Genomic DNA, 144,179 nt, shown 5'->3' on the forward strand with positions numbered 1-144,179 from the left:
CACAAAACATGGCCCTGACTAACACATACACAAAACATGGCCCTGACTAACACACATACACACACACAAAACATGGCCCTGACTAACACATACACACAAAACATGGCCCCAACTAACACACACAAAACATGGCCCTGACTAACACACACACAAAACATGGCCCTGACTAACACATACACAAAACATGGCCCTGACTAACACACACACACAAAACATGGCCATGACTAACACACACACAAAACATGGCCCCGACTAACACACACAAAACATGGCCCTGACTAACACACACACAAAACATGGCTCTGACTAACACATACACAAAATATGGGCCTGACTAACACACACACACAAAACATGGCCCTGACTAACACGCACACACACAAAACATGGCCCTGACTAACACACAGACACAAGACATGGCCCTGACTAACACACACACAAAACATGACCCCGTTTAACACAAACACACACACAACATGGTCCCGACTAACACACACAAAACATGGCCCTGACTAACACACAAAACATGGTCCTGACTAACACACACACAAAACATGGCCCTGACTAACACACACACACACAAAACATGGCCCCGACTAACACACACACAAAACATGGCCAGACTAACACACACACACAAAACATGGCCCTGACTAACACACACACACACAAAACATGGCCCGGACTAACACACACACACAAAACATGGCCCAGACTAACACACACACACACACAAAACATGGCCCAGACTAACACACACACACAAAACATGGCCCTGACTAACACACACACACAAAACATGGCCCCGAATAACACACACACACAAAACATGGCCCAGACTAACAAACACACACAAAACATGGCCCAGACTAACACACACACACAAAACATGGCCCCGTTTAACACACGCACACACACAAAACATGGCGCTGACTAACACACACACAAAACATGGCCCTGACTAAAACACACACACACAAAACATGGCCCTGACTAACACACACACAAAACATTGCCCTGACTAACACACACACAAAACATTGCCCCGACTAACACACACAAAACATGGCCCTAACTAACGCACACACACAAAATATGGCCCAGACTAACACACACACACACACAAAACATGGCCCCGACTAACACACACACACAAAACATGGCCCTGTATAACACACACACAGACAAAACATGGCCCCGACTAACACACACACACAAAACATGGCCCCGACTACACACACACAAAACATGGCCCAGACTAACACACACACACAAAACATGGCCCCGACTAACACACACACAAAACATGTCCCAGACTAACACACACACACTCAAAACATGGCCCCGACTAACACACACACAAAACATGGCCCTGACTAACACACACACACAAATATGGCCCCGACTAACACACACACAAAACATGGCCCTTACTAACACACACACAAAATATAGCCCAGACTAACACACACACACAAAACATGGCCCTGACTACACACACACACAAAACATGGCCCTGACTAACACACACACAAAACATGGCCCCGACTAACACATACACACACACAAAACATGGCCCCGACTAACACACACACACAACATGGCCCTGACTAACACACACACAAAACATGGCCCCAACTAACACACACACAAAACATGGCCCTAACTAACACACACAAAACATGGCCCCGACTAACATACATACACAAAAGATGGCCCCGACTAACACAGACACAAAACATGGCCCCGACTAACACATACACACACACAAAACATGGCCCCGACTAACACACACACACACACAAAACATGGCCCTGACTAACACACACACAAAACATGGCCCCGACTAACACACACACACAAAACATGGCCCCGACTAACACACACATACACAAAACATGACCCCGACTAGCACACACACACAAAACATGGCCCTGACTAACACACACACAAAACATGGCCCCGACTAGCACACACACACAAAACATGGCCCCGACTAACACACACACACAAAACATGGCCCCGACTAACATACACACACAAAACATGGCCCTGACTAACACACACACAAAACATGGCCCCGACTAACATATACACACAAAACATGGCCCCGACTAACACACACACACAAAAAAAGGCCCCGACTAACACACACACACACGAAACATGACCCTGACTAACACACACACAAAACATGGCCCCGACTAACACACACACACACACAAAACATGGCCCCATCTAACAGGCACACACAAAACATGGCCCTGACTAACACACACACACACAAAACATGGCCCCGACTAACACCCACACACAAAACATGCCCCCGACTAACACCCCAACACAAAACTTGGCCCCGACTAACACACACACACACACAAAACATGACCCCGACTAGCACACACAAAACATGGCCCTGACTAACACACTCACACAAAACATGGCCCCAACTAACACACACACACACACACACAAAACATGGCCCGGACTAACACACACACACAAAACATGGCCCAGACTAACACACACACACACACACAAAACATGGCCCAGACTAACACACACACACAAAACATGGCCCTGACTAACACACACACACAAAACATGGCCCCGAATAACACACACACAAAACATGGCCCAGACTAACACACACACACAAAACATGGCCCAGACTAACACACACACACAAAACATGGCCCCGTTTAACACACGCACACACACAAAACATGGCGCTGACTAACACACACACAAAACATGGCCCTGACTAAAACACACACACACAAACATGGCCCTGTCTAACACACACACAAAACATTGCCCTGACTAACACACACACAAAACATTACCCCGACTAACACACACAAAACATGGCCGTAACTAACGCACACACACAAAATATGGCCCAGACTAACACACACACACAAAACATGGCCCCGACTAACACACACACACAAAACATGGCCCTGTCTAACACACACACACACAAAACATGGCCTCGACTAACACACACACACAAAACATGGCCCCGACTAACACACACACAAAACATGGCCCAGACTAACACACACACACAAAACATGGCCCCGACTAACACACACACACACAAAACATGTCCCAGACTAACACACACACACTCAAAACATGGCCCCGACTAACACACACACAAAACATGGCCCTGACTAACACACACACACACAAAATATGGCCCCGACTAACACACACACAAAACATGGCCCTTACTAACACACACACAAAATATAGCCCAGACTAACACACACACACAAAACATGGCCCTGACTACACACACACAAAACATGGCCCTGACTAACACACACACAAAACATGGCCCCGACTAACACATACACACACACACAAAACATGGCCGGCCCCGACTAACACACACACAAAACATGGCCCTGACTAACACACACACAAAACATGGCCCCAACTAACACACACACAAAACATGGCCCTAACTAACACACACAAAACATGGCCCCGACTAACATACACACACAAAAGATGGCCCCGACTAACACAGACACAAAACATGGCCCCGACTAACACATACACACACACAAAACATGGCCCCGACTAACACACACACACACACACAAAACATGGCCCTGACTAACACACACACAAAACATGGCCCCGACTAACACACACACACAAAACATGGCCCCAACTAACACACACATACACAAAACATGACCCCGACTAGCACACACACACAAAACATGGCCCTGACTAACACACACACAAAACATGGCCCCGACTAACACACACACACAAAACATGGCCCCGACTAACACACAAAACATGACCCCGACTAGCACACACACACAAAACATGGCCCCGACTAACACACACACACAAAACATGGCCCCGACTAACACACACACACAAAACATGGCCCTGACTAACACACACACAAAACATGGCCCCGACTAACATATACACACAAAACATGGCCCCGACTAACACACACACACAAAACATGGCCCCGACTAACACACACACACGAAACATGACCCTGACTAACACACACACAAAACATGGCCCCGACTAACACACACACACACAAAACATGGCCCCATCTAACAGACACACACACAAAACATGGCCCTGACTAACACACACACACACAAAACATGGCCCCGACTAACACCCACACACAAAACATGCCCCCGACTAACACCCCAACACAAAACTTGGCCCCGACTAACACACACACACACAAAACATGACCCCGACTAGCACACACAAAACATGGCCCTGACTAACACACTCACACAAAACATGGCCCCAACTAACACACACACACACACAAAACATGGCCCCGACTAGCAGACACACACAAAACATGGCCCTGACTAACACACACACAAAACATGGCCCCGACTAACACACACAAAACATGGCCCCGACTAACACACACACACAAAACATGGCCCCGACTAACGCACACAACCTCGAGGGCACATTTCCCCCCCCCAGCGATTCCAGGGTCTCCACACCCCTTGACAAATCGGTGTCCGGGTGAATGTCCCCTTTGGCAAATCTTAAAATAATAATAAATTGCAGCCTGTTGTGAATTCGCTGCTAGATAAAGGCCTCCCTGCACACCGTGTTAGTCATGGAGGGTTGTATGGCTATAGTTCACCGGGCTGAACGGTCGGTATAGGATTGGTGCAGGTATCACTCGCCACTGATATTAGTCATGAATCGAATTCGGTTCCCTGGGTTCAGAGGGGAGTGCACTCAATCATCATCAACCATTATCCAACATCATCATCGCAGTTTTGACACAATGACCCTCGTGCTCACCAAAACATTAAATGCAATAACGGTTTCATTTCATATTTTACAAACTGACCACCTCCTTGGCAAGTAACGCAAAGGAGGAAAGTAGTGCTGCCCGGGGTTGGCTATCGAGAGGAATGTTTGTGCCTTTGGTCCTCTTGCCACGAAAATAATGAGAAAACACAGAGAGAAAAAAACCCAACACAGACAAGCCTCCACAATCTTTTTTTTTTTCCTGAGCGGGAAATGTAAAATAATTTAAATAAAAGCCACTGTAAGGGTAAGGAAGTCTCTAACCGATTCTCACGGCCACACGTGACCCGTGGCAGCGCTCAGGAAGCGGGCGGGAGGCTCGCGGAGTGGAGGGGGCGAGCCGGCGGCCATCTTAATCACGGTGGGCCCCTGAGAACAGGAAAGGGCTCAACAATCCATCACTTTGTCGCCTCCCTGACTGTTAAACCCTCTGCTCGCCCAAAGAGGATGCAAAACAATAATATTAAGCTGATAAGATTTTAATAGGAGGTTATAAATGCTCGTTTAGGGGGGTGGGGGGGGGGTAGAAAAGGCCACTTTGTGTTTTAGTTCCTCTATGGAACATCCTGAAAGAAGTGTTTAAACCGGTGGCTTGTGCAAACACGGACAGTCGAAAATAAGTCATCTTCATCATCATCGTTATCACCGATCAATCAACTACATCTCGGTTTTTATATTAAAAAAAGTTGTTTCATGACCCTCGTGCTAAACGCAATTCAGTGCAACAACTGCGTTTTTTTTTACTTTATCTGTTTATATAACGATAAAGTCGGTCATACCAAAACATCTAAACTTCTTTCCAGATAAAATAGTGCGTTATTGAACTGTGTCTGCAAATGAGTGTCGGTTCACTCGAGCCAACTTGAAAAGACGTTGAACCAATCTTCCTGCATTGCTCGATATATATTGTTTAAAATTAACGGATTTCCCCCGCTCATTATTTTCATTGTCGCTGGAAGGAATGATGGCCAATGGCCAGAGGTCAAGACTAACGACGGAGTGCCCACAAAGATAGGGAACACACCCAGGGGATCGTCCACCATGGCAGTCGTGAGAAATTAAAGCTCAACCTGATCACAGTTGTCTAGACACTGTATCACTGCTGCAGTCGGTCACATTTGCTCAAATGTATTTAGTTTTTTGAACTTCGTGTGCACTGTAGGTAGCCAACCATGTTAGTTGGAGGTGCAGGGGAAGGACAACAAACAACACACAGAAAGCAGTTCTGAAGACATTAGTTTGAAATTTAAAAGTACATAGCTGCAGTGGCTTCCTCACATATTTTGATGGCGAGCTGAGACGAGGATCACAGTGCACTTCTTAAAGACATGCTGACGCATGTTTCCTATTGCACATAAGCTTTGTGCTCGTAATACAGGGGGTGCTTCAAAAAATGTTTAACACTTACATGGGACTATCGTGTTTAATGGAAAAAGAACGGATAATACACTATACCATGATAACAAATGTAATGTTAATAGCTTCAACAAGTTAAAGAGTCTCCAATTGTTCGCCATCATCGTCAACACATGCCTGGAATCTTCTCCAGGTGGTCTCCCAAGCCCGGAGGCTGCAACACATTTCTTGCATTATTGTTGCAAATTCTCTGAAGTGTTCACATTTTTTTGAAGCACGCTGTATATTGCTACGTGTTGTTTGAAACCCGTGGCCTTCCAGCCTGCACTATTCTATTTTAGACGGATTGTTGTTTAGTAAGACGATGGGAGATGGGGACAGCTTAGAGTGGCCTCCATCTAGCAGTGGATACATCATAGCTGATGTTGTTGATCAAATCTCTTCCATTGGGCATCGCAGCAAGACGCAAGTGAAGGTTGATGGGCCCTCCGGAAGGTGCAGCATGTGTGGTAGCGTGGCATGTGTGTGTGTGTTGCAGAACATTAGAAGTTGGGTCCTGTTGGCTGACCTCCCAAAAACCCATTAGGACAAGGATATTTGTGCAAATCATTTACCTGCCATGGCTAACGGTGGGTGGATGGCACATACATTATCTGCGGTTGAATTAAATGGGCATTGACCTCGGTCAGGAAATTAAAATTCTGAGTCGTGAATTCATTATTCACATTTACGTGCACAATTAGGGCCCTTGTACACATTAACCGTTTAGGCACCAGGTGACAGTCATTAGCATGCAAATAAAGTTATCGTATGCACGGCACTGTGTGAGTTACACCGAATATTTAACAATGTACAGATGTGATTTAAGAAAACTCAATAATAGTCGAACATGAGCAAGTAAAGGTTTTTTTTGTCGTTCTTGAAAAAACCCTTAAATGTGTGTTGGGGATGGTGGAGGAGCATCGAAGCAGTGCTTTATTTTACATTAAACTCGCGAGGAAGATTTTTGCTTGAAAAATTATTTAACTTTGTTACTTGATACAGTGTAATCCTCATTCAAACTGTTAAGGAAAAAGCAAGTGGACTTGGGCGGCACACGCGACTCGAAGGGACGATGGGCGATGGTCAAAGATCGTCCTGGGCACCGAGGAGACGGAGCGAGGGAATGAGCTTGTGCGTTGGAACTTAGGTGGATCGTTGCGTCACGTAAATGTGAGAGATGGCAACGACTTGGGGGAGGCCTTCATCCAGCAGTGGATTAATCGTGGCTGATAATGACAAAGTATAATGCATTTGAACAGCACGGTTCTATGTTCCGTTAAGCTTTACAACGAGTGAGTTCATTACGTTGTAGCGTCGTTAACGAGTGTCGGTGGGTGTCACCGTCCTCCGCAGTAAATCAACGGCGACCCCTCCTTACCACTTGTGGTCGCCCTCAGAGCCATCGCCCTCGTGTCGTGATTTGGCGTTGGGGTCTTCTGGCGTCTGGCCATGGCAAACTGCTCGCGTCGCTTTCAAAACTGTTCGCACCTTCCACACGTCAGCCCTTCGCGAAGCGTCCCCGTTTTCTCAGGGCCCCCCGCGATGACGGTGCCAAGTTATCTCTGGGCATAGATTCAGTGTCTCGTCAATCTCTCTCTTTGCTCCGAGGAAGGACCATTGTCCGAAACGTCGTCCTACTCGCCAACGGCAACCTTGTCTGTGGATTCCATGAAGTCATTAAAGTGCTGCCTAAATAAACAATGTGTTCGGTGTTAATTTGGTGAGAATTTTTGAAAATAGTACTTAATTAACGCAGCCACAGGTCAATATTGACGAGAGTAAAACACAAATGCTGACTAAATTAACCCTGCTGCCAATGCAGGTGCTTAATTCATGTTGTGTTGCTCAAGTCGTCACAACCCAGCCGGGTTGCACAGATGAGGGCTATTTAAGAAGTTTAGGGGAAAGGAATGAGGTTTTCGTGACGTCCGTGGGCTATGGTGGAGCACTGCGCAGTATTCAATTAGCGAGGCATATCACGTACCAGTCACACACGGCTCAATTGATACAAGGAGTAATGCGAGCATGAAGAACAATTTCAAAATATATATTGGTTTTGAAGTCTGTTTCAAGTCTGTCAAGCTGTCAATCGTGCTCGGTCAACATTACGTTGGTACAAGGTTTATTATGGTATCTAGTTGCCTGCAATGTTTAAACTGCATCTTCTTTCAACATAAACACATTTCACATTGTCAGTGCAGTTAAATTGTTAACGATCATCTGTAAACATCACAGCAGTGTGAGTTACTGACTACATAATATCAAGTGGTGTGGTGAAAGAGAGGGTGGTCCATTTCTTGATATCTCTGTAAAATGTATTAAAACAAATGTTATTTATCATCGTTTGTGATTGAGGGCATCCTATACATGCCAATACCGTCTCTTAAGCCCTTCACGTTTGTCTTTACGTTTAGATTCATCGATCCTGTGTAATAGAATTTGCGATGCAAGTTGGGAATAAATTCCCTCCACGATGGCGCTCACCTAAGCTGCTCCTGAAACAGGTGGCATCATCATCATCATCGTCGTCGTTGTCGTCGTCGTCGTTGTTTGAGGGGAGCGGTGGTGGAGTGCGCTGCGCCTCGAACTCAGCCACCCGAGTTCGATTCCCGCTCACGGCCAACACCAGTGACGATTATCTGAACCGGTCTTGGGCCTCCCCTAGATCGACTCAGCCTCAAACGAGTACCTGGTGCGATGTGTAAACTTCGCCACTGAGGAGACAAAGGCGACCGGGCGTGGTGAGGGCCACCCACCCCCTCGTGTACCATGCCGGCCTTCATATGCTCCCTCTAACAGCACTCCCCCCCTACAGTTTGTTAAGGCTATACGGGGGAGCTTTGTTTTTGTATATGTGCGACAGATTGGTGATTCTCTATTAAAACGTCCACATTCTGCCTCTGTTCGTCTGAGATCTGGAGCCATCGTTTCCGCGATATCCAATCGCCTGTGGAGGCGACGTTGTCAGGAAGGGGCGTGAGGAATCGGCGCGGATCAACTCGGATAGACGCGCGTGCAGCACGTCGAGGAGCACGCGTTACTGCGACATTTAAATCAAATAACGCCACGATGTTTTTAATTAGCAAAGCGTTGAATTGCAAAGAAACTCGCAGATTCTCGAACAAAGCTGGATTATAATGAAAGAACGCGGCAAAGCCGTTCCTCATTTTTCGGGTGGTTTTTTTTCGAATCAAAACTTGCTGACTTCAAAGTGCAAAAAAATTGAACAGAAGATCGCCATTCTCCTAGCCAATCAGAGCCAGGGCACGCGCGACACATCTGCTTCTCGTAAGCCGCCGCCGCCGCCGTAATTTGCCGCTGATGAATGGAATTCGCGTCCGTTGCTGACTTTCGGCGTGCTGTGGTGAAAATGGCGTGCGGGTTATTACGGTAAATCAGCCGGTTCAAAGATTCCGTGATAATTGATGAAACGTGGTTGATTCACTTGCGCACAGGACAGGTGGTCGATTTGTCTCTCTCGCTCTCTTATTTTAACCGATCCTTGGGCACAGTTTGCTTCAGGAGTGATTAACCCAGCTGGGTGGTTTTGGCTCATAATGAACATCGTCGTACCTGCAGCGAATTTCGTACACATCCACAGGGCTTACTTTCAGCTGTCTCTGGGTCGGTGATTCGCAAACTGCTTCTTCACCTGGTACAGCACATCCAAGATCGCGCTTTAGCTAAGACTGTGGCTCCAAGTCACGTGCCACTCGACTCCAGTCTACCAGTGACCTGGGATATATTCAGTGGGAAATTAAGCACTCTACGTTGTTACTTAAAATATCCCTGACAGAACAATGGATAACATACTTAAACATATTATTACTTATGCATTGAAAAAATATATGATTTAAGACAGAAATGTTAAGCTCTTAACACATCTTATGATAATATACATATTACTATTATTGAAACATTGTAATCTATCACGTGCCGTTGAATGTAAATGCGTGGGTGTTCAACAAAAGCGCATTTCATGGTGAATGGAATATGCAATGTGCGATGCAGAGCAATGCAAAGTTTTAACTTTCAAGAATGTACAAAAGTGAACGATATAATTTTTTCGAAATTAAATTACGGAGTTAAACAGATAAATAAATATGCTGTTAACTTTTGTTATGTGTCCGTTATACATCAGACGCCATGGACACAGTGGCTGGAATACAAAAAAACACAACCACTAATGGCACTGAACAAGCACTGCTCACTATACTCTTTGGTTCTTTCGGTAAAGTCACGTAGGTAGAAAAATAAAATAATATATCACGACATTTCGATCGCAACACAAGCGCCTGAGGATGACCGCTTGTGTTGCGATCGAAACGTCGTGATATATTATTTATTTTATTTTATTTTTCTACCTACGTGACTTTACCGAAAGGACCAAAGAGTATGGATTCTTGCAGTCACGAAAGCTTCAAATCAAGACTGCTCACTATATTGACAACCGATGCCCTCTATCTAACCATGGCGGGTATTTAAACGCCTTGCATATCACACAATGTCGCCGTTCCTACTGTTGGTGCACTTGCAACGCTGGCTGTGAATAACGAGTTTCAATCATTTCTCTTTTCACTCTCAAGGCCCCCCACTTGAGCACAATATGTGCACATATCCCTTTCGTGCGTGCAAGTATTTACATTTTGCACCTGTTTTTACATTGCTGTTGACATAATTGTCTGCATTACAAAATGTGACGGCCTGCAAGCTGCACGCGGTGTGCAGGTGTTTTTGTTTTTTAGCAGAAGTATTGGGAGTTTATTTATTTTTTAATATTTATTTTTTCTACATTTCAATATTATTGTTAATTATTTAATCATTGCGATGTTTCTGAGCATGATGTATATGTACACTTTTTTTTTAAAATAAACATCTCGCAAACAATTAATGTTTTCATAATTGTACATTATCTCGCGGCAGTGGAGGCGCTGTGATACGAGTCTGGCCACCTAAGTGTGATTCCTGGCCATGGCTAACATCAGTAGCGAGTCATATGTGAACTGGTCCTGGGGCTTCCCATTAACCAGTGTGGTGAAGTATGGTCAATCAATCCCCATGATAAAAATACTTCGGCTGGATGCCTTCATTAAACAATGATTCAAAAAAGGGCTGTAAAGTAATAAATTATATTTGACTTAAAAAAAAGGATGCAATATTAAATTAAAGTATAATTAATGATTGGCTTGCATTCGCTGAATTTTCAGTCGGTGGAAATGCACACGAAGTGACAACCAAAGAATGAAGCACATAGAAGCGGACATCCACCGGGGAGATGGTGTGGTGAAATCAGCTGGCACGTGGTAGCGAGATGTTTACTACCTGGCCTGGTATGCAGGAGGTCGTCGGTTCGATCCTGAGCCCGCATGCTCTCCCCGTGGTCGCGTGCATTTTTCTCTGGGTCCTCCGTTTTTTCCCTCCACATTTAGAAACGTGCCTTAAGAGTATTTGTCTGCTATAAATGACCACCTGATGATAAGCTACTTTTTTAAATATCCTTAGTGGCCAGGTCGCTTCTGAAAAAGCGCTATATAGCTCAGTGAGCCTTACCTGGTAAAATAAAATTAAGTTTAGTTTAGTTTTTTTTTTTATCTCGTGTGCATGGGTGGCTTGTTCCATCGCGAGGTCGCGAGAGATGGAGGCAGCTTGGGCAGGGGGTGGGGGGTAAGAAGTGGATTGACCATAGCTGCTGCTGTTGCTGATGATGATGAGAATCGCATACGCTCCATGAGAATGATAACCCAATCACGCACAATTTCCCACAGTGTATGTTGTTTTTTTTCTACCATGGCAGTTCAGATGGTATTCTCATTCACTGTAAGTCGTCTTTTTTTGTAAGTCGCTATAGCTTTAGGTTGATCAACATGAACGATTGACACTTTGAGAGCGTTGCAAGCAGCGTTGAAGCGAGCCCCATATAGGGAAGAGATTGGAGGGGGTGCAGGGACGGAGGGGGCGGGTCTGCGAACGCTGCATCACGCTCTTACGTGATGAATCCCATTGCCACGGACAATTAATATTGCCTTAATCACTCGGCTGTCTGCCTGGCAGGAACCATGAACCGCCAGCCCTGCTTATTGTTGGCGATGTTGACAGCGGCTTGCAGGACTCTCGGACAGGATGATGTATGAGATGAGTGGGAGTTGAGTCTTACCCTGGAGCCAGGCTGGCTCACACTCGTAACCTTATCCTATCTCTCCACACTTAGCGGCCAGTGCGTACTGTGTGTGTACGTGCGTGAGTGCCTCGCTTGCGTGGGGGGTGTGAGCGCTGAATGATGCACCGTGACCTCGTGGATTTACATTTTGTTGTATCCTGACGGTGTGCGAATGAAAGAGCGTAAGCGTTGTCGTTATTTTGTTGGATGTGTATGAGTCGAGGATGATTGTAACTAGTCAATGAAAGTGATAATACGCAGCCCTTTGTTAATCCTCTGATGAATGAAGGCCTGCCTATGCTCTATCGGTCATTGAGGTTGTTGGACCATACTTCACCACACTAGTCGCTTGGGTTGATTGGACGAGGGAGTTCTATAAACGTTTTATTTTTATTTGACCAGGTAAGCCCCTACATAATTAGACCTCCTTTGCCAGTACCAAAATATAATAATAGGGTTTTCCCCTTTTTTTCTGGCAACAAAACTTAAACCTTTTTACAAGGATTCATGTCTGTATTAACCACAATACCTGCAGTCAAAATGCAAACAAAAACATACTATGATAATATATGCATTGTCCTTGAAACTGATTGGTCCACACCAAGGGACGGCTTTCTTTTGAGCCTCGACCCAATTGGTGCTCGACCAGATGACGCCAAAAGGCGTACAGCTCAAAGACAATGCACTATCAAAGTAATGAGGGCTCGGGGTGAGCATCTACATCATCTGATCGAGCGCCAATTGGGTCGAGGCTGCAGGTATTGTGGTTAATGCAGACATGAACCCTTGTAAAAAAAGGTTTCAGTTTTGTTGCCAGAAAAAAGGGGAAAACCCTATTATTACAGGTAAGCCCCATTTCGTATAACACTCTCCACCCATGTTAACCATGGGAGCAATCGGCACTAATCAATGTGCCACTGCTACACCCATTATTGTTATTATTACGTGTTTGTTATATGCATGTAAATAATGAAAATGACATTGTATAAGGATGAAGTATTAACAAAAGCAACCCTCCTCAGTAAGTATCTGTTGATTGGCTTTGGCTTTCTCATCAACATTCCTTGCTTCTCCCAGGACAGATCGTAAGACTCCCTTTTACGGGTGGACAGACTTCAGGTGATTGATTTGCTTATTGATTTATTGATTGAGAGACTTTATTTCACCCGCTGAGAAGCCATTAAGTAATCTGGGTCAACAAATGATAGCCAATAAAGTGCACTGCTCTACAGACTTTGCATTAAAGACAAACTAAAAGGGAAGAGCTAGTTCACAACAAGCAACACGGACGAAGGCGAGTGAAATGCGCACGCAAGGTGGTCTGTTCGGTGACCCATCCCGTGGGACACCTGAGCTTGAAGGTGTCGAGTTGTCTCGCGAGCAACAGGGGCCTTCGTCTCAGCTGGCTCTGCCTGGCGTCAGCGACCCAGAATATATTTATGCACCCGGCACACCACATCGAGTACATTTTTCGTTACGATGACTGTGACTACAGAACATCATGTACCAACTCCAGACTAACCCTCTCTCTCTTCCCCATCGAGCAGTCTTTACAAAGGCTGAACTGCCGGCAGCAGTAGTCCTCAGCTCTTGGTGATCTTCATCATCATCATTATATCCCAAGTGTAGTTGATGTTTCATTGCCATTCCTCTCTGTTGTAGTGCCTCCTCTTCCATTCCACATCAGTTCATCGTTTTCTCAGTCTTCATTTGCCTCTAATCTTGATTTGAAACTTTCGCGACTGCAGGAATCCATACTTCTATCGGTAAAGTCACGTAGGTAGAAAAATTAAATAAAAAAGAATATATCACGACGTTTCGATCGCAACACAAGCGGTCGTCCTCAGGCAGAAAAAAAATAATCCAGCAGTGGAACTGCTGGACCAGTAAGATCACAGCGAGAGAGCCGTTACAACAAGAGGTGATATACCCTACAGTGGGCGGAAAAAGAGCATTTGATCCCCTGCTGATTGTGTACGTTTGCCCACTGACAAAGAAATGATCAGTCAATAATTTAATGGTAGGTTTATTTTAACAGAGAGACAGAATAACAACAAAAAAATCCAGAAAAACGCATGTCCAAAATGTTATAAATTGATTTGCATTTTAATGAGGGAAATAAGTATTTGGCCCCTCTGCAAAACATGACTTAGTACTTGGTGGCAAAACCCTTGTTGTCAATCACAGAGGACAGACGTTTCTTGTAGTTGGCCACCAGGTTTGCACACATCTCAGGAGGGATTTTGTCCCACTCCTCTTTGCAGATTTTCTCCAAGTCATTAAGGTTTCGAGGCTTACGTTTGGCAACTCGAACCTTCAGCTCCCTCCACAGATTTTCTATGGGATTAAGGTCTGGAGACTGGCTAGGCCACTCCAGGACCTTAATGTGCTTCTTCTTGAGCCACTCCTTTGTTGCCTTGGCCGTGTGTTTTGGGTCATTGTCATGCTGGAATACCCATCCACGACCCATTTTCAATGCCCTGGCTGAGGGAAGGAGGTTCTCACCAAAGATTTGACGGTACATGGCCCCGTCCATCGTCCCCTTGATGCGGTGAAGTTGCCCTGTCCCCTTAGCAGAAAAACACCCCCAAAGCATAATGTTTCCACCTCCATGTTTGACGGCGGGGATGGTGTTCTTGGGGTCATAGGCAGCATTCCTCCTCCTCCAAACACGGCGAGATGAGTTGATGCCAAAGAGCTCCATTTTGGTCTCATCTGACCACAACACTTTCACCCAGTAGTCCTCTGAATCATTCAGATGTTAATTGGCAAACTTTAGACGGGCATGTATATGTGCTTTCTTGAGCAGGGGGACCTTGCGGGCGCTGCAGGATTTCAGTCCTTCACGGCGTAGTGTGTTACCAATTGTTTTCTTGGTGACTATGATCCCAGCTGCCTTGAGATCATTGACAAGATCCTCCCGTGTAGTTCTGGACTGATTCCTCACCGAGATGAGATGTTGCATGGAGCCCCAGACCGAGGGAGATTGACAGTTCTTTTGTGTTTCTTATATTTGCGAATAATCGCACCAACTGTTGTCACCTTCTCACCAAGCTGCTTGGCAATGGTCTTGTAGCCCATTCCAGCCTTGTGTAGGTCCACAATCTTGTCCCTGACATACTTGGAGAGCTCTTTGGTCTTGGCCATGGTGGAGAGTTTGGAATCTGATTGATTGCTTCTGTGGACAGGTGTCCTTTATACAGGTAACAAGCTGAGATTAGGAGCACTCCCTTTAAGAGTGTGCTCCTTATCTCAACTCGTCACCTGTATAAAAGACACCTGGGAGCCAGAAATCTTTCTGATTGAGAGGGGGTCAAATACTTATTTCCCTCATTAAAATGGAAACCAATTTATAACATTTTTGACATGCGTTTTTCTGGATTTTTGTTGTTGTTATTCTGTCTCTCACTGTTTTAATAAACCTACGATTAAAATTATAGACTGATCATTTCTTTATCAGTGGGCAAACGTACACAATCAGCAGGGGATCAAATACTTTTCTCCTTCATTATAAATGCGACTTTACCGAAAGGACCAAAGAGTATTAATCTGCCTCTGTTATCTTCCACTAAAATCGCCATTGCTTTGGCTGGATTCCTGTTTGGTGCCATTCCTTTGACGTGACCGCACCGTAGCAGTCTGCGTTCCTCAATTACCCGATCATTGTCTACGAGCGACCCGGAAAGCATTCAGTCGGAAGACTAAGCCCTGTGTGAGCACACAGCTCTGGGTTGCGGTGGTCAGCTGAGCTCACGCGACAACTCTGCGAGCGAGTCTCAGGCGTCACGTGTGACGCACGCGCAGCGAGGCTCCCGGCCAAAAGTCGATTCTACGTCGAGGAGGCGTGGACTCGCGGCTCCCGTGCCACCCTCCTGAGTTTTCACTCCGCACAACGAAGATTAAGCGGAGAGCAGCAGCAGCAGCAGCAGCAGGGGGAGGAAGGTGTCGGGGGTGTGGAGCTCCAACATAAACAAGAAAACAAACCGTGGCACTTGCACATGTAGAAACATTTGGTCACACGAGCACACACGCACATTTTCCACTTGTAGACGGAATGATGGAGGACAAAGCCGGCTACGAAAGCAAAACTATTCTCGTGTCATTTACCGGCTATGCGCAGGTGTGGCCCGAGTGGAAAAAAAACGCGAGCGGTGATTAAACCAAAAATTCAAGAAAACGTAAAAAAAATCCAAAATACATGCCCATTATGGAATACCGCTCTTTATTTTGTATGAGCAAAGATTCCATCCGCCTCAATTGGCAGGCCGTGATATAATTGATGAGCATCCCGTTGTAGAGCTGGCCATCGCCGTGACTGCATTCCAGCACGATATTAAATACCGCAGAGTACGAGAGGAGGTAACAGATCGACTCCTGGTGAGACTCCTCCAGCACGCAGTTTGCGAGGAGCGTTCTGACCCCTTGGGACCCGCAGTCCACTGCTTAATGCTTCATTTTTCACTGAACATTTTCTGGGTCAGTGGTAAAACTGGTGGAGTCGATGGAAACGTTACTAATGGCCACGGCCGTACTGAGAGATATTTACTGGATGTGTTTTGCCGGGTACGGGTGTATGTTGTAGGTCGCTTGTAGGAGGCTGGCGTAAGTGGCACGTAAATTAGAACCTACATCTATATTCACATCCACACATACATATTCCCCCGCACCTCCGATTAGCACGGTTGGCTACGTACGGTGCGAAAGAAGTTCAACATACATATTCCCCGCACCTCAGATTAGCACGGTTGGCTACGTACGGTGCGAAAGACGTTCGACAGAGTACATCCGTAGTCAGGGGGTAAACTGGACGTGGCGTGTCGCGTGCGGAAACATTTTCTCATTGGTACGGGGAAAATAAAGCCCCATTCAGAAACGTCTTTGTTGGGGTATAGTTGGTTTACTCGCACAGTGATCTTGCGCGTGCGTTTCCTCTTTGTATTCGCGCCTCGACCTCGACCAACGATCCGCAATCTCGATGCGCTTCGTAGGCTGGCCCCGACTTTCTGAGCGCACGAGCGTCCCGTGGCTCGCTCTCCGCCATGGCGCTCACGATCACGGCGCGAGTCATCGAACAAATGTGCGCATAAATAATTACTGCTGCTGTTGTTGTTGTTTACTTACCACAGCGAGGACCAATCGGTGTCTGTCTCGGCCACTGTGGAGAGAGGGCCGTGATGGTGGCCGCCTGGGTGGGTGCTGGGAGGCAATCGGAAAGTGCTGACAAGCCATCATGCCGGCTGATGCAAACCAGATGCGCCGCTAATTCATGGCCGTGCCAGCATCTCCAGGATGGCTTGTGCGGGGTGCAGGTCAAAGTTTAAAAAGGGACAAACCAATCTGGCCATGGGAAGGATGCAACGCAGGCTGATAAGGGCCTCTTAAGCGTTGGCTGTGTATCACTCTGACACTTGGTTACGTAAATGTAGTCTGAATGCAGTTTATTGAATAGTACACGCACATTTATCGCAAATCATATTATCTGTTCTATCGAGTGAATGCTCTAAGAAGCATGGGAGAGGTCTACGCACGGAATTATACCGAGAGTCAGGAAGAGGAACGCATGGATTAGAACACACTGCCAGGTTAAAAACGTAATCTTCCCTGTTAAGAAAGGAAAGTGGGCTTAGCAGGACACGGTCGCTGGAAGGGGTGATTGCTGGTGGGCGATACGAGCAACTAAACATCAGCCAAAGGAGGGAACACGCCCCAGAGAACGTCTGCCGTGGAGATGGATCGATGATATTGGCATGTGATCTGTGGGCTATTGCATTGCAGGACTGTGAGAGATGGTGGCAGTCAGGGCAACCTTAATATAACAGTGGATTGATCATGGCTGTTGGTGTTGCTGCTGCTGATCATATTACAAAGGGAATAATGTTGAAAACACACGTTAACTGAAGGCATTTAATTACACCACATCTACGCCTCTATATAAGGAACGAAACAGGTGGACTTCTCCACAAATCTGGCTGTCGCCTGATGAAGCTTGTTGTAATTACTGGCGAAACGTCGTACTCAGATTGTAAATGTTGTGGCTGGGCTCTCCAACACACCGGTGTGCTGTACCAGGGACGAATTAGCATGTTCTATTTACGTGACAACCCTTACTAGTTGGCTGTGTCGGGTGGTGGTGGGTTTTAACGACACATTTATATATTTACGCAATATAACCCAAAAAAAACGTATGGATTGTCATCATCCTCGGCAAGACAGCGCAGCTGGCATAACGTCCTCTTAGTAGATTACGCCTTTTCGCACGCTGTGGTTTTCGTATTCAAAAGCTGTGCATCCAAACAGCATCGCGATTGTGCCTTCTCAAGGTGCCGTCATCAAAGCCCGTGCCTTTTCCCAAAATAACAGCAGCTATGAACCACTCCTAAGATGTAGCAAGGACTCAATTGGTCTGCCACGTGTCCCCAAATCCTCTGCATGAACGCAAATTCGCGACTACATCGCTAATCTTCTCGTTCTTTTGAGTCAGTGTTGGGGTCAATGATTGACAATTAGTTTGTTTTGGGTTAGATTGTGTAGGTATAGAGGCCATTGTTTTTAACTATCACCCTCCACTACCCGAAATAGCCAATCAAATCAAGTTGTCACATGGACACATTTTCCGATAGATTTAGTTTTTTTTGGGAAAACTGGAATGTTGAAAAGCAGATAAAAACTTTTACAAGTTGTAAATTTTTGCCTCAAACAAACGAATGAATCGGAATGTTGGTGGTGAAATCCTTCGTATAAAATCGGGGTCAATAATGGAGTTGAAATTGGAGTCAATCAAATCGGCGTCAATAAGCGGTCTGCTTTCCAAACGCACTCTACTAACCAGCTCTCATTGCCATCATTTTGATCCCGGCCTGCATTCAATAACTGCCTTAGGTGATACATACTCGCATGCGATGTCCAGTTATATTCCTCCAACAAATATCTTAGATCATATAGTCCAACAAATATCTTAGATCATAGAGTCCAACAAATATCTTAGATCATATAGTCCAACAAATATCTTTGAACAAAGACGGTGTCTGCATCGCACACTTTTGGATGCCCTTCTGCAGCTGTCTGGAACGCTCTTCCTTCTAATATTATAAAGCCACCGGAGCTGTGCACTTTTAACTCTAGATCGAAAACTCATTTCTTTAGAACTGATTTTTCTGTTAAGTTTTTTGCCCCTCCTCCATAACTCCGAATAGCACGGTTGGCTACGTACGGTGCGAAAGAAGTTCAACATACATACATACATAGTACATTATTTTGCACGTGACGTTTATTTTGGCCCATATTTAATCTTGACCTCAACATTGTCAGAATGTATCTCGAAAACTGTAGCGAATTATGAACATTTAATAAACCCAAATAAGAATAGGTTGTACCCTTCCTGACAATAAAACAGGTGTTAATATGTTCAAACACCAAATAGATACATTTTGCAAGGCATCAAGTGCTCAGATGACCCGTGCATCGTGACAGCCAGAGGAAGGAACGCAACTATGCGGACGTTCACGGAGGAGATGGAATCACGATATCAAATCCAGTTGCAGGAGTTCGATGGATTGCCGTGCCACGTGATCATGAAAGAGACTGTCTCGCAGTGGAGAGATCATGGCTTATGACTATGATGCATGTTCTGATGTTGCTGTTTAAAATACAGGCCGTAAATTTTGTTGGTACCCATAAACAGGACACCAATTAGGTTTTATTGTGCAAACCTGTTGTGATGTTTGAAAATAATATTATTGCATATTGCTGAGTTGTTCATAAACATGTTTGTAATAAAAAAAACCCAGGATATTTGCAGGCAAAATTAAAAGAAAATGTATAACGGTAATAAAATTACTGAATTGTAAAAATTAGGTAAAATTTTTTCAAACTTAACATTCAAAATTGTATATGAGCTTCTCGACATAGTTTAGCATTCGAAAAGTCTCCAGTTTTTATACAAGCCTCTCTTGTAAAATCACTCATGCTTCTCAATTGCCCACACAATGAAGGATTGCGTTGTAAATGCGGCGCGTGTGATTTGAAGAAAATGTGGCCAATTTTCACCCATACCAATCATAGCTCTCCCACTTTTTTGTGTTGATTTTATGAGAGTTATAAAACCAAAGTCTAATTAAGCGCACATGTACATTATTAGAACAAAGGAATTCCCGCCCCTCTCACCTCCCTCCATCCCCTCGATCGCTTAAAAAACAAAACAGAGCTGGCCATTTTTTTTGGAAGATTTTTACGCACCTGCAGTCCCCATATAAATAAACACGCAGAGCCGGAGCCATTTCACCTCGCTCAAAGAGCAAGGCATTGGCTTCTCTCTGCCCACGTCCTGCCCACTTCCTGCTCAATGAGGAAACTTCACACAAAAGCCGACTGTACTCTCACAATATTTCTTTGTTTGCCGTCAACTTTGATACATTTGCAAAATACTGCTCAGCAGAGACCATTTCACGACGTGAATGAATCATTTCTTTTTTTTTTATTCGGCTGGGTGTGCCGGAGGCGTGCGTAGCGTGCGGTTGGGTAACGGGCAAACCTGGGCTCGGCTCTCGGGTTTCCTGGTGGGCTCAGCGTGAGTCTGGGCCTCCTTGAAATGAAAGTAGAAAATATGAAGTGGCCTTTTTTATGTTTTGAGACTGCGTGTCCGTGTTAAAAAGAAAAGTCCAACGCGGTATAATTTAATCCGCTGAGGATGCTTCACGCGCCTGATGCATTTGCGGATGAATTGAGCACTCATCAAGGCACAAGGCATGCAGCCTCTTGCGCCGTCCCAAAAACAAACAAACAATAAAGAGTTGTCGTATTTAAAAGTCACAGATTTGGTTCCCAAATGATGTTGAGAAAGTTTAAACGGCGGAAATGTGTGCACCGTATGCAAGACATAAATACAAAGTGTGGCACCGCGCTGCTCGAATCTTTCACACCTTCAGGTTTTACTGTCCTGCCAGTTGGCCTGAGCTGTTGATACAGAGTTTATGCATGCGTGGCATGTAATAAACTAAATAAATAACGATCACAGCCACTCTCTTTTAACCGATGGATGACGGATCAAAGGCCTCCCCTCGGCCATGTCAGTTATGGGTTCATCATACTGTTTTATTAATTCCAACCCAATAATAATTTACAGCACTGTGTTAATTCGCTGCTGAATTAAGGCCTTCCCTCACTGTGTTAGTCGCGGGGTGGGAGGAAGGCGAGTGGAGAGGGGTTCACGCAAGTAGGTGAAAGGACCATTGCCACTGATGTTAGCCGTGGCTGGAATTGAACTTGGGTTGGCTGGGTTCATAGTACAGTATGCTAACCATATGCCACCCGCTTTATAGATGTCAAATATATATAAATATATCTTGCCTTCGTGGCAAATATAAAAAAAAACAAGGGCAGGATCCCATATTTAGAAGTTGAAGGCCACAGTCAAGAATTTTGGTTAAGTGTAGGCTGCCCAAATAGAAATTAATGTGAAATACCAGCCACCATTCCGTTCCAACAAATCAACAAACGTTGCATTGTGCATTATGGGAATTGGGTGGTTGGCTTTTAGTTTTATTTTACAGAATACCAAAATTTCCAAACGTAAAATTATACATACTTTTGTTTTAAGTATATCATATCATGTATAAATGTAAAATGCCCTTTTCCAGATCATTTACATATATTTTTCAAAAGTAAAGATTATTTAGGCCAATAAGCGGCACAGAGGACTCTGCACTGCACCAATTTTCCCTCGCAACTCCCCCCCTACCCCGCCCCTCCCACAATACCTCCCGGTGCACGCTGCACACCGTTGGTCTGTGGGTGGCCCGCCCCCCAGGGATGCCTCCGCATGTCCGTCAAGCCTGCCGGCTTTCCGAATTTAGCTCCCGACATCTGGTTCTTATATCAGCTGCCCTTTTAATATAGCGTCAGCGGGTGGGAGCCAAGCGGGCCACCGGGCAGCCCGGCCAAAAGGGCTCCTCAACATGCCGGGTTAGTAGTAGTAGCAGGAGTACCCCTCACTAGCAGCAGCAGCAGCAGCCTTCTTATGGCAAACAAAGACTACCTTTTTGTTCGGTCCGTTCGTTTGTAATTTGTGAGCGATGGGAGTAAAACACCCTGGTGCGTTTTTTTTTGTATTCTGACGGGAGGGAGCCTTATTTTACGACTGGTCATGCCTGCAGACTACTTTGTTCTGCAAATCAAACGCTGCGATATAAAATATATAACGGAAAAATGTTTAAAAAATTAATTCGTGTCCATATATGTCAAAAAGGGCCTGAGCTCACTTTGTCCAATGTACTTTCGCTCTCATAAATCATAGCCCTAGTTGAATAATTTCTCTCTTAATTTAATTGTCGGAGAAGCAGCCGTATACACTGCAGTGACACCGTTCAGTGACAATTAACAACAACACAACCCCCGCGCATGTAATGCAGCAGATGTGTGGAGGTTACTTGTGAGCTCACGACTTGATGGGCAATTTTCTCTGGATTGGTGGCAAATGGCGACACGCGCAGCGTGAGATTTAGACCGACGGTAATCTCCGGAGCGATCTCATCTGTCGGAGGCCGAAGAAAGCGCCTATTGTTTTGCGGCTGTCTCGGGCCTGCCCGCTCACCTGCCGATGAAAGGGGATTAATTGGCGGGTCATGTTTGCGCGCAGCCCGCGGCTCGGCCACACGGCTTGCCGCGGGGGCAGATGGAGCCGTGCGCGCGCAGCCGTCGCTCAAGAATTTTGACGCGCGAGGGGGCTTAGCGCTCTCCACGCGCTTAAGAACTTCCTTGGGTCACGGGAGCAGTTCGGTGTTAAGCTGCTTAACGTGCGCGATACGTGAGGCCGTTGTTGTACACGCGATGCCGATGAATGAGCGAGCTCCTTTTTCAATGATTGTAACACGCAAAAAAAGTGAATGAAAAACGATAATGAACGAACAAAATCCCCCGAATTTTGTTACTTGAAAGACCACGTTTACTTACAAAATATTGACTGACCCGTTTTTATTTTAAATTAGCAACCAAAAAAAATTACGAGAAGAACAAACATTAAGCGCGATGGCCGACCGTTTTTTTTGCGCGTCCCCGAATTTTATATTGGCCGTGTGCGAGCCACGGGAAAACGTGGGAGGCCGGTCACATCTTTAACAACCGCTCTGCCTCTCTAACCTCCTCTGTTTTCTGGAGTAATACATCTGTTTGCACATCAAAGGCTCCTCTGGCACTCTAGCGGGGAGTCAGGCTTGGAAGGCGCCGTCTCGTACCAAATCCCCGAGGTTGGCTCCTTTGCTGTCTCTCGCATTAATCTTGCAGGAATTCCTGGCATCTCGCAGCGTGAAGGCAGAAAAATTAGGGAGGAGCAGCGTTCACCTCCTTCATCCGAAGGTCGTTGACAGCCGTGGTCGGCGAGTGTGGCAGCGTCCGTTCCTGCGTGCTCGAGATTGTAGATTGTTGTATTTGCAAAAAGCCCTTCCTGTTAACGTATCTCGCCTGCACGGCCGCCCAGAGAGGATGGGCAAACGGAGCAAATTGTCCCGGCCCTCATACAAATGAGGGCCCCACAATAGCCCTGATTTTTATTTCGTCACGAATTAATAAGGGAATCCCATTAGGCATTCTGCGCTGGGCGTCCAGGAACCTGTGGACAGCCATGCTTTCCTGTGCCATTACTCGTAGTAGTCGTCGTATATTTGAACAAACTGGACAGTAAAGCACTGGGTTTTAAACATACATATATTTAGATGTTCTCATTTTTATGCGGATCAATGGATGTCTAGGGGCCTAGGAAATGTTTCGATATCATGTTGTCATCTGTAACACTAGATATCAAGGTCCAGTAGAGAGAAAACGACCAGAGGAAGAACTAAAGTATTCTTGACCAGTCAGTTGAATGGTGTTAAAAGTGTGACCTTGACATAGAATATGGCCTACGAGTTGAGTTGATGATGAGTGGGGTAAGCTCTGTGTAACCAATGTGCTTAAAAACTATTCAAATTGTGCTCTTGGCCATTGTCATTGGATGAAGACATTTCGATTGTGAGCTCTTACAGTGAGCTGTGCACCACCCTGTGCCCGATCAGGACCTCGGAAGATAACTTTGCAGAACTTCTTATCAAACATGTACAAATCTGTCAATCCACTTCTCGACGAGGGCCACTCCACCACGTGTGGTTTTCGGGGATATTTTACATTCCCCGTGCTGGTTGGAGCGGGTTGGGGAAGGCGGAGAGCAAAGCCGTTGGATATCAATGACAGTTGATGAATTAGTTCTCAGCATTGAAATCTACCAAATGAAGTGAAAAAAAATCAATGTTTAACATGTAGGTGTTTTGTTATTGTTATGTGTGCAGTCAGTGGTGACTAGCCGGTTCAGACTTTCAATTAGGTTCACTTGAGAGATCAGTTTAATCCCTGTCGTTTGGCCAGATTTCAAACACAGGGTCGTTTACGACACTGACTCAGCACTCTGAGCCCAGAGCCACCTGGCTACCGACGGTATTCCGTGAGCATCAATAATCTTCTGGTAATGTGCACGGTGATTGATGACGGCACAACGAATACAATAAACACACAGCTGCACCAAATGAAATACACACAAATACCACCTCCCAGCAGTTCAATAAAATACACACAATAAAATATCACAAAATGCAAGCATGAACAGCATTCGAGCCATAGAGGTATGCCAATGTCCACCCACGAACAAAGACAAAGACCCCAACACAGCATTCAGTAAACTCGGAGCGAACACCCATTGCGCGCGTCACGGAATACGAGGGGGTAAGTGGCTAGCATCACGTTTGGTCGCCTTGGTCTCCCCCAGTAGCATTTCTTATACATCCCACCAGGTGCCCATTTGAGGCTGAGTTGATCTAGGGGAAGCCCATGCCTCGTTCAAATAATCAAGACTGATGTTCGCCAGCACCACGCCGGACCGCCTTTGTCTTCCCAGTGGCGATGTCTACACACTACACCAGGTACTCATTTGAGGCTGATTCGACCTAGGGGAGGCCCAAAACCGGTTCAGAGACTCGTTACCGGTGTTGGAGGCCGTGAGCGGGAATTGAACTCGTGTCGCCGGTTTCGTAGCGCAGCAAATGCTGCGCTACCGCTCCCTACAACCCGAACACAAAAACAAAGATCCCCCGTATAGTCTTAAAATATTATTGGGGCAAGTACCGTCTGCGAGCACCTTTGAAGGCCAGAAAGGCACACGAGGGGGTGGGTGGCCAGCACCACGCCCGACATGTATGTATGTTGAATTTCTTTCGCACCGTACGTAACCAATTGCGCAAATCGGATGTGCCTCTACTCACGCTATCGCACGCATAGGCACCATGCGATAACCCTCCTGTCAAATCCACTGCCGAACACAAAGACAAAGATCCCCCGCATAGCCTTAACATACTCTTGGATCAAGTGCTGGACACTCACCCCCTCGTGTGCCGTGTCGACCTTCATAGGTGCTCGCAAACACGAACAAAGACACACACGCATACCAATATCTTGCAAATATAAGTGCACTCAATTTAATTGAGTGAGTCACTCGACCTGGGCTGTAGTTCTACTCTCCCTTTGTTGGAAGACATAACTCATTCCTGGGGTGACAACTTCAGTCAACACGCCCTCTGCAACCACTTCCTGCCACTTAAGTTTCTCAGAGGACTCTCGTCCTGTTTGAATTGTCCTTCGCAAAACGATGTTTGGGTCCCTATTCCATTTCGCTTCCCGAATGCCAATCAAGAGAGGAACTGGGGGTTAGCGAGCGTTGGGCGCTGTCGTGACCGAACTGGCCTCGTGGCCAAGCCCAGTGGCCCGTTCGCTGTTGTGCTCTACTCGTACGAAAGCCAAATGATAATGCTCACGATCTGTTATTGTCAAACGCGGTATGAGCACAGCTCTCCCATGTGTCTATGGGTCATCCCGCATATTGTTCGGCACGATGTCCGCGTTTCCTCAAATCTGTTGAATGTTCCATGAGAAGTTTCCACACACACACACACATCAGGAAACTATACAGCACGATTGCAAAAAACATAAAGCCATGCAATAGTTTACGTGTGCGTCTCGACTCGAAGAACGAGATCCGCCGTCTGGCCCACACAGGTGGTTGGAGCAAATGCGGTGAGTTCGCACCCACCCACTACGGCCGGCTGGGCGCATGAGTGGGTGGTGTGGCCTGAAGCACACCCGATCGTCTTTACCCCCCCCCCTCCCCGTGTTGTTGTGTTTACATACCCAGTGTTCATTTAAGGCTTAGCTGAGCTCGGGGGAGGCCCAGGACCGGTTCAGATATCACTCACCACTGACGTGAGCCAAGACCGGGACTCAACCGCGAGTCGTCGGGTTTGCAGCGCTGTGCGCTAACCACCGCACGGCACACACCACACAGCTTTGATATTAAACAAATACAAATAATGAATAATAAACAGCTCTGTCAATCTGCTGCTGGATGAAGGGAACCGCTCGCACCATGTCGGCCATGGGGGTTATTTGACCATACTTCACCAAGCTGGCTAATGCGAGGGTCGTGTTCAGACTTCACTCGCCGCAGATTGGAGCCAGAGACGGGACTCGAACTCGGCCGGCCGGGGTCCGCAGCACAGAGCGCCAACCACCGCACCCGCTGATCCCATCGCAGCCAAGAACGCTGGGTGTGATGGTGTACCTGTTGTGTGATGGTATACTTGTTGTGTGATGGTACACCTGTTGTGTGATGGTGTACCTGTTGTGTGATGGTATACCTGTTGTGTGTGATGGTGTACCTGTTGTGTGTGATGGTGTACCTGTTGTGTGTGATGGTGTACCTGTTGTGTGATGGTGTACCTGTTGTGTGTGATGGTGTACCTGTTGTGTGTGATGGTGTACCTGCTATGTGTGATGGTATACCTGCTGTGTGTGATGGTGTACCTGTTGTGTGTGATGGTGTACCTGTTGTGTGTGATGGTGTACCTGTTGTGTGATGGTGTACCTGTTGTGTGTGATGGTGTACCTGTTGTGTGTGATGGTGTACCTGTTGTGTGTGATGGTGTACCTGCTGTGTGTGATGGTGTACCTGTTGTGTGTGATGGTGTACCTGTTGTGTGTGATGGTGTACCTGTTGTGTGTGATGGTGTACCTGTTGTGTGATGGTATACCTGTTGTGTGATGGTGTACCTGTTGTGTGATGGTGTACCTGCTGTGTGTGATGGTATACCTGTTGTGTGATGGTGTACCTGCTATGTCTGATGGTATACCTGCTATGTGTGATGGTATACCTGTTGTGTGATGGTGTACCTGTTGTGAGTGATGGTGTACCTGCTATGTGTGATGGTGTACCTGTTGTGTGTGATGGTGTACCTGTTGTGTGATGGTGTACCTGCTGTGTGATGGTGTACCTGCTATGTGTGATGGTATACCTGTTGTGTGTGATGGTGTACCTGCTGTGTGTGATGGTGTACCTGCTGTATGTGATGGTGTACCTGCTGTGTGTGATGGTGTACCTGTTGTGTGATGGTATACCTGTTGTGTGTGATGGTGTACCTGCTATGTGTGATGGTGTACCTGTTGTGTGTGATGGTGTACCTGTTGTGTGATGGTGTACCTGTTGTGTGTGATGGTGTACCTGCTATGTGTGGTGGTGTACCTGCTGTGTGATGGTGTACCTGCTGTGTGTGATGGTGTACCTGTTGAGTGATGGTGTACCTGCTGTGTGTGATGGTGTACCTGCTGTGTGTGATGGTGTACCTGTTGTGTGATGGTGTACCTGTTGTGTGTGATGGTGTACCTGTTGTGTGATGGTGTACCTGTTGTGTGATGGTGTACCTGCTGTGTGTGATGGTGTACCTGCTGTGTGTGATGGTGTACCTGTTGTGTGATGGTGTACCTGTTATGTGTGATGGTGTACCTGCTGTGTGTGATGGTGTACCTGTTGTGTGTGATGGTGTACCTGCTGTGTGTGATGGTGTACCTGCTGTGTGTGATGGTAAACCTGTTGTGTGATGGTATACCTGTTGTGTGATGGTATACCTGCTATGTGTGATGGTGTACCTGTTGTGTGTGATGGTGTACCTGCTGTGTGTGATGGTGTACCTGCTGTGTGTGATGGTGTACCTGTTGTGTGATGGTATACCTGTTGTGTGATGATATACCTGTTGTGTGTGATGGTATACCTGTTGTGTGATGGTATACCTGCTGTGTGATGGTACACCTGTTTTGTGTGATGGTATACCTGCTGTGTGTGATGGTATACCTGCTATGTGTGATGGTATACCTGCTGTGTGTGATGGTATACCTGTTGTGTGTGATGGTGTACCTGTTGTGTGTGATGGTGTACCTGCTATGTGTGATGGTATACCTGCTATGTGTGATGGTATACCTGTTGTGTGTGATGGTGTACCTGTTATGTGTGATGGTGTACCTGCTGTGTGTGATGGTGTACCTGTTGTGTGTGATGGTATACCTGTTGTGTGTGATGGTATACCTGTTGTGTGTGATGGTGTACCTGTTGTGTGTGATGGTATACCTGCTGTGTGTGATGGTGTACCTGTTGTGTGTGATGGTGTACCTGTTGTGTGTGATGGTGTACCTGCTGTGTGTGATGGTATACCTGCTGTGTGTGATAGTGTACCTGTTGTGTGTGATGGTGTACCTGCTGTGTGTGATGGTATACCTGCTGTGTGTGATGGTATACCTGTTGTGTGTGATGGTGTACCTGTTATGTGTGATGGTGTACCTGCTGTGTGTGATGGTGTACCTGCTATGTGTGATGGTATACCTGCTATGTGTGATGGTATACCTGTTATGTGTGATGGTGTACCTGCTGTGTGTGATGGTGTACCTGTTGTGTGTGATGGTGTACCTGTTGTGTGTGATGGTATACCTGTTGTGTGATGGTGTACCTGTTGTGTGTGATGGTATACCTGCTGTGTGATGGTATACCTGCTATGTGTGATGGTATACCTGTTATGTGTGATGGTGTACCTGCTGTGTGTGATGGTATACCTGCTGTGTGTGATGGTGTACCTGCTGTGTGTGATGGTATACCTGCTGTGTGTGATGGTGTACCTGTTGTGTGATGGTATACCTGTTGTGTGTGATGGTGTACCTGCTGTGTGTGATGGTATACCTGCTGTGTGTGATGGTGTACCTGCTGTGTGTGATGGTGTACCTGCTGTGTGTGATGGTATACCTGTTGTGTGATGGTATACCTGTTGTGTGATGGTGTACCTGTTGTGTGATGGTATACCTGCTGTGTGTGATGGTATACCTGTTGTGTGATGGTGTACCTGCTGTGTGTGATGGTGTACCTGTTGTGTGTGATGGTATACCTGTTGTGTGATGGTGTACCTGTTATGTGTGATGGTGTACCTGCTGTGTGTGATGGTGTACCTGCTATGTGTGATGGTATACCTGCTATGTGTGATGGTATACCTGTTGTGTGTGATGGTATACCTGCTGTGTGATGGTATACCTGCTATGTGTAATGGTATACCTGCTATGTATGATGGTATACCTGCTGTGTGTGATGGTGTACCTGTTGTGTGTGATGGTATACCTGTTGTGTGATGGTGTACCTGCTATGTGTGATGGTATACCTGCTGTGTGTGATGGTGTACCTGTTTTGTGATGGTGTACCTGCTATGTGTGATGGTGTACCTGCTGTGTGTGATGGTGTACCTGCTGTGTGTGATGGTATACCTGCTGTGTGTGATGGTATACCTGTTGTGTGATGGTATACCTGCTATGTGTGAGGGTGTACCTGTTGTGTGTGATGGTATACCTGTTGTGTGATGGTATACCTGTTGTGTGTGATGGTATACCTGTTGTGTGATGGTATACCTGCTGTGTGTGATGGTGTACCTGCTGTGTGTGATGGTGTGCCTGCTATGTGTGATGGTATACCTGTTGTGTGATGGTATACCTGTTGTGTGATGGTATACCTGCTATGTGTGATGGTATACCTGCTGTGTGTGATGGTATACCTGCTATGTGTGATGGTGTACCTGCTGTGTGTGATGGTATACCTGCTGTGTGTGATGGTATACCTGTTGTGTGATGGTATACCTGTTGTGTGATGGTATACCTGTTGTGTGATGGTATACCTGCTATGTGTGATGGTATATCTGCTGTGTGTGATGGTATACCTGCTATGTGTGATGGTGTACCTGCTGTGTGTGATGGTGTACCTGTTGTGTGTGATGGTATACCTGTTGTGTGATGGTGTACCTGTTGTGTGTGATGGTATACCTGTTGTGTGATGGTGTACCTGTTGTGTGTGATGGTGTACCTGCTGTGTATGTGTTGGAGCGCAGTTCGTCTTGTGACGTAGAGTCTAGCCTGTAAAGTTGTAATGGATCTGGAACCCATGGGCAAATGTGTTCCTGTCCTCCCTCCGGGGGGCACCTATGAATAACCCACTTGTAGGGCATAGAATTGAACATTAAGCAGCGCGTACAAGTGTGGGATGATTAAAATGAAATAGCTGCCTCGCGTCCCGACAAAGCAACACTTGACGCAGGAGCGGACTCTCGACGCATGACAATCGTCGGGACTTCGCCGATCGCTTCTGTTTGTCTTTGCAACTGTGTCTTCCCTTCTTTCCTCTCTTGCTGTTGCTAATTAAAGAAAACGCGACTTACACAGGGGTTTGTATTTTCACACGTGGCCTAGCTTCGGGTTTCTGCAGATGGTCACGTTTGGCCAGAAAACAATTGCTGGCACAATTTAGCAAAATTGCCATTAATTGGGAACAGCTACGGTACCAATGGCGCGGTGGGGGGGGGAACAATTGGGTTGGTGGACGGCCGAGGTGAGAGGGGAATGGGGTGGGTGGGGGGGGGCATGAGGTGCAGAGGAGAGGTGGGGGCCAGGCAGGGTAGGAAAATTCGTGTTTGTCACAAGTTAAGTGTGGTGACACTTTTCGGAAAAGCCACCTGCCAGTGTTGTGTGTGCGAACCTGGGGACATGAATGGGGGCTTTGTGTGGCTGTATCGCAGGTGTAACCACAAGCTTGGACGAGGCAGAATTGCTTGAGGTTATACGCTACAGTCAATGAGTACTGTATAGGATGGATTTTTTTTCACCGCACATTTAAAGTTTTAGCCAGTGGTGATATTTTTTTCTTCCATGTCCTTTCGGATTTGCCTAAATTATATTCAGTCCACGTGGCGCGGAGGCCAGGTGCGTGGTAATTAGTTTGGGTGAATCGATATTGAAAGCGATGATCTGACCGACTAACACATAACCACCTCCACGAGTGAAGGTCGCCAGGACAGGCAGCCCCGTTTTAATCCGGGAAACAGCCCAATGAGACAAGCGTGTCTCACGTGACGGTGATTTATTATCACGGGACTATTCAAGAATAAAAAAAAACGGGTTAACTATTGTTGAAGACACTTTCAATGCAACATATTTTAAATGTGCGAATGAATATACCACGACGTTTGGGTTCACTGCAACTTTTAATGTCCTCGGTTTGTCATGCTGAGCGTTTAGAGTTATGAAATAAGCTTTTCATAATAGCTACTTGAGTAATTCCATCAGCATTGGTATGCATGCACTGCCTTCCTTTGTGGCTGCCTTTCAGAATTCTTTGAATGTGAAAAGGCAAAAGAGCTAATTTTAACATCTACTTAAAGAACCCGTGCTGGCTATTTTAAATATACCCATAGTAATTTTTTAAAATGCAATAATATTATTATATGATTATAATATGATTATAATATGATTATATATGCATTTATTTCTTTCCCCCTACTCGTAATAAATCTCAAAAATATATTGCAGATTGACATCGCACATCTCATGCGTATGTTTCGTAATTGACAAATCATGGGCCTGGCTTGTCATCTTGGCCACGTGTGATCCTCTCTTACCTATGCTTTGCTAATTTTCTGTCCGCCAAGCCGCGTTCATTTCTCCCCACGTGGATTGGCACACCTTCGAGTTATTCCACTTGTTTAATCTCTGATGTGCAACTCGCTAATGTGCATCATCTGTGAACGCTTACGAAAGGGCTGCTGCAAAGCCTAATGACAACAAATGGTCAGCAAATCAAGCTTATTTCCCCGCCTACCCCGCCTTCGATGAAACGCTCGTAACTCTGTACAACTCTGCCGCACCAGATTCCCTGTCAGTTAGGTGCACAATCGGCACAATTTTCCCCGCAGCTGTTGGAAATCAAAGGCAAAAGCCCCGTCCTTTGAATCCAAGAGCACAATGCAGCGCCCTCGATTCGTCTTGACGCGCGCTTGAGAGCCGAATCCTAAACTCGTTGGCGCGCGGCGAGCGGTGTTTCCAGAGAACATTCAAATAGTTTTACTCCGCCACAAGCCGAGCTGCCCAGGGCCAATGTTGCACGAAGAGGGAGTTTCACGAGTCGCAATTTATCCCTGAGCTTGGCGCAAAATTAGCAGATGCAGCATTTTCCCTTCGTTATAGGATTGCTTTCAATCGGTGTTCTGTGTCTTGTACGCGAGCTTATACATATGCGCATCTATTTTCTTCGTGCCACATCTGTTGTTTCTTTTTCAGTGCATCGTGCGCTGCGTGCCAATTGTCACCTTACTGGTCACGTGGGGAAACCGTAACGCCGAAGGTGTCAACTTGACCGGGTCTTGCGGTCATGAAATAAATCATAGATACATTGTTTTCTGCGTTCACCAACGCCTTTCTGTAACAACCTTAGGATGACAGAAATTCATCATCATCAGCCATGATCTATTAACTGCTGGATGAAGGCCATCCCCAGCCACTGACATTTAACGGGACGAACGATGCAATAATCCATGTAGGCAGCTGCATGCCCCTTTGAGGTTAATTTCCTACACTGCCACTCTGTCATTAGTCCCGACCACCGGCCATCTACGGATCACAACGATGTATGATAATTAATCATCTTCAACTGCGAGGAAGTTCCGAAGAAGGAAGAGCCACCTTCACTCAACTGGCGATTCGAGTCTAGCGAGTTCATCTCTGAGCCCAACCAGCAATGACTGCACTTTTTTTCAACAACATGAAGTAAATTAAAATAATTTTACAAAACTTCTGCTCTCAAATTTAAATACTGTATCACTTCGATTGCCACGCGACCTCCACATTTCTCTGTAGCAGGACGTGTGAATAAGTGCAACTCCCTCAGAGTGTGGATACCAGGTCACTTGCAAGGGTCTCGGACAAATTGCCTCTGTAAGATCTCCTTTGGCAGTCCGCTCCCTCGGACTGGTTCCGCGTAGACTTTGGCCTCATGACATCACGCCGATAGCAACAATCGGAATTAATTTGCAAAAATAGATCTAGACAAGGTTCTGATGATTTGCCACGATGCACCACACCCCTGTGCATACGACGCAGATTCCTGCTGGTGTAGCAGCACCCCGTCCTGGAGGGCTGGCACACACACACACACACAGGGCAGTAGAAATGAGAGGTTTTCTTTTTCAAATGTGCCAGTCATATAATATTTAAATCATATGGTTGGAATGTCATGCGCATATGAAACGGCAAGGTTAAATGCTGCACGTTTCGTAATTATTACGTTGTCATTATTGGATTATTGGGGTTCGAACATGTGGTGACAGGCTCGAAGTAGAATTGCTCCCACGGTCACAACACAGACTTTGCACGCAGCACGGTATTCTCACGATTAAAGGATGCACTCCCCCCCGCAATCACCCCCCCCCCCCCCCCCCGTATTTGCAAGCTTGGGTGTGTTGGTATGCCACCAGACGTTATTCATTCATTGACACCAGGCACTTAGTTTCGGGTGCTTTTGACTTTCCGGAGTGGAGTACAATACGGAGGATACGGCAAGCGTTGAGTTTGAAAGCAGTGCTGATTGGTGGCACACTCGCCAAGCCTACAGATTTAAGAACTCTGCACTGATTTTTGTAAGCTAATGAAACGCTTTGCACATTTTTTGGTGTACTATATATTTTTGACTGTGTATGTTTTGCGGTTGTGCTGTACAACTCTCTCTCTCTCTCGTGTTTACGGGTTGTACCGTGTGGTTTTCAGAGTGATGTCCAACCAGTGGCAGACAGCAACTTCATATCGAGAGGTTAGCTGCTTCATTCAGGCTCTGAAAAAGCTCCCAGGCACATGGAGTGAAACGTCGGACATGACGCCAAACAACACGTGGCATAACCCCAATATACATCGGAGAACTCATCGGTTTCTGACACAAATTTTATTCTGAAATTCAGTGTGCAGAAAAAGGGTTTATTTATTAATTAAATAAGTAAAGCAGCAGTCTACCACAAATACGACTCAAACTTTATTGCAGATAGTGAAGTCTGTTGAGTTAAGCAGCTATCTTCCAAGAACCACCACAGCCCAAAACCGTTGGGAGTAAACGAAGGCAGAAAAATACTCGAAACGCAAGTTTCTAAATGTGGAGGGAAAAACTGCAAATATACAGGCGTCAGGCTCGGGATCGAACCCACGAACTAGGCGAGGTAGTTAACATCTCGCTACCATGGGGCCAGTTACAGGACATTTTAGGTTGGAGGGAATGTGCAATTGAGAGCAAAATCAAAAGTTACATGAAACCTCCAACAAAAGTTACTGCAAACAGGATAAACAATAATTCGTGATTGAATACAAATCAACAAGTTAATTAATCGTGTCACAGACGTTCATGTAAATTAACCGTATATACAGCCTCAGGCATAACAGAGCTTAGTTATTGCATCCATAGCAATTTTGGCAAGCATGGCCTTAAAAAAAGCCTCAAGAAGGTATATTTGTAATATGAAGATTAGTTATGAGGACGAGAAGAATCTGGTGAGGTTGACAAGTTTGCTGTTGGTGGTGGAGGGAGTCTCAGCATGGGGGGAGGAGGGGGAGTAGAAGTTGGGTAGGAAACCAGGCACGAGTCCACTTCCAGGCCGGATGGCAGAGCTGTGTTAATGAGAGGGCGTTCCCAATTTGGGCCGTCCTAAATATCCTGTCCCAGGCCAAAAAAACAAGTCTAGATTTAAAAAAGAAAAAGTACGAAAAAATAAGACCAAGCAAGCGCAACCGGAGGAAAAAACCCCGCACACTTCAGCCGACACATCTGTTGGCACGAAGTGCTCATGGCTGCCGCTGTGTTGGGTGGTGGTGCCACGGGATTGAGGCCTGGCTTGAGGGACCTGGGCCAAGTTTTGTAGAAAGGAAGTTTAGACTTTCTACAGTGCAATTGTTTTTTTTTAGAGTAAATGTTTTTTTATTGTTTTCTTTAGCACCATTTGTATTGACATGGCGTAGTTTTAAAAGCAAATACAAATTAGTTGCAAAAGATATCCGTTTTATACTCCGAAGTACCGTTAAGTGCTGGATTTAGAAGATGCACTTTCCTTCAGGTATTTTAAAGCAAGTTGGAGGTGCGTCTTATAATCCGGTGGCCTTGTGTGTGTGTGTGTGGGAGACGAGGTTTGGATAACTTAATTGACACCGGGCACAAGTTTGTGTGAGGCGGGGGTGCATCATACTGTCCAGAGCGTCTTATAAGCCGGCGAACGCGGTGACTGTTTCTCTCTGTCGCACGACCAAATTTGGGATGCTAATTTTTCAGTGCAGAACTAATTTTTGTTTTACCTTTCCTGTCAAAATTTCACCATCATAATAAGAACGAAAACCAAACTCTTTTACACGCATCTTCTTAATTGGCATCTGGCTATTGACTCTACAACCATCTGGGAAAAACAAACAAACAAACAATAATAATAAAACAAGTATTTTTTGGGGGAGGTTGGGGGGTAACACGTCGCTGAGTGTTGACCGCCACACGTGAGAAAACGACGACACGTGCACTTCCTGCACCAAGCGAGGGCCTCAAAACTCTTCGGAGGCCGAAATGTGAGAAGCCAACGTGACGCTCGCAAGCCTCGCTGGCGCGCGCCTCCAGCTGTGCTGTCAGCTTAAATCAGAATGGACAGGGCCTGCTCCCTCTGGTGGCTGCTCACGAGTGGGGGGGTGGTGATTGGGGTGGGGGGGGGGGAGCGATGGGGGCCCTAACCACCACCACCGCCGCCGCTGTGGACCTCCAACACCGCTGGCAGTGTTTCCTGCCGGGGTCAGTGCAGACAACGGGACAATGGCCTCATTAACAAATGGGGTGGGGGGGGGGCGTTTAAGAGTAACCAGAGAAATTGCCAGGATGTTTGAGTTTAAGCTGATTTCGGCTTGCCGGAAATTTACGTGCTTTCTAGGGCTCACCACCTCAGACTTAATTTGCGCTGGCTACTAACTTGCCGCTTTAGATTTATCGTGGTTCAAACGCCGAAAGCAGCCCATATAACGTGGCCAGTGTGCAAGAAATAAATTAAGAGCCGTGAATTTGAACGTATCAGTTTGCGTCGAATACACAGTATTTCCACAGTACCGGACTGTGCATCTAAATTAAGTGTGTGAGATAAATGCATACACATTTTTAATCATGAATGATCGGTTTATGTTTTGAAGCGTTTGAAGTGCTGTCTTTCCTGAATACTGTGCGAGTTGGTTGTCTCCATCTTCATCGTATTGGCTGTACAGTATAACAAATTGAAATGTGGAAAAACAATGTAAAGTTGGCACGGATGTTTCTCATCTTAGGGCCAGACACATTCTTGTGGGCGTTCAGACAGAAGAAAAGGCCAGCAGGTCAGGCAAATGCTTCCAAAAGCGCTGTCCTCCAATCAAAGCCCTGGCAGCCCATCCCTGCGCACACCTTGGCCAGATAAAAAGTCACGTCGTGAGCCGCTGACAGCTGAAGAACGACTTGTGTGTGTGTGTGAGCCTATCCTGACCAGCTGCTGCGCTTGCTGCGGATTTATTTTCGTGGTTTCTGCAATTCAGCGACTCAGCGCCGATGCTTCTCACACACCAGCCCAGCGGGTTTTTGTTGCTAAATGTTTTTGCCAAAGATTTTTCTACCGGCAAGTCATTGCTTAAAGGACCTTTTTGGTTTCTTTGAAGACCTTTTTGTTGTTGCTCTGTTGTGTGCGTCTTTAGTTGTCTTTTTAATGTAATCTTAAGAATAATTTGTCAGATCTCATGTGAGGGGCGCTGTTGGGGATATAAAAAAACCTATCCGTGTGTTACACCTGCGATCTCTGCATTTACGTGTTTTCTGAACGCTGCAGTCTCTCTCGCTAAAATAAAAAAAAACTCTTTGAAGCTAATGGCGAAGGTCGCAGCTCGGTGAGGAGGCTTTCATCCAGCTGTGAATTGATCAAGGCTAATGATGATGGTGGTGACAAAAGGTGGAGGCATCTGCCACCGATCTCGCTCACACTGGCCTCTCTTTGTAACTGCTTGTTGTGTGTAGATTGTTGTCCTTCCCCCGCACCTCCAATTAGCACGGTTGGCTATGTACGGTGCGAAAGAAGTTCAACATACGTACACTCGGACGGTACATAGTTCGATGTTCCTGGGTTATTTGTGAATCTTGCGTCGAGGCTAAGAGCGGTGTGCTTGGGAGTGTCTCAATTCACGTGATACAATGTGGGGTGATGCAAGTCTTGGCTCTGCAGCAGAGACAATACGTTGTGAGTCACTGCCCTACCAACAGTGACACATTACCAAACCCTAGATATTAGTACTAAACTAATTTAGCTCACTTCATACACTATTCACGCGGACTCGGGCCAATCTCTCAGCGGCTTTTGGCTGGCCATCGAACAAAGACGGTCATTGTATCGCGCTTTCATATGCGCTTCTGCGGCCGTCTGGAACGATCTTCCGTCAGACATGAGGAAGCCACTGGAGCTATGCACTTTTAAACGTATAGGTGAAAAACGAATTTCTTTAGAACTGCTTTTTGTGTTAAGTTTGTCCTTCTCCCACACCTCCGATGACCACGGTTGGCGACATTTTGTGCGAGAGAAGTAAATACATCAGCTATGGTCAGTCTACTGCTGGACAAAGGCCTCTCAAAATTGCCACCATCCCTCACAACGCTGCGATGTAATAATCCACCGGCACCCCGACACACCAGCTGATTTCACGTAAAATGTGAAGAAGAGACGGAGTGCTTAATTGTTTTGCTGAGGGCGATGCTTTTCTGTTATGTAAGTTTAACGTTGCGATTCCCAGCTGCATGATTACCAAATAGGGAATTTTGAACGTTTTTAGCCACGAACAGCGTGGGCCTGTGTGGAACGACTGTGTGGTAACTGGGGACCGCATACCTAACGTAAGCCTGTGAAAGGGGCATGAAGGTCTGCTTCAGGAGCTGGGGGGTGGGAGTGGGGAGGGGTTTGTGGTGGGGGCTACAGCCAAATGCTTGTGTTTGGCCATTTCGGTGATTTTTCCCAGTAATGGTACTGACATATCACTTGCGATCTTAATGGCCTGCAAGGAAAAAGCTGTCCGATAAAAGACTGACGGAGGGTGCTAAGTGGGGTTTCTTGCATCTTGTCTGGGTGGAAAAAATGCCTAAAACTCAAATTTCACAAGAGCACGAACTGCTAGAGACTGTGCTGACCTTCACTTATTAACCAAATGCTGTCCGTCAGCCTTTAAAATGCTCAACAGTGTGGAGGTGCTAACCCAAGAAGTTTTGAAGGCATATGAACAAAAATACCTCTACTTTTTTTTCGTGACATAAATTGCGAATGTAGCTTCTACCTTTTTACAACATTAGTATCTAGCGATGGCAGATGGTTTCTACGGATGCTTGATGAGCCCAACCTGAGTTCCATTCCCAGCCACGTCTAAGATCAGTGGCGGGGTGATAACTGAGCCAGTCCACGACCACCTTCATGAACCCACGGTGTCTCCTGTGGGGGAAGTATGGTCCAACAGCCTCCATGTCCGAGACGGCGTGGTGGAGAGGCCTTCTTCCAGCAGTGGGTCGTCAAAGGGATGTATTTATTATTACATTATTCTGTACTTAAAAAGATGGGGGCGTCAGGATAACCACAACAGTCTGTAGTTGTAGCAGTCCCATTCATATCTCGTCTCAAAATGTTTTTTTCCCCCCCACCACAACTGCAGTTAGTGATGCAACAGTGTTTTCCGCACGATTAAAAAAAATGCGTTTAAAAATGCGGTTGCAGGTGAAAACCCTTAATCCGATTGGCAATGCATCACTCCCTGCCTGATAGGGGTGGAGAGGGAGTCAAGGGGGTTAAATATGAGTCAAAGGTTAAACGGGGGAAAACAGCCACTAATTTCAGAGACCCATTTGGGTCAGGGTCAGGCTCTGGGGTCAGCTGTTAGTTTGCAATTAACTCCTGTATTGGCCACAGAATTAAGATGCCTGCACAACCCATATAACATTCTATCCATAGGAGTTTCCAACAAACCCATCCGAGTCAAAGTAATGCAAAACATGTATACGTTCCTTTGTCATCATTATTAGCATCATCAGCAAAGCTCAATCCACTGCTAGATGAAGGCCTCTTAAATTAGTTGCCACATAAGCTGTAATGTGCACTATAATAACAATTTTCAGTAATTGTTAAAGCCACTGCTAGAGGAAGGCCTCCCCCACACAGTGTCATCATGGACGTTGTTTGACTATACTTCACCACACTGGTCAATGCGGGTTGATGAAGGGTTGGTCCCTAAGACCGGTTAAGATGTCACTCTCCAACTGATAAAAATCACGGCTGGGAATTAAACTCAGGCCACCCAGGTTCATATTAAAGTGGCGCTAACAGCTCAACGGTATACTACTGAACGTGCTCAACAATTCTCAGCCACACAAATTCAGGATGGCAGCATTAAGAATTGAGAGCTTTTCCTTCACGGAATGTATTTCTTCTTTCAACAATAGTATTTGTTTTTGTGGGCGTGTAAGGCAATGCAGAATTGCGGTAAGTTTCCAGGGTCAGACTTTTTAGATGCAGTAAAAAAAACCCACACTGTACGTGGAACCCAAAGACAAATGGGTCTTGACGTGTAGATATTTAGATATGGGTTGCAAATCCATCAAGGTACATTCCAGCTAGGTTTTCCTTAACATTGCAAATGTTGTGACCCTGTGGCTAATGGGGCGAGAGAACGTTAGGATGGGCTCTCTTCGCAGCCCAGCTGTTTTGGTAACCGCAAGTATCTTGCCAGGTCTCATTATGCCCAGGTAGGCTCGTTTTCAACATTTTCTTTTTCGTAAATACTCTTCTAATTTGCCAACTGATTTAGCCGTTACCAATAGTTATAATGTGGTAAAATAAAAAAAGTCCAGTCAGGTGAGGACACATTGTAAACTCGTATTTTTGTAGACATCGTTTAAAAAGAAATGTAATTAATGTGAACATTTTTTTGGCACGGTACGTCTGAATTTAAATGGGCGGTGAATTAATTGTTGAACTTTTATGACCTGGCAAATGGCAGACACCCTGCAATTACCGTGGTTTTATATATATTCTTTATCGCTTTATCTCCCGTTACAATCCCCCCAGATGCCAGGTCTGCAGGCACTTGTGAGATGTTATCTATTGATCTGAAGCAAAGTTGCCATTCTCATGAAGAGGAATCCTTTTTAAGATACTCTATCTGCCCCGTGGAAGTGTGAAACACTAAAGCGAGGAGAACAGGTCAGACTGGGTTGTGCTTAAATATGAAAGAGTACAAGACAGTTTCAATTGTAAAAAAAAAACGAAGGCACGGGTAAATAGAAGTTACCCTATTTGTGTCTGAACAGGAATTTGGCCACCTCTGGTCTCTAACCCTATGTGGCAAGAAATGTGAGAGCCGTTTTTTAATCTTCCCAGAGCAGTGTTTTGCCAGTTGTGGATAACAAGAGGAGGTATTGTTCTTACTTTAGACATCAAAATATGCAACTGCCACTCATCCTGCAAGCGCGTGATGGGAAGGTGCATGAGCAAAACATTGGATTTCAACACTTTGACTTGTAATGGCTTGTTATCATTTTGTCGGAGTGTCACTGTATGGTTTTTTTTTGTGCTGATGTACATTTTTACTAATATGGTGCTGGAGTTTTTGATAAATATATTTACATGGTGACCTTTTGTTTTTGACAAGATGATAAGGAGAAAAAACAAATTTTGTGTTCGTACATACCGAAAAACCTGTTGTCAATCCACTTGCGGACAAACACCTCCCCCACACTGTCGGTCGTGGGGGTTGTTTGACCATACTTCACCACGCTGGTCACTGCGAATGCATGGGGACTAAAATTCCAATGTATAATGAGAATACACAGGTATACTGCATCTGCTGAAGCTCTTAATAATAGACCGCACTTGTGCATGTCTCTGAAAGGCGTTCTGCTCAAATAGTTTGAAGATCACGTGTCTCAAAGGGCACACCAGCACAGGTGACTCAGTTACATATCACCACACTGTCCGCAGGCTTTTAAGGGAAGAGTGTGACCCAGGTACAATTAAATTGGGCACCGCGAATATGAATTCCGTGATCTTTATCTTCGTTGAAGCGTGTGCGTGTAACCGCATGTGTAGGGGGCAGAAGAGTAGCGTTGCGTGCACGCTGTGCGGTGAACACGGCAACCCGAGTTCGACAGCCGGCCACGGCTCGCGTCTGTTGCGAGTGACATCTGAGTTGGTCCTGGCTCCTGCTCCATCAATCCACACGGACTAGCGTGGGCAAGTATGGCCAAACTGAGACAGTGTGGAGAGGCCTTCATCCGGCGGGTCAGCAAGTTGTCGCTGAGTGCCAATTTACACACGGAACAAATATCTGAGGATGCAAAAGCCATTATTAGACCTTGAAGCAAGATATGTGCTTTAATCTCCCATTGTGTGAGATTGCCAATGACTATGTACCTTTCTGCGGAACAAAAGACCGGCGTCAATAACAAAACAAAAAGAGCAAAGTTAACGGCGTATTACGCCATCATCCGGTGACCCTTTGGCCTTTTCGACTGAAATAAAACGACCTGAAAACCGTGTACTGTACACATGACGCATATGGTGCGTGCATGCATATAAGGTCCGTGCATATGATGTTTTGCCACCTCAATGAAAGGAAGTCTTTAAGCCACAGGAAGGAGTCGGACTGTAGCTCGCAGGTCACGTTGATGAAAGACATTCACAGAGGGAAAGGAAAGAAAAAAACCCCATGTGCGCAAAAAAAGAGCACGCTTGATTCCAGCAATGCGCTCGCTCGCGAGAGAGACTGGGCCGAAATTCTCGACTTGAAGCCGGGAGTGGAGCAATATTGACTGTAAAAAAAGTCAGTCGTGGTATCTTTATTTAAAGGGTTAAACTGACCTACTTATTAATTCGAAATATAATCACGATTCTGCTGATGACACCCTGCAATGTCGAAACCGGTCCAGAGCTTTGTTCGTCATGAAACACTGCTGAAATGACACACTCCCAGAAAGCCATGCAGCTGATGCGTTGTGTAAGAATTCTACTTGTTTTATTTTATACGTACGTGACTTTACCGAAAGAACCAAAGAGAAAGAATTATACATTGATATATTTGCGCTGCAAGACGGAAACGTGAAGGAGACATCTTCTCTGCTTATTTGTTTTCTTCTTAACTCGTTCATTGTTCACCGGTTCCTGCAGGATATTCCACTCTTCAACAAAACCGAAACGAAAATTATGATATTTTTTTGTTAACGGTGGATGGCAGCGGTGATGGTTGCCTCTCTCGGTTCGGTGAGAATATGTTGAGCCGATCCTTTCTCACTTCATCGTTGTTTGTGCTCCGCAGGAAACTCATTTGCGTGAAATTAAGTCGGTCGAGTTAATGACATCGACAAACAGAGCTATGTGAACGTGCAGGTTCGATTTAAAGCTTTCGTGACTGCAGGGATTCATCTTCTTGGTTCTTTCGGTAAAGTCACGTAGAATGTAAATAAAATAATAAAAATAAAACATAATAAAATTCTCACGACGTTTCGGCCACAACACAAGTAGCCTTCCTCAGGTGAAGAAACAGAACTGTCAGGAAGACGGCGCTTTAGTGAACAGCGCTTTAGTGAACAGCGCTGTCTTCCCGACAGTTCTGTTTCTTCACCTGAGGAAGGCTACTTGTGTTGTGGCCGAAACGTCGTGATAATTTTTATTTTACTATGTTTTATTTTTATTATTTTATTTACATTCTACGTGACTTTACCGCAAGAACCGAGAAGATGAACGTGCAGTGTTTGTAGTGTCGAAACGCAATGGCGACTCAGGAAGCTTTACAGAACTAAAGGATTCTCCCCCGTCCTCTCTTCCCCCCAGGTTTTGAGAACATTGCACAATTCACGAAGCATGAACCCTTATCTCTCATCCATCGCAACGTAAGTGCTGGTTGTTGCTGGATACCTGGAAATTTTGGCCTTTAGGCTTGTGCTCAGCAACTGTGATGTATATGGTGAAACGAATTGTTATATTGAAATCCACATTTGAACCAAAAACAATAACATCTATAACAGTAAATTGCATTGTAATTATCTAACAATAACAAAAAACATGCAGTATAAATAAAAGTAACAAAAATAATAATACACAATGAAATAGGAATCTTTGTGTAGAAAAGCCAGTGTTAAAAAAGTGAGTTAAGATTCGTAGAGAAGACATCAACACTCGCGAGCTTATTGCTTTGCTCAGGCGCAGGGTTCCACAGTTTCAGTGCAACGAAGGAAAGCGGACGGTCACCCGACTGTGAGGCTGTCCTTGGAGCCATCAACATCAGGCATTGCTCGAGCGAAGAGCTGTTGCCGGCATGTGTGACTCTAACAGATCACAGGCATGTCGAGGTGCTAACCCGCCCGGTGGCTGTGTATGTTACCATGAGGTGGTTTGCCCCATCCACTGTCAAACATGAAGGCATTTAGCTCTCCAATGTGTTTTTAAGCTGTACCGCGTGTTGTTTCTGCATGATGTCCGACGTTTCGCTGCACGGGCTGGCGATTCAGTTCCCGAAGAAGATCTCGCGCCACAGGGAGCGAAGCCGAGAGCCGAACACCGAGCGGCAGGAGCTGCAAGCGCGTCTGAGGGCCACACAGCAACTCAAGCGGCGTGGAGCGTCCAGAAATGTGGCTCGTACAATCGGCGAAGCATCTCGTGTAAAGCATATTCGATCAAGATGGTTGTGACGATTCCGACGCGAGTGGCAGCTGTTATTTAATATCGTGTGCTTCATGTACTATCTGTACCAGCCTGTTTTTATTAATAATTGAATGTTTGAACTTTAAAAGGTACGCGTACACATGTCTAAAGTATATGGGAGCTATCTTAAGTTTCCCTTTAAAAAAAACCCTCGATGTTCTGATGCAAGCATCTGTGACTGGGAACGAGACAAAACATTCAACTTGTACTGTGTAACTATTATTAGTTTTATCGAACATTCAATATTATTAACACGTAGGCTTTCGCGACCAATATTATTCATAATAAAGGTTTATTATGAAAACCTTTATTATGAATTCAATATTATACTTACAAAACAGTTACGTATTATTAAATTGTTCTTTGGTAGACGGAAACACATGCAAAAACAAATTATAAACCAAGTACTGATACAGGGTGGCCCAAACGTTAGTTTACCAAGATACAAAGTACAATCTGAAAACGTAACTTTGGCCTGCAGTTCATCCGTTTCAGAAAAATGTGGCTTGACATTTCGACATCGATGTTAATACATTGTGACGTGAATATGTAATGGCGACATTGTTTTGTAAATAAAAACGTAAATGTGTCTAATTCAGAAGCTTAACTTTTATTGGCCACTGTGTATTGTAATGAAAATGTTGTTGCGAATGTTTATTTAACGTTTGTTTGTAAGAAGACAACATTTTTTGGAGTTGATATTGCTAAGAGTATTCTCTACGCGCCAGACTACGCTGCCTATGAAAGTTTTTAATATTTTTTAAAAGAAGCCTGTTGCGCTCGCACAACTGTACGAGTAATTTCAAAAGACAAAGAAATTACGCAGAGATGGAAATGAGAGAAGACGCTGAGGAAGGAAGGTGAGAGAATTAAATCAGTGAGAAATTGGAAGGAAATACTGAGCATAAAAATAAAAACGAAGCAATAAAAGACTCCATAGAAGTTGCGCTGTGTAGCTCGAGTAATTTGACTGCTGGAAAGGAAAAGTGCCCGCTTTAACTTGACAAATGCCTGGAATTAGACGCAATTAGGGGCTGATTTCATCTCACTCAACTCCAAGCCTCCCCAACCAACCCTCCCAGCACAGCCAGACTTGTGGATAAAAAAAAACCTCACTGAGACTTAACAGGTTTCCTTTGAAATTACACCTTTCCGGCAAGCAGACTAATGGGTGGGTTTGCCTTGCCTGCTGATAGCCACAGTGGCATGTGTTTCCACGAGGGCTCTTGCACGCGATTTAGATTACCCCTTAGTGCACAGTATGCCAAGGATGCTGCTGTGGTGTTGTTGTTAATGGTTAGCACACTGGACTTGGCAATTCCAGAGGTCGCGCCGGTTTTAGTCGGTTATTATCTCCCGGCACGGCACGTGAAACAGTGGAGTGACATTTTCTTCTTCTTCTTCTTCGTGTGCTTGCGTGACGGTGGGAATTGTTGGCAGATTTGAAAAAGTAGTCGCAAATCACTTATCTGGGTAAAATCACTTGCGGCGAAACATCTCCCCCCAACCCCCTTACTGGCAGAATCTGCTCGTCTGTGACACAATACCTTTGTGCTAACCTTGCAAATACCAAATATACTGCATTAGTAGTACTGTACACGCTTTACTATTTCCATTGTGTACTGGCAAACCCACTGGACTTGCAATTCAGAGGTCGCTGGTTCGGTTTGATTTCCCGACGCGGCAGTTAAAGTAATGGGCAAGCTTTTGTTGTTTAACTCCCCCATCCCAGCAGTATGAATGTGTACACCACAGTCAAATCAGTGGTTCGGAAAGTCGCATCGTGTGGTGGGGTAAACCGTGGGTTACTCACACCCCCTCCACGACGTCTGGCAAGCGGGGGAAGAGTAGGCCAAATTCCCTTCTCAAGGGGCTTTCTAGTGCTCCATCTAGTGGCTTGCAGGGGCGTGAGCAGGCCATGGATTGCGGGGCTGGCTGCGCTCGCCACTCACTTGTTCCCCAGTATGTTGTAAACCCTTTGTCGCCACGAATCTCACGATGACCTCGTCCTGGAGTGTTTGTTTATGCCCAGATAAGGGACGGCGGGACCGTAATTTGTGCGTCTTTTTGGCCATTGTAAAAATATTCACGACCGCTCTTCCGTTGCATTCAATGCCTTTTTAAATCCTCTTTCGCCACCTAGCGCCGCGTGCCGGGATGTTTTCTGCGAATTTGTGATAAAAACCGGCCGAGCGTGTGGACACTTCATCCGAGACGTCAACCTAGCAACCTCCTGGCTTTCACATTCCTCCTCGTAGGCACCGGTCGTGTGACCGTCAAACGCATCACAACATCAACATGCCGATGCGTGCGTCTCCTTCGTAAGTTAGACTCTAAAGACATGGGCCGTATAGGGCCGTATAGGTAACCCACTGTCGTCTGCGATCCTTTGCTATTCTGATAGGATCAGCAGGAATAGCAAGGGAATGGCAACCCTGCACGAACTCTCTCCTGAAGCCATCTCGTCATGGCTAGCAGAACTCGACATTGGCATTTAGCTCCTGAACATATTGCCAAGAACAGAATCGTGTCGATGGCTTTGTTTACTCAGACTAACTTACTCGTTTCAGCACCGTCCATAGGGTGGTGCGGGGCTCGGGGCAAACCCCACTGTGTGGGCCCCCCAACGCCTTCAAACTGGTGGAAGTTTGACATTTGACACCACCGTGACGTCGAAGCGCGGTGCCCCCGAAAGCGCGGGGCCTGGGGCGGTCGGCCTGATTCGCTGTACCCTGGGGACGGCTTTGACTATTAAAGGGATCAAGTAACGGCCCTGCAAGTAGAATCGATTGGGATCTCTGGCAACAAAGCATTACACACCTCCGTGATATAAAACGGTCCGTGGAAGCGGATATCACAGAGCTGCATCTGACATCCCTTCAAGTGACTTATGGTCTACGCAATATAATTCGGCACTTTTCTCACTCGCTCTGATAAAAACAATTCAAATCTCAGAACCAAATTGAATGTGATGTTTTGTGTGTGTGTGTGTTACCAGTCAATTATTCCTGAGGAGGACACCATCAACTCTAAACACTTGAACACCTCTTTAGATCCAAATCTAGGGTCTCAGCGGTGCCAGCTCAGCACTCTGACCTCTGTGCTACCCAGGGCCCTTCAGCAATGCATATTATTACACGCACTGCCATATACTGTATATGAAGGGCACAGCTAATGACTCCAGAGCAACAAGCCGTAGTTGAGTAAACGTTAGGTGATTGGTCCATCATGTCAATGAGAAAGTTCATGAAGTTAAGAGTGGAGTGATACATTTTGATTTAAAGCTTTCGTGACTGCAGGGATTCATATACTTGGTTCTTTCGGTAAAGTCACGTAGAAGGGAAACAATAAAATAATAAAAATATAAAATAAAATTATCACGTTTCGACTGCAACACAAGCAATCATCATCAGGTGTGAAAACCACAGCAATATTTTTTTTTCAAATTTTCACACCTGATGATGATTGCTTGTGTTGCAGTCGAAACGTCGTGATAATTTTATTGTTTTATATTTTTATTATTTTAATGTTTCCCTTCTACGTGACTTTACCGAAAGAACCAAGAATAATGGAGTGATAATTATCAAAATGCGCAGTGATTAATGCTGTAGCTGTGAACACACACGTAATCTCTTGGTGTGTGAGGATCGTGTTGGGACACGTTGAGGTTTGTCGAGGAGACGAGGTAGATGCGTTCCCGGAGCTTCGTTCGTATATCGAAACTTCGTATACTGAACAACTTATAACGTTAGCGTTTTGAGGATGCGTTCCCAGCCTTCGTAACTTACCATTTCATACTATTAAGACGTTCATAACGTACCATTCGTATTGTAAACAAAGACAATTTATATGTAAAGTAATATTAGATGTTTTACTGTACAGTATTGAAATTAACTGACAAATAAAAAATTAAGTGTACGTACGGTACTGTAGATTCACACTCACCAGTGAGGTGTTTGGTGCAGTCGTCACGTGGCATTGCCACCACGCGGTGCTGCGCCCTGATTGGCCCTCACGAATGTATACAAACATTCCACGACCCGCTCACGGAACGCATCTGATTCTAATTAGATTCTTATTTATATAGTACCGTAGATGGATTCTCGTATAATTTATTCATTTCAATGCATTTGTGTATTATTTAACTAGACTTGTTTTTTTTTTAAACATATAAATAGTTATATTGAAACTTCTGTACAGCCCTTTGTAAGTCCATTGCTGAATTAACCCCTACACCATCACCCCCGTGCGTTTCGATAAAGCGGAGTTGTTTGACCATACTTCACCAGGCTGGCCAACGTGGCTTGGTGAAGCGAGATGCCAGGGACTGTTTCAAATATCACTTGCCACATTGATGTTTGCCTTGACATTGGTGAACAGGCACAACTAAAGACATCTGAAACACGCGATAGCGTCTGACCTAACTTGAGGGAATCATCTACGTAATATTGTCAAAATGTTGCTCGCATTTCAACATCCCTACGGTTTACTGGGAAAAAAATGTGGCACATTTGCCCACGTGACAAGTTGATTTTATGAACTGTTTTGGTTGGTAGAGGGGATAGCTGAAAATGTACATCATACCTACACGATTTAATAAAAAAGTAGATGAATCAAATCTTATTCTATTGAAATGAGAACTGAACCCTGTAATGCATCACTAAGTAGATTATGTAAAATCAGTTAGGGAACATTTGTATAATCGAATTCTTATCAGGTCCCGTTATATAAGCGCTGTCTCCAACTCATATCCACTCCAACAAATAATTCGGTGACTGCCTTGGCAGTGGTACACAAACACATCCCAAAAAACACTCAACACGCTCGTCAATAAACACTGCCTTAAAAGGAAAAAAAAACGGATCCAAGGCAATGTCTGGCCATTGCCTGACATGTCACCTAATATATCTTATGTATCCACTCTGGCCTCACTATATACTGTGAAAAAAGGCAATTACCCAAAATATCACTCATTAAATGCAGGGTGGTCCAGATCTCACGTGACCCCCCCCCCCCCCCCAAATTGACCCTTCCTCTAAGCACTCTCGAGGTTCAAACCCGCTGAGGCCTTGCGATGTCCGATGGGGACGGCCTCATTCCGGGTGAATTTAGTCATAGGCTTGTACGGGTAGGAACCTCCTGGTTCCACCACCAGCCCACAGGGGATTATTGTGTCCGTCCGTCGTGCATCCACACATGGGAGGGGTGGGGCTGGGTGGAGAGGGGAGGGTGGGGAGGGGCTGGGTGGGGAGGGGCTGGGTGGGGAGGGGCTGGGTGGGGAGGGGAGGGTGTGGAGGGGCTGGGTGGGGAGGGTTGGGAGGGTGGGGCTGGGTGGGGCTGGGTGGGGGAGGGGCTGGTCACCCCGTGGTGCCCTTATAAAACTCAACGTTTAACCTACTCACGCCGGCTTGTGCCCGCCCTCACAGTCGGGCATATTTGCGGAATACACCACGTGGTGCCGCCGTTGACCCTGGCCATTGACCGAGCAACCCAACGTTCCTACCAGCTCCCTCCGCAGGAGAATGTGTTACTGTACCCGTAAGGTCCAATTAGTCTGCTGGCAAATGTTTAAATAGAAAAGACGTGTGATGGCGTCTCTATTAGCGACGGCGGTGTGGCAGATTGCCAAGGTGGTCTATTTTTGGCCGTGTTTATCGAGACATGAATCCGTATATCTTAGGGTTGAACACAAACCCATATGTTAGGCAGTGATGTATTTATATATACGGAATATATTCCGTATACCAGAATGTGTGTGTGCAAAACTAATGAACTTACAACATTTCTGTAATATACACCTTTATAATCGTTAACAATAGTTAAGTTCATTAAAACAAACATACAAGATCACTGATTTTAAGATATGTTTAATTTGTGTTTATGTAAGTCAGCAACGTTTCACTTCAGTTGTATAACGCGTGCGAAGGTTTTAAATGAGGTATTTAATTGTAGCTCTGGCTAATTTGATAAACATACCCAAACTATTTCATGAATCTCAAAAGACCACAGGTGTAATTAATGAGTACATATCATAACATGTTAACACACCAAAAGCACTAAAATATAGTCAATTGCCAGATATTTTCCCTGATATGCACAGCTGTACCATAATGTACTTAGAGCAGTGTCATTAATATGACACGACTAGACAATCTCTATGTACACTAAAGCAATGCAATCGACAAATGGCAACATATTGATAGCAGCCCATTGTTGGAGACACATTGGCACCTAAAAGCGTCGTGTAGACTCAATCAACATCGTTGTCACGCATACAAATGTACACAGTGAGTCTTTTGCATTGGCATGAGATTGATTGATGGTAATAACCGTATGATTTTAAATGGATCACTTGTAGGGGAATGAAAGTTACACTTTTAATCACTTGTAGGGGAATGAAAGTTACACTTTTAATCAAAAGAAGCACGACTATTATTTGGCTTGCTCAGGACTGAGGTATCGGCAGATTCGTGATAAGGGCGGATATGTTGGACATTGATATAGAAAGACTGTTGCACCATTCACCTGCGTGTGGGCAGCCGATTGTGCAGCGTGATTGCACACGTGTTCATTGTTAACATGCACGCCGAAAATGTTCACTTAAATTTGGACACAACAGTACACTGATAACATCACGGTGATATCATCTTCGGTAATAGCTCAATGTTGTGTCCCGCTTGTCATAGAAATACACGTGCATTACATTGTATAATTAAGCATTGCTACAGACGAGATGTGAACACGTGACCTAAGGTGGTTTGGGGGGGGGCGCAGTGGTTAGCGCACTTTGCTATAAACACCTGCCGAGTTCGATTCCTGGCCACGGCGGCGAATGATATCCGACCCGTTCTTGGCCCCCAACTCCCTAACTTATTCATCACAAGACCGCACTGCCCATCGCGGTGAAAGTATTGGCGTCACACAACCCCCAATTGGCGTCAAGCAACCACCATTGACTGAAATGGTGCCAGGGAAGCCCTCGTCCAGCAAGGGGATTGACTCGGCGCTGTCAATTGAGGCACAGGGCAGCCAACGCTGAACGACGACTTTAAATGTTCGTGTAACGGCTGTCATTCTTCAAGAAGTGTTCCCTAATCGGCCTGCTTCACGCTCAGTGCTCTCACACCGCGGCGTTTATTTATTTCTTACGAATCATTAGGTGTGTGTAATGTGCAGTGACTCGATTTGCATTTGAATGGCGAGAGGGAAAATGCAACACGTGGACGGCAGTGATGGGAGTGAGTGTGAAGCCTGCTTTGGAATTTGTGAAGTTCTGCTTTGAAGGATACAGAACACAAAACAATCATTCGCGTCGTTGTGGACAACTCTTAATGAACAAAAATAGTGCGTCTCTTCGCACGAGACCACAGCCAGTCACCCACACGGCCTTCTGGGAGGGCGTCAGTTCAACAGCATTGATTCAGCACATGCAAAAACTGGATCGGTTTCGGCATACAGCGTCTCATCAGCAGATACTGAAATACTCCCAAAAGGCCGTGGCCGGGGGGGGTCGATAGGTTTGCACACAAAAAAAGTTTACGAATAAATCCGAATAAGAAGTTGATTACCCGCGTATATGACCCATTGAGCGATGCAGCTCTTTTTCAAGTGTGTGTGTGGAGAGACACACGCAGTGAATGACAGAGACATATCGTCTGCTTATCTAGCAGTGTTCAAGATGGTTACTGGGTTTCCAATTAACTTTTTATTTGAATGTGCCATTTCATTTGATTAAAAGTTGATTGGAAAGTCAATAGTAAGATTAAGTATATACACATTCTTCTGAACAAAAAACGTGAACCCATTCATGAAGAGCATAAAAATGCATATGCCCTTCATATTTTGTCAAATAAATACATTTGGGATACAGTGAATACGTATTAACTTAAAATAAGACATGATGAATTGTATACAATCAAAGCTATAATAAGAAATGCATAAATCACGGTACACAATGGCAGCGTTGGCCGTTTATGTGAAACGATTCACATGTTGGAAAATTGGTCAACTTACATGAATTAAATTTGATTTTAATAAGCCGAGTTCCCTCTCTAACTTCTTAATGACACTCAGTGAACAGCATGCATACTACAGCCGGCTTATTGTTACTGCGGTTGTATTAGTCTTACACATTAGCGCTGTCTGTTGCAGAGTGGAAGTTAAACATTTCGTGTGTCGACTCCATGGGCCACGTTTGCCAAATTTGAAATATTACTCGATTGGGATTATACACAAAACTGAAACTAAACGACTTTATTTTCCAGGTAAAGCCCACTGAGCTGTTTGCTCGTTTTCATCGCTGACCTTGCCACACATACTCGTTCGTATCGTCACACGTGGGAATTTATAGTCGCCAAATAAAGTGGGGGGCACAACTGGAGGACCTGGAGAAAAATCCACGCGACCACTGGGAGAGAGAGAGACCACGCCAACTCCAAATATACAGCAGGCATCGTAAGGGACCGAGATCAAACCCACGATCCTCTCAATGCCAGGTGAGGAAGGTAACATCTCATCACCGCGGCGCCTCCTATACATAGCAATCATCTCCCGCTACTGCGAAAACTTGGCAGGACCCTCCTGGAAATGAGTCGTAACACTCGGTGAAGCTTTTTGTGCATAATATTGGGCACGTTTTGTAAACAGTAAAGATACAAAAGGGGTGATCTGGATAAACGTGAATCAATGACACCAGTATGTAATATTGACATTGTATGTGATTTTCAGAGTGGGAAGGGAAATAATGACGTATTCAGTGGAGTGATCGTCTTGCACTTGTCAAAATTGACTTCACAAAATAAGATACATTTTTATTAGATTTGGCTTCGGAATTTAATTTGGCGAAATGTAAGCTCTGAGAATTAAGTGTAAAAGTTTGACTTGCATGTGAAAAATAATCTCTTAGTAGAGTGTATGTCAAAGTGCATACTCCACTCTTTAAAAGACAATGCATCTGTTACTCATTGGTTTTTTCGGTAAAGTCACGTATGTAGCAATACCATAAAATTATATTAAAATAAATCAATCACGACGTTTCGACAGCAACACTTGCTGTTTTCATCAGGTGTAAAAAAACAAATAGCGAGGGAGCACATAGGATGACATCAACGCAACACATAGAGAGCGTAAAACTGCACGGAGGTAAATACAAGAAGATGAGAGACGAGAATTCAACAAACCTAAGAAAAAATTACGTGATGCAAAACCAGTCGGCCAACAACACAGTTAGACACTTGCCTGGCGGACCACGAATTTCAGAAGAGTGCTAAATTTCGTGTTCATCCTCTGGGTTGAACATACCAGCATAGACAGAGTGAACAAATACGAGGTACAAGGCAGCAGAAATACATAGACAGGGACACCAAGAGGCAAGAAGAGGAAAGACGGACAGAGAAGCAGGAAAAAGGGCCGGAGGGATGAACAGACAGAGGCTTAAAATAAGCAGTAGAGGTGGGGAGAGGGGCCGAAGAGAGCAAGGGGCGCAATAGGTTTAGGACAGAATTGTAAAGGTAACTTCCCCGTGGAAGTGTGTTAATAAAGAATTAAAGCTTTCGTGACTGCATAATTTGCTCAATACATCTGCTTAAATAAATATTTGAGAAAGGCCCTGGGAAGGGTTTTTCTCCGCAGACTGTTATCAGGCAGACTGATGCACCGCGGTGGGATTTCTAATTAGATATCTGAATATTCAGAAAGATCACAGAGCACTACACTAGTGAGATTTCTGAATAGATCATTCGTCTCATCACATGACTGCGATAGCACGGATGTCAAACATTGCGGGAAATAGTTTTTAATGATTAAATGGAAATTGATACCTCAATGATTTAAGTGTAACACGTTATTGCAAATGTATTCCTCTTGGGGGCAGTGCAGTCACGAGTCTGGAAAGCAATCGACTGTATATGGTTTTAAAGAAATATAAAATATTAACTGGTACCACTTTCATGCACATTTCAGCAAAGTAAAATATTTTTTTTCACACGGTTTCAATTGAGCACGTGACCGTAAATAAACGTGCACAAATGCAAAGGAGACTCATGCTGACATCTTTGAGTTCTCACATGGTTCAACAAAATCAAATTGAACTTGGGAGCAACTGCCATGGGCAGCGCTGTAAGTGCATAGTGCGTGGAGTCTTGTCGTATGCTTCTATTTACGTAGGCATAAAATGTTAAAATCCCGTGCGGTAAAACGTGTTAAAAATGTTAATGATTTAGAAAAAAAAACCCTGTATAAATAATGATACCAACCATAGCAATAAAAAAAATCACAACCTGACAAAGAATGGAAAATAAATTGCTTGCAATTTTTTCGCAAACACACAATAGAAAGGTTAATTGAATAAAAGCGAGAGCTCTTGGCTGTGTTTTCTGGTTGTTGTGCGTATTGTTCGGCACGAAGTCTGAAGTTTTCATTAGTAATCGCGCCAATGCAACCCTTAAAATCCATCGGAAAGCTATAGAACACAACTGCGAAAACATTTTGCAGTGGTGTTACCAAGAGCTTAATTTCAGACTCGATATTTTCTGTAAAGCTGCTAGTCCTGTTAGGAGGTAGGGCTTATTGAAATAAAAGATGACCGCTAGTGTGTAAGGTACGCCTATCCATAATAATGTACCTTTATTGTACCATACATAATCCAATGAAAATGTTTAAAATGAAAAATAATAGCCCAAAAATAATCATTCCAAAATGATTCCTGGGACAGGGTCCAGGCAGTTTTGCCTGAAATTGAGCACTGGGCGTCAGTGAGAGTGATTCGAGGGATGCTATCACTTCACGTGGCTTCAAAGTGCACGTGCCCTGGTACAGGTGCATCACCGCCACTCAGAGGTGAATGGCGGGTGGCGTTGTTGTTGCTATCACCAGGGCGCTATGGCTGCGTGCCGATGTAGTTCTGCGCGCAGAAATCTTGGATGCGCATGCACGCCTCCTCCAGCATCTCGCGGGGCACGGTCAGCACCACGCGGAAATAGTTGGGGTACTCGAAGCACTGAAACGTCAAACATTGGCGAAGAAGCAAAAAATCACTCAAACGGTGCTCCTTCACCACTGCCGTAGCAAAGGCAGGGCGGGTGGAGCGGCCGCCCCCGGTGCCCATCCTGAGGGAAGTTGCTGCCTGCATTTGGAGCCGAATTGTTGGAGAAGAAGCAACGAAGCATCAAAGTGGTGGTTCAAGTATTTTGGTCGGGCGGTGCCTCGCGAAGACGGCACACCTTGCCCCGGCAGCTAAAATGCCCAGCTATGGCTCTGTTCACAACATACAGAATGTTAAGTAATTGAAATCATCGGCGTAGAGGGACCGAACTATATATATATGCACACGCGTGCGAGAATACTAGCAGGGGTGGTAAGGAGAGTGGTTTATGACGTCACGTGACACGGGTGAGGCGTAGGAGAGGGAATGATGATAAAACGTACACATTCGCTATCCTTTCACCGCCCAAGCTCCACGGGTTCCTGCTAGTTAGAATTTAATAGCGCAATTCTGCTCATCTGCTCTGACGTATTAGACGTACCACAGTGCAATGCTCCAAGAAGCTGCAACAAAAAGTGGCCTCTGCGTGATTGGCACGGGGCCCTGGTGCTGGGAATGAAATGGGAGGCTCCTGTCCAAATTCCCTCCACCTCCGATCTCCATAGCCCAGAACCCGGGCCCCTGCGGCCCATGGGCCCCCGTGCTGTGGCATCGCCTGTACATTCGATAGCCACGGCATTGCCTCAAGCATCAATGTGCAATGGAACTTGATTTTTTTTCGTGAGAAATTACTTAAAATAATACCAACGCTGCTCTTTTCCTCACAGCGGAATGGAGAAACCATCCCATGCCCAGATTTGTGCTGTGTTTATTTTTTGTCACGGATGGTTCTGAATGCATGGAGACCATTACAATTGCAGAATATGTGCTGTATCAGCATAGATCATTATCTGTATGGCAGGGAGAGTAAGTGTGTCTGAGCAGTGCCGTCTATGTAAAACTCCACCGGAACAACGAGGGAGAGCTGGGAGAGAAGCATGGCTGCGATGTGCATACACGCAGAAACTCAATGTTACACGTCACTTAATCGCCAAAAATGCTAAACATCTTTACAAAATATACTTCAACACAAAACAATATCAAAGATAGTAAACATTTCAATCAAAATTGCATTTCTGTGAACAAAATAACTGAGTGATGTTCTTTTATGTAATGTTTTGTCACAGCTGCCAAGCACACATTAATGTATGTTCTCAAGCAATGTTATCACAACCAATTTCTGCCTGAATAGAATTAGAAATGTCTTTCAATTCGTTTTAGACAAAATGGAACTTTCCACATCAAATTATATACAAACTAAAATATCTTAGTACAAGCGCCCATTTATTATATCATGCTTTCCACGTAGCAAAGATCACAATCCAGTGGACAACAAAAGATATTGATGGCTTAATTATGTGATATTGGAATTCGATATGGCGCTGGCACATTGTAAGTAAGTACACTGCCTTGTGATAGGAGGAGTGGCTTGAACCCCAGTAAATTATAGTGGCCATGAAATTATCTTTTCATAAGCTATCTCAAGGATTGGCAACAATTTAATGTGATTCATTTTTTGGCCATCTTCCTCATAATCAATATCGCGCTGAGTTAAGTGTTCAGTAAGAGTGAGTCATGCGTGACGGTTACACTAACCTTGGCCGGGAGGCAGAAGACCGATTGGTCTGATATGAGTCTCTGGGTGAACTGCACGTCGTCCTTATATTCGGGAAACTTATCCATCTGTATTCCAACCTGAGCGATTAAGCAGAGATCCACACTGAAAAATCTGAATAAACAAAAACACTTAAATCTCTGAAACTATAGATTTTGTTCAGATAAAGTCTGGAACAGAAGCAAGGGTGACACTTGGCACCTATTCGAGCAGGTCCATGTCACTGTATTCACAACTTTTTGTCAATCCACAGCAAGATGAAGCCCTCCCGACGCTATGTTGGTCATGGGCAGGGGTCTGAAAACAAATTGACAAGAAGATCCTTTTTTTCGAAATTGGTAAAAAAACCTCAATATTTCCAGACCTGCAATGCATGTGAATATGAGACGGTGGTCCTTGATAAATAACATCATGAAGCAGTCTTTAAAGAGCCCCATGGCACGAGCCATGGTCAGGAATCAAACTCAGGCGGCTGGGCTCACCGCGCAATATGCGACCATTGTGACCAAACCGGTGAGTGCGTGTTGATGAAGGTGGGGGCATGCTGATAACCGGTTCAGAAATCACTCACCACTGATGTTTACCTGTGGCCAGGAATCAAACTGAGGTGACAAGAGTTCATAGCGCAGCGCCCCAACCACTGCGCCACAACGTTGTGAAACCGGAAGTCCTTGTCTGGATGTTTAATTGATATTTAAAATGAATAATGAAAATTGTGAGCTCGCCAAATGAATTTCTTCAAGTAGGAAAAGATAGCACCGTGTGCTATGTCGAATATCATGCTTTGTTTCATGATACGATTCATTGTTTGCACTGTGTTACTGACCATCATGTACATTGCTCCACACGGCATGAACGGCTTGAGACCAGGGACTGTGGTTAGGGTGTTGTAGCAATACTCGGCATTGTCCTGTGGGAAGAGCGAAGTGTCTTGACGTCAGGTTGAAGTGCGAATGCTACGCCAGTTTCCTGTGGCAGCAGCCAAAGGGTTTGAGCGAAACACAGCGCTACCCCTCGAGCGGTGGGCACAGGAACTGTCGCGCCTCTCACCGTCTTCTATTTAAATCTCCCGAGTTGAAAATACCCACGTGCACCTAAACTATGAAAAGCAAGTGTTCGTTATGAACATTTAAAAAAAAAATGTCAATCCGAAGCAGAGTCACCGACAAAAGGCATGAAAAGTTATGCGATCCAGTGGAGTTGACCAGTGTGGCCTTCCACGTGTAGAAAACACTCATTCATTTAGAATTATTCAAACGTGATGATAATATAGGACCGCATATCCTGAACAATTGTCACCGCTTTGTTTGTCGGAAATCTGTGCACGGTACAAATTCTGCAGTGTTTTGTGATGCAATTTATATGAATGACGCAATATATTATCAAATAATATATTTGTTTAAAGCCCTCCAATGGGTTTTTGTGTTGTACCGATTGGTTGCATCAAGAAGCCATTGGAGAGCTACTCAGAATGAGTGCGAAAAGCTTACCCGTTTATACTTTAGCCTAAATAACAAAGTGTTGCGAAATGTCGGACAACATGCATTCCAGCCTCGAGGAGCTGTCCCTCCAGCTACTAATTTGAAGATTTACAAAAAGTCCAAGAGAGTCAACTTCAAAAGGGAGCTATTGTGAATGCAATTTGTATTAAATATCACTTCTGCTATAAGCAAATCTGCCCAACAGAGAGTGTGTAAGGCCTGCTTGCATACTGTTAAGTGTAGCTCATTATGGTAAAATGTTAAAAGAAAAATAACGAATGAACCACAAAGATCCCCCCATAGCATTTTCCAGGCTGTTGGGGCGAGTGCCGTTAGGGAGCAACTACGAAGGCTGGCACGAGACGAACGGTGTGACCAGAACCACGCACGGCCACCCGTGTCTCCACCCGGCTCATGTTGACAAACGACACTCTGTACTTATGTTTAGCTAAATCAGCCTAAGGCAGGCCCAGGACTAGTCTAAATATGTTCTGCTTATGTTGGCCGTGACCAGAAAGCAAACTCAAGAATTCGCGTTTGTATCACAGTGCACCAACCGCTACAGCAGTGTTCTCCACAACAACAGACATCTTTTGCCACGAAGTGCCGGTGACATCAACACCACACTTGTGGGAGGCTCAAGGTACTTTGAGGCCATTCCCCAACAAACACACACACGCTCACACGCAGACACACACATTAACAACCAATGCATGGTCAGCAATCAAGCAGAGTTGCTGGGTTGCATTCATGCAGAGGGCGTGAACTGCCACATGGGTAAGGGCCCATGACGCACCTTGATGAACTCCACAGTTCTCTGGTAGAAGTCGCTGGGAGTGTGGTTCAGGATCCGCTTCAGTGCTCCCTGGATCACTGTGGAGGGTCCCAGAATCTTCTGGCTGAGCCGCAACAGTCCATCGCGTATCTGTGTTTAAAAGCACAAGGGCAAAGTTGCAGCCTCACAATTGCTTTCTCACGGCACTGCTGGCAGGATGTCAATTCTCTCGCCTGGTATACAGGAGGATCGTAGGTTGAATCCTGACCCTGACGACTGCTGTATACTTGGAGTTTGCATATTCTCCCCGTGGTCACGTGGATTCTTCTGCGGGTTCTTCGGGGGTTTCCCTCCACATTTAGAAACATGCGTTGAGAGTATTTGGCTGCTTTACATTTCCACATGATAAGCTAATTATCATTTGTGACCAGGTCGTTTCTAATAAAGAGCCATATAGCTCAGTGGGCCTGACCTGGTAAAATAGTTGATCGTTTTTCTAAAGGTATTTTGCTCTTCTTCCACACTGGCCAGATGTACCACAAGAGGTGGGAATCCCCACAATTTACACCATGACATGTGACCTTTCCGATCGACTGCCTGTGATTTACCATTTACACCGCTGTGTGGACACAGGCTGGTGGGGTGAGGGTGAAGACTCTTGCACCATTATTTAAAACTGGCCCCATTGGCAGCTGGAGTCGAACCGGAGAGCTCTGGATTGTACGTCCAGCTTGCTAACCATTACACACCTCTGATTAGCACGTTAACTACGTACGGTGCGAAATAAGTTCAACATACACACATACATATGACAGCATTTGTGTATCTGTGTAAATGCCCTAATTATAATTGCCACGCTCAAGCAGTCTTAATTCTTGTTCCCACTTTTCATGCCAAGTGTCAGTTCCTAAAAAAAATATCTTGAATGAGTTTAAAGGGTGCCAGGTAATTCACGTTAACGGGTTATAGCTTTTACTCAGATTTGTTTAGAATCTGTGCTTACGTTCTATCGTCTTTGCAGTGGGGTGTGTGTGACCCAATGCTGCTATGGCATTGAACTGCAAATGAGTTATCACACCTAGGCGGGAATACGCTAATAAAATGGATTAATCACAGAATTAAATATATAAATGCAACCGATAACACTATTAATACCTTTGTAAATTAGATGTGTAGCTGGGAAGAAAATTGTGAGAGTCTTTGTTTTTTAAAGAAAGAGCACGTTAATTTGTTGATTATTGAAAGCACACTTGCAGTAAAATATGTTAAACAGGATACACTGATTATACAGTACTACATGAATTTACCGTTATTCAAGATTAGTTTGATATATTTATGAAGATATGTGATGTATTGGTTCAGATAAGTGACCCATATCCCAGGTAATATATCAAACTATTATTCGAATAATGAGAAATGTATGCTCTGCATAATCCATGAATGACCCATAATCTATCCACTGCTGGATGAAGGCTTCCTTAAGCCATTGCCATATCTTAAGGTCTTGCGAGTGGATATTTAATGGCTGGTAATAACAACAACGACGACGATGGTGATATTGACTGAAGTGTGTACTGTTTAATATATATAGAGAAAGATATTTGATTCCATGACGATGCTCTAATTACATTACCGCACACATAATTGCGTTGGAAGTTCTGGCCATACATTTTGTCCGAAGATCTGGTGGCGGTCGTGGATGAAGACCCAGCCCATGCGCCAGCCCGGTACCAGCCAGCGCTTTGCTAACCCCCCGCACGCAAGGATGGGCACCTCGCTCGTCAGTGGGGCCATGGCATGGTACTGATGCCCGGGGAACACCTGTGTGACATCACACAAAGACAAAGATCCCCCATGTGGCCTTTAGAACAAACTGGTGGTGGCAAGTGCTGTAGCCTCATGATTACAATGCAATTAAAATATAAAATTAAGAATTACTGTATTCGCAATTCGATTGATATTTATTTTTCACTCGGAAGTACTATCTGTAAATTGTTTTTCCCTTCGTTCATTTGTAAAAAAACGATTCACCGACGAATGACGGAGATGTGTAACGATGCACTCTGCGGCGCTAATCTACGCTTCCCTTGCCGTGGCGATCGCTTCCCAGTTTCTGTCGGCGACAGAGCAAGAGCCAATTTAACGTGCGGACATTGCCTGGATGTTTATTAAGTGCTTGGAGAGTACACGCAGGATCTGGCACTTCCTCAATGTACTTATTGTGACCTCTACTGCAATCTAATAGCACTATTAGTCTGCGCTAAATGAATCTCACAATGCTTGTCTGCGAGCACCCAACAAGCTATTCACTGCCATTTTGCCAATGATTAAGACGGCTTGGTGCGGCCACGATGTCACATCGTAGAGTAGTTGTCGGATGTTGCCAATTCCGTTGTCTCGAACAAGAAGTGCGGCTTAACCTTGAAGTGCCGTCTCACACACGGGTCTGCTTTGAAACACGTCATATATATAGCCTGTTGTCAATCCACTGCCGAATGAAGGCCTCCCATCCCCCACACAATGTCGGTCAGGGCGGGTTGTTGGTCTCAGTGTGGATCGGTGAAAATCATTTGCTCCTGGCCGGTAATCGAAAATGAAAAACTATTGAAAACTAAACTATTACGTTTTTTTATTTTACCAGGTAAGGCCGACTGAGATAACAGGTCCCTGCAGGGTGGGCTGGTAGGAACATTGGAATTTTGCGCAATTTTATTTTTACACCCCAACAGCACGAGATTTCACTTCGTTAAAGTATTGAAAGGGGACGGACGGACGGACACATTAATCTATTGCAGGCTGGTACACTCAGTTTACAACTTCGTTCCTACCAGTATAATGCTCTTTTTCAGAAGTAACCTGGCCACAAATGATAGCTCAACGAAGTGGCTTATCACGTGGACATTTACAGCAGCCAAATACTCTAAACTCATGTTTCTAAACGTGGATGTAAAAACTGAAGACTTGGAGAAAAATCCATGCGACCACAGTGAAAACACGCAAACTCCAAATATACAACAGGCGTCAGGGTCGGTATCGAATTGACGACTTCCTGTATACCAGGCGAGGTAGTTAACATCTTGCCTATGCGGCGCCCTAATCGAATGAAGGTTGCCAAGTTCATGGCGCGGTGAGAGAATTTGCTGTGCCACCTATCCACACCAAATGTAATCTCAGAATGACGCAATCGCAGTATGGCTATACAATTGTGGTATTGCAAGTACTCTAACAGCAGCAACACAGATGTTAAATTACATGACCTAATTATGCCATTATTTAAGCTATGTGGATGAATATTTTCTTCCATTATTTTAAGATGCCACTTTTGTGGATTACATGTCTTGTAGATTGCATCTCATACCATATCTCCATATATCTCATCTGCGAGGATAGGGACCCTGTTCTTTTCAGCAACTGAAACAAAAACCAAATGACAAAACATTGCATTATTATGCTGAATAATTAACCGTGAAAATTCAGCAACGATGATCATCACTATGTAACACGATTTTTGTTTCTGGGTAGTAGGTGTTATTTTCTAATTGCTTATGCCTCAAAAGTATAGAAAATGTCTATTATTCCCCACATACTTTGCTTTTGTGACCAGGACTTTATGTGAACGAAAGACTCAAATGCACACCACGTTTTCTCATTGAAAATAGGTAAATTTCAAAATATCACTGTCTTGGTCACAAAAGCAAAGTTTGTGGGGAATAATAGCCATTTTCTGTACTTTTGAGGCATAAGCAAGTGGAAAATAACACGTACTACCCAGGAACAAAAAAGTATATATATTTGTTACACAGTGAATTCTTTAATCGGAAGCTTATGACATGGGAATAGAGACGTGTGCATGCCAAGCATGCTAGGAATTTAATCAAAGGAAATGGTAAACAACTTGAAAGTTCAGAATATATCATGGCCAGAAAGTGCTCTCTTTACATAACATAATTTATAAAATAAGCAATGTTATGAAAATCCAGGCTCTCTAAGAAACCATCAACGTTGTATGGAACTCAAATACGTTTGTTATGCGGGGTTCACTGCACTATCGGCTTTGGTTGTGTGGGGTCGGGGAAGCCATGGCTCTTTATATATTTATCAATTTAATAATTCACGTGCTTTATGTAAATACTTTATTATTAACGGCCTTGCCTTGATCTACAGATTATTCTTTCCCGGAGTGCAAAATTCGTGTGCCATCGGGTAGCAATACAACAATTGGCTTTTATGTAAAATGCGCCCAAAGAGCATGTGGACACATTTTTTATACATATAATAGATGAGCTGCCACTTGCAGCTCATCTATTATATGGTGCAGCATTTCAAAAGGCACGTCTCCGCTTTGTGTGGTTTTGTGTAGAATGTAATCATGGGTGGAGATGCCGCCACGGCTATGATTGTTAGCACGTTGTAATATATCGGCAATCTGTAAGCTCATTCGAGATTCTTTTCAGGCGCTGTCAGTTGACTTGAAAGGTGGGAACAGGGATCGAGGCAGCTCAAGCTTGGCCACTAATTAATTAATTACTTTAAAAGACCCGGCAAAGCAATTTTGATCAATTGTATGCAGCTGCCATCGCTCGGCATGTGCCACCTCCTCACCGACGAGGTTCCTCGCCAGGGAGGCGCGGTGCGGTTGGTGAATGTCGATGACGAGGAGCCGCGCTCGCGTGGACTCACCGGCCAGGATGTCGAGGATGTGCTCGCGGTTGAACACGGAGCCGCACGGGTTGGAGGGGTTGTTCACCACCACACAGGCCGTGCGCGCGTCCACCAGCGACTCCATGTGCTCCAGGTCGATCTCCCAACACTGGTCTGGCTGCAGACAAATTGGTGGGGGGAGGAGGGAGCGGTGGGCCAGGGTAGAGTGGTGGCGCAGCGGTTAGCACACTGAATCACAAACCAGGTGACCTGAGTTTGATTCCTGGCCACGGCTAACGTCAGTGATGAGTTAAATCTGAACTGCTTCTGCCTCCCCCGCCCCTCACCCACTGGTTGCTATGAAGACTATGTAAGGTTGCTTACGTGATATTACGAGCTGAGTTCAATTCGCAGCCAAAATTTACACCATCCTCGAGTGAAATCTGAACTGACCCGAGGCTAATCTATCTTCACTAACTCGCACTGACCAGCGTGGGGCGGTATGGTGAAACAACCCCCATGATTGATACAGCTTGATACGTCCTTCATCCAGCAGTGGATTGACAATGGGCTGCGATGTTTTTATTACTACTATTTTATTATTCAGGAATAAAACCACGTCTGAAGGTGGAGGAATAATAGACTGCACTTCATGGAACAGTTATTTGTACAATATTTTTACTGTCAGTCATTGCTGAAATTGTGTGGAGTGGTTGGGGTAACATCTGGCAATCCCTGTGTGAAGTGATGTTACAGCTGTCCAAAGCATTCTGGGTATTTCCAAGATGGAAGCAAATATGAACTATTGGACGGAATGACACAATTAATTTTCTATTGCAGGAAATACAGCATTAGATGTATGGATTCAGTGTAAAGACAAGATTAGGTTATTTGTTTAGGATAAATACAGATTCTGATTGTGAGGTAAAAAAGTGATGACCGTGTGAAATGACGCCCCTTAGTCCTTCATTATGAGTATCTGTAAACATGTACACAACAGCCAGATGTTTGGCGCCTGTACGCTGATAATTACACGCGCTGGGTGAAATATCGTATATTCTTGTCGTATAAAATTCGGACGCGATTACGAATCAAGTGGCATCGAAATTAAACACGATGTTTGACAACAGGGGGAAGAGTGTGTTTAAAAATATTTACTGAAAAATCTGTGCCTGAAAAAAACCATGGTTGATACACACAACATTTCACTGTTCGTGTTAAACGTTTTTTTGTTTCCACGCTGCCTCTTTTAAGCAAGAACATTTGATCTGTTAGCTTTTTCAGCAGCCATCTTCAGAAGCAACGTCCAGAGTTTATACTCCGGATTCGTTGTGTCGGGTGGTTTAGAGTTCATTCCGAGAGTTGATGTCCATCGTGAGTGGTCAGTACATTACGGTGTAATAATCCTGCCAAGTTACCTCGTTAATTTTTACTCGGACAAACTTGTGTCAGTTTTAGGTCTCGTGCAGGGGCTGATATATAGCAGGAAAAACACGACAGAGAAAACAAATAACGCTGACGCGTGTTATGTCTGCGTTAAATCAAATGTTTGGAATGGAAATCTTTAGCCGTAAAGCGAAGTTTTCCTGGTTTTATCGTAAATTTAAAATGCAGTAAAGCTGTAAAAATGCACTCGGCTGCGCCAATGATTGCTTTATGCGCTGTCCTAGGACCATCATTCAAATTGGGGAATAATACATGTTAAAAATAAACATTGTGTATTTTTAAATAATATTGTGGTCCTGTAAAATTACGGTAGCTTCGTTAAATATCACGGTTTACACATTATTTATTGTTTTATTTTAACCTGCTTTGGAAAAATGTTCACCGTCCATTGCCTGAGAACACTGAACATAACAGATCAGTGATTTTTTTTTCAAGTACAAGTCACGTTAGTTGTTTCCACGCATGTGTGTGCAAAATAATTAAGTAAAGAAGAGTCGATCACTTTTGACCTCGCAAATATTTTACAATATGATTTAAAACAATATGCGGTGCACATACGTAAGCCACTCGTGAGTGGATTTGCAGGTTGCGTGTGGCAGGATCAAGTGGGGGTATTTACATCTCTTTTACACAATGCCAGGTGAACGTGGAAGAGTCGAACAAATGCCCTCGATAGGGAGGGGCTCTCTAGAGCTCCGTCTACTGGAGGCCCTGCCGCCAACAGGAGCGTGGAAAGGAAGTTGCAGGGCTGCACCCTTATCTTTATTGATAACAGCATGGGGACATTTGGGTACAATTGTTTTTTTTTATAATATTTGGGCAAGAGGCGCCAGTTGTACTAGGACATTACTCAAAACATTTTCAGAAACGCGATATGGCATGAGCCAACATGCCATCTGTAACGTTGACACTGTGGCTGTCTCCATTGGCTCTCAGCGACACACCCACCCTCGCGAGCCAATGGCTAGTGCCCACTCGCCCATGCCAGGACCTGGAAAACTGGAAAGTGGGAATGATCACCGACTCTCAAACGTGCAATGTATCGCGTTTAGTTATATAATGAAGGGAGTGTGGGAGAGGCCCTTTCAACTCCCACTATGCGGTTGTGTAATTTTCCCAAACATTATCCATAGGATTCGTGTGCAATAAGATCGTGTGCAATAAGAACATATAAGGGTGTGTACGTGTGTGCTTAATTGCTACTAATAATTTACAGCCCTTGTCAATAGGCTATTGGATAAAGGCCTTCCCATGTCATGTTGCCCATCCAGGTTGTTTGGCCATACTTCGCCACGCTGGTCAGTGTGGTTTGGTCAATGCGGGGAGGCAAGACCCGTTCAGATATCACTCACTACTACGTTTGACCTGGCTGGGAATCGAACTTTTGTCACCACCCAATCAACGTGGAATGTTGGGCCAACGTTTTTGTAACGGTTCCAACGTTGGCATGCTGACTGGGCAGGTTTAGAGTGCAGTGCACTAACAAGTCGCTCCAAAATATGTCATATTTTTAAAAAATCTTAATTATTGATTCTGTCCAAATAAACTTGTGCGTTTTCAACATTTTCACCAGCTGCAGTTAACATTCACAACTCTAGAACAGCGAACTCTTTCAGTGGTGTTCGATGCTGTTTTTAAAACAAGAAAAGAACACCCTAACTAAATTATTCCAGCAGTGCGGTGTAGCTGTGAATTGTGCAACTGCCCCAGGGCACTGAAGAAAAAGGGGCAGATCGGACAGGGAGTGGCCCTTTCCATTGCTTGCCTGGCGCTTGTTACTATAGGCGGCAGGTTTACATTCATGGGGGTCACGCGGTAAATGATTAACGCCCACGCACGGGGTGCCGAGTGAACCCAGAGCCACTGAGTGGTCAACGCGGGGAATATTGACCCACGGTGTCATCGCGTTGGGGCTCAGCGTCCCATCTAAAGTAATTGTCACGAACTCTCTCCTGAAGCCCTCTCGTTGTGGCGAGCAGAGCTCCTCGACGTTGGCATTTGGTTCCCAAACGCATTGCCGTCAAATGCAAGAAGGGCATTTTTACAATTCTATTTGTCAATACTTAATACGTGAGAAACGGAGTAAACGTGTATATCTCATACATTGTGTTTCCATGGTGTTTGCCTGTCATCTATGGCCATCGAGTAAAGTTATTTCCTATATTTTCCTTATGATACAAAAGAACCGGAGTCGTGGTAGCAAGTGGAAGCAGGTGCGTCTGTGTGTGTGAGAGGGTGGAGGGAGGGGATCTAAATCCCTGGGTTGAAACACGAGGTGAAGAGAGAGACTATACCTGCTGCTGTTTTCCTCGACGTTATTTTGTGTTTCCCGTCGGGTTAGCGGTATGTGGGACGTGTGTGACGAACGGCCCACCCATTCTAAAATCTCACAGGTCAAAAGTTTGCTTGACATTGACTGTGTCATGCCCCCCCCCCACCACCCCTTAATCCTGAGTATGTGTTACGCCTCCCCCCTCCCACGCCCTCCAAGGTCATGCTGCAGGGTTGTTGACGCACACTGACCAGCAGGTCGTAGTGCTTGACGTGAACTCCGTGCGAGGTGGCCAGCGTCTGGTAGAGCGAGAAGCCGGGTCGGGGAACCAGGATGTTGTCTCCGGGGTTCGCCAGCACGGTGATCGCCATCTCGATGGCCTGGCTGCAGCCACTGCTGAGGACGATGTCCTGCGGGAGACCGAAGAGACCTTCATTCGTTGTGTAGGGCGCCTCGCTGGCGAAATGTCGACTCCCTCGCCTGGTATGCAAGAGGTTGCGGGTTTGATCATGACCCTAACGCCTGCTGTATATGTGGAGGTTGCATGTTCTATCTCCCCGTGGCCGTGTGGATTTTTCAACAGGTCCTCTGATTTTTCCCTCCATATTTAGAATCAACATATTTGGCTGCTATACATTTTCACATGATAAGCCACTTCATTCAGCTATCATTTGTGGCCAGGTCGCTTCTGAAAAAGAGCTATATAGCTCAGTGGGCCTCATCTGGTCAAATTAAAATAGTTTAGTTTAATTTGTTAATGCTCCCTTTCGTTAAAGATAAAGAGGTAAAGTAATAAAGGCGCAGTGCTGCAATTCATTTGGCTCACGCCACTGCCGGCAGAAGGACCTCCACGGGAGGTAGCTCGAGAGAGTGCCCTCTATGCCGGTGTGTTGGCCTTCTCTTCCACATTGGCCAAATGACTTGGACGAGGTGGGAGTACCCACATTTTACACAAGCATACACGACCTACCGATCAACTAACTGTGCTGTAGGTTTCGATTTAAAGCTTTCGTGACTGCAGGGATTTATATTCTTGGTTCTTTCGGTAAAGTCACGTAGAAGGGAAACAATAAAATAATAAAAATATAAAACAATAAAATTCTCAGACCGCATCCATTATTTTAGTCTCCCCCCTCCTCTTTTCCGAACATAGATGGACTCGCCCATCTGAATGACTGCCAAATCGCTCTCCACGGTGCTAACATTAAAAAAAACCGCCACTTTTTTCAAAATTTCTTGCTGTGGTTTTCACACCTGATGATGATTGCTTGTGTTGCAGTCGAAACGTCGTGAGAATTTTATTGTTTAATGTTTTTATTATTTTATTGTTTCCCTTCTACGTGACTTTTCCGAAAGAACCAAGAATATGTGCTGTCGGTGTTTAACTTGTGGGTGGACAGAGGTCGCGGGCATTGAACCCTTTCCCATTCCAAGACATCTGCAAGTTGCAGGGTGGGTCCCGTTCACCGCTGAATCTCGGAACGGGCAAGCGGTCAGGGATAATTTTATTTAGAGAGGCATAGCGCAGTCTTTTAAAAGACATTGTGCTCACCACAGAACCGTAGCGACACGACCGCACTCTATGATAGTTGGAGCAAAACTGTGCCACGCCCTCCCGCATGGCCTTGTGGGAGTCTCGGAACCGATAAAGTTATTTTCTTCCGATTCCGGAACAGAAGGAAAACTGATGACGTACACATACGTCATCGGAATGGGAAAGGGTTAAGACATTTTCACGTTGTGCCAACTGTTGTATCGTGAAATAAAATGGAGCAGGCGACCTACAGATAGCAATTTCAATGCGCTGACCATTACACGACGAAATCATCCCTTATGATTAATAGATTAATAAAGTGACTCTATTCCATGTGGTAACCTTTTGAAGAGTTCCCCACGAGGCTGATTTATTTACTTAGGGGCAAGATGGCTCATACTTGGTTACATTGTGTAGGCGTAAATGCTAATTTGAGCTATATCCCTCCAAATGTGCCAATTGATATAATTTTTTTTCAGAAAACAGGTTTTGGTGAAAAGCAAGCAAAGTTCTTGATGCATTGTAGATTATGTTTTTCTGGACATTACACCCAGCATCATCTGGTGTTAATGGATCAGCAATCATCTCTGATAATTATCAAACCAGGTCATTTGCACGATTGTTTTCATGATACCATGACACCCACTTGAGGACTTTTAGATCAGGTATCAAATCACTCGCGGTCTGAGCTCTTGTGAACGACTGATTATGCTGGATGTAATAAACTTCAGTGAAATGTTGAATATATTTGTAACCGGTTTGCTGAAAATCAAAATCAATTGGCACATTTGCCCATGCGACCACTTGATTCGTTTGGCTCTGTCAAGCGGTGGAAGGATATATCTCAAATTGGCATTATACCTACACAATATAACCCAAAAGAAACCAATTATGAATGATAATTTTGGCCCTGAAAGCCTATTTACGAGAATAAAATGTCTCATTACGAATTTAAATTGAGTGCCAAATATTAGAAAATTTGGAATCCAATGAGCATGCTAAGTATTTTGTCGTCACCGTTTTATCCGAAATACCTTTCCATTACAACGACAAATTGGAGTGCTTTTTCCATTTGGACTAGAAATTGGAAGATATAAAAAGCTTTAAATAATATAAATACGACACTAGCTTCATTGCACTCAGATACTTTGAACGTACAAAAAGAAATGAATTCTCCACGTAGTCTTCCGTGCTCACAAAGCTATAAATCAAAAACCAGTTCTGATGGTAAGAATGCCCTTTTCTATTCGCTATCCATTATCCACATGACATCACTTTATCAAGCGCTAGCTATGAAGATAGAACATGTTTATGAAGGCAACTGAAGAATGAGGGAGGTGGACAGAGACTGGAATCATCTTTTCCCTCTTCATGATAAATTTATTTTAGCAGCGCATTAATAAATTGTGAACATATGACTCAATATTTAAATGTATTTTAAATGCTGCAAAATAACAATAATTGTAATATCTTTTTATATATATATTTCTAGATATATTGCTTTTGTAGGTTGTAATAGATTGTGCAAATTAAATACTCCATATAACCACAGTTTAAGTTTATAAGAATTCAAACTTTAAGTAACACCAATGGGATAGCGTGGGTGACATTGGTCCTGGTGCACGCTTGTATTATTATTATTATTATCCCGGTGCTTGGCACCCTCCGATCCGTGGGCCTCTGTGCTGTTGCAGTGCCTGAACACTCCATAGCTCCGCCACTGATAGAGCACACACAATCTCGCTAAGTGATGCAGTTGAGAGACCGCACATCCTGCCATGGAAATTCATCCTTCTCCTCTTAAAGCCAGGAGTCCCACCCCTGTGTGGGCTCGGCTGTTAGGATTATATTTTTCCATCAACATCTATTCTGTGTAGAGAGGTCTCATCTACTCCTTCTGCCCTGCACTGGTGGCTTCTCCATAGCCCTTACAATCAATGGGTCTCTGTTTGAGTCTATGGGTCTATGTATGAGGGTCTATGGGTCTCTAATCTCCATAGCCATTCTCATTGCATCTTCTCTGTCTCATCTCAGCACATGCCGAAAACCAGAAAAGTCTTGCCTCCCTTTCCTTCTCAAGAATATTAGCAACCTCCACTAAGGCCTAGAAAGGTAAATTAAACCAAGGTTTACTGCTACTTTATGGGGACCAAATCGTATCTTTCTCGGCTTTTGTGAAGTTAATTTGGGTGTACGGTTGGATCTGTTTTTTTCCGAGTGTATGACTTCATACTGGCTTTAGTTGTGTGCACATATGCAACTGTAAAAGAAAATGTTTAAGGTGCCACTCTAAATACTTTGGTGAAGTCTATCTTCAAGAGTAGTTGTTAAACGAAACACAAAATATTTAAAGTTCCCCTTTTTATCCATAAAACAGTCAGCGGCTTACAGCCATGAGTCAGGAGATGTCTGGCATTTGACCTTCATATTTACCAACGCTTTCACAAACAACAGAGGGCGCGTATTTACATCGACGTACGCGAATGATAAGATTGTCCACAACTGCGCTTCGCTATGGTGATGAAACAACATCACCCGCAGTGGTCAATCCACTGCTGGATGAAAGCGCCTGCCAAACCGCCGCCATCCCTCGCAATCCGTCGGTGCAACAGTCCACCGGGCGCCCGCACAGGAGCTAATTGTATTGCTGCATCTCTTCGGAGTTCGTTTTTTGTGACATTCATGTGTGTCTACGGCTGGACATGTGTTTATTTTTACGAGATCACGACATAATGCTGGCTTTTATTTTTGTACGAACACATTTAAACTGTAAAAGAGTATATATATTTATATTTCGGATTCCGCATACTTTGGCAAAGTGTATCATTATGGTTAGTCGTTAAAACGAAATGGATCGCAAAATATTTACAAGCAACGCCTCTCAATGTAACAATCGGCCACCATTGCAGCGTGGTTTCGGGTCGTGTCAGGCAAGCGATGTAGTTTGAGATTCATTCTTCACGTTTCCCAACCCTTCATTCGACAACAGAGCTAACTCAATTACAGTAGTTTTGGGGAATTTCTCAATTTTTCTCAACTCAAAATTAAGCTGCTCGTGAAGAATAACAAAGAGCCAATTCACCGCAATCCTGAACTTGTTTTATCGTAATTTAATACGAGGTTGAAAGATCACCAAACTCAAATCTTGTACAATACATAATCATTGTAAACGCAGAATGATGTCATTACACATACTATATATACGAACGTATTTCCTCGTTATTCGCGAGAAATACGTTCCAGAGATGCTCATGAATAGTAAATTTCACGGAAAATGATATTGGCCTACGGAAAGCTATATTTTGAATGAATTACCTTAAATAAATAGGTAAATAATTAAGCTAATCACTTTATCTCTTCACACATTCTCTCTCATCACTTTATCTCTCACCACTTTCTCTAATCACTTTTTCTCTCATCACTTTATCTCTAATCACTTTATCTCTCTCAACACTTTATCTTTCACCACCGTATCTCTCATAATTTTATCTCACCACTTTATATCTCACCACCGTATCTCTCGTAACTTTATCTCACCACTTTATCTCTCACCGTTATTGGTTGCCTTGGAAACTCGTGATTTTAAGTTAATGTTAACTATTGCCTGTAATGACGTGCTCTGCTCAAATGTGCTTCTTAATCCCGTTGCCAATTTGGGACTTGTTTTATACTTGATATCACGTGTGAGACATGATATCAAGTAATACATATAATACATTTACTTATTTATCTAGATGAGCCATACTCAGTCATAGCAGTTATTTTGGTTCCTGCATTGAGTTTTTATTTCATTTTTATATGTTTTCAACCATTTAATTTATTATACAAGTGGGAGGAAACTAGAGGGCTTGGACAAAAGCCCATGGATGTAAGAGGGCAACACTATGTTGCCGTACAGATGTAAACAGATGGCGATCAGCCCACTTGCTATTCTGCCTTCTTCTGGGGAGCCAGGGTATGGTAGCTCAACACCCACGGGAGGAGAGTTTCAGAACATCTGTGTGTGATCCACCAAGCCTCACAGCCTTCTCAGTGCTGGACTACAGGCCACGTGCATAGCCACCACCGCCCAGCAAAATGACAACGGTGATGTCGGGCAATGGTCAAAGTGTATTCGTCTGTGCAGGGCCAAAGAAATTCACTCCACATTTGAACACCGTTATCTGGCTCTCATGTCACCTACATGGGCCAACATCCCTGAGCGGCAGCCGAGCGAAAAATGTGGCTTAAAGCATCGGGATAAGCGCAGAGAAACGATCTGTGCTAAATATAGGTATTGCAGCTACCTTATGTTTAAAACATGGCATGATAAACGAGCTGGAATTGCAATAACTTTTAACCATGAAAGGTGATGAATGCGACTGGAGGGCAACTAACCCTGGCCTCCAAAGGGGCTTCAGCGCAGGTGTAGTAATCCGCGATCGCCTCTCTTGCTTGTTGATAACCTGTCGAATTTAACACAATTTAAATGAAACATGAGCAACAAAAAAAAAACCACTTGACAATTGTTATACCGTACTAGAATATTTATACATTCTATTTTTAATTAAAAGCAGGCGAGTGCTCTCAGTGAGGTCACAGGTGTAATTTGCAAGGGAGAGCTGGGTTACAACGCAGTCCGTGGGAATAAAGCGGGCGTCACCGGAATTGGAAGGCAAATGCAACATTTCATAGACGACAATTCTGCGATTGTAATGTGGTATTCATTTATATTTCTTTGTTATATGGTAGTAATTTTAGCGCGTTTGGAAGGTTTACATTTTTTACCACTTAAGAAAAATCAGTCCGCTAAGTGGCTCCCCAGTAAAATGGAACATTGGCCGAACGCCGGCATGCTTACTAGGTCAGCGGCAGAGCAAGTGGCTCACAGTCGGAAGGTTGCGGGTTGACATTTCTTGTTGAGGGGTTGAATCTCCCCATCATCCCACTGGGGTTGGTAAGATTAAGTACCACTTTGTGGGGAAAGGCAACAGTGGTTGTCCGATGAAGAAATGTTGCCCCTGTCATGGGGATGTGCAATTTCTACCAATGGCTCAGGGCTGTACACAGGAGATTAGCATCGCCTCAGCAGGAAACCACTGTGACTATTAGACGTGCACAATTTTACTGGATCCTATTAGGAGATAGGAAATGAAATGAACGGAGATTGCATTAATTTCATTGAATAGTAAGTCGTTATTGTAACTAGTATGCATCTATTGTATGTTATTGTGAGTGCTATGAATATTATTGTTAAGAAAATAAAGCAGTTATTTATAATTGAGCACAGACCTCATAACCATGGCTGGCAGAGCTGGCAAGGTTAGGACGAGCTGTTTTATGCGCCGTGCTAATTCGGAAAAAAACTGAGTCGGCTGAAATGCCTTTTGCCACGTAATGTGACTGGATCGAGTGCAAGGGATCACAGTGGCTTTGTAAAGACCTTGATTTGTTCGATTCGTTTTTTCTTCGTATGTAGCGAAATATTCACTCCATATTGAAATATAATGACAACAAATGTTGTCTATTGTGTCTGTAATTGAACAGTAATATTTCAACTCATAGAAGAAATAATCAAAATGCATTATCGATGTGACATTGAAGCCTACATGTCTAGCCATTTTGTTAATCCACTGTTGGATGAGGTCTTCCCCACTCCACGTGGGTCTTGGGGGGGGGGGGGGGTGTCCAAACTTCACCATGCTGGCCAGTGTGGGGTTTGTGCAGGCGGTTAGCACAGGCATGGGAAACAAATAAGCATCGGAGAGTACGACAAAGCATTGAATCAACTTATTTAATCAGTAACATGCAAGCAACGTTATAATTCCATGGGACCTCCTTTGCCACTACCAAAATATGAGAATAGGTTTTCCCCTTTTTTCTGGTAACAAAACAGCTGTGTTGAGATGTTAAAATACCAAACTGAAACCTTTTACAAGGAATCATGTTACTGCATTAACCACAATACTTGTGGTCAGAATGCAAAACAATACAAGACCAGAGGACGCCTTTTGGCACTTTGGCGTCCTCTGGTCTAACAGTTTGAGACGAGGCTCCAAAGAAAGCTGTCTCTGGTGTGGACCAATCAGTTTCAAAGACAATGCCAATATATTATCAGAGTAGGTTTTTTGTTTGCATTCTGACCACAAGTATTGTGGTTAATGCAGACATGATTCCTTGTAAAATGTTTCAATTTGGTGTTTTAACATCTTAACACCTGTATTGTTGCCAGATAAAAGGGGAAAACCTATCTCAACGTTATAATTGCCACGTAAAAAGTGTTTGTAATTTAACATGGGCTGCAGGCGTTACAACATTTCCTTCCTTGGGCACAAGCACAGCTTGCGCGCCGTGGTGGTGATTGGGGCTCACCGTGGTGGTGAGAGGGGCTCACCGTGGTGGTGAGAGGGGCTCACCGTGGTGGTGAGTGGGCTCACCGTGGTGGTGAGAGGTGCTCACCGTGGTGGTGAGAGGGGCTCACCGTGGTGGTGAGTGGGGCTCACCGTGGTGGTGAGTGGGGCTCACAGTGGTGGTGAGTGGGGCTCACCGTGGTGGTGAGTGGGGCGCACCATGGTGGTGAGTGGGCTCACCGTGGTGGTGAGTGGGGCTCACCGTGGTGGTGAGAGGGGCTCACCGTGGTGGTGAGTGGGGCTCACCGTGGTGGTGAGAGGGGCTCACCGTGGTGGTGAGTGGGGCTCACCGTGGTGGTGAGAGGGGCCCACCGTGGTGGTGAGAGGGGCTCACCGTGGTGGTGAGAGGGGCTCACCGTGGTGGTGAGTGGGGCTCACCGTGGTGGTGAGAGGGGCTCACCGTGGTGGTGAGTGGGGCTCACCGTGGTGGTGAGTGGGGCTCACCGTGGTGGTGAGAGGGGCTCACCGTGGTGGTGAGTGGGGCTCACCGTGGTGGTGAGAGGGGCTCACCGTGGTGGTGAGTGGGGCTCACCGTGGTGGTGAGAGGGGTTCACCGTGGTGGTGAGAGGGGCTCACCGTGGTGGTGAGTGGGGCGCACAGTGGGGGACAGTGGAGCTCGCCTGGTGGTGAGAGGAGCTCACCGTGGTGGTGAGAGGGGCTCACCGTGGTGGTGAGTGGGGCTCGCCTGGTGGTGAGAGGGGCTCGCCTGGTGATGAGAGGGGCTCACCGTGGTGGTGAGTGGGGCTCACCGTGGTGGTGAGTGGGGCTCGCCTGGTGGTGAGAGGGGCTCACCGTGGTGGTGAGAGGGGCTCCCTTGGTGGTGAGAGGGGCTCGCCTGGTGGTGAGAGGGGCTCACCGTGGTGGTGAGTGGGGCTCACCGTGGTGGTGAGTGGGGCTCGCCTGGTGGTGAGAGGGGCTCGCCACTCACCTATGGAGGGGGCGTAGCCATCGTAGTTGCCAGAGTCGATGGCCTCCTTGACGGCCGTGCGTACCTCGTTGTCCGTGGGCAGATTACGGAACACCGTGGGGTCGCCTGGGTCGGGGAAACCAGGCGGAGGAAGGTTTACACGAAGGGAGAGGGGAAGTCTTCAGCACGCGGGTCAGATACAGCCCACCACTTAATGTTTTGCAGCCAGCAAACTTCCGATTAGCACGGTTGGCTATGTACAGTGCGAAAGAAGTTCAACATGCATACATACAAATGATATGTATCCGTCACCAGATAAGGCCTAGTGAGCTATATAGCTCTTGTGTTAGAAGCGACTTGGTGAAAAATAGTAGCTCAATGAAGTGGCTTATCATCACGTGGATATTTATAGCAGGCAAATACTCGAAATGCACGATTATAAATGTGAAGGGAAAACCGCAAAACCTGAAGAAATATCCTCGCGACCATGGGGAGAGAGACATGCAAACTCCAAATAAACAGCAGGCGTCAGGGTTGGGATTGAACCTATGACCTCCTGTATAGCAGGTGAGGTAATTAACATCTCACTATCGAGTACTGGGACCTGACAGAAACACTGCGTTTCTGATATTAATGCACGCAGCAGTCATTTCTGGAGGCGACCCCAAATTATTGATCAAATTATTCTTGGATAACCTTCTAGTGCGGCTCTCTAGATAGCTCTCTCTCTCTCGTGATAGGCCCTCCCGCCAGCAGTGGCATGAGCAAGCAATTGCAGGGCTATACCTCTTCCATTACCAATTTGATAACGCGACGGTAGGGAAAGAGGTTCCCCTAGCTCTGCTTTACACGGTCGCCTAGAATGTACCACCACGTTATTGTCATCGTGAAATGCAGGTCCTGGCAACAGTGTTGAATTAATGTTCTGCTGCAATGCCCTATCAAGCAAGTTAGCTTAATGCCCACACACGTGCAACCACAGCACCAGCTGTCTCTCTGTTACACGTAATGGGATATTGAAGCCTTTTTTTAGTAAGAAACATAATCTAAATGGTAATGTCACCTTTATTTGCTTCTAACTCTGGTAAAATATGTCATGAATATTTTGAGACCCTCCCTAATGAATGAAAACTTAATGACGCTGCCACCACATATGTTTTTAACGAATATGAGATTTGTTTCAAATGCAGACTGCAACATAAATATAAATAAAATAAATTTGCAGACAAAATGTGTCACTCCACTACATTTTCAGTACATTTAAAAACAATTCAAATCAGTATCTGGATCCCTGGGGCTGGTTGCCCCTATTCATTGGCAACAACAAACAGCCACATTTGGGAGCCTTTTTTTGTGTGACACCTGGAGAAATTTCCCCCCTCCTCCTCCTCCTCCACCGTCTCCCCTAGGTGGAGCTATCTCCTGGTTTTGTGAAGTATTCGTCTTCCCAGAATATGCCCCCGTATTTTGTGCGTCGAAGGAAGGGGGCGACCCTGGACAGAGCTCACCGATGGAAAGAGATATCATGGCCTTGTGGGGGTTGGGCTCGATGTGCATGGAGTCCACGATGGCACGGATCGGGTTGAAGGTCCTCTTGGCCATCTCGGAGGCTTGCACGTTCCAGCGCTTGGGTCCCACCGCGCCGGCCAGAGCCCTTTCCCTGTGCCCGTTACCCGCGGTCACTCCATTCATCCCGTTAATGGTCTGGTTCGCCATCATCTGACAGACAACGCAGGGCAAAGTCGTAGTACACTTGGTATCCGTGGCCATTCTTCGAGCGCGCACGCTATGAAGTAAAGAAGGGTGCTACGTTTCACAGACGGGGTGTTGAAGTTCGGGGCGACATTGCTTTGTGTCATTGACAAATTGAGTAATTTTCCTTATCTTGAGGTCACTTCAACTGGTCAAATAAAACTTAAATGAAACTTGAAACGTGTGGCTCATTTTGCCATGACGCTGGCACATGTGGGAGCCTCTACAATTTCCGAATAACTTGACGGAATCTTTGAGGTCCACTGCGAAGCATCAACCAGGATGGCCGCAGGGTTGGAAACCACAGACCTCTGGAACAAGCTGAAAACGCACTGCCCCATTAATTTCATTTTATTGTATATACAGGGCAAATCATTTGTCTATTTCTTAAATCTAAATTGAAAAAATAATAATTTAGAACTGCTTTTTGTCTTCAGTGTGTTGCCCTTCACCGCACCTCTGATGAGCACGTTTGGCTACGTACGGTGCAACAGAAGTTCACATACATACACAGATACCCGCTCACGTATACAATGACGCTGGTCCCCATGCAGCGAGCGGGTGATTGGTTACAAGAGGCATGGAATAATTATGTGGCAATCATCTGACATAACCCCACTGGATTGCTCCTTTTGGCGTTATACCAAAGACTGTGTGTACTTGACAAAATCCGAGATATCAATTATATTTATTATGTACGCACGACAATGTGTTCAGGAACTAAATGTAAAGATCTGCTCGCTACGAGATGGCTTATACACAAAATGTATAATACTCTTTGTTTTTTTCGGTAAAGTCACGTAGGTAAAAATCAATCAAATAAAATGAATCAAAACAACTAAATTAAATCACGACGTTTCGGAGGTAACACAAGCCTCCGTCTTCAGATGGAAACCGTCACAGCAAAAATTGTTGTATCAAATGAAGAGAGCTCTAAGACCCGAGATTATATACAGGTTAAGGGGGGGGGGGAGGAGCCAGGAAGGGCCGTGGGGGGGGGGGGCTAAGTTAAGCCTTCTTTTGTTATGCTGCAGGGGGTTAGGGTGACGGAGAGAACGCCGAGAGCAGGCGGTGGCAAGTGTTTGAAGAAAATTACACACATGAACAAGACTCAGGAGGCAGTATTTAAGCTGACAAACTGGTTGCCTTGCAGTATACTGCAGTAAACTGTAAGACTGCTAAAGTTTAACTTAGGTTTAACTTGGTTAAAAAAGGGGCGAATCAATCTGGGAATAGAAACCAACTGGAAGAAATGAAAAAGGCTGTGCTCTTATAAGGCAGCTAAAGTTTGACTTGGTTGATGACATCTTTCCAATGATTGCTTAATTTAAAAGCATCATCTCAGTTGAAGTTGTGTCTATGTTTGTATATCTGCATGACTTCATGGACAAATCGTTGGTAGTATCCGGGAGATTTGCAGAGTACTTTGGTATCGGAGAAAACAATATCATGAGAACCCGCTGTGTTGAAACAATCATCGGCTACGGCCGAAGAATTCGTTCTGCCGTGTTTCAAATCTGATTTGTGCTCGCGAATTCGGTCAGAAATGTCGTATGAATCCTTGCAGTCATGAAAGCTTCAAATCTAAAATGTATAATGTTCATTCAAATTAAGCTTTGATCGGTAAATATATCGATGACCGAGGCTTATGCCTCACCATAGAATGTTGGAGGAGGAGAGTGTCTAATAAGAGTGAATAAGTGCACTGAAACCGGTGGAAATACATGTAGCGGCTTTGCAATAAGATGTTTTCGACAGAATCTCTCCCCATTACTTTAGTGGCGGTATCTATAGCCGGCCACGATCGTATGAACGTGGAATTTGCACCACTGGCTCTAGGTCATAAATGGAGATGATCGCACCACTTTGAATGTTATGATAGAATAATCTATCCCTTTCAATTCCTCGGAGCGGAATTTGTTTTTATCTTGCAATATTTCTTGACTTGTTGGACCTTTAATAGGCTGCACATACACCTCTAGGTTATGGACTTGCCCCTTTGTTATACTGATGAGACAATGCTGCTGCTTCTGATTACCGAAACTAGTGGCTGCATTAATGTGCGTGGGGCGTAGTACCAATAAATCGTTATCCCATTTTGGAGATGACTTTCGAAATCATTTTTAAAACGAGCCTCCGCTTGCTTTTATTTTATTGCATTCTCGGTGTGTTCCTCTCAATGCAGCATGCATAATTAATTAATAACGCACTCCAGTTGATATTTACGTTGAGTAATCGAAACAACACTCCCATTGTTGCTGAGTCAACATTCTGGCAAATCGCATGGTACATTTGCCAAACAAACGGCGGACGAATCCACGTAAAAAAACCAGTGTGGAAGCTGCACCACGCACTCACCGTATCGAATGATCAACGATGACAAGAGAGGAAAAAAACCGTTGCCATAGACAGTGGCTCCCCGTTAACAATTCCAATATGTGATTTGGCACGGGCAACATGAGATTTGCAAAATCTGTACTCACAGTGGGAGGGAGAGCGACTGTGCAAAGGCTGCAGATTTGTCGAGGAGTTCAGGGGCTGGTTATGGACTTTTTTTTTGGGTTCAACCTGTTTCGCTACTTTATCCCGAGGAATTAATAAATAATGGCCAGGCTCCATTTGCTACGCGACATTGAGATGCAGCGGGCCTGTGCACAGATTTCAATCTTAGATCAAGCTTGGACATAAGTGCAAGGGCCCTCTCTCTCTCAGTCAGGCTTGGGATAATTTAATTATTCATATGCACAACAGAAAATTATGGGTGTAATTTAACCAACATGAAGTAAAACTTTAAAGCGAAACTTCATTTTCGTGCAAATTATCCCAAAGGTAAAATTTTCATTCGACAATATAAGGTAATATTTAATAATTAGTACCAAATATATATATATATTTTTCCATTTAATTTCAACTAAAGCACAATACTCGTGTCGTTCTTTATGTATGTGCTATGAAAAGGGTCGTTACCCAAAACGTCAGCTAATTATATATATTCCCTTTTATTGCCAGTGTTATTGAAGCAAGTGTTGCGTATATGTAATGATTGTAGATTGTCGTGCCAAACCCCTCTGATTACAACAATGTCAGGGTCAGCCTGAAGGCACTGGGGGGTTGGAGGCTTGCACGGAATGCAGCAATGATTGCATCATGCGTCTCAAATTTTCATTCTGAGTTTGTTGGGGACATGTCCCCATCATGTATATACTGGCCGTAGGTTCAAACAATATAGGCGCAGCCCTGAAATTATTTGCTCACGGACACTGCTCGCGAGAGTTGCCTCCAGTCGTCTTTGAAGAGGTGGGAGTCTCCACACTTCACTCCACCACACGCGACCTTTCCGAACGATGGTGGAAAATCTTCTCTCGTCAATCCAGCAACTTTGTAGGAGGTAAAGATGCAGGCCTGCTATTTGTCCTAGCTCACGCCACCGCTGGCACAAAGGGAATCCTCGATCTCACTGTTTCTCAAACTTTCTAGGTCTGCACAGACCACTCAACCGATGCCAACATTTCCTTTTGACAAAACGCATTCACGTCTCTCTAAATGCCACGACTACTAAATTATGAATATTGACGGAACATAATAAAAAATATGTAAGGGGGGGGGGAGCATTTACATTTTAGAGTTGGGTACTTCGATCAGGGTAGTTTACCAAACTTATATTTCAATATAATAGGTAAAATATTAGTGTCCGAAACAAAAAAGGATAAAAGTCGTCATTATTTCCGGATCAACCTGCGATTGTGTCACAGCCACCGTGGCCCACGTGGAGGATCGCCGTTGGACTGCCACTCTGAGAACCGCTGGGCTGGAGAGGGCTTGAGAGAACGTTACGAGTTGCTGTGTTTGTCAACTCATCCACCAACGCATTGGGGCATGTAATTAATAATAATACACATAAATGTAATATTATTTTACATTTACTGTAATTATAGTAATTAATATATAGAGTAAAGTCCGAATGAAATCTGTTATAGTTCATTAATAGTGGTTAAACAATTATGCAAATGTACGCATTCTTAGAGAGGTTTAGTTTCTGCGTGTAGATCCCTCATTAATAATATCAGGTATTTACATAATCTATTTAAATCAATGCATTCCGATTTAAAATGCGGGTACCAACTGATTGATATGACTAACGCACACGTGCAAATTGCCAAATTACCGCACTGCTAATTCTCTACGGAGGAGCATTGAATGCGTTGCTAATTTGGGCTCAGCACGCAAACAAAGCAGCTGCGGTGGCAGTTGGTCCCGGACTAATGATAATGAATCACTAACTCCAGTCAAAGAACTGTTTGGGAATTGTTATCTTTGGTCATCGACCATATACGTAACTCAAAGATAATTAGGATTGGGTCCTTGGAAAGAATATAGAGAACAAAATAGATCAGCAGATAAATAGGTCTCCATATATCTGTTTCTCAGCAAAAAAAAACCATTAAAACAATGTTAGAGTTTTTCAAACGCTACATGAAAATAGTGTGTCTTTAATATAGTATATCATTCATAGTTGCCCGACGAAAACATATCTAAAGGATCTTCTTTATACCTGGGCAATCGTAGGGTCGATATACATTTGTATGGTGCTGGGCTATCGGCTATACACCCTACAGTAGACCATACATTACACCTACATTACACCCTAAATTACACCCTACATTACAACCGACAATACACCTACATTACACCCTACATTACACCCACATTACACCCTACATTACACCCTACATTACACCCTACATTACACCCACATTACACCCTACATTACACCCTACATTACACCCTACATTACACCTACATTATACCTACATTACACCCTACATTGCACCTACATTACACCCTACATTACACCCTACATTACACCCACATTACACCTACATTACACCTACATTACACCCTACATTACACCTACATTACACCCTACATAACACCCTATATTACACGTACATTACACCCTACATTACACCTACATTACACCCTACGTTACACCTACATTACACCCTACATTACACCCACATTACACCTTACATTACACCCTACATTACACTTACATTACACCCTAAATTACACCTACATTACACATTCTATTACACCCTATATTACACCTACATTACACCCTACATTACACGCTACATTACACCTACATTACACCCATATTACACCCACATTACACCCTACATTACACCCTACTTTACACCTACATAACACCCTACATTGCACTTACATTACATCCTACATTACACCATAGATTACACCCTACATTGCACCTACATTACACTTACATTACACCCTACATTACACCTATATTACACCCTACATTACACCCTACATTGCACCTATATTACACCTACATTACACCCTACATTACACCCTGCATTACACCTATATTACACCATACTTTACAACTACAGTACACCATACATTACACCCTACATTACACCATACATTACACCTACATTACACCCTACATTACACCTACATTACACCTACATTACACCTACATTACAACCACATTACACCCTACATTACACCCTATATTACACCAACATTACACCCTACATTACACCCACATTACACCCTACATAACACCCTACATTACACCTACATTACACATTACATTGCACCTACATTACACCCTACATTACACCCTACATTACACCTATATTATAACCTACATTACACCCACATTACACCTTACATTACACCCTACATTACACCTACATTACACCCTACATAACACCATACATTACACCCTACATTACACCGTACAATACACCTACATTACACCCTACATTACACCTACATTACACCCTACATTACACCCAACATTACACCCACATTAACCCTTACATTACACCCTACATTACGCTTACATTACACCCTACATTACACCCTACATTGCACATACATTACACTCTACATTACACCCTACATTACACCTACATTACACCCTACGTTACACCTACATTACACCCTACATTACACCCACATTACACCTTACATTACACCCTACATTACACTTACATTACACCCTAAATTACACCCACATTACACATTCTATTACACCCTACATTGCACCCTACGTTACACCCTACATTACACGCTACATTACACCTACATTACACCCACATTACACCCACATTACACCCTACATTACACCCTATATTACACCCTACATTACACCCTACATTGCACCTACATTACACCCTACATTACACCCTACATTGCACCTACATTATACCATACATTACACCCTACATTGCACCTACATTACACCCTACATTACACCCTACATTGCACCTACATTATACCATACATTACATCCTACATTACACCTTACATTACACCGTACATTACACCCACATTACACCCTACATTACACCCTACATTGCACCTACATTACACCTTACATTACACGCTTTATTACACCCTACATTCCACCTACATTAAACCTACATTACACCCACATTACACCCACATTACACCCTACATTACACCCTACATTACACCCTACATTACACCTACATTACACCTACATTACACCCTACATAACACCCTATATTACACGTAGATTACACCCTACATTACAGCCTACGTTACACCTACATTACACCCTACATTACACCCACATTACACCTTACATTACACCTACATTACACCTACCTTACACCCTACATTACACCTACATTACACCAACATTACACCCTACATTACACCCACATTACACCCTACATAACAACCTACATTACACCTACATTACACCCTACATTGCACCTACATTACACCCTACATTACACCCTACATTACACCTATATTATACCCTACATTACACCCACATTACACCTTACATTACACCCTACATTACACCTACATTACACCCTACATTACACCATACATTACACCTTACATTACACCGTACAATACACCTACATTACACCCTACATTACACCTACATTACACCCTACATTACACCCAACATTACACCCACATTAACCCTTACATTACACCCTACATTACGCTTACATTACACCCTACATTACACCCACATTACACCCACATTACACCCTACATTACACCCTACATTACACCTATATTATACCCTACATTACACCCACATTACACCTTACATTACACCCTACATTACACCTACATTACACCCACATTACACCTACATTACACCCTACATTACACCCTACATTACACCCTACATTACACCATACATTACACCTTACATTACACCGTACAATACACCTACATTACACCCTACATTACACCTACATTACACCCTACATTACACCCAACATTACACCCACATTAACCCTTACATTACACCCTACATTACGCTTACATTACACCCTACATTACACCTTACATTACACCTACATTACACCCTACATTACACCCTACATTACACCTACATTACACCCTACATTACACCTACATTACATCCTACATTGCACCTGCATTACACCCTACATTACACCCTACATTGAACTTACATTACACCTTACATTACACCTACATTACACCGTACATTACACCCACATTACACCTTACATTACACCTACATTACACCTACATTACATCCTACATTACACCCTACATTACACCCATATTACACCCACATTACACCCTACATTACACCCTACATTACACCCAACATTACACCCACATTAACCCTTACATTACACCCTACATTACGCTTACATTACACCTTACATTACACCCTACATTGCACATACATTAGACTCTACATTACACCCTACATTACACCTACATTACACCCTACTTTACACCTACATAACACCCTACATTGCACTTACATTACACCCTACATTACACCTACATTACACCCTACATTACACCCACATTACACCTACATTACACCCTACATTACACCCTATATTACACCTACATTACACCCTACATTGCACCTACATTACACCCTACATTACACCCTACATTGCACCTACATTATACCATACATTACATCCTACATTGCACCTACATTACACCCGACATTACACCCTACATTATAACCTATATTACACCCACATTACCCCATACATTACACCCTACATTACACCTACATTACACCCTACATTACACCCTACATTACACCTACATTACACCCTACATTACACCTACATTACACCTACATTACACCTACATTACACCCTACATAACACCCTATATTACACGTAGATTACACCCTACATTACACCTACATTACAGCCTACGTTACACCTACATTACACCCTACATTACACCCACATTACACCTTACATTACACCCTACATTACACTTACATTACACCCTACATTACACCCACATTACACCTTCCATTACACCCACATTACACCTACATTACACCCTACATTACACCATACATTACACCCTACATTACACCCTACATTACACCCTACATTACACCCTACATTACACCTACATTACACCCTACATTACACCCACATTACACCCTACATTACACCCTATATTACACCAACATTACACCCTACATTACACCCACATTACACCCTACATAACAACCTACATTACACCCTACATTACACCCACATTACACCCTACATAACAACCTACATTACACCCTACATTGCACCTACATTACACCCTACATTACACCCTACATTACACCTATATTATACCCTACATTACACCCACATTACACCTTACATTACACCCTACATTACACCCTACATTACACCCACATTACACCTACATTACACCCTACATTACACCATACATTACACCTTACATTACACCGTACAATACACCTACATTAGACCCTACATTACACCTACATTACACCTACATTACACCCTACATTACACCCACATTACACCGTACAATACACCTACATTAGACCCTACATTACACCTACATTACACCCTACATTACACCCAACATTACACCCACATTAACCCTTACATTACACCCTACATTACGCTTACATTACACCCTACATTGCACATACATTACACTCTACATTACACCCTACATTACACCTACATTACACCCACATTACACCCTACATTACATCCTACATTGCACCTACATTACACCCGACATTACACCTACATTACACCTTACATTACACCCTACATTACACCTACATTACACCCTACATTACATCCTACATTGCACCTACATTACACCCGACATTACACCCTACATTACACCTTACATTACACCCTACATTACACCTATATTACACCTTACATTACATCCTACATTACACCTTACATTACACCCTACATTACACCTACATTACACCTTACATTACATCCTACATTACACCTTACATTACACCCTACATTGAACTTACATTACACCTTACATTACACCTACATTACACCCTACGTTACACCTACATTACACCCTATATTACACCCACATTACACCTTACATTACACCCTACATTACACTTACATTACACCCTAAATTACACCTACATTACACATTCTATTACACCCTATATTACACCTACATTACACCCTACATTACACCCTACTTTACACCTACATAACACCCTACATTGCACTTACATTACATCCTACATTACACCATAGATTACACCCTACATTGCACCTACATTACACTTACATTACACCCTACATTACACCTATATTACACCCTACATTACACCCTACATTGCACCTATATTACACCTACATTACACCCTACACTACACCTACATTACACCTACATTACATCCACATTACACCTACATTACACCCTACATAACACCATACATTACACCTTACATTACACCGTACAATACACCTACATTACACCCTACATTACACCTACATTACACCCTACATTACACCCAACATTACACCCACATTAACCCTTACATTACACCCTACATTACGCTTACATTACACCCTACATTACACCCTACATTGCACATACATTACACTCTACATTACACCCTACATTGCACATACATTACACCTACATTACACCTACATTACACCTACATTACACCCTACATTACACCCACATTACACCCACATTACACCCTACATTACACCTACATTACACCTACATTACACCCACATTACACCCTACATTACACCTACATTACACCTACATTACACCCTACATTACATCTACATTACACCGTACATTACACCCACATTACACCTTACATTACAGCCTACATTAAACTTACATTACTCCCTACATTACACCCTACATTGCACCTACATTACACCTACATTACACCTACATTACACCTACATTACACGCACATAACACCCACATTACACCCTACATTAGACCTTACATTACACCCTACATTATACATTACACCCACATTACACTCTATATTACACCCTACATTACACCTACATTACACCCAGATTACACCCTACATTACACCTATATTACAACTATATTACACCCTACAATACGCCTACATTACACCTACATTACACCCTACATTACACCCTACATTACACCTACATTACCTCCTACATTACACCCTAAATTACACCCATATTACACCCTACATTATAACTAGATTACACCCTACATTACACCTACATTACACCCTACATTATACCTACATTACACCCTACATTACACCTACATTACACGCTACATTACCCCTACATTACACCCACATTACACCCACATTACACCTACATTACACCTACATTACACCATACTTTACACCTACAATACACCATTCATTCCACCATACTTTACACCCTACATTCCACCCTACATTACACCTACATTACACCTACATTATACCCTACATTACACCCTACATTACACCTACATTACACCCTACATTACACCCTATATTACACCTACATTACACCCTACATTACACCCTACATTACACCCTACATTGCACCCTACATTACACCCTACATTACACCTTACATTACACCCTACATTACACCCTACATTACACCCTACATTACACCTACATTACACCCTACATTACACCTACATTACACCCTACATTACACCCTACATTCCACCCTACAATACACCTACATTACACCCACATAACACCCACATTACACCCTACATTAGACCTTACATTACACCCTACATTACACATTACACCCACATTACACTCTTTATTACACCCTACATTACACCTACATTACACCCAGATTACACCCTACATTACACCTATATTACACCTATATTACACCCTACATTACACCTACATTACACCCTACATTACACCCTATATTACACGCTACATTACACCTACATTACACCCTACATTACACCTATATTACACCCTACATTACACCTACATTACACCCAGATTACACCCTATATTACACGCTACATTACACCTACATTACACCCTACATTACACCTACATTACACCATTATTACACCCTACATTACACCTACATTAAACCTACATTACACCCTACACTACACCTACATTACACCTACATTACACTCTACATTACACCTTACATTACACCTACATTACACTCTACATTACACCTTACATTACACCTTACATTACACCCTACATTACACCCTACATTACACCCTACATTACACCTACATTAGACCCTACATTGCACCTACATTACACCCTACATTACACCCTACATTACACCTACATTACCTCCTACATTACACCCTAAATTACACCCATATTACACCCTACATTATAACTAGATTGCACCCTATATTACACCTACATTACACCCTACATTATACCTACATTACACCCTACATTACACCTACATTACACCTACATTACACCCTACATTACACCTACATTACACCTACATTACACCCACATTACACCCTACATTACACCTACATTACACCATACTTTACACCTACAGTACACCATACATTCCACCATTCTTTACACCCTACATTACACCTACATTACACCCTACATTACACCCTACATTACACCTACATTACACCTACATTACACCCACATTACACCCACATTACACCCACATTACACCCTACATTACACCTACATTACACCATACTTTACACCTACAGTACACCATACATTCCACCATTCTTTACACCCTACATTACACCTACATTACATCCTTCATTACACCCTACATTACACCTACATTACACCCACATTACACCTACATTATACCCTACATTACACCCTACATTACACCAACATTGCACCCTACATTACACCCTAAATTACACCTACATTACACCCTACATTACACCCTACCTTACACCCTACATTACACCTACATTACACCATACATTACACCTACGTTACACCTACTTTACACCCTACATTACACCTACATTACACCCTATATTACACCTACATTACACCCTACATTACACCCTACATTACACCCTACATTACACCTACATTACATTACACCTACATATAATGTAGGTGTAATGTAGCTACCTGGTCTGTCGCTCCGCACGAAGCTTCAGGTCATCTCGGCCACGGTCATTCCCTCACTTCTGTACGCTTGCGAAATGTGCACCCCCCTAATGGAACATCTTCGCCGGTTAGAAACATTTAGGCTAGCCTGCCTACGATCCATCTTGGGTTTAACCAGGCTGGATTGAGTGAGGTGCTCACAAATTCTTGAAAGATCTGGGCAAGGTCCCATCGGTGAGCTCCTCCGGCAGGCAAGTCTGCGTTGTCTGGGTCATGTAGCCTGCATGCCCAGCCACCGCATGCCGAAACAGCTTTTGTTACACCTACATTACACCCTACATTACATCTACATTACACCGTACATTACACCCACATTACACCTTACATTACACCCTACATTACACTTACATTACACCCTACATTACACCCTACATTGCACCTACATTACATCTACATTACACCTACATTACACCCTACATTCCACCTATATTACACCCTACATAACACTTTACCTTACACCCTACATTACACCTACATTACACCCTACATTACACCTACATTACACCGTACATTACACCTACATTACACCCTACATTCCACCTATATTACACCCTACATTACACCCTACATTACACCCTACCTTACACCCTACATTACACCTACATTACTCCCTACATTACACCTACATTACACCCTACATTACACCCTACATTACACCCTACCTTACACCCTACATTGCACCTACATTACACCTACATTACACCCTACATTACACCTACATTACACCTATATTACACCCTACATTACACCCTACATTACACCCTACCTTACACCCTACATTACACCTACATTACACCATACATTACTCCTTACATTACACCCTACATTACACCTACATTACACCCTACATTACACCCTACATTACACCCACATTACACCCTACATTACACCTACATTACACCTACATTACACCCTACATTACACACTACACTACACCTACATTACACCCTACATTACACCCACATTACACCTACATTACAACAACCGCCATTTGCCACTAAGTGAAGGTGACGTCACCACGACGCTTGTGCCAGGCCATGTGCACCCTGAGGCCACGTGAAGTGTCGAACGCCCGCGGGCAGGACGTCACGGGGCAGACCCAGGTGACACGGGTCGACTGACTGAGATGACTGGCTGGTGCACCACCTGTGCCCCCTACTGTGCCAACCTGCTGTGCTTTAGCCACCCGGCGCTCCGCTCGTTGTTGTGAGCGTCGCTCCTCCGCCCTCCGTTGTTGTTGGAGGGCGACTTCCTCCAACTCCCCAATATCGTCCTTCACGAGCCTCCTCCACAGAGGCCGATCTTGACACCACTGGTACCAGTCATCGGCAAGTCCACTCAGCTCCACGTCCTCCTGTACCACATCACTCCAACTCTTCTCTAGCCCGTGCCGCGCCCGTTTAGCCCCCTCGATCCGGCCGAACAAAAGCTGTTTCGGCATGCGGTGGCTGGGCATGCAGGCTACATGACCCAGACAACGCAGCCTTGCCTGCCAGAGGAGCTCACCGATGGGACCTTGCCCAGATCTTTCAAGAATTTGTGAGCACCTCGCTCAATCCAGCCTGGTTAAACCCAAGATGGATCGTAGGCAGGCTAGCCTAAATGTTTCTAACCGGCGAAGATGTTCCATTAGGGGGGTCCACATTTCGCAAGCGTACAGAAGTGAGGGAATGACCGTGGCCGAGAAGACCTGAAGCTTAGTGCGGAGCGACAGACCAGGTAGCTTCCACACAGCGTTACGCAACCGATGAAAAGATATTGCCACTCGACTGATTCGGAGCGAGACCTCTGCTGTTAAACTGGAGCCGGCCATAAGCACACTGCCCAAGTATGGGAACCTCTCCACTCTCTCCACAACTGCCCCATCACCGATTGGGAGTTGTGGGGGTGGAGTGTCCGATGGTACAAAATACCCAGGCAGGTGCTTAATATTGGTGGGGCTGATGGTAAGGCCCCATCTCTTAGTGGCACGCTCCAGTCCCAGCAGCAGCGTCTCCAACTCCTCTGAATGAGCAGGTATTACCAAATAATCGGCATACCTAACGTGGTTTAGCAATAGGAAGCCATCCCTTGACCGCACCCGGGCATCGATCAGCCTCCCATTATATCTGTACCATATGGAGATTCCCCCGGTACAGCTATTGAAGACTTCACGAATTACGTGGTAAAAATAGATGTTAAATAATGTGGGAGCCAGAGGACATCCCTGTCGCACCCCAAGGTGTACAGGGAATGGCTCTGACTCCCGGCCACGTAGTTTTACCCGGGCCCGCTCACCATCATGAAGGTCCTTAATGATCGTGAGCAGAGGGTCAGGTACTCCAAAAGCACGAAGAACAACCCAGAGCCCAGGCCTACTGATGGTATAATAGGCCTTGACCAGGTCAATAAAGCAGAGATGTAGGTCTTGCTGGAATTCCCTACACCTCTGCTGTAGCAGACGGACAGAAAATATGGCATCTGTGCAGGACCGCCCTTTCCTGAAACCATTACACCCACATTACACCTACATTACACCCACATTACACCTACATTATATTCCATTGGGGTGGGGGGGGGGGAAGCAAGTTTAGATGTTCGTTGTACTTTCGAGTTGTTCTCTGTGTAGTTCGGCACAATGTCCGAAGTTTCGCTGCACGTGCTCGCAGCTTGTTCGAAAACTGTTTTGGATCAGCTCACTTTCTGGCTCAATTTTATACGAATTTGTACGTCACGTAGCAGCTGTCTTCAATTCCTAAAGACGCTCCCACAGCAAGTGTAGCAAAACGTCAGACATGTACGTACGTATGTTGAACTGCTGTCGCACCATACGCAGATAATTGTGCTAATCGGAGGTGCTAACATCCTTCCGGTATTAGGAAGCCACTGGAGCTATGAACTTTTAAATATACATTCAACATTATTCTTTGAGAACTGCTTTTGTGTTTAGCTTATTGTTTTGCTCGCACCTCCGATTAGCACGGTTGGCTACGTACACAACACATACATCGGATGACAGCAACGACAGGACAACCCGGTAACACGACGGAGAGATAAAGTCCTCCTCCCAATCCCTCCACCCACCCGCACACTGGAATGTAGAATTTGCACAAAAACCGCGAACACCTACCTCGGGGGCAGTTGCAATATAGCAGGCACCTTTGCTGGTGCGTTCTCAAAATGAACAATATTCTAGGATATTCCTTTTTTCAAAACTCCACTCGTTGTCCGTCACGCCACTCTGGCCGAGGATAGCTTCTTTTGTGCTCCCTCTTTAGTCATTCAACCGGTCAGGGCAGGTTCATTTGCATTCGAATGGATACAACTAATGACATGTGGAACGGTGAGCCGTGATGGGAGATTGGGAGTTTAGAAAAGATTGCCTGTTAAAGTCTCCTACGAGCTGAGATTTTGCAACCACTTGAAGTAAAGTTCATATGAGCGTTAAACCATTATTCTTACTTTGTCTATGCTTCCCTACTCTGCTGGATAAATTATCAAGCATAATTATACGTAATAACCACAATATCTTTCTTGATATGTTTCAATTAAAACAAATCTTTTAATAGATTATTTTAAAATCTATGCGATGATAAGACCTTTTTCTGAGCAAAGATTTAAAATATTGTACCGTAGTCTGATAACCAATTACAAGTATTACATATTTTAAATAGTGCATTGTGCGCATGTTTATATACATTATAATATGCACCGTATAAAAATGGTATTTATTCTGTGCGTTGTTTCCAGAAACAGCAATATGGTATACATTAGTCTGTAAGTAAACTTCATATTTCATTTAAAGATCATAAACTTACCGGTCGTGTAAAACGCTGTCAGTCACGCACAACGCAACCAAAGGAAAAACAAATATAAAGATTATCGTTGGTACTTTAGCGAAGCGGAAAAACAAAAAATATGTATGGACAAACGTCTAATAGTCAATCAGTGGGGGGAGGTGAATCACTCCAGTGTCAAAAAAGGTGAGCGTCCTCAGCTTAAATAAAACACTCTGTGGGCGGAAAAATAATTGAGTGTAGAGATTGGTGGATCCTCTGGGGGTGTGTTTGCATGCCTGTGTGGGTGTGTTCGGTAAAAAGTGGCCAGTTTTTTTTTCTCTAGTTTTGAGGGCATAAACTCTCACGACTACTGTGGTTTTGAAACGCATGGAATAGCATAGTGTTATTTTGAACATTGAGTACTGCAAACTCTCCTCCTCTGTTGTGGAGTTAGCAGAGAGGTTGAAATGAGACTTTTATTGATGACAGTGTCGTAAACAAAGTCAACTACATAAATAAGGGCCCTGTAATACAAAACAAATGTCACATGAAGCAGGGGTTTAAATTGATCTGGGTATTTGTTCATGAGACCCCCAAAGCAAAAAATAACACCTTCATATTTTGGGATTATTTGGCAAAGCAGTTTGGTGGCCTCTCATAGGCTCCCAGCGATCTTTGGCTTCTATCGATCAATGGGAGGAATCCAGATGATGGGTGAACGGACATTCCTTGTTGTTTCAAAAGTGATGTATTTCAAAACGGGTGGAATGAATGATGTTAATGTAATGGGATAGATGTAATGGGTCTGGATGAACAAACAATAACTGTAGCAAGTCCAAAGTATCACAATTGATGTCTGGTTCTCATTGGGAGGCCCCATTCGACAATACATGGAGGGGGAATATTTTCTTTCGTATTTTTGTATCCGTATATATAACACCTTTAGAGACGGCGTTGCAAGCAAGTTGACTTAATTTTAACATGGGAAGATTATATGTATTTATCATACAGTACAACCAGGGCTGGAGTAATGCTGGATACGTAGGGGCTAAATCCTGGGGCCTGAGATTTTGAGGGACCCCCAAGATTAAATACTGCTTTACAATGGTTGAAACGCAATATTATATTAAACCCTATAGCTATTTTTTTTATAAAACCATAGCGACCCTATCAGTATGACTACCAGCTATGTGCAGACATTTAAGCATAGTTTTTGTTTCGTCTTGAATTTGATTTGGCTTTACAATTTCTCGATCACGTAAAAAAAACAACTAGAATTTAAATAACCAAGGTGACTAACTGTGGAGCATTTGGTATGGGGTGGTGCTGGTGGTGGTAAAACGGTCAGCGGGAGGAATTGAAGACCCAAAGAGAGGCCCCCCAAAGCAATAACAACCCTAGGCCCCCCTCCAAGTTAATCCGTCCGGAGTACAAAGTCACATATCCAACTTTCTTCGGAGTGCAGGATTGCTGCGTCATGCGCACGTCAATTCACAAGATGCAGCTTTGATCTAGCGTAAAATCTGATGAGTTCCTTTAGGCCTTCCCCTCTCATACACCCCCCTCTCCCCATTCATCCAGGCCCCTAATCATACAATTATGGTGCCACTCATCTCCCTAAACTGACCGGCCGGCCAACAACGAAGCTAAAACGGATTGGAATGGATTGTTCATCCAGCAGTGGATTAACCATGACTGAACTTGTACAAAGTGCACAGACAAATAAATGAATGTGGGACACACTGAAAGCCTACGCTTCCATTTGCATTATGATCAGTGAGTGCATCATAGACATATTTACATACACAGAACAAACGATGTGAATAAAATCAACCATAATCGAGTTGTTTTTGGGTTTAACCATACCTCACCACACGTCAGACTGTATGGGTGAATGTGGGTGGAGAGGGGCTAGGCCTGGTCCAGATATCACTCAGCGCTGATGACGTTAACCGTTGCTGGGAATCGTAACGCAGTGCAATAGCCACTGCACCACTGCCCCATTTATATTTAATGGTGTTGATTTAAGTACCCGCGAAGTAAACAATTCATATCATAAAAGGTGCCAGTTAGGGCTAAAGAATGCTTTTAGGTGTCGATATATCTCCACAGTGTGTGGTTGCGATTGTCGTTGACTCTGGCTGTGGTTCATGTAGCAATGCTGAGCTGGCTTATGGGCTGTCAGTAATCTGAGGTTTTATTAAACTTGGAAATGCAATCCATTGGCCAAGCTATCTTATTTATCTCCAGAATTTATAACTTGATAAGGAGGTTGATCACTTAAGTAATTAAAGTTTGCCAGTAATTTGCATGCAAAATCCATGTGTAGCACTTAAAAACTGTAGAGCTTATGTACAGTCATATCGCTGCACATGTAATTATTTATAAGATAGTAAGCTCGTGGACCTGGGTGTCGGTCATGCACACAAAGATAGACGTGGAAACTTCTTCAAGGTAGGTTCCATTTCATTCTCAAACTCCAAACCCGTACACAAAAAGCGTCGCACGAGGCCTCTAGCTCCACACGACGTGTGAAGTGTGCAGCGTGGACTACACTGCGTTGCATACATAACATACTGAGTATTAACCATCCATATAGACGATGGATATAATTAATTACACCCTGATGTGAATTCTTAAATGGGGAGGGGGCTTCACTCAGACTCCTACCTAACAACAACGACGACAACCGCCATTCGCCACTAAGTGGTGGTGAAGTCACCACGGGTGCTTGTGCCAGGCTATGTGCACTTTAAGGCCATGTGAAGTGTCAAACGCCCACTGACAGGGGGTCACAGCACAGACCCAGGTGCCATGGGTTGACTGACCGAGATGACTAGCAGATGCACCACCATGTGCTCCTTACTGTGCCAGCTTGCCAGGGTTTAGCCACCCGGCACTCCACTTATTGTTGTGTCACTCCTCTGCTCTCCGTTGTTGCTGGAGAGTGACTGCTTAGTAGCGTCTTTCACGAGCCTCCTCTAAAGAGGCCGATCTTGCCACTGCTGGTACCAGTCATTGGCAAGTCCACTTAGCTCCATATCCTCTTGTACAACACCATTCCATATCTTCTATAGACAGTGCCGAGCCCGTTTAGCCCTTTCTATTCGGCCGAACAAAAGTTATTTGGCCATGCGGTGGCTGGGCATGCAGGCTACATGACCCAGCGAATGCAGCTTTACCTGTCAGAGGAGCTCACCGATGGGAATGTGTCCAGATCTTTCAAGGATTTGTCAGCTTCTTACACAATCCAGCCTGGTTAAACCCTTGATGGATCATAGACAGGCCAGCCTGAATGTTCCTAACCAGCTAAGATGTTCCATTATGGGGGTCCACGTTTCGCATGCTTTGAGAAGGGTGGGGATAACTTTCGCTGTGAAGACCCGCAGCTTCATATGGAGCAACAGACCGGGTAGCTTCCACACAGCGTTATGCAACCAATGAAAAAAATAATGCCGCTCGACTGATTCGGAGTGAGACATCTTCTGTCTAACCAGAGCTGGTCATAAGCACCCTGCCCAGGTAAGGAAACCTCTCCACTCTCCCCACAACTACCCTGTCACCAATAGGGAGTTGAGGGCATGGAGTGTTTGATGACACAGAATACCCAGGCAGGTGCTTCGTTTTGGAGGGGCTGATGGTAAGGCCCCCCACCCTTTAGTAGCACGCTCCAGGTCAAGCAGCAGCACCTCCAACTCCTTCTTTGAGTGTGCAGCAATCAGCAGATAGTCAGTATACATAGCATGGTTGACCAATAGGGAGCCATCCCTTGACAACACCCGGGCATCGATCAGCCTCCCATTATATCTGTACCATATGGAGATTCCTCCGGTACAGCTATTGAAGGCTTCACGAACTACGTGGTCAAACAATATGTTAAATAATGTAGGCGCCAGAGGATATCCCTGTCGCACCCTAAGGTGAACAGGGACTGGATGTGACACCTGGCCACGAGGCTTTACCCAGGCCTGCCCACTATCATGAAGGCTGTAAATGATTGTGAGTATAGTCAAGGACTCCAAAAGCAGGAAGAACAATCCAGAGCCCTGGCCTATTGATGGTATTATAGGCCTTGACCAGGTCAATAAAGCAGAGATGAAGGTCCTGTTGGAATTCCCTATACCTCTGTTGTACAAGAAGGACAGAGATCGCCCTGACCTGAAATCACATTGGGGATATACAAGTCTCTCTTCAGTGTTCCTAGCAAGGCAATATTGAATAATCCTTGCCAGGATCTTTCCCGACACACTGAGGAGCGAAATGTCCCTGTAGTTGTTATAATTTTACGTGGTGTCCATTCTTAAACAGGGGGACCACCAGGGCATCCTTTAAATTTTTACGGAACTCGTCCAGTGTCACTTTTTCTCAGGCAGCTGGAACACCCCCTCCATCAGCTAGGGTATCTGGGGAGGTTTGGATCACGTGCCCAAAGCAGCCATTGCAGCTACATGAGCCACAGTCCTAAACCTCACCCATTTGCCCTCGGCATCAGGAGGAGGGACTATGCTAACCCCAGCTGCAAGTGATGATGCAATTATCACTTGCAACTGTCATCAGCTAGCTGAGACCAGGCCACTAAAATGAACATTCACCACTGAAGTGGAAGAATTGCAGGCGCATCTTACACATAACAAGCCGAAGCTCAGTGGGCAGATCAGCTCCACAGTAGGTCCTGGTGTCAAGGACATGGTCCCGCATATGCTGTTCTATCACTATATAGACCAGTAGATGGTATTGCTTGGATCCGGCATGCATTCATGATGTGTGGATGCACCGATGTCGAACAGCGTGTTGGTAATTACAAGACCATGGGCTGCACAGACGTCGAGCAGCCTCCTACCATAGTTATTGATCCACTCTGGCATGAAAGTCACCGAACAGGTTTACTCTATCCCAAGGGGCCATTGTAGCTAGCACCTATGACAGGAGGTCCTAGAAGGCATCTGACAAATTGGACTTACCTCCATCCCTCCACTGATGTTTCTCTTAGGTGGGATCATAAGCAACCATTACCACCAACATTCCTCACCTCCCGTTAATGGAAAGCGAGCCCAGAGTAGCCTGGGGCTTACAGCTTCCCAAACCTAACCACCATGCTATTTGGTGCTTTCGGTAAAGTCACGTATGTATAAAAAAGAAGAGATCACGATGTTTCGATCGCAACGCAAGCAATCATCATCATTCATCAGACGATTGCTTGTATTGCGATCGAAACGTCGTGATCTATTATTTTTTCTACCTACGTGACTTTACTGAAAGAACCAAAGAGTATGGATTCCTGCAGTCACGAAAGGTTCAAATCAAGATCTAACCACCATGCTTCCACGCCTCCTTCATTCTTTTGTTTAGAAGAATAGCCACTCACTGTAGTTTGGCAGTCTCCTGACCGATGTAGAGAACTGTCCACTCCTCAGTGACAGGAGCCAGAGTCAGTCCAGAGAACCTCCTAAATACCGCAGAGATCCAGGCGGTAGCAATCCAGTTCCCGACAGAGATGTTATATGTCAGAAGATCCGGTAATCATGGGTGTTTCTAAATCCTCCATCGATGGTTGATTAATTTGCAGCACAATTATAAAATTAAAACACTGCTGTTCTTGATGAACTCATGCCTTACCCGAACAAGAACAACGGGAAAGGGAAAAGTGGCCAGTAAGTGGCTGTCACCTGTGGCGATCGCTGCGAACCAGACGCAAAGGAGGCTGGAGCCTCATCGGAAGAAAACTGGTGCCGAGACTGTCCGACTCGCTTACAGAGCTACCTGCAGATCTGCAAATCTTCTCATTGTTGATTCTCACAGATTGTTCTATGCCCCGTGTGTCAATAAGTCGGTTCGCGACCCCCGTGCTCTGTGACGCATTGTGAAGGGTCTGCTACACTCCAACCGCCCATCAACGAATGAAACCAGTCTGTGCACAATACTTGCGACGTTCTTCATAAATATAATAGTGATGATCAAAATGGCAGCTTATAACTTGAAGGCAATGCATTTTTCCGGTCTGCCATCTGTGGCCATCTGGAACCCTCTTCCTTCTGATATTAGGAAGCTATTGGCGCTATGCACTTTTAAATCTAGATTTAAAACGCGTTTATTTTGAACAGTTTTTTTTATTTAGTGTGTTGTCCTTCCCCTGCATCTCCGATTAGCACGGTTGGCTATGGACATTACGAAAGAATGCAAGAAACATAGAGAGGAGTGGCAGCCTCTCCTTCTCAGTGAGCGTTCGAACATTCCACGTGGCCGCTCGCAGTGGCTTTTTGCCGTTTCTGGAGGAGCCCCGAGGGTACGCATTCAGTCTCCTGGCTTGCGCCAAATGGAGTTTCTTCCAGGATACATCATAAACGCCTGTCCTCCTGGGGCCTGCGGTACGAGTTTAATATTTGTAGGTGGTTTCATTGTAATTGAATTGAAGGTGGAGGTATTACCAGCTCCTTGCACCTGTCCAGAGCCCCCGTTGGTCGCTGTGTTGGCTACGAGCACCATGAGGCGAAATCTGATTGGAATTGGCCTTACAATCATGGCATTGCTCACTTCCACCACAGCGTTATCGTCTGGCAACACCAAAGTGGTAGGGGGTTGTTCGCCGGAGCGATAGTGTAGCAGTTAGCGCGCTACGCGATGAATCTGGCAACCCAGGTTCGATTCCCACTCACGACCAACACCAGTGACGATTATCTGAACCGGTTCAGGGCCTCCCCTAGGTCGACTAAGCCTCAAATGAGTACCTGGTGCGGTATGCAAACATCGCCATTGGGGAGACAAAGGCAACAGGGCGTGTTGCTGGCCACCCACCCCCTCGTGTGCCGTGCCAGCCTTCATCAGTGCTACTCGCCAACAGCACTTGCCCCTACAGTCTGTCAAGGCTGTAACATCCTGTGCCACACATGCACACATTTTGTTTAACTCAAAATAAACACAATCGTCGCTGCAGAGAACATGAATAACAAAATAAATAAGTGGATACTGTCTTTTTCACATATCCATATTACATAAAAAGTAAGCAATACATTTCTAACCACCCATCGGCTGCACAGCCTTCTGTAAGTGCATATTTTGCATATTTTCATCGTGCATATTTTAAGCAGCATTGTATCAAGACGAGCAAACTCTCAAAGGCGGTTTCAACAAACAATGTCTCATCAACAGTCAGGCTTGCTTGAATCAATGATGGTGGGCTTTGGATCTTACAGGCAAGGACCACTGATTTAATTTGCTCGTCATTCACAGATGCACCGCACCAGTGGACCAAATTGCATTTTTACCTTGATGCTGGGGCTACTCCTCATCTCAGTGCAGGCAACACGGGTATGAGGAAGGGAAGGTAAATTGATGTTTCTTTCTCTTGAATTGTCAGCTCTCTGCAGGGGGCCTAGTCTATTTTAAACCTACTCGTAAAGATTGTAATGCTTTTTAAAACGCAGGTACAATTTACGGAGTGATTTATCATTCTTTGTGAGTAAAGTTTAAACAATTTACGGTGGATACCTGTCCTTCTAAAGTGAGCCACTGCAATTAAATTAAAGTTGCAAAGGCGATGTCTTCTATGAAATAGCAGGTGGCTTCATTACCGGGTTACTGGATACAAAATCACGCACGGCCACTTTCTTCATTTCAGGCGTAATGATGCATCATTATCGATTCGTGCGACTCACGTTCCACCTAGGCATTCAAGATTTGATGTTTTTTTTAAAAATGTATTTATACGCACAATGTGAAAACGCTGTTATCTTCATGCCATCAGGGCAAATACGTGTAAACACAATATAACACAAAATGTGGCAAACAACGCAAATGAGATAAAAAAGTGACAATGATTGATTATATATTTAGATGAATTGTGGCACTGAATCACGTAATGTACAGCAATACCTTGATATACATGATTAAAATAAGGATGCGATCCTAGCCTTCGTAACGTGCCATTTAATATTATAAACACTTCATAACCTTCCGTTCATATTGTAAACTAAGACAATTTATATTGAAAACATTACTTTTTATACTGTACAGTATTCAAATGAAAAAACCTGACAAATTGAAGAAACTGTCCTGTAAAATATACAATAGAGTACTGTATATGGATCATTTTATTATTAATGTATTAATTTTAGTGTATTTGTTTATTATTTAACTTTTTTTATTAATATAATGGTAATAAATCCAAACTTCGTTCTACTGAAACTTCATATATCGAATATTCGCATATCTAGGTGTGACTATGCATGTGTTGCATTGTTGGCGTAGGTTGTGAATTATTGTACGCGTAGTCTTCATGCTCAGCAGACATTCACTCCAGCTTGAACTCAGCAACCGACGTTTAATAAAACAATGAAGCATGGGATGCTCCTCACCTCTCTTTGTGGCACTGGGTCAGTGGTGGAAAGTCCACATTACTGTGACAGTGGAATGTTTACTCTTGCAAATAATACTACCGTCCATTTCGGTTCATATGAAGTGTTATTATCGATGTGTTTTAAGGAAGATTCTGAAATTATTGCTAATTCATGGCTGAAGTAAACTCCTTTTCTTTAAATATATGCATGAGCACACATTTAAACGACACATGTCTTAACCACCCCGCTCTCAAACCCTTACATTGTGAAAGATATATTCATTCTTTATGTGTCACTTCGGTAAGCAAACTGGGCACTGCAAGCATCAGCCAAAAGGCCCACGTTCATTTCGATTAGTTTGCGTTATTAATAATACCTGGTGGACTGTAAATCATTCACCAGCTCTTTGCAAAGTCGAGTGATTTCTGTCATGAATTCCATCCAGGTGATTTATACGTTCTACATTCACGGCTAAAATGCGAGCCACACACCACAATGCCAAGATCTGGGTGCAAAAACAAAGATGAGGTAATCGCGGGCCTCATGTCCCAGGGAGAGTTCAGCTTCCCATGTCAAACAATCAACATGTATGTGTGTGGTACAGTGGCATAGTGGGCAAGTGTGCTGTGCCACGAACCTGCTAACCTGAGTTCGATTCCTGGCCATGGCTAACAGGCTAACATCAGTGGCGAATATCTGAACCTGTCTTAGGCCTCACCTATGTATGTATGTTTAACTTATTTTGAACCGTACGTTGCCAACCGTGCTAATCAGAGGTGCAGGGAAAGGACAACAAACTACATCCACCTTACTTATTCAGTCACAATATGTTGTTGTGGATGTCTTTGCTGCTTCAAGTGGCGCTTTGTGTTGTTTATTCACCTGTAGTGACTATTTACTTGCCGTTGATATTTCAAAACCTTCACATAAAGTCAATCCCAGTCAAAAACGCAAGGTACCACAGTTCATGTGACATTCCGCGGAGTACCTGATGCGGTGTGTTAAACATCGGCACTGGGAAGAGAAAGGTGGTCTGGCATGCTGCTGGGCATACCACCTTCTTCGTACGCCGTCATGACCGTCATGAATTCCAGCTAGAAGTACTTGCCGCAACAGCCTGTGTAGGCTATACGGGGAATCTTTGTTCTTATTGTTTGTGTGTACATGACTGTGCCATGGTTGATTTCCAATTATCAGTGATGTCTGAGGATTGGTCGATGTGCAGAATGTGCCATTATGTAGACCATATTATTACAGAGTAAAAATGTAAGATTGTATTGCAGCTACACAACTTGATGACCAGTTCGGCAATGGGAAGCAGGAAAAGTTATTTGGTTTCAAATTGCCAATTTCCTACGACATTTGTGACTAACACAGGTGATTGTGACTAACACAGGCAATTGTGACTAATACAATAATTGTAACTAGCAAAGGTAATTGTGACTAACATAGGTGATTGTGACTAACACAGGTGATTAAGCAGTGTGTGCTTTGTTTATATGAGAAGGCAATAGATCACTTCAACATCGTCCCCTCCTCTTGGCTTGTGGGTGCTTATGCTGCTGGCATAGCACGGTTGGTTGAAGCCCTCGTTTGCTTATGAGCCTGTCCGTTCACATGCACGTATTTTGCCAAGCAAGTTGGTGCAAGAGTCATTCAAAATCACCAGCACCCTTTTCCCCACACGTGGTTTAAAAGTCTCATTATGATGCCAGATTTCACTTTGCCATTGCTTTACTCCATATGACTTCGATTAATCCACAATAATTAAATCTTGCACACACTGTGATACATTTAGCATGACAATAAAATTAAATGTACTTACTTATGTATGCACCACAATTCTCCTAATGTAAGGCATATATATGTGTAGTGACATAGAATGGGTCACTACGGCGTGTAGCGCTGGTTACTGGTAAAGAGTGGGATCGTGGGTGTAGCCCGGTCTACCAGTAGGGCAGGTGAAGTGTGCCTCTAGGACGCGTAGCGCTGGTTACTGGTAGAGAGCGGGATTGTGGGTGTAGTAGCTCAGTCTACCAGTAGGGCAGGTGAAGTGTGCCTCTAGGACGCGTAGCGCTGGTTACTGGTAGAGAGCGGGATTGTGGGTGTAGTAGCTCAGTCTACCAGCAGGGCAGGTGAAGTGTGCCTCTAGGACGTGTAGCGCTGGTTACTGGTAAAGAGTGGGATCGTGGGTGTAGCTCGGTCTACCAGCAGGGCAGGTGAAGTGTGCCTCTAGGACGCGTAGCGCTGGTTACTGGTAGAGAGCGGGATTGTGGGTGTAGTAGCTCAGTCTACCAGCAGGGCAGGTGAAGTGTGCCTCTAGGACGTGTAGCGCTGGTTACTGGTAAAGAGTGGGATCGTGGGTGTAGCTTGGTCTACCAGCAGGGCAGGTGAAGTGTGCCTCTAGGATGCGTAGCGCTGGTTACTGGTAAAGAGTGGGATCGTGGGTGTAGCCCGGTCTACCAGCAGGGCAGGTGGAGTGTGCCTCTAGGACGCGTAGTGCTGGTTACTGGTAGAGAGCGGGATTGTGGGTGTATATCCCAGTCTACCAGCAGGGCAGGTGAAGTGTGCCACTGGGGCGCGTAGCGCCGGTTGCTGGCAGTGAAGGGCATTTGAGGATACAGTGGTCGGTCTGCCAGTAGGGCATGTGATAGGCACGGATGTAGGGTAAAGGTGACAAAGGGGACACGTGAGGCAGAGCCCAGAACCTTCTGGTAGGTTCCGGAAGGGGGCGTGGTCGAGGGCGGAGCCAGGCCACGCTGGGGAGGATAAAAGGGAGGCCCCGACGCCGGGTCGGGGCTGCTGCGGTTTGTGAATGGAGCCGTCATCCACGAAGTCTTCGTTCTCCTCGTCGGTGTTGGGTCAGGCAGTGTGCCGGCTGTCCTGACCCATATATAGTTATCCCCTATCCTGTAGAAAGTGTATAATAAACGTGCATGCCTCCTATTATTAGTGTAGAATAAAGGTGCATGCCTCCTACTATTAGTGTAGAATAAAGGTGCATGCCTCCTACTATTAGTGTAGAATAAAGGTGCATGCCTCCTACTATTAGTGTAGAATAAAGGTGCATGCCTCCTATTAGTGTAGAATAAAGATGCATGCCTCCTACTATTAGTGTCTACGAAGTGACTCACCACATATATAACGGACAGTTTTTCACCAGTGCAATACTTAATGTGTCTCCAACACCATAATAATAATCTGACTTAACATAGCAGTCAAATAATACAAGCAGTGACTATGGTAAAGGTGCAGCCCCGCAACATCTTGGATGCTTCACAACTGGCAGAAAGGCCTCCACGAGAGAAAGAATATGTTTCTCTGGAGAATGACTTGGCCTAATCTTCCACTCTGGCAAGACGTCTTGGAAGTGATGTGAGTACACACATGCTTTACCGCGCCACACGCGACCCGCCGATGGACTAACTGTGGTGCACCCACTAATGGTCCTGGATGGACAGAAGAGTGGGAATTTAAGGCATTTCTCTCTCCGTACTGCTGTACAACCTGAAATCTGGTTGATTTGGCAAACATTTTTTATAACAACATAAAAGATAAATTAAATTGATTTTTACAATAAAAAATTCGTTCACATTAATGAAAGTAAAAAATAATAATAGGCGACATTTGGGCACTGGTCTCCCTTCATGTCACGTAAATCAATGACTACATGAAGACGGACTATTGCCCGAAGCGTCAACAATTATATAAATGTTTCTTTTTAAGGCCACAGTGTTGTTTACAAATGTGTTGAGTTTTGTTGTTGTTAATTGTGCTTCTGCACTACTGCCAACGCAGCAACAGCTCCACCAGATAATTTATTTTTATGTAAATGCATCATTCGAGATACTTCTTAAAATTAGCATTCTAGGAATTGCTGACATCTTTCACCTTGTTGAGAACATAGTAATTAAAACACGAAATCCAAAACTGGTCACGCTACATGTAAATCATGTTTTGAATGTTTTTTCTCACACAATTAACAAGTAATATTTTACTTCTTATTTGGTTCTTTCGGTAAAGTCACGTAGAATGAGAATAAAATAATAAATTGATAAAATAAAATAACACAATAATATTCTCACGACGTTTCGGCCACAACACAAGCGGCCTTCATCAGGTAAAGGGATGAGACTGTCTGGTAGGACAGCGCTGGAGTGCTGTGCTACCAGACAGTCTCGTCCCTTCACCTGATGAAGGCCGCTTGTGTTGTGGCCGAAACGTCGTGAGAATATTATTGTGTTATTTTATTTGATCAATTTATTATTTTATTCTCATTCTACGTGACTTTACCGAAAGAACCAAAGAAGATGAATCATTGCAGTCACGAAAGCTTTAAATCGAAATTTAATATTTTACTTGTACAAAATCCCCGCTGCTTGTAAAAAAAGAAACACTCATCTTTGCCTTTTTGCAAGCACATTCCAACACGCATAACTCTGCTGAACATCACAAACTGTGGTACCTTGAGTTGTTGCCTGGGATTCATTTTATATGAAGGTTTTCTGATATCAAGAGCAAGGAAAAAGTCACTAAAGGTGAATAAACAACAAAAAGCGCCACGTGAAGCAGCCAAGAGATCCACAACAACATATTGTAACTGAATGAGTAACATGGATATCGTAGGCTTATGGGACACTCCATGAGCCCAGAGCAGATGTTTAACCTATCAGTACCACTTGAGGTGGCATAACTTTAGTGGTTCCATTTGCTTTATGTGTCAATAAAGTGTATGATAACACTGTGTAACTTTTTTATCCTGGGCAGTAAGTGTTATTTCCTAATTGCTTATAGGTCAAATGTACAGAAAATGGCTATTATTCCCCACAAACTTTGCTGTTGTTACCAGGACATTGATATTTTGAAATTTACATATCTTCCAGAATATTCCAGTTAGATTCAGTGCTGAGTAAACTTGGAGTAACTTTTAGAATATTCTAGAACTTTCCAGAAATATAAATAGTAGTATAAATACAGGGGCCTTAAGCCCACCAGTTCAGTTTAGTTCCAGCTGCCTAAGTGGATACATATCTGCATTTTTCTGAGATGGCATCAAGAGGCTGCAAGCATCTGGCAGACGTATTTTGCTATGTCTGCGGCCAATTTATCAAGACAAGAGTGAAAAAATACTCTGTAGAAGCATCTGTTAAGATGTGTGAGGCCTACACGGCATATTTTGGCATGTCTGCCGGGGATCAAGACAAACCCTGGCCACCTCATTTCACCTGCGAGCAATGCTATAAAAACTTTGGAAGGTAAGATGTACAATTGTTGCTCGGAATTTTATGTTATCAAATTTGTTTTAAAAAATTATTGTAAAAGTTTTTAATTTTAAAATGTCTTACAATTTTCAATATTATTGAAAAAATATATCATATGTGGAAAATGTTGCGAGAATATTTTACACATTAGTAATGGGTGAAATTAATGTATTTTTGTAGGAACCCATTGACCACTCAAGCAACTGCTACTTCTGCATGGTGGACCCTTCCAAACGTCAGACTGGCAAGAATGCACCTGCCATCACGTATCCGGACCTTCCTTCATCCATCGCCCCGGTGCCACACTGCCATGAGCCCCCCGTACCCACTCCTCCGGAGAGAGAGCAGCCGTCTTTAGAAGAGAGCAGCAAGTCAGAAAGCGAGGAAGACGTTGTAGATCCAGATGACAATTTCAGAGGTGGAGCTGAGGATCGAAACCCACACTACGCCGATCAAAAATATCTCAACGACTTTATGAGAGATCTTGGTCTCACCATGTCCAATGCCGAGCTTTTGATGTCTAGGCTCAAGCAGTGGAACTTGTTGGATGAAAGCGTACAAGTCGCAGATCAGAGGAAGAGTCACCAACTTTTTTGCCGCTTCTTCACCCTTCAAGATGGCCTCTGCTTCTGCTACAATGTGACCAGTCGGTTCGAGGCAATCGGAATCGCCTGTAACCAGAATGAGTGGCACCTCTTCATTGACAGCTCATCCAGGAGCCTCAAAGCCGTGCTGCTCCATAATGGTAACAAGTACCCGTCTCTTCCCCTGGCTCACTCGGTGCACCTCAAAGAGGATTACAACAGCATCAAGACCTTGCTGGACGACTTGAAGTATGATGAGTACGGCTGGGAGGTCATCGGAGACTTAAAAATGGTGTCATTCCTGATGGGTTTTCAAGGCGGTATTACCAAGTTTCCCTGCTATCTTTGCCTTTGGGACAGCAGGGACACCAAGGTGCACTACCACAGGCGGGACTGGCCACAGCGGACCGAGTTCTCTGTGGGTAGAAACAACGTCAAGTGGGAGCCACTGGTGGACCCCCGGAAGGTGCTGTTGCCACCACTGCACATCAAATTGAGCCTTATGAAACAATTCGTCAGAGCTGTAGATAAGAAGTCGGCAGCCTTCAAGTACCTTCAAGACTTCTTCCCTAAGCTGTCTGAGGCAAAGGTCAAAGCTAGTGTCTTCTTCGGACCACAGATAAAGAAAATCCTGGAGTGCAATGAATTCCCCAAGAAGCTCACTAGTAAGGAGAAAGTGGCTTGGAACAGCTTTGTCGCAGTGGTTCGTGGCTTCCTGGGCAATCACAAGGTCGAAAACTATGTGGAGCTGGTTGAGACTGGTGAAGAACTACGCACAATGGGCTGTAGGATGTCCCTCAAAGTCCATATCCTTGATGCTCATCTTGATAAATTCAAGGAAAAAATGGGGGCGTGCTTGGAGGAGCAAGGCGAGCGCTTCCACCAGGATATACTGGACTTTGAACGCCGCTACCAAGGACAGTATAACGAGAACATGATGGGAGACTACATTTGGGGGCTGATTCGTGAAAATGATTTACAGTTTATTAGTAAATCTCGAAAAAATACTCACTTCTAAATGTTTTGTAGTAATTTTCTTTTTTCTATTTAGTATAAATACATGGTAATTTTCATTCATATCTTGTTTTTTCCTGACTTTATGTGAACAAAAAGACACAATTCGCCCGTTTTCTCATTGAAAATAGGTAAATTTCAAAATATCACCATAACGTAAGGGACCGTGGTGATTTACAGGCAACGTCAGTTGAGCGTGGACAATTAGACCCAAGCCAAAACATAACATCTAAAAAAATCATGTTTAAAAATATATATATTTTTATTTTATACGCTTTTTATTAACTCTGTTGTTGTCGTTGTCGTCGTCGTTGTATCCTCAAATCTTGTAACTCAATTTTAACTCACTTCCCAATGTGGCATCGACTGCAAACTTGGTATACCTATGTCATACTGATGACAATACTACATTCTATCATAAAAAATAAAAATATACATTTTTAAACATTCTTTTTTATTTTTTTATGTTCCGACTTGGATTTAATTGTCCAAGCTCAACTGACGATGGCTGTAATTGGCCACGGTTCCTTACGTTACGGCAAGCTTCAGGGCCACTTCCTAGAGTCCTGCCATTTCTAGTACATTTCATAAAAAATAAGTTTCTTAAAAATATTACTTATTTAATGATATAATATAGTATTGTCATCAGTATGACATAAGTATACCAAGTTTGCAGTCGATACCACATTGGGAAGTGGGTTAAAATTGAGTTTCAAGATTTGAGGATACAACAGAGTTAATAAAAAGCGTGTAAATAATAATAATAATAATAAAAAAATTGGAGTAACCAGAAAGAGAGGAAGACCTAGCAGAGAATTGCATGATGACATCGCAAGAGGTTGGTGCCAGAACGATGTGGCCACGACTTGAGCATATTGGCACAAGACAGAGGAAAGTGGAAACAAATGTTGAAATGTGCAGTGGGTACCTACAGGCTATCTGCCCATGGATCGTGATGATGATGGACGTTTAAGCAGGATGCTGCCAAGGTGTGACAGTTGGTAAGCTGGACTTGCAATCCAAAGGTCTCTCGTGACTGCAGTTGAAACAATTGGGCACATTCTGCAAATCCTCCCAACTCTGTTCATCCAGAAGTACGATGGGTTCGCCAGAGTTATTCGATCGGCAGGTCACCTGTAGCAGACTAAAACGTGGGTTTACTCCCACATTTCACAAGACATCTTTACCACAGAGCCCTCTAGATGGGCCCTCTAGAGCTCGCTTTAGGGGAGGTCCTTTCGCCAGTAGTGGCGTTAGCAAGCAGCTGCAGAACTGCTCCTTAGGGCACTGCCACGGCGAGCTGTTAACTACCTCAGTGCATTTCCGACCAGGATCACATTGCCAGTGAACTCAAACACGTACACCAAGCTCTCAAGGCTAATGGTTACTCCGACTACACAATCCGCAAAGCCATCACTCCAGTCACGAAGAAGGTTCCTCTTGAGGAGCCATTCAAAACCATCACCTATATTGCTGGGGTCACAAAAAAGATTTCCAAAATCCTGAATAAACACAAGATCCAGGTCCGATTCAACACAGTACATAAAATTCGTCTGTAAAAGATGCTGTTCCAGATATACAGTACCCGGGTGTTTACAAACTAAGTTGCCTCTGTGGTAGCAGCTACATTGGAGAAACCAAACGACATATCTCGGACCGCATCCGCGAACATAAAGCAGACTTGAAACACGGTAGGACGAACACCTCAGCCGTGGCAGGTCACTGTTATAATTCAGTGGGCTCACATGACATTGACTTCTCCAAGACGGAGGTTCTTTGCAAGCCATTCCGCTACCATGAGAGATTCGTTCATGAGGCCATCCACATATACAAACACAGAGACAATTTCAACCGAGAAGATGGATTCTGGCTTAGTAACCATTGGAAAGATGTTATAAACCATTTCAGTTCTTAATTTATTGTATTTTACAGTGACCTTCAGGCCGCAGTCCATTCGCTAGCACTGCCTCTTGATATCTTTCACACCACAGTCAATGGTATGGTTTATAACATGTAGTATAATAATAAATAGTACAGCATCGTAATGTTTAACTTAATTAATAAGGCAATATATATAGTATCGTAATTGCATAATGAATATACAGCAGTGTGTCATACATTAAGGTTGACAGAATAAGACATAGTGTAATATTACAAGTCTAATATTTTTATAGCCTAAAGTATAGGGTAGTGCACAGGAACGTATTGTATAACTCAAAAAATGTTCCCACTTCCCCCGTGCAGTGGTCCACCGGACGTACCGCACCATCAACAGAACAAAAGAATGATTAACTTAGCCCCACACCCCATCAATGTCCCCCACCTGCCCCCCCCTTAACCTGTATTTAAGCTCGAGGCTCTCAGAGCCTCCCCACTTGATCAGCGATCTTGCTGTGACTGTCCCACCTGAAGACGGAAGCTTGTGTTGCCTCCGAAACGTCGTGATAATTTTTTTCTATTTTTTTATCCCCATTCTACGTGACTTTACCGAAAGAACCAAGAATATACCTCACCTGGTATAAAATAGGTCGTGGGTTCGATCCCGACGCCTGCATATTTGGATTTTGCATCTCCAGTTTTCCCCTCCACATTTAGAACCAACATACACTTCGAGTATTTGGCTGCTATAAGTTTCCACATGATAAGCCACTTCGTTGAGCTTTCATTTGTGGCCAGGTCGCTTCTGAAAAAGAGATAATTAGCTAAGTGGGCCTTACCTGGTAAATAAAAAAATAGTTTAGTTTAATAGCTTAATTCGTTTATTTCACCTCTTAATGTTTCAGGATCTAAGTCTCTAAAAAAAAACTTAAACGCCAGAAATGCACACAGGTAAATGCTATACCGCAGAAATGCCACTCGGTGTCAGGATGGCCTTGACCAACGCCTATCGAATGGCCAGGATAATGCTGCCACATCCACACGTCACAATGTAGTCTCGACGCCGTGCACCAGCCAATAAACCAATGCAAACTAAAGGACAAACGCGACGGACGTAAGAACAGTGAATGTAATAACATTAATTGCGTGCTGAATAATATACGCTGTCCATTTACATGTACTACAATGATATAAATAGCAGAACATTTATTATATAAATATGACAACTATAATACTGTCAAAAAGGTAGTTGGCAATGGTAAGCGTATGTCAGAAGGTAATTTATTTGATCCATTGCGTGATGTGCATTTCAACTGGTAAGTGAATTAATACAAAGTTACACATTTGTCTCTGCGGCACAGAGAATGATCGCATGCCATGCACTCTGTCTGCTCTGGGATTGAATCAACATCTATTTATTAATGTATGCAACAACTATAACTTCACGGAGGTGTGGGAGCGGGGGTGAAGGCCCCAGCTGTCTGCCATTAAACACTTTTCAATTTGACAGGTGATATTGCAAAAGGTGGCAGAGAATGAAAATATTGCCGAGGCCCGCTGACAAGCGGCGGGGTAAGATTAATCTGGCTTCCTTAATAAAACGTCAGCAGCGAATGAATGACGCTGGTAACGTGTGCTGATGGGCGATTAGCGGGGGTTATTGGAAAGCCCTCTCGGCACATCGTACATCATGCGCTCGCATGCAAAGCGGCCCGTGCCCAATAACAAAGGAGAGGTGGGAATTGGTGGAAGAAGGCAGCGGTTTATTATTAGTACTACTCCTACGCTTGTTTACCCAAGGAAGCCTCACTCTGACTGAGCCTCAAGACTCTTTTTAAGGAGAGTCTTGCTTAGTTTTGAAGTCGGTGGGGTGGGGGAATTATTGTTTGTTTTCCTAATTGAGAAATTCGTGAGTCACGTTTTCAACTTTGGGAAATTTGGACCATGACGTAGGTATCAGATGGCCTACTGTTTTTTTAAACATCATTATGGGATCTCGAATGTCTACTGGGAAGCAGACGGCGTGTGCTTTATAGTTAATACACTCGCAGTATTAACCAGGGTGGTCTTCCTTATTTGAACCGCGACCCTTCGCAACAGACGTGCTACCGTTGGGGCATGTCACCCCACATAGCGGTGGGAGGTAAATGATAGAATGAAAGTAAAACCAAACCCCAATGAAATGAGGACATAGAAAAATTACTGAAAAAAATGTCTAAATAATCAATGATCACCGGAAATACAAGATGTAATCTTTTTTGTCTTTGATGAAAAATTTGATGGTAATTAATTATACAGGGCAGTCGCGTAGCTATCGAGTGTGCAGGCGGTACAGCTGCACTGGAGCCCACGGACGGAGGGTCCCATCTAATTTATTGCCTTACAACCCATGCCGACCATGCTACGCTACTGATACAGAGGTGCCTACTAAAAAGGTCTTATTCTTTACTGAATCGTCATAATTACATGGCAGTTTTAATTGGATGGCTGAGTGTTGAGGCTGTGTTTAAGATAAAGTGTTTGGCAAATAAATGCCCCGAAAATCTCGAGAGACATTCAGCAACAATCGAGAGAAGCATTCCAAATAATTATAATCACACCCGAGAAGCTGACGAAAAACCTCGATGCGACGCGTGTCACCAGTGTCATCGCAGGGACGTGGAGACTTAGAGGAATTCACTAAATAGGAACACATTGCCCACGTGTGTGTTGGTGTGTGTGTCTCGCAAACATTGGCAGCGGTCGTGTCACGATCAAACGACTGTGCTACGAACCCGGCGACCCAAATTCAATTCCCGTTCACGACCACTAACAGTGACCAATATCTGAACCGGTCCTGAGCCTTCACTAGGTCGACTCAGCCCGAAAGGAGTAGCTTGTGCGGTGGGGAGACAAAGGCAGCCGTGGAGTGTTGGCCTCCCACGCCCTCGTGTGCCGTACCGGCCTTAATGGGTGCTCGCTAACAGCACTTGCCCTAAAAGTCCGTGAAGGGCTATGGTTTGTGTTTGTCTAATTATAACTCCATGCATGGCGTGTTTTTTGTCTTCCCACCCCCCCAGCCACCGAACCTCCACTCCCAACAATCTATCGTGTTCATGTTAATATCGTGTTAATGTAGTGTTCATGTTAATGTGGTGTTAATGTTAATATCGTGTAAATGTTAATGTGGTGTTAATGTTAATATCGTGTTAATGTTAATATCGTTTTAATGTTAATATCGTGTTCATGTTAATGTCGTGTTCATGTTAATATCGTGTTCATGTTAGCATTGTGTTCATGTTAATATTGTGTTCATTGTGAAAGAACCAAGAATGTTATGTTCATGTTAATATTATGTTCATGTTAACATTGTGTTCATGTTAACATTGTGTTCATGTTAACATTGTGTTCATGTTAATGTCGTGCTATTTGCATTATGCCATGAGATGAAGAATCCATTCAAAACTGTTGCAGAGCAGCACAACCTCCTCCTGCGTGAGCGAGATCCGTTCCCACGTGACCTGATCCACACACTCGAGCTGATGGCACTTTCCCACCTGCCCTGCTAGAAAATTAATATTCAAAATGCACCTCTGATTAGCACGGTCGGCTACGTCCTGCGCGAAGAAGTTCAACATACGTACATACAGTCCATGACAGTCAAACAAATATGTATTATTCTCAGAGTTGAAATCTAAATGTGAGTATTAATCTGATGTTGTTTTGTGTGCAGTCATTGGTGACTTGGGCTGAGACTATTACCTCTCTAGAACATGAACACGTGGTTTAATCACAGGTTGCTGCTGCTGCCTGCATTCAAAACCGGGAACCCGGTGGTTGTCAGCCCAGCGCTTTGACCTCTGAGTCACTCGGTCACCTCTCGCAATCTTGTGATTTAACAATTCTCCTGACCCAATTGAGTGGTGATAATGCATTCTACATGAGGTTGAATAGATAGCAGAAATGATCCGCTGGACACGACTCGTGTAACAAATACGCTGTGTGCTGGGGGAGGTGAATAAGCCACAAGTAAATCCTCGCCTGTTCTTTCATTTTCTGTGTTTATTTTAATCGTTTTTAACTTCAAGATTTTAATAAGAGAACGGCTAAAAAGAGCGGTAATCTAAATGTTTTGTTGTTGTTTTCGCAACGCTGTGCACAGCGCTTCCAAACTCTTGCCCGGAGGCAGTGTTCGACAAGTTGCTGTCGAGATTCATTTCTGTTGGGAGGTAAAAATGTAATTTTGCAGCCTCAGATTGTGCGGCTACTTTGCGCATGTTTCTTTTCGCGCGATCGTGAATTTTTGAGTTTGGGGGAAGAGAGATGGAGGAATTCGTTCCCACACAGGGAAGGTGCAGAAACTATTAGAGAGCACGGCGCGTTTATGCATTCGCCATTAGTTACCTGATGGTGAGATATTGGTGCATAACCAAGACATCACTATGTATTTTGTCTTTAACCGGAAAAAAAAAGATATTTCACTGCCACTTTGTCTATTTATGTCTGTACTAAAGAGGAAATGACTACATTTAGAGCGAATGTGTGCTCCCTTAGTGCTCTGTAGTAACTTAAAGAATGCACAGCTGTAACACATTGTGTAAAGTACAACGGTGTAAGGTTAATGGCTGCATGACACTAGTTGAGGGATAGGTTTTGAAATAAAAAAAGGTTAGCATCTTGGAAAATTGTTCAATTGTAAATAGACGTGCAGCCCTGTAAATGCTTTCTCCCGCCCCTGCGAAGCAAATCGCCTCCACTGCAGTGCACTCGATAGAGAACCCCTCTAGAGCGATGGATCTCATAGTGTGGTCCACGGATCTCATAGTGTGGTCCACGGATCTCAGAGTGAGGGCCACTGATCTCAGAGTGTGGTCCACGGATCTCATAGTGTGGTCCACGGGTCTCATAGTGTGGTCCACGGATCTCAGAGTGAGGTCCACGGATCTCAGAGTGAGGTTCCCGGTTCTCAGAGTGAGGTTCATGGATCTCAGAGTGAGGTTCATGGATCTCAGAGTGAGGTCCACGGATCTCAGAGTGAGGTTCCCGGATCTCAGAGTGAGGTTCATGGATCTCAGAGTGAGGTTCATGGATCTCAGAGTGAGGTCCACGGATCTCAGAGTGAGGTTCCCGGTTATCAGAGTGAGGTCCACGGATCTCAGAGTGAGGTTCATGGATCTCAGAGTGAGGTTCATGGATCTCAGAGTGAGGTCCACGGATCTCAGAGTGAGGGCCACGGATCTCAGAGTGAGGTTCATGGATCTCAGAGTGAGGTTCATGGATCTCAGAGTGAGGTTCCCGGATCTCAGAGTGAAGTTCATGGATCTCAGAGTGAGGGCCACTGATCTCAGATTGAGGTCCCTGCACCACCACCAGTGAGTGGTTCGCGACACTCCTCCAGGTGGTGCACGAGGATGTGATCCGGAGATAATGACAACGTTTACACTTTTTGTTTCGGACGTTAATTCATATTTAACTCATGACATTTTACTTAAAAAATAAAGGTAAATTACCTTGATTAAACTACCCTAACATCTAAATGCCCCCTACAGAAAAATAAAAAAACGTTATAGCTGCATCTTCTTTGGTTCTTTCCCCAGCCCTCGTGACAAAACGCTTTCACTTTTCTCTAAATGGCACTAACACAACATTATTCTCATTACTGGAAAAATATATTTTTATTGCAGCTATAAAAATATATTTTTCCAGGAATGAGAATAATATTGTATTAGTGGCATTTAGAGAAAAGTGAAAGCGTTTTGTCACGAGGGCTGGGGGGCTGGGTGGTCCGCGGAAATGTTTGCATCGGCTGAGTGAGCCGCGAGCCTAAACAAGTTTGAGAAACACCGCTCTAGAGGATGTGTTGGTCTCCTCTTCCACGCTAGCCAACGTATTGAAAGAGGCAGGAGCTCCCACACTTGGGTTCACCACTTGTGACCTGCCGATAGATTACTTGTGGAGTGCCTGTCTTGTACTTTTGGCTGAGTGGACAGCAGTGGAGGGGTGGGACTATTCAAGAGCCCTGCGCCATTGTTTCCGTTGTCATGACGGGAGAATAGAAAACGGTGACCTCTGGTTTTGCAAGTTCATTGTGCTCAGCATTACATCACAGCAGCAACCCTTTTGCATGGAACTGGAAGCTTAACAGCACACGTGTCCTGCACCAGGGTGATACTGAAACACAATTTGCTCCAGTGTGCTCTCAATTACATAACAATAGGCAGAGCCACGAAGGTGATTGGTTTATGAGAATTAAATCACGGCGTATTAGCAGCATTCCAGAGTAAGATCAAGCATGAGCTTTATAGCAGTATTCTCCAAGGACGAACAGCGCCGTAAGCAGTGCTAAAAATCAACTTTAGTTTGCACTTCCCTGCCGTTAATTACGACTTAGATTGGAATTCCCTTGTGATGGGTTCCTTGAAGGTGAAAGGGAAAAGTTAAACCCAGTTTGACTCAGTACGGACTCGATTGTCTCCCCCGTGCTTTGAAGCCAATTTCAATTAAAGTTCAATCAAGTAAATAAAAAAGCACGCTCAATTCAAGGCTCAATAACGTACTGTGTTTTTGTTCCCCTCTCTGTCTCTATAAAATGACTCTGCTCTTGAGTTTCTGTACAGTATCTTGAGATGCAGTTTTATGTGAATGCTGTATTCATACAAAATATGTCGTAAATTGCATTAAAAATGTTCGTGCAATAATAACATCCCTGCAGCACCAAATCTACCGGCCAACCTTCCATGAGGACATTTCCACCTTTATTGACCAGACTCTTTCCTTTCCATTCCATTAATCACCGATTTTAAGAAAAGATGAAAATTGGACCCCTTGACGCAAGCCAGAGCTGGTCATCGTCTGGCCGTGTTTTTCAGCGGCGATAAGTGAAATTTAATTTGGATTCATTTAAAATTAATTGTGAGATAAATCTGCCATGTCCAATCTCCCTTTAATGGCCACGCGGACACGCTTAGCTCGATGAGAGCCGTTGTTTCGCAGCGAGTGCTCTGGGATTGAAGTCTCATCGTGCGAATGAACATCAGCGCATGCTGTGCTTGCTGCGTACGACACAGTGGAAGCTCGTGCTGTGCGTTTTGATCCGCATTCACTGTGTGACAGGATGTCACCCTCCTCATGAAGTCGCCTGAACTGTATGCCTAAAATAAAATAATCTGAAAAACAAACGAGAACGAGTTATTCGATATTAAGTTGTTGACAAACGTGTTACTTTTTCTTTTACTTTTGACAATCGAAAAGATGATATATGTAAATGCATGGGGACATATGCTGCTCCTTATTAAGGACACAGAATGATATAATTAATATATATTTTTTATCATGCCTACAATATATTTATCAAATGTAATTGTAGTCTTAAGATGGCGCGGCCTGGATCCAGCTTTAAGTTAGTTGCCTGTGGTTAAACCAGATTGTGGTGTGTCGAGAGTTTGTAATTGCAGCCAAACCTTAAATGCATTAAATAGCTAGAACCCCAAAACATTGGTTGAGCACATGATTTGCCTAAATTCCAACCTCTGAGAATTAGAAATATTTATTCAACTGTCATGAGGCGAATTACCCTGTTCCGAGGTAGAAGCGAACATGCTACCTGCTAGTTTGGATAAGAAACAAATGTAAGGGATCTCAGAAGTAGTAATGTGAAATCCGCTCCAGCGATGGTTCTTTAACATGGGGGATTGCACTGCCCTCCGACAGTTCTGAAGGGAGTATTTAGCTCATGACATGACGCCGACAGCACAATCGGGACAAATTGGCAATACATATATAAATATTATATCGGCCTAAGACTACGTCCTTGTAATCTGAAATTTAAGGATTGAAACGTACTTTAATTACATTACACATTTATAATTGACATTTTTTTTTTACATTCAGTCTCTACTTCTTCCAAGACATCGAGCCAGTGTGGAAGAGGAGACCAAAAGCCCCTCTGAGAAGGGCTCTCTCGTGCTGTCTTTAGTCGAGGCCCTACTGGCTGCAGTGGAGTGAGCAACGACATCTCCAGGCTGCACCTTGACCATTCTTGTTTAGCATAAATATCCAATTGGAAAGTAAGCCGAGCATACAGTACGGCGAGTGAGACCTCCTAAATCACATTCTCAAGTCTCTTTCGGCCACCCTTCGGATTTTTAGTCGATTTTATTCGCTTCTTATTTTATTCACCTGCGGTAGGATGGTTGCTCAGGTGTGCAGCTTCCTCCGGCAATGCTGTCGGTGGCAGCAGCAACAAGCCTTGACAGACGCGCGCTTGTCTCTCGGCTCGCCGGAAGTGTTGAGGTCAGAGAGAAAGGAAACATGGCAACTTTCTAATCTGATCGCGGATCCAAACCAATTACGGTAACGAGCTCCAGGAGACCGGCGCTGGCAGAGGCGCAATGGACTTGGCGCTCGAGGCTGCCGCTCGCCCCGTGGTGGTTTCTTTGCCTTCGATACAAATTCCCCCAGAGGCTGCATCGCAGATTGACCAAATGTCGACCTGGGATTGTGAGTTTTAATTCCGTTTTGGCAGCGCCCTGCCGCGGCTCGATGGCGTTACGTAGAAAAATCGACTGTGACATTCCCCCCCCCCTCTCCTCCTGCCACCCTTCAACACTTTCAGCAGCTCTTCGCATTGTCATCCCTAATTGGACTGCAATTATGGGACTGCGATGCTTGTTGTTGAGCGATCAATTCGCTTAGCTCCCGCCGACGCGTTTTCAAGTTGTACCGCGGGCATTATTCGACACGATATCCGATGTTTTTGCTGTACGTGCTGGGAGATTTTTCAATTCAGTGAATGAAGAAGCACCCCCTGAATTGAAATCGAATTCCCCAAGAAGGTTCTGGCGTGTTGGAACGAAACGTGAGACATGAAGCGGCCCCACGTGAACGCTCATCACAGGGTCCTACAGTGGCACAACGGTGAAAACGCGTGCGGTGGATTCATCCACCTCTTGTCGTAGTGCTGTTTGCGATTAAGCCTCGATCCGAGAAAGGCACGAGCCATGAAGGCACTGTATTTATGATTGTTTTCGTTCTGTTTAACATCGCACATTACGTTGCTTCTATTGCCCCTGGAACCTGCGAGATTGTAGTCGAGTCCGAGGTGCAATAACGTCACAGACAGTTTTTGTGTGTTTCAGACTCGCTGCTGCTATTTCGTGGCGCGATGTTTAGCCTCGACGTGAAGGCGCGGGGAACCTTTGGCAGTTGCTTGTGGCCTTATACGGGGAATAAATAATGTAGGCGCATTCCTGGGTCAACCCTTTTTAGTTTCTCCCTTCAAGGAGACATTAATGCCATTCATCCACTTGCGTGTGTGTGGGGGAGAGAGAACGACAAAGCCAAGGAGAAAAATGGAGAGAGTTTGTGGATACATACATGCACTACACATACTGCATATCTTTATCTTCCTTGCACATCTGTTGCAGACGTAAATAAAGACAACGCTTACCTTTTCAGAATTACGCGTTACATTGGAAATGCGTCCTGCTGTTCGGGCAATGAACAGCTCCCTCGAGTGGCAGGGGTGATGTTTTGTTTCATGCTAAATTGGGGATAGCAGCGTTTACCGAAGTGGCGTACGCGTTCAACTTTATGCGGCACGGCCAGGGTTGTGCGTGGTCTAATTGGGGTTTGTTTTGCAGTGGCATTAAGCAGACGTTGTGGATATAAACTTGTTTTCTTATCCTGAGCCACACAAATGGGATAGCTCCGAGGCTAATTGTCAACAGCTATGACCTTTCACGAAGACCGCTGCAGCCGAAAATGAGGAGAGGCATTGATTTCGAAGCAAACAAGTTCACAGTCGAGGGCATGTGCATCAGGGACACTTTTGTGACGATGACTCTGCAGTTTTTCCACATTAGTTCTACAGAATCGCGACCTCCAAACAAACTGTGGTGTTGTTTGTGGTCCGTGCTTGCACAGAGTGGGAACGTTAAGTGAGATGCAGCCCTTTTGCAATCAGGTCCTCATGTCCAATGGCACTTGGAAATTTGATCATGATGTCAGTACACTCTGACTCACTCTTAAAACAGTATAAGAGATTATTATATTTACTTGCAGTGAGCTAGCTGACTGTAACGTTCTACTGGACATTGTTATAGGGCCATGATGGGGCCCAGGCAGGATCAAAGACGAGTCGACTTTTAGACCAGAAGGCATGTGCACCAGATCTCTGCGGGTCACTGGGATTCTCTATATAAATAGCACGTGAAGCCAGGACTCCCTTCGTTGTCCAAACAGGAATATAAAGATGAGTTCTGGTGGTGGGAGGTGCTCTCTCATTCCTTCAAAGGTGCTCACTAACACTTGCCCCAACACCACTTGCCCCAGCACTCTATTAGAGGCAATACGCTGGATCTTTGTCTCATGCCAAGTGTACATATCACACGAAACCCGCCTTGATTAAGATGAATCGGTGATTCAGGAAAATCATGAATGAAGTTGTAAAACAGTTCGGGGTGGATGTGGGCATTGTTAGCTGATTAGAGAGCTCCTGTTCAGCTATGAACATGTAACACAAATACATTGCAGAGTGTTGAAATTTCAACCAGTTTGAGGAATAAAGGTCGAAGGTCTACAAATGTATTTAAAATGCAATTCATTCTGGGTCTCAACCTCGCCGTGTGCAGAGCTGCAGCCGTAATGAATGTTTTTGTCGTGTAATATACATTAATTACATCTTGAACCCTGCGTGGCTGCCTTGGAAGTCAATATATCTTGCGCCGGCATGATTTGCCGCTGCGATTAGCTTGTGAATGCATTGCGATGAGCTGATAGCTGTTTAGCAAGCTGATTAGAATTCGAATGCCACAGTTGCGTGTGAGACTGCTTCTTAACAAACCTTTTCCTGTTTAACACGTCGACTTTCACGACCAATATTATCCAGCCAGAGTTGTGGAGAAATCCTCCTCTTTCCGTCTTAAATCGACCAAAACAGGAGGCTTTATTTACAACTCTGGCTGTCGCCTGATGATTCTGGTTGCAATTACTGGCAAATCGTCATGCTCCAATGGTAAATGTTGTGGCTTTACTCTCCAACACACCGGTGTGCTGAACTTGCAACTGAGACGTTTTGTCCACTTGACAAACCTTGCTGATTGGCTCTGCTAGGTATTGGTGGGTTCAAAGACACATTTATATTTCCGCAATCTTACCCAAAAAACTCTATTATTGAAAACCTTTTCCTACGCAGCAATGCATTGTAACATCGTCGTAAAAAAGGCAAATACCGCACTTATGAAATTGCATTTGTAATGTCGCTCGTTGAGTTATAATTGCTCCAGCTTCGATTGTGATTATTACTGAGCTCTCGTTTGTTTAAGTGAGTGATAAGTAGAGTGATTGAAATAGGCGTACCATAAAATACATATTTTTAATGTCATTTTACTGTGCACTGATTGAGCAGGCAAACAGCTGAGCGAGAGAAACACAAATGCAATAAATTACGATATTCTACTTGAAATGGCTAAAAGCATGATCTGTCTTTCTATAATGAAGCAATTGTTATGAAGTATAAGTGTGGATCAATTTTCCAGTCTGCTTAATTAATAATGCTTGCTGTGTGGATTTACATGACATGGAAGTGCTAAAAGACCTCCAACCGTAAGCCATTAACTTCTGCCCGAATTACAGGATGTATTCTATGTATCTTGATCTTATTTCACCGCCTACATAGCCAACCGTGCTAATCGGAGGATCCACTGCCAAAGAAAGTGAAATATGTAGTTAATGTTTATTTCTCACACGGAAAGTCGAGTGTAGCATGTTACCCAGCTAGCTTGCAAGAGAGATTCGTGGTGACACCAGCGCAGAACAAAGACAACAACAACAACAACATCAGAGTGGCCCATACAGATGAACAGGCAACATTGGAACAGGACGTGTCGGAGGTGCAAGCGAAAATTGTGCAAAAAAAAACAAAAGTTAGTAATGTTAACAAAATAAACAACGGGCATATTTAATCAACAAGGACGAGGAAAGGAATGGTTAGAGAGGAGAGGAGTGCGAGGCGAAGCGAACACGGTCAAGCGTGGACACGGATGTCATGTGCATGTGATAATCACGTACATGTGATAATCATGTACACGTGAATATCATGTACATGAAAATAATGTATGATTATGTCATGTACGTGCATGCCATGTACAGGGTAATGTCTTGTACATCCAACAAAACCGAGTCTTCTATTTTTGTCTGGTCACTATGGAAAGCAGAAGATTGCAAATGTAATCGTCGTCCTGGTGCGTCGCTACCTGCACATATGGCTCTGGCGATTTGTAAATCGGCGGCTCTTATCTATATTAAAGCATTTTCGCATCACGCCTTTAATGCACCGTTTGCGGGCAGGCACATACAGCATAGCGTAAGACCCTTATCCTGATGCGCATATACTGTAAATACAGCGCTCTTTCGAAATGTTCTTACGTGTGTGTTATACGTCTCGCAATGCATTCCTTTAAATCTCGATCCGCTTTATTCTCTTACAGGCAGTTTTTTTTTCCAACGTCTCAGTTCAAACCCATTTTAAAGATTGTGATCTCGAACTGGGTACCCTTTGTAAGGACAACACTTTTGGCCTTTTTGGCAGGATGTTGCGAGCGTTCACGACGCTCTTATGAGAGCGGCGTTATCTGCTCGCCTCGGAAGCTGAGATGCCTTGATAAAACGCACTTGATATAAAGTCCCAGAGACCCAGAACGTGTACCTCGAGAGATGTGGCCTTTTATTTCCCTCCCCCCCCCCCCCCAGGAGCTATGATTTATTGCCTCAGGTGTCAGGGTGACATTCTGGCAGGAAATGAGTTTAGAGCGAATGCGGTTGTCTCGTGTACTTTGGGCTCGCGATGGAGCGGGCTTTGTTGTGACCTTTTGTGTGCCAGAAGCAGACGGAATCAGCCCGAGCCACGTATATTAACGCGACGACACCGGGCGATTATTTTTGCGCTGTGCGCTGTGTATTGTATAGTTTTGCTCTCAACCAGGGACCCCATTTCATGTAGAGAGGGTCCTTCTTGTCTGTAAACATCAGGAAGTTCAGCGGCATATTTTCAAGCAAGCCCTGACTGTTGATGAGACAATGACTGTCAACCCTGGTCATTAATTTGCTTTGTATTGAACCATTGCTGCTGCTGCTGATAAGATACTATCCCTGAAAGCCGTGCAGCCAATGGGATCTGTAATATTGCTTTATTGTTTTTACGTGCCAAATATGGGAAGGAGGCTTTGCTTATGTTGTTGAGAATATATTTTTTTCTTCCCAAATACATGTGTACTTATTACTCACACACACACACACTTGTGTGGACACGGTACAACTTTATTCACTTTGGTTTGATATTGGTTTTTTTGTTTGTTGGTAAAATGTTTTCATCTGTGGGCTTCACAGAACCGCAGGTGTAATTTGTAAGTGTTTTTTTTCTGTTCCTCAAGAGTCAGTGATTTTTCATGAAGTAGGAAGAGAAATGTGTATTTTTCCTGACCGACAATCTTGCTTCAATATGAAGGCAGTGCCCTCAGGAGCAGCTATGTTGTAGATCAATCGTGTGGCCGAGCCATTTGTATTTTAATTAAAACGTGCGAATCATCGTTGACATTTTCCGAGGAGTTTTTGGTCCTGGAAGTGATGATTTTCATTAACAGCCGCAATGTTTACAAATAAATCTGCGCTTGATATGTAAAAGGTAACAACCAGCAGGACAAAAACCGCACGTACCGACACACACTCCTGTACAAAATGCACATAGCTACCTGGTGACATCAATCCAGAAATGGAATTTCTCACTTTAAGTCTCACAGAAGACACTTCATATTGTAATCCTTGACGTAATAAAATATGCTGCTGATTATAATTTGAGCAAAGAACGATGCCGATTTTTGGAGGGGAATTGGGGTTGTTTCACGCGGACATTTCCACAAGGTGAAATTATCGGAACATGTTTAGATTGTTAGAAATCAGTAATTTAGTTTATTTTTACATTTGTACTAAATATCTATAAAGTGGTAGCTTGTTACACTGTCTAACGCGCATAGTGGTCTTGGATGAAATGATCTGATTGACTCCAGAGATGGATCATTTACAGCCATTTCAGTTGGGGTTATCGTGATTGGGTGGGAAGGGAGGGGGGGGCATCTCATCACTTTTGTCCAAAATCTATTGAAGTGAGAGAGATACAATAAAATATTTTAAATGTATATGGACAGGCACAATACTTTGAAACTGCTATGTTATCTGTTTCTCTGGCATTATATAAGCACGACCCTTTGAGTGACTACATTGCTGCGTGACATGTGTTTGTGTGCTGTCTGAATCCCCCCCCCCCTCTCTGGCTAGGTTGACTCTTCGACATATTCTGGTTGAGTATAAATGTGCAATCCTGCAATAGCCTGCTCATGCCACCGTTTGTCAAAGGGTCTCCACTAGAGGGAGCTCCAGAGAGGCCCTCCAAAGCATATTTGGCCTACTCTTCCACTTCGCACCTCCGATTAACACGGTTGGCTACATATGGTGCGAAAGACGTTCAACGTACTCTTTGGTTGTTTTCGGTAACGTCACGTAGAAATAATACACGGGGAGACTTCACCACTCTCCTTTGGATTGCAAGTCCATTGTGCTAACCGATATTCAAAATGAATGAACACTGTTAAAGTTGGAACGTATCGTATTCTTGGGTTTTTCGGTAAAGTCACGTAGAAGGGAAACAATAAAATAATAAAAATGTATTATTATGTATTATTGTATTGTTTCCCTTCTACGTGACTTTACCGAAAAAAACAAGAATATGAATCCCTGCAGTCACGAAAGCTTTAAATCAAAATTTGGAACGTATCATCAAATATCTCTAAATAAAACCACGCTTCGCGTATTTAATGTGGCGCTGCACTCTGATGTTGTTGGAGAAAACATTTATTAAAAAAGTCTATTTAATTAAGTAGAACGCGTTGTCTATATTTATTTAAAGTTGCGCATTTTTACGTGACGTCACATTTATAACCCCCCCCATCGTCACACATCGTCACAAATGTCTGACCCCTCCAGGTGCGTGACGTCATTTATGGACGGCCCCAATTAAACACCAGGCGCTTCTTGTTGTCCAGCACAAGTGTTGCCATTGTGCCACGCTATCATGCACTTCTATTTTGGTGCATTCAGTTAATTGGACTTTTTGTTGACTGGACAATACAATAATTTTATTGTAAGTGCGAAGAGCCAAATTACAACTTAAAGTTTTTTTTTGTTGAACACAACTGCAGAATGTTCATTTTCAGTTATGTTACATAATAGATCAAAGCAGAACATATATACACATTATAACCATTATCAGCCTTTAATTATTCCACTGCTGGGTGAAGGCCTTCCCATTACACGTTCGTAGTCCTAGGGGTTGTTTGGCCATACTTCACCTCGTTGGTCAGTTCGGGTTGGGGAAGGGGGAGAGGAGTGGCCGTACGAGTTCAGATATCACTCATCACTGATGTTAGTTGTGGCCAGGAATCACACTCAGGTTGCCAGGTTCAGAGTGCAGTATCCCAATCCCCACCCCACATGGACTTTGCTTTGTCCAATAATTTAGAAAGATAAACTTTGGTTGTTGGTGTCCTTGTTTTTTCTATATGTGTAAGGTATTGAAGGTCACGTTACAAAACTTCAAAGAAAACAACGAAACTAATGTACACGAAAACAGTTGTATTTTTAGATCTTGTTTAAACATTAATTAAAATATTAATACGTAATATCGACGATTCTGGAAAGCCTCACTGAGTTCGTGCATCTCAAGACTCTTAGAATGACCTTGCTAAAGTAAAGAGTTAAGTGAAATATACATTATTTACTTCATTACTAAGTTATACATTATGAAGTCGTTTTTTTATGTACTCCAACCAGCTCTCGTCCAACTATATATTTCATGATTCTGTTCTCAGTCGGTCTTCAAGAACTGCCCGAGGTGTACACAACTCCGAGGTATGGCGAGAACGGACGATGGCTGTAGTCGTGACTGACATCGGGGTGCCAGTCAAGCGAAGGAACGTGCCCCCACGGAGCCATGAGATCGCTCGTGGGCCGGAGGAGCGGGGTGGATTGTTCATAAACTGGCCCGCACGTATCGGCACATTGGTACGTAACCAACTGTGGCAAAGAAATCAGTGAGGATCATTCATATTTGGCGGAAATAGCCAAAGTTTTCTCGACTAGAGAAAAAATCTTCATCTGCAAGGAGGAGGGATTATCACAACCAGGGCACTGTCAAATTGCTTTGCGCTAGCTGTTTTTTTCACATTTAAATGAATGTGAACTCACAGTGAGCTCAATGTTGGCTTCCTGCCCGACTGCTTGCTGGTAATGTGCTTGAACAAAAAAAAAGTTTCTGTCTTGTGTTGCTGTGAGGGAAAGAAGATAATTCACAGGCAACGGCGTGTCGTTGCGATGAAGCACGTTTAATGAGGCGGCGCATTAGAGCAGTTAGCTATGACGATGTGTGATTTGACCTACAGCCCCTCGCACGTAGCCAATTTGTGATGCAATTATGTTGGTATTGTTAATGAGAAGAAAAACATTGTATTCGACGCTATGTATTCTTGCTATTGAAGATGTATCGGGTAGCGAATTGCTTCCACCAATTGGCGGATAATGGTATTGGAGTCGTTGGAGACTGGCTTTCGCGACCAATATTGACTCACTATTGAATTCTAGTCAGATCGCAAGAGTAAAATGACAATGTGTGTCGTATGCCCTCCTCCAGCCGAGATGGCGAAATAAATAAATTTGGACACGTGAACAAACGCGCCGATGTTTTATTGCTTCAGTACGTGGGTTTGTTGGCGAGCAATGCACAACATTTCACAAGCAGCATCATCAGGCAAGTGTCAGAATTGTGAAAATCTTCTCAAGCCTTGGAGATGAAATAGGTGGCGTGAAGCCACCAACATGCTCCCACAGGTGAGCATGGGGGAGCAGGAAGCGATGCCTAGAGGTTCATGTTTTTGCGTAAATTATAAAAAAACAAAAAAATTACGGGAGATTACAATTGATAGATATGTTGATATGAAGGTAAGTGTACTTACGTGGTGATACATGTTAGACATGGTTGATACAAGAATGTTATACTAATGCTGTAAATTTGCATCTTCTGCCCGTAGTCACGTGGATCTTTGTCCGGGTCTTCCGGTTTTTCCCTCCACATTGAAACTCAACATCATGCCTTTAGAGTATTTGGCTGCTATAAATTTCCACATGATCAGCCACTTCGTTGAGCTTTCATTTGTTGCCAGGTCACTTCTGAAAAAGAGCTATACAGCTCAATGGACCATACCTGGTCAAATAAAAAAAATAGTTCTTGCCGTTCACGGCCGACACCTCCTCCTATTGCCCACCTCATCGAGAGCGGTGGTGTCAAAATCTATTCCGATGCGCGTGAGACCGCATGAGACCCCTACTCTTCACCTCAGCAGATTCCACCGACGCCTCTGAACTCGGGAGACTCTCGGGGTGCACCACTGCCGCCTCTCAGCAGTGGCTGAGGGGTCAGGTCGGGCTGAGAATCGAATTCAGGTGGCCCTGAGATCCGGGAGAAATCTTCGCAAAAAAGTTGTAAGAATCTGGTCAATTGCACGTGAGCTTGTGCACGCGGTTCGCAACAGCAGCAGGGAGGAGGCAATCGGAAGCAGTAGAGTGGCAATGAGGTGGGGGGGGGGCACCATTTAGTGTGGGGGCACACCGGGCGGGGCTGGCTGGCCACAGGGCTGCTTCTCAGCACCGTGCCGAGGGTAATGGAGGCGTTCGTGTCGGGGTCGTGCCCCACGTTTGTCGAGGCCCAGGGAGCACGCGGTGCGATGGGGCTCGCCTCGCCTCCCGCTCACCCTCCCGAAGTCCAACCCCCCCCCCCTTCCCCCCCACCAGCGGAAGCTTCAGTAAGAAGGCCGTCCTTCCGTCGTGCGTGGAGGCGCTCCTCAGGCACGTGGGCAGCTCGTGCGTTCCAGCGTAATAATAATAATAATACTACTCATAGTTTGTAGGTTCCCTGCACCAGTAGCGTAATGAGCGTGGGGGCAGGGGGTGCCGTAACACCCCTGGTGGCCAAAGCTACGAGTTGGGGGCCCCCTTGACCACCGCCATGAGATCTGTTGAATGTTCGAGACCGTGAGCGTAACGAAGTGATGAGGCAAGAGGAGCCGCGATGTTTCATAATTATAATAGCCTCGGTGCGACCTGCAAGACAAATAAAATATTGAGGCCCCACGTGACCGGTTGCCGCACCCCCGAGCCGTGTTGATCGTTAACACTGGTGACCATAGTTAACATTGGTGACCATAGTTAACATTGGTGACCATAGTTAACATTGATGACCATAGTTAACACTGGTGACCATAGTTAACACTAGTTACCATAGTTAACACTGGTGACCATAGTTAACACTGGTGACCATAGTTAACATTGATGACCATAGTTAACACTGGTGACCATAGTTAACATTGGTGACCATAGTTGACATTGGTGACCATAGTTAACATTGGTGACCATAGTTGACATTGGTGACCATAGTTAACACTGGTGACCATAGTTAACACTGGTGACCATAGTTAACACTGGTGACCATAGTTAACACTGGTGACCATAGTTAACACTGGTGACCATAGTTAACACTGGTGACCATAGTTAACACTGGTGACCATAGTTGACATTGGTGACCATAGTTAACATTGGTGACCATAGTTGACATTGGTGACCATAGTTGACATTGGTGACCATAGTTAACACTGGTGACCATAGTTAACACTGGTGACCATAGTTGACATTGGTGACCATAGTTAACACTGGTGACCATAGTTAACACTGGTGACCATAGTTAACACTGGTGACCATAGTTAACACTGGTGACCATAGTTAACATTGGTGACCATAGTTGACATTGGTGACCATAGTTAACATTGGTGACCACAGTTAACATTGGTGACCATAGTTGACATTGGTGACCATAGTTAACATTGGTGACCATAGTTAACACTGGTGACCATAGTTAACACTGGTGACCATAGTTAACACTGGTGACCATAGTTAACACTGGTGACCATAGTTGACATTGGTGACCATAGTTAACACTGGGGACCATAGTTAACATTGGTGACCATAGTTAACATTGGTGACCATAGTTAACACTGGTGACCATAGTTGACATTGGTGACCATAGTTGACATTGGTGACCATAGTTAACATTGGTGACCATAGTTAACACTGGTGACCATAGTTGACATTGGTGACCATAGTTGACATTGGTGACCATAGTTAACACTGGTGACCATAGTTGACATTGGTGACCATAGTTTACATTGGTGACCATAGTTAACATTGGTGACCATAGTTAACATTGGTGACCATAGTTGACATTGGTGACCATAGTTAACATTGGTGACCATAGTTAACACTGGTGACCATAGTTAACACTGGTGACCATAGTTAACACTGGTGACCATAGTTAACACTGGTGACCATAGTTGACATTGGTGACCATAGTTAACACTGGTGACCATAGTTAACATTGGTGACCATAGTTAACATTGGTGACCATAGTTAACACTGGTGACCATAGTTGACATTGGTGACCATAGTTGACATTGGTGACCATAGTTAACATTGGTGACCATAGTTAACACTGGTGACCATAGTTGACATTGGTGACCATAGTTGACATTGGTGACCATAGTTAACACTGGTGACCATAGTTGACATTGGTGACCATAGTTAACATTGGTGACCATAGTTAACATTGGTGACCATAGTTGACATTGGTGACCATAGTTAACATTGGTGACCATAGTTAACACTGGTGACCATAGTTAACACTGGTGACCATAGTTAACACTGGTGACCATAGTTAACACTGGTGACTATAGTTGACATTGGTGACCATAGTTAACACTGGTGACCATAGTTAACATTGGTGACCATAGTTAACATTGGTGACCATAGTTAACACTGGTGACCATAGTTGACATTGGTGACCATAGTTGACATTGGTGACCATAGTTAACATTGGTGACCATAGTTAACACTGGTGACCATAGTTAACATTGGTGACCATAGTTAACATTGGTGACCATAGTTGACATTGGTGACCATAGTTAACACTGGTGACCATAGTTAACATTGGTGACCATAGTTAACATTGGTGACCATAGTTAACACTGGTGACCATAGTTAACATTGGTGACCATAGTTGACATTGGTGACCATAGTTAACACTGGTGACCATAGTTAACATTGGTGACCATAGTTAACATTGGTGACCATAGTTGACATTGGTGACCATAGTTAACACTGGTGACCATAGTTAACATTGGTGACCATAGTTAACATTGGTGACCATAGTTAACACTGGTGACCATAGTTGACATTGGTGACCATAGTTGACATTGGTGACCATAGTTAACATTGGTGACCATAGTTAACACTGGTGACCATAGTTAACATTGGTGACCATAGTTAACATTGGTGACCATAGTTGACATTGGTGACCATAGTTAACACTGGTGACCATAGTTAACATTGGTGACCATAGTTAACATTGGTGACCATAGTTAACACTGGTGACCATAGTTAACATTGGTGACCATAGTTGACATTGGTGACCATAGTTAACACTGGTGACCATAGTTAACATTGGTGACCATAGTTAACATTGGTGACCATAGTTGACATTGGTGACCATAGTTAACACTGGTGACCATAGTTAACATTGGTGACCATAGTTAACACTGGTGACCATAGTTAACACTGGTGACCATAGTTAACATTGGTGACCATAGTTAACATTGATGACCATAGTTAACATTGGTGACCATAGTTAACACTGGTGACCATAGTTAACACTGGTGACCATAGTTAACATTGGTGACCATAGTTAACATTGATGACCATAGTTAACATTGGTGACCATAGTTAACACTGGTGACCATAGTTAACATTGATGACCATAGTTAACATTGGTGACCATAGTTAACACTGGTGACCATAGTTAACATTGGTGACCATAGTTAACATTGGTGACCATAGTTAACACTAGTTACCATAGTTAACATTGGTGACCATAGTTGACACTGGTGACCATAGTTAACACTGGTGACCATAGTTAACACTGGTGACCATAGTTGACATTGGTGACCATAGTTGACATTGGTGACCATAGTTGACACTGGTGACCATAGTTAACACTGGTGACCATAGTTGACATTGGTGACCATAGTTGACATTGATGACCATAGTTAACATTGGTGACCATAGTTAACATTGATGACCATAGTTAACATTGGTGACCATAGTTAACATTGGTGACCATAGTTAACACTAGTTACCATAGTTAACATTGGTGACCATAGTTGACACTGGTGACCATAGTTAACACTGGTGACCATAGTTAACATTGGTGACCATAGTTAACATTGGTGACCATAGTTAACACTAGTTACCATAGTTAACATTGGTGACCATAGTTGACACTGGTGACCATAGTTAACACTGGTGACCATAGTTAACACTGGTGACCATAGTTAACATTGGTGACCATAGTTGACATTGGTGACCATAGTTGACATTGGTGACCATAGTTGACATTGGTGACCATAGTTAACACTGGTGACCATAGTTGACATTGGTGACCATAGTTAACACTGGTGACCATAGTTGACATTGGTGACCATAGTTAACACTGGTGACCATAGTTGACATTGGTGACCATAGTTAACACTGGTGACCATAGTTGACATTGGTGACCATAGTTGACATTGGTGAGCATAGTTAACACTGGTGACCATAGTTGACATTGGTGACCATAGTTAACACTGGTGACCATAGTTGACATTGGTGACCATAGTTAACATTGGTGATCACAGTTAACACTCGTGACCATAGTTGACATTGGTGACCATAGTTAACACTGGTGACCATAGTTGACATTGGTGACCATAGTTGACATTGGTGACCATAGTTGACATTGGTGACCATAGTTAATACTGGTGACCATAGTTAACACTGGTGACCATAGTTGACATTGATGACCATAGTTGACATTGATGACCATAGTTAACACTGGTGACCATAGTTAACACTGGTGACCATAGTTGACATTGGTGACCATAGTTAACACTGGTGACCATAGTTGACATTGGTGACCATAGTTGACACTGATGACCATAGTTAACATTGGTGACCATAGTTAACATTGGTGACCATAGTTGACATTTGTGACCATAGTTGACATTGGTGACCATAGTTGACATTGGTGACCATAGTTAACACTGGTGACCATAGTTAACACTGGTGACCATAGTTGACATTGATGACCATAGTTGACATTGATGACCATAGTTAACACTGGTGACCATAGTTAACACTGGTGACCATAATTGACATTGGTGACCATAGTTGACATTTGTGACCATAGTTGACATTGGTGACCATAGTTGACACTGGTGACCATAGTTAACACTGGTGACCATAGTTGACATTGATGACCATAGTTGACATTGATGACCATAGTTAACACTGGTGACCATAGTTAACACTGGTGACCATAATTGACATTGGTGACCATAGTTAACATTGGTGACGATAGTTGACATTGGTGACCATAGTTGACACTGGTGACCATAGTTAACACTGGTGACCATAGTTGACATTGATGACCATAGTTGACATTGATGACCATAGTTAACACTGGTGACCAGAGTTAACACTGGTGACCATAGTTGACATTGGTGACCATAGTTAACACTGGTGACCATAGTTAACACTGGTGACCATAGTTGACATTGATGACCATAGTTGACATTGATGACCATAGTTGGCATTGGTGACCATAGTTGACATTGGTGACCATAGTTTACATTGGTGACCATAGTTAACATTGGTGACCATAGTTGACATTGGTGACCATAGTTAACACTGGTGACCATAGTTAACACTGGTGACCATAGTTGACATTGATGACCATAGTTGACATTGATGACCATAGTTGACATTGGTGACCATAGTTGACCACACTGATCAGCATGAGTTGGTGACCTGGGCTTGGGGTGGGGGGGGCGCAGAACTGGTTCCATCATCAGTCGCCACTGCTGCTATCCATGACCGGGGATTGATCTAGAGTAAATGGTTTATAGCGCAGTGCGATAAACGCTACATTGCTCCAATTTAAATAATTATTATTACCTTTATTATTCCCCATAAGTGTGCTAGGATGCAAACGCTTTCCGCTCTTGCCCATTAAAATTAATACGGCAGTGTTGTATATACGGACTTTATATTGCCAACACAATGTTTTGAGCCATATTTAAAAATTAATATGGACTTACAGTGGAAAGTTATATACTGAGAACTATATATTTGAGATTGTTCTCGAAGGGAGTCGTGCATTACGATTGTGTGTGCCAGCCTGTTTCCTGCGATTTGAACCTGCAAAGCCACAAGCAAACGTCTTGCTATTATCTTCTCGGTTCTTTCGGTAAAGTCACGTAGAATGTAAATACAATAATACAAATAAAACATAATAAAATAAAATTCTCACGACGTTTCGGCCACAACACAAGTAGCCATCTTCAGGTGAAGAAATAGGTCTGCCCAGAAGACCTGTTTCTTCACCTGAAACAGGTCTGTACAGAAGACCTGTTTCTTCACCTGAAGAAGGCTACTTGTGTTGTAGCCGAAACGTCGTGAGAATTTTTATTTTTTATTATGTTTTATTTTTATTATTTTATTTCCATTCTACGTGACTTTAGCGAAAGAACCAAGACGATGAATCCCTGCATTCACGAAAGCTCTAAATCGAAAGTCTTGCTATTACTTTTCCTCCTCCTCATCGTCATGCACTTTACACCCGAAAACTAATCGTCCTTTAATCGAGACATACATTGCAAACCATCAAACAAATTGATAAGTGAAATCGGCGAGATTCCAAACGAGGCAGTTCACTATGTTTGCTTTGTGATTTAGACTCTCCCCCACAACACTGAGCCCCTTGGAGGAAATCTCTCAACCCATTAGAGAGGTAATTGAAACTACTCTTCTCCTCACACCCGGAGCTTTTCCTGCTGGGCACAATGAATGGTATAGCCATTTCCCTGAAGCCCAGTATATAGGTCACGAGCCAGAGCAGAAAGTGGTACCAACTAAGGTAGCGACACTTATTAGTACCCATTTCTTTATATGGACAATAAGAATGAATTATTTGATAACCCACTCATTTGAATTTGTTATCATGTAATTCACTGTTATTGGCCAAATAGAGAAATTGGAATCACTAAAGCTATGCCACCTAGTGCGTGGGACTAATCTGTGATATACCTGGTCTGTGCTATGAACAAGGACCATTGCCCCAAACCTTCCCTGTTATATTTGATTTTATTTCAAAGCAGTGTTATTGAGAAATGAGTTTCGTGTTTTCTTTGTTATCTGGTATGGGCCCATGGATTAATACACGGGGAAAGTGCTTCCAGAAATATATTTCTCTCAAAATCGTAAAAAAAAACATTATCAGGAAACATGGCCAGGAATCCTTTTCAGGGGACACTTTGCATGGTCACACGCCGGAAGACGCAGTCTCTCTCAAAAGGCAGAATGTTCCGTCAAAATGTTTCTCCTTGTAGAACCCAGGTCTACTCGAGGAAACGGTTACCCTTGTTCTTTGTATCCGGCCAGGTGGCTCAGCGGTGGAGCGAGCGGCGTGCAAAAATGTGCCAGCCTTTTGTGCACACAGAGTGCTTTTAACACGTTTGCGTGTGTAGTTTCAAACGTAGAGTGTCGCGGCATGCGATATTTTTTGTTGTTGAGTTCAAGCAAGCGGCACACAATAAAGTGGTTAGCAGTTCAAGTCGTGGTTGGGGGGGGGGGGTTGACTCAGCCATTCATCCTTCTGGGGATGATAAAATGAGTAGCATTTTTTATGAGTAGACTCACCCCCGTCATAGGAACGTGAATTTTACACCACTGGCTCAGGACTGTCAACCAAAGATGAGCGGTGCCTCAATGCTCATTTGAGCACAAATCACATGTAGACTTTAGTTTTCGTTCCTGAAAACACGGAAATTTGCAGCATACACGAGCACACAAGATTGTCTCAAACTTGTTTGTCTGAAAATGTGCTGGGATTTCATGCACAAGATGTGCACGCCTACATACTTTGTACCCACATGTGCACAGATGGACGCTACTTGCTACAGGCGGGGGTGTAGCCTCACACTGTGCGAACAAACATCTGCGTGCATGCGTGCAGACCGCGGCGCGAAGGGGTGAAAGGTTAAGTAGTACCTAAGGTGAAGGGAAATTGATCTAGGAGTGTGTCTGAGCTGTAACCCAGGAAACATCATGCAACGTTGGTCCAAGGCTGGCGTGTGGATGGAACCGTTGCATCTCCGTTCGTCCCACTTTGGCCTAATGTTCCATGTTTACCGTGGAGACCTTTATTGTCTTTGTGCTTAGACTAATAGACATTTGCATTCTGAAATGTACCCGCATGTCCAGTGTTTCATTCATTCATTGGTCCACACCCAGTAGGCTGTACATGACTTAGTAGCAGATGACACGAATCTAGAGCGCCCGTGCTATTTTTGAAAGCGGTGTTTTTTTCACGAGACCCAAGCCTAGAGCCAGAATCAGCCTGGAATGCACCTTAATCTTGTCAGATCTTGGAAGCTAAGCAGGTCTGATCCTGTAAATTGCTCGAATTAATGTCAATGTAGTTTCATGTAAAGCACCCTGAGAAAGCTTTATTGAGATACCTGATATGAATAACTATTGAGTGTTTCGCATGAGTGACCACCATACCTCACATGTGTTATGTATGGATATACGTAGCGGGCAGCGGAAGGTAGTGCAGGAAAATAAATTATTATACTGTGCTGTATTTCTATGCGCTGTAGTCCCTGGTTTCACGAACCCGCGTTGACCAGCATCCTAAGTATGATCATTTAAGGTCCATGCTAAGTATGATCATTTAAGGACCATGCTATAGTATGATCATTTAAGGCCCATGCTAAAGTATGATCATTTAAGGCCCATGCTAAAGTATGATCATTTAAGGCCCATACTAAAGTATGATCATTTAAGGACCATGCTATAGTATGATCATTTAAGGCCCATGCTAAAATATGATCATTTAAGGCCCATGCTAAAGTATGATCATTTAAGGCCCATGCTATAGTATGATCATTTAAGGCCCATGCTAAAGTATGATCATTTAAGGCCCATGCTAAAGTATGATCATTTAAGGCCCATGCTAAAGTATGATCATTTAAGGCCCATGTTAAAGTATGATCATTTAAGGCCCATGTTAAAGTATGATCATTTAAGGCCCATGCTGAAGTATGATCATTTAAGGCCCATACTAAAGTATGATCATTTAAGGCCCATGCTAAAGTATGATCATTTAAGGCCATGCTAAAGTATGATCATTTAAGGCCCATGCTAAAGTATGATCATTTAAGGCCCATGCTAAAGTATGATCATTTAAGGCCCATGCTAAAGTATGATCATTTAAGGCCCATACTAAAGTATGATCATTAAAGGCCATGCTAAAGTATGATCATTTAAGGCCCATGCTAAAGTATGATCATTTAAGGCCCATGCTAAAGTATGATCATTTAAGGCCCATGCTAAAGTATGATCATTTAAGGCCCATGTTAAAGTATGATCATTTAAGGCCCATGCTAAAGTATGATCATTTAAGGCCCATGCTAAAGTATGATCATTTAAGGCCCATGCTAAAGTATGATCATTTAAGGCCCATGTTAAAGTATGATCATTTAAGGCCCATGCTAAAGTATGATCATTTAAGGCCCATGCTAAAGTATGATCATTTAAGGCCCATGCTAACGTATGAACATTTAAGGCCCAGGTTAAAGTATGATCATTTAAGGACCATGTTAAAGTATGATCATTTAAGGCCCATGTTAAAGTATGATCATTTAAGGCCATGCTAAAGTATGATCATTTAAGGCCCATACTAAAGTATGATCATTTAAGGCCCATGTTAAAGTATGATCATTTAAGGCCCATGCTAAAGTATGATCATTTAAGGCCCATGCTAAAGTATGATCATTTAAGGCCCATGCTAAAGTATGATCATTTAAGGCCCATGTTAAAGTATGATCATTTAAGGACCATGTTAAAGTATGATCATTTAAGGCCCATGTTAAAGTATGATCATTTAAGGCCATGCTAAAGTATGATCATTTAAGGCCCATACTAAAGTATGATCATTTAAGGCCCATGTTAAAGTATGGTCATTTAAGGCCCATGTTAAAGTATGATCATTTAAGGCTCATGCTAAAGTATGATCATTTAATGCCCATGCTAAAGTATGATCATTTAAGGCCCATGCTAAAGTATGATCATTTAAGGCCCATGCTAAAGTATGATCATTTAAGGCCCATGTTAAAGTATGGTCATTTAAGGCCCATGTTAAAGTATGATCATTTAAGGCCCATGCTAAAGTATGATCATTTAAGGCCCATGCTAAAGTATGATCATTTAAGGACCATGCTAAAGTATGATCATTTAAGGCCCATGCTAAAGCATGATCATTTAAGGCCCATGCTAAAGTATGATCATTTAAGGCCCATGCTAAAGTATGATCATTTAAGGCCCATGCTAAAGTATGATCATTTAAGGCCCATGCTAAAGTATGATCATTTAAGGCCCATGCTAAAGTATGATCATTTAAGGCCCATGCTAAAGTATGATCATTTAAGGCCCATGCTAAAGTATGATCATTTAAGGCCCATGCTAAAGTATGGTCATTTAAGGCCCATGTTAAAGTATGGTCATTTAAGGCCCATGCTAAAGTATGATCATTTAAGGACCATGCTATAGTATGATCATTTAAGGATCATGTTAAAGTATGATCATTTAAGGCCCATGCTAAAGTATGATCATTTAAGGCCCATGCTAACGTATGAACATTTAAGGCCCATGTTAAAGTATGATCATTTAAGGACCATGTTAAAGTATGATCATTTAAGGCCCATGTTAAAGTATGATCATTTAAGGCCATGCTAAAGTATGATCATTTAAGGCCCATACTAAAGTATGATCATTTAAGGCCCATGTTAAAGTATGATCATTTAAGGCCCATGCTAAAGTATGATCATTTAAGGCCCATGCTAAAGTATGATCATTTAAGGCCCATGCTAAAGTATGATCATTTAAGGCCCATGTTAAAGTATGATCATTTAAGGACCATGTTAAACTATGATCATTTAAGGCCCATGTTAAAGTATGATCATTTAAGGCCATGCTAAAGTATGATCATTTAAGGCCCATGTTAAAGTATGGTCATTTAAGGCCCATGTTAAAGTATGATCATTTAAGGCCCATGCTAAAGTATGATCATTTAAGGCCCATGCTAAAGTATGATCATTTAAGGACCATGCTAAAGTATGATCATTTAAGGCCCATGCTAAAGTATGATCATTTAAGGCCCATGCTAAAGTATGATCATTTAAGGCCCATGCTAAAGTATGATCATTTAAGGCCCATGCTAAAGTATGATCATTTAAGGCCCATGCTAAAGTATGATAATTTAAGGCCCATGCTAAAGTATGATCATTTAAGGCTCATGCTAAAGTATGATCATTTAAGGCCCATGCTAAAGTATGATCATTTAAGGCCCATGCTAAAGTATGGTCATTTAAGGCCCATGTTAAAGTATGGTCATTTAAGGCCCATGCTAAAGTATGATCATTTAAGGACCATGCTATAGTATGATCATTTAAGGACCATGCTAAAGTATGATCATTTAAGGCCCATGTTAAAGTATGATCATTTAAGGCCCATGCTAAAGTATGATCATTTAAGGACCATGCTATAGTATGATCATTTAAGGACCATGCTAAAGTATGATCATTTAAGGCCCATGCTAAAGTATGATCATTTAAGGCCCATGCTAAAGTATGATCATTTAAGGACCATGCTATAGTATGATCATTTAAGGACCATGCTAAAGTATGATCATTTAAGGCCCTGCTAAAGTATGATCATTTAAGGCCCATGCTAAAGTATGATGATTTAAGGACCATGTTATAGTATGATCATTTAAGGCCCTGCTAAAGTATGATCATTTAAGGCCCATGTTAAAGTATGATCATTTAAGGCCCATGCTAAAGTATGATCATTTAAGGCCCTGATAAAGTATGATCATTTAAGGCCCATACTAAAGTATGATCATTTAAGGCCCTGCACTGCGCAGCGTGTGCAGGCGGCTTTTGGCTAACCATTGAACAAAGACGGCCACTGCATCGCGCGCTTTCAGGTGCGCTTCTGTGGCCGTCTGGAACGCTCTTCCTTCTGACATTATGCACTTTTAAATCTAGATTGAAAACTAATTTCTTCAGAACTGCTTTCTGTGTTTAGTTTGTTGTCATTCCCCCGCACGTCCGGTTAGTACAATTGGCTACGTGGTGCTGAAGAAGTTCAGCATACATACATACAGTGGTTTGACAAAGGTAATATACACATATACGTGTCGAGATATTTGTAAACACAGCCGCGCTAGCTGCCATATGTATTCAGAATGTTTATTTTTTTGACACCTAATTCATTCCAAACCCTAAACCACCTCCAACCGTTTTAACAATTATATTTTTCTTTCTAACATACCATAGCACACTTCACCTTGAAGTAGGAGAATAATCATACCGATCACCTTATCACCTATAAATGCACATGATCATGTCATATTTCACCAACATAAGCAGGAACAAAATAAATCCTTGTGAGGAACCTGGTGGTGACCTACTACGACCAGCAGATGGCGGTGCTGAGTGTCACCTCCTCTTTGGGACCGGCTTTCTCTGGAGACATAATCACACTCAGCATTGGAATAGACTCTTTCGGTAAATGTTTGATTTGGAATAAGAGTTTGATGTTGTATGATGTCGTATTGCGATGTTAATAGAGCATACAAATATGAAATTTCGTGTGGCTTAATGTTTTTTTTTATGTTTTCCATAACCCATTCATATAATATGATTTCGTAGTTCATATAATTCATATAATACATCTTTGTTTGCTGATCTAATGTGGACATCGTGATAATTAATAATGTAATCAGTAAAGGTACGGCCCTGCAATTACTCGCTCACCCCACTGCTGGTGGAAGGGCCTCCACGAAGCTTAGCGCCATAAAGCTGCAGTAGAGAGTGTTCTTGGCCTTCTCTTCCTGCTGCAGCACACACAATTTGCAAACCAAACTATACTATATAACTATAAACTCTTTTTGTTCCGAGGTAAGGCCCACTTTTTATCAGAAGCGACCTGGCCACAAATGAAAGCTCAACGAGCTGGCTAATCATCATGTGGGAATTTACAATGTGGAGGGACAACCCGGAGGAGAAATATCCACGCGGGGAGAACATGAGAACTCCAAATATACAGCAGGCGTAAGGGTCGGGATCGAACCCACAACCTCCTGTATACCAGGTGAGGTAGTTAACATCTCATAGCCACCGTGGCGCCTCAGAGGCAGCGGCGGGGATTTTAGAAACTTGCCCCATTGTTTTAATTCCCTGTCCAGAGGTAGAACCTGTCACCTTTGGGTTGCTAGTGCAGTGGGCTAACCACGGCATCATCCCATAAAGTAATGGGCAAGGTAATATCACTACAAAGGTGCTCTCTTGTGATTTGATGATCATTGCATGAGCAGCACCCAATTGATGTTCATGAAGATTGAAGTTGCTAAAGGATGTGTCTCATGGGAAATGTAGTGGTTGCAATTAATCTCTTAACTCGTGATGAATCGGGCTCTGAATGATCGTGACGCCAACCAAAATAGACCACGGATCCTGAAACGCAATCAGTTTCATGCCGGGTAAATTTCATTATAAGTAGCAACATCCTGCTTTCTACCATAGACGCTAACTGCCATTTATTTGTGAAGAAACGAAGCCCTTTTTTTACTGGAGTTTCTATCATGATATCACGATAGGGGAATGAACACAGATAAGTGGAGTATTACATCGCTTTATGAGCAGTACAGTACTCACTTTTATTTATTGGAGATTTTAATTTGGTGTTTCTCAGGGAAAAGGTGTGTTTTACCACTGGCACTTTTTATGCCTAATCTTGCACTTTCTTAATTCCTTAATTAGCTTCAAAACCTTAAAAGACAAACTATCTATTTGACATTGTACGATGCCTTACCCTTTATTATAATTAATTAATTTGTATTATTCATATATATTTCTCTGATGTGTTACGTCTGTCACGGAAACGGTGTGTGGTTTTTTTAATTTAACGTCGACTCGAGAGCTCACAGGGATAAACTGAACATTGCCGGGGAATTACGTTTAAAGTCACGTAATATAAATGTCTTCATACCTGAAGAGAAGAAAGATACATGCTGCTGTAGTGTAAGAATGAGTACTGTATACTGGTCTTGTAATCTTGGGGTTTCCATTTCACTCTCCCCAGCGTGGCAGTTGAAGCAATGGGCAGGGTTCTCCCCTCGTCGCCGTCCACGCAGCAGTATAAAGAGGCACACCACAGCTGGCAGGTCACTTGTGGTGGAGTAAAGTGTGGGTACATCCTGTCCTAAGATGCATGTGTACGTGTATGGATATATGTTCAATTCTTTCGCACCGTACGTAGCCAACCGTGCTAATCGGCGGGGTAAAGTGTGGGTATATCCTGTTCTATGATGCATGTGTACGTGTATGGATATATGTTAACTTCTTTCGCACCGTACGTAGCCAACCGTACTAATCGGCGGGGTAAAGTGTGGATATATCCTGTTCTACGATGCATGTGTACTTGTATGGATATATGTTAACTTCTTTCGCACCGTACGTAGCCAACCGTGCTAATCGGAAGTGTGGGGAGAGGACAACTAAACACAAAAATCCGTTCTAAATTAGTTTCCAATCCAGATCATTTAAAAGTGCATCGCTCCAGTAGCTTCCTAATATCGGAAGGAAGAGCGTTCCAGACGGCTGCAGAAACGCATCTGAAAGCGCGCAATGCAGTGACGGCTTTTGTTCGATGGTTAGCCTAAAAGGCTGGCCAGCTTAGAAGGCTAGCGTGGAAGAATAGGACAACATAGACTTTAAAGGGGATTATTATCGCTTCCGTCAGCAGCGGCGTGACCAAGCAATTACAGAGCTAAACGACCACCACAGTAAGTCCTGCCAGAACTTTTTTTTCAAAACCAAAGTATCATTAATTTTGATACCTAATAAATGTCCACTCATTTAATTTGATTATGTGCTCAAACACTGCTTGTGCATTCATGGTTTTATGACGTTAATAAGCTGTGTCACAGGCATGTAAACACTATTAATTGAGTAGAACGTTGCCACTTTATTGAGTGGACATCTGCACACTGAGATGTTTATTTGCGTATCCCATATGCTTTGCCGTTATACAAATGTTGCCAATGTACATTGAATTTGAGAGTAAGTGCCGTTTGACAGACAAGGTATCTTCCAGCATGATTGCTTAATAGAGACAATGCCAAAGAAACATTATTTCCATTTTAAGGTATTTTTGTGCTTAGATTAAACAGAGGCATGCGACAATTTTCTCTCCACGTGTGCCACATCTGCCTCGCCATTATCCAATTAATTGTTATTAATTGGAGTCACAGGTTTTGTTAAAATCATTGATTATTTCTGATTCGTTTGCACTGCCTCATTAT

The 144,179-nt window shown here is 43.9% G+C and overlaps 1 protein-coding gene across 2 annotated transcripts; it reads right to left on the bottom strand.

The window, feature by feature from the left end:
* Positions 1–50,191: 50,191 nt before the first annotated feature.
* Positions 50,192–94,671, bottom strand: TAT (tyrosine aminotransferase). 2 transcript variants are annotated; one of them, XM_032960789.2, is made up of 12 exons: positions 94,496–94,671; positions 77,989–78,199; positions 76,502–76,606; positions 73,562–73,629; positions 67,902–68,060; positions 63,972–64,110; positions 62,650–62,702; positions 60,960–61,112; positions 59,313–59,441; positions 57,862–57,945; positions 57,017–57,115; positions 50,192–55,336 (listed from the first exon to the last, which is right to left on the bottom strand). In XM_032960789.2, the coding sequence occupies exons 2-12, from the start codon at positions 78,197–78,199 to the stop codon at positions 55,217–55,219; spliced, it is 1,320 nt and encodes a 439-aa protein (XP_032816680.1). In that variant the 5' UTR covers positions 94,496–94,671; the 3' UTR covers positions 50,192–55,216. The 2 variants fall into 2 exon arrangements, with proteins under 2 accessions (XP_032816680.1, XP_075925718.1); XM_076069603.1 differs by lacking the exon at positions 60,960–61,112.
* Positions 94,672–144,179: the final 49,508 nt, after the last annotated feature.

Source organism: Petromyzon marinus, chromosome 25 (genome assembly GCF_048934315.1).
Source record: "Petromyzon marinus isolate PM22_M1 ecotype Great Lakes invasive population chromosome 25, UKy_Petmar_22M1.pri1.0, whole genome shotgun sequence".
In the NCBI taxonomy this organism is placed as follows: domain Eukaryota; kingdom Metazoa; phylum Chordata; class Hyperoartia; order Petromyzontiformes; family Petromyzontidae; genus Petromyzon; species Petromyzon marinus.

Excerpts from the sequence above, each read along its gene's own strand:
- TAT (XM_032960789.2), bottom strand. The coding sequence starts at position 78,199 with ATGATGGCGAACCAGACCATTAACGGGATGAATGGAGTGACCGCGGGT. Across the intron at positions 61,113-62,649 it reads ATGAGATATATGGAGATATG|GTGTTCCCCGGGCATCAGTA; the intron begins GTATGAGATGCA and ends GATGTCACACAG. Across the intron at positions 59,442-60,959 it reads ACCAGATCTTCGGACAAAAT|ATACGCGATGGACTGTTGCG; the intron begins GTATGGCCAGAA and ends TTTTAAACACAG.